The 114,450-nt window shown below is 43.1% G+C and overlaps 4 protein-coding genes and 1 long non-coding RNA gene across 14 annotated transcripts in view; 3 read left to right on the top strand and 2 right to left on the bottom strand.

Moving 5' to 3' along the window:
- The window catches only part of PRPF18 (pre-mRNA processing factor 18), a 15,144-nt gene extending 14,684 nt beyond the window's left edge, over positions 1 to 460 (bottom strand). For both annotated transcript variants that reach the window (XM_015628781.2, XM_015628782.2), the window contains exon 1: positions 338 to 460. In XM_015628781.2, the coding sequence (XP_015484267.1) occupies positions 338 to 403 (66 nt within the window). In that variant the 5' untranslated portion in view covers positions 404 to 460. The remainder of the gene's footprint in view (positions 1 to 337) is intronic.
- Positions 461 to 12,232: 11,772 nt separating this feature from the next.
- BEND7 (BEN domain containing 7) lies at positions 12,233 to 58,622 on the top strand. Of its 7 annotated transcripts, none has more exons than XM_015628612.3 (9): positions 12,234 to 12,542; positions 16,291 to 16,374; positions 25,391 to 25,690; positions 31,372 to 31,494; positions 33,949 to 34,214; positions 38,770 to 38,995; positions 43,845 to 43,964; positions 51,923 to 51,973; positions 56,678 to 58,622. In XM_015628612.3, exons 1-9 carry the CDS (start codon positions 12,482 to 12,484, stop codon positions 56,737 to 56,739), a joined length of 1,293 nt encoding a protein of 430 aa, XP_015484098.1. In that variant the 5' UTR covers positions 12,234 to 12,481; the 3' UTR covers positions 56,740 to 58,622. The 7 variants fall into 7 exon arrangements, with proteins under 7 accessions (XP_015484099.1, XP_015484102.1, XP_018862292.1 ...); XM_015628615.3 differs by lacking the exon at positions 12,234 to 12,542 and adding an exon at positions 24,482 to 24,545; XM_033514396.1 differs by lacking the exon at positions 12,234 to 12,542 and adding an exon at positions 20,660 to 20,823.
- Positions 58,623 to 69,131: 10,509 nt separating this feature from the next.
- Positions 69,132 to 73,482, bottom strand: LOC107204946. Its single transcript, XR_001521806.2, has 2 exons — positions 73,394 to 73,482; positions 69,132 to 70,911 (listed from the first exon to the last, which is right to left on the bottom strand). It is a non-coding gene; the product is annotated as an uncharacterized LOC107204946 (long non-coding RNA).
- SEPHS1 (selenophosphate synthetase 1) lies at positions 72,820 to 96,676 on the top strand. Of its 3 annotated transcripts, none has more exons than XM_015628915.3 (9): positions 72,820 to 72,925; positions 76,039 to 76,300; positions 79,380 to 79,483; positions 83,999 to 84,106; positions 84,908 to 85,062; positions 85,863 to 85,953; positions 88,811 to 88,910; positions 90,455 to 90,667; positions 95,326 to 96,676. In XM_015628915.3, exons 2-9 carry the CDS (start codon positions 76,108 to 76,110, stop codon positions 95,538 to 95,540), a joined length of 1,179 nt encoding a protein of 392 aa, XP_015484401.1. In that variant the 5' UTR covers positions 72,820 to 72,925; positions 76,039 to 76,107; the 3' UTR covers positions 95,541 to 96,676. The 3 variants fall into 3 exon arrangements, with proteins under 3 accessions (XP_015484401.1, XP_015484400.1, XP_018862230.1); XM_015628914.3 differs by lacking the exon at positions 72,820 to 72,925 and adding an exon at positions 73,422 to 73,724; XM_019006685.2 differs by lacking the exons at positions 72,820 to 72,925; positions 76,039 to 76,300 and adding an exon at positions 76,881 to 77,004.
- Positions 96,677 to 102,300: 5,624 nt separating this feature from the next.
- PHYH (phytanoyl-CoA 2-hydroxylase) lies at positions 102,301 to 111,311 on the top strand (the record flags this gene model as incomplete). Its single annotated transcript, XM_015628944.3, has 9 exons — positions 102,301 to 102,474; positions 104,725 to 104,780; positions 104,869 to 104,979; positions 105,064 to 105,229; positions 105,816 to 105,897; positions 106,845 to 107,020; positions 107,800 to 107,949; positions 108,960 to 109,091; positions 110,322 to 111,311. Coding segments are annotated over 9 exons (1,101 nt in total), but the record flags the coding sequence as incomplete, so codon positions are not given.
- Positions 111,312 to 114,450: the final 3,139 nt, after the last annotated feature.

The raw sequence follows: 114,450 nt of genomic DNA, 5'->3' as shown, positions 1-114,450 counted from the left end.
TGGACAGAACTCGATTGAGGGGAGGAAAGGAAACACACTCTGTTCACCAAAGTTCGCGCTGATTTTTCTCATCTCTAGGTGCCCGAAATAAACTAAACCAGCCCCAAAAGCCCACGGAAAGCAGCGAGGCTGAATCCAGGCTGCACCCGCACCCCCAAACTCCTCCTGGCTCCTGCCCGATGCCATCCTGGATCACCCCGGCTTTGGGAAACTCGGCCCTGGGCCGCTCCGCGCCGCCTTCCTCGGCCCGTCCCGGGCCGCTCCCGCCTCGCCCCCGCCGCCCTCCCCCGGGCCCACATCCCAGGCGGCTCTTGGTGTCCATGCCGGCCGCCCTCACCCCCAGGAGCTCCTTCTCCTCCAGCTGCTGGCGCTTCCTGCTGATCTCCCGCTTCAGGATGTCCATGGCGGCCTCGGGAAGCTCCGCAGGAAAACAACGCCGTCACTTCCGGGGAGGTGGCGCCGCCGAGCGGCGTCCCCTGGCGGCTGGGAGGAGCGGAGGCGTTGGGAGCGTGTCAGTCCCTTCTCCCGAGGGACAAGTGACACGAGGAGAGGAGATGGCCTCAGGTTGTGCCAGGAGACGTTCAGATTGGCTATTAGGAGAAGTTTCTTCAGTGTGTATGTACTATCATACTGTTGTTGGAAGCAGATTATTTAAAGTGATACACAGACAATATAATGACAGTAATTATGAGACAGAGACAAAATATAGATGCTTTCTATCAAGGAATGTACCAAAAGAGGTGGAATATGACTTCTACAGAGGTCTTTCCTTGATTTAGTATAGCTGGTTTTACAAAGGGGTGTTTGACAGCTTCTTTAAAGAGAGTCTGCATGCAATTTATTCAGCTGTCTTCTCTGTTTAGCTTGAAAAATCTTTGGGGAAAAGTCTCTCTGACTGTGTGTTTGTGCAGTGCCTCATGTGATGGGCCTTGGTTGCAGATGACAGCTAATATCAGATAAATCGTGGCCTCGGGTATTAGGAAAACTTTCTTCCCCAAAAGTATTGTCAAGCACTGGGACAGGCTGTTCAGAGAAGTGGTGGAGTCACTGTCCTGGGAGGTATTTAAAAGATGTGTAGATGTGGGACATGGGGATGTGGTTATTGGTGGACTTGGCAGGGTTAATGATTGGATTTGATGATTTTAGAGGTCTTTTCCAACCTAAATAATTGAGTGAGGCTGGTTACTGGCCAGCCACACAGGGTGCAAATGCCATGTAGGAAGGTGGGATGCCTGTGATATCTGGTATCTGCTTCCTTCAGGCCCTGAGGACTGAGGCAGATGGTAGGGACTGAGCTCCTTAGTGTGCACGTACCAGAGGTAAATGCCTCTGTCATCCACCACTCAGCATTTGTGACCCAGGTAGTAACATCAAGAAATCTCTTATTTTCCTTATTTACCTGATTTTCTCTAACTATTTCTACCCTGTGGCCTATAAAGTCCAAAGGGTCCAGAAAATGCTTTGAAGAATGATTAAGAACTCCTGTCAGATTTTTTTCCACCTTCAGGTCCTCACAGATTTCTTCCTTGTCTTTCCCCATTGTAAGCCCCAGTAGCTGTTTCGGAGAGCTGTAAGCACAACTGGCTTTTCACCCACTTCAGATAACCTGAGCTGTGTGCCATGACTCTTCCATGTAGAAAATGCTCAGTGATTTACAGGGGTTGTTTAACTCCAGGCTGGAGGGTTCTGCATTTAGAAGTCATGCTCTGCTTTACCTCAGGCTTGAATGCAATCGTTTTGCAATGAAGAAGCAGGAACAGTCCTCCTACGCTTTTCATAGTTCTATAAAAGGAAATTATATCACATCTGATGGTGATAGAATCCAAGAATGTCTCTGTGTGAATCCTGGGGGAATGTGCCCACATTTGGATAAGGGCATAAGTCAGGAGGCTGTAGGAATACTCTGTAGTGGACTTTATGGTAAGTGAATCCAGATGCTTATGTCAGAGTGCCAGCTGCCCCCTCAATTTACTCTAAAGTACACATAACCTTACACCTTGCTTCATTTCCTGCTCCAGTCTGACACTGGCCTGGTTTTGGCAGGGATACAGGTAATTTTCTTCCTACTACCTAGTGCAGTTCTGCGGTTTGGATCAAGTATGAGAATAACTGATAACACACTGATGTTTTAGTTGTTGCTAACCAAAGTTTATACAAAGTCAAGGCCTTTTCAGCTTCTCATAACCTGCCAGCAATAAGACTGGGGAACATAAGGCAGTCAGGACAGCTGACCCAGCTGACCAGAAAGATATTCCATATTGTATGGCATCACACTCAGTATATAATCTGGGGGGAAAGTTGGTTGGGGGCTGTGGTGAGCAGGTGGTGAGCAATTGCATTGTGCATCACTTGATTTGTATATTATGTTGTTATTGTTATTATTATTATTATTATTGTTGTTGTTGTTGTTGTTGTTATTTTCTTCCTTTTCTGTCCCATTGAACTGTCTTTCAATCCAGAAGTCTTCTCACTTTCACTTTTCCAATTGTCTCCCACATCCCTCTGTAGCTGGAGGAGAATGAGAGAGAGCCTGTGCACCATCTGGGTTTAAACCATGACAGATATTATATCTCAATTAGAGACAGTACAAAAGGAAGGAGGAAAGCCAACTCACACACAGTATTTGTGAGAAAGATTCAGTTACTGTCAGGTGACCCTTAGACCAAAGATCTCCCAGTTTTAAAAAAAAATAAATAAGGTGTCAGGGAGTGGTAAAAGGCACAAGAAAGCAGATGATTAGTTTATGTTGGTGAAACAACTTTGGCAAAGTTGGAAAGTAATGCTGTACCTCTAAAAGCTGAATAGAAGTTGACTGATGACTCAACCTTCCACAATTGCTCTTTTTTCCAGTATGTGTGGTTCTGTGCTCACTTGCCTCCAAATCAAAGCATCCTGTAATGTAAATCCCCTCTGTGATCAAGAGATTGTCTTGTCCTATGGACAAGAAGTGGCAATCTACAGAGTACTACATCTCCCAAACCATATGCATGCAGGTACACAGTTATTCTGTTTTTCTGAGGACATTCACCAATATCTCCCCAAAGAAGGAAAGAGAGAAAAAAAATCTTTCGTGTCATCCATCCATTTGAGATTTCTCTTTTTGAAGAGGTTACAAAACCTTGTAAAGTATAAGAAGAGGTGGTATGTTTTTTCTTTCACTGACACCTCATGAAGAAATCCACTCTTGCTTCCTGTCTCCTCTCCAGGATGGCAAATCTGTTAGACTCCTCTTTGCCTTGAGGTCAGGGCAGCATTTTCTGAGGGACATGGATTGTTGAGAAGGCTGGGTCAGGTTTCAACTGGACACAGTTCAAAGCTCCTCTGTTCTTCAGAACATCTTCCTGAGGCAATATCTATGCTGGCAATTTGTTATGGTCCCACTTGCTTCGTTATGGATCCCTCAACATCTGACTATCTCCATTCACACACATTTCTTGGCTCTAGGGTGGATGTCTGGAGCTCCGCTTGCTGGACAAACTCATGGTGCACATGAAAGCTCACAGTGTGAGATCTCATCCTTGGATCACATAGTGGAAACTGTTCCTCCACACTGCAGCAGGATTTTTCCAAGTCACCATTGTTCTGAGGAGCCCTCAGAGAGTGGAAACTGTTTAACTGTGTTGTGAAATTCCTTCAGACAATTCTTTCCCTGTGCCAGTCCCTCATCCATGCAGTGATCCCTTAGATGACATCACTATACAAGATATTTTTAACATGGTGAAATGTGTGCTTTTCCAAGCTGTATTTCAAATTATCAGTTCATCATACATGGCATTACTCTACTCAATTAGATCATTGCTATAAATCCAAAGCTTGACTGTTTGTTTTCTACTGCTCCTGTTTTGCTTTTCAGGGCAGTCCTGCTGGTTTGGTACCACTATGGCTGTATATTTCTGTCTCTTGTGTGATTAATAAATACGGTATCTGCTGTTAGGGCTGTAGTCAGGCCTTTAAGCTCTCACAAAACCACTTGCAGAGTCTTGAGAGCTCCCAACAACCGAGCTTGGATCTGGAAGCAATAGTATTACCCATGTTTTCCCTAGATCCAGGTTTCTGCAGACCTCTGGAACAACCCCACAGAGTTAACCACAAAGCTACTTTGAAGTAATTTTCTTCACAACATGAAATCAAGACTGGAAAGGGAAATCTAGAAGTTATTCAAAATCTTGGAACATTCATAAGAGCCTTGTAAGCAATAGAAATACAAGCTTAAAACATACATGAGGTGTTTCATTCCAATTTCTAGCTGGTTAAGTGATTGCTCAGCTTTATCTGCTGTAAGCCAACTGTCAGCCTACAGACAGATTTTTGAAGGCAGCTCAAATAACCTAGTTTCACTCAAATAACCCAGATGTCATCTATTTTCCAAAGTGGTAAAATGGATCAGAATAATTTTGACTGCTCTCAGTGGTTGTATTCAATTTACATTTAGTTGTTTTCAGGTCATATCTTTATGGGCATCCAGTTTCACTTATCTATTTGATATTAAAACAGAGGAAACCCCCAGTTTAGCCAGCGTATGTTTTTACTCACACACAGGAGGCAGAATTGATGCCTTGCAGCTGACCAAGATTGCAGAACTCATTTCAAGTAACAGGGGCAGAGATGACTCTTGGAAACCCTTTTCAGATAAGCACATAGTTCCTTTTATTCATCTTCAAAACACTATACCAAAAAAGACATTGGATAAAATTGCCTTTACACCATGACTAAGTATGTCCACTTCTGGCAAAAGGAGCTCTACATCCAATCTCAGTCTTTTCTTTTTTTATTAAAGCAGCCCCTAATTTGCTGTGTGGGATTAACCCACCCAAGTCCCCATTCTTTGCCCCCACATCTACTTTGCTTACAGGTACCTCCAGCTTGTCACATCTACAGGGCACCTCCAGGTGTTCTATCAAACATGTTAATATTTCTGCAAAGGATTGCAAACTGCACTTCCCTGCAGTCCTGACTTTGGAGATGGGCCCATCCCCTCCATTTAGTCAGGTTAAGCTCTGGGCTTTCACTTTCTTGTTCACCTTTCCAAATAGCACACACTCCCCAGGAGGTCACAGGCTCAGCTAGAGGGAAGCCTGAGGAAGAAATTGGGGGTAGCACTCCACCAAAGGTGTCCAAATCCCACTGCAAAGACAACGAAAGCTCACAGGGCAACAAATGGCAGAAAAAAGGTTCCTACATTTCTAACAAACATAAGTCTTCCAAAGTGAATAACATCTGTGTACCATGAAGGTAGCATTTGAATTTGGTTTGTTTTGCTTTTCAAAGTATCACTTGATTAGTTCTCATGGTAAGTCAACCCCTGCAGCTCCTGTCTGCCAGGACACACCTCGGTAATGCACTGTTAAAATAGTTAGGAAAGTAGTGACATTGATATGGATGTTACTGATTAGTAAGGCTAGTGTGGCTTTTAGAAACATATTTGAAATAACTGTTTGGCTGCTAATTATCCTCTGATTTTAACAAGGGAATATTTATGAGCATTGTTTGGTTGTCTATAGGATGCATGAGTCTTTCCTATCCCAGCAGCTTTATTATATGTAAAACTGAGGTGGTACAAAAACACCTTGTTTCTAAAAAAGCTTTGCATTTAAGAACAGCTTATTTATTGCCAACCTGGCTGGTATGTGAGATACCTGATGAAAATTCTGTTGTTTCAGGAACAGTATTCATAGCTCAGCTTATGGCACTGTGTCATCAGAGCTTCTAATGAATCAGTCCCAAGATGTCACTCGGGAGACTGCGCTTTTTAGACAGGAGAGGCCATTTGTGGCTGTTCAAGAATCCAAAACAACTTGGAGGAAAATGATCATGCTGCCTTTTTTTGTCATTTTGGTTTTGTTTTTTTGCTGTTGTTGGTATTTTTGTAACTGTTCTTTCTAGCACTCCAACAGTGCTGGGCAAATGAAGTGAAGCATTGAACATCCTTACTCCCAGTATCAGTCTGTACTACACATACTCAATCAAACAACAAAGTCTTTCCAGGAAAGGTGCAGTTACAGGACTGAGCCCTGCAAATGCAGACTGGGTTGTCAAACTGCATGCACTGTGTTTTAGATTCATACAATTGTCTCTCTTCAACGTTCCCCAAAGCAATGTCTACACTTAACATCCCTTGGGTTTGAGACATTTTAGCTGTATTAACAGACACCACCAGCCAAACACCAAATAGATCTTGTTGAATGGTATAAAAGCACACAAAAACATCTATTTTTCTTCCACTTTAATGCATACAGAAGATAAATGGTTGAGCATAAAGTATTGTACTTCTGAGTTCATTAGCTTCTATTCAACGCAGGCAAGAAATCTCTCAAAGTTACTACTAAATGATCATAGTTCTATGTTGTCAGTTTGATCCCTGCAGGATGTGTCCATCTCAGAGAAAATGCCCATGCAGGTGCGCTGGCTGCCTCAGCAGAGAGGTCAGGGATTGAATGGGTGATGGAGTCTTCAGTATCTACACCTCTGAAGGTAAATCAAGGGGGGGTCACATTAATGAAAATGCTGCTGTGTGTATCTTACTGCTGAATAAAAGCACTATTTTCAGATGTTGGCAGTCTCCAGCCTGACAGAGATTTAAAATTCACATAATCTCTCTTTAAAAAGTGCATGTGTGAGTAGATTTTGAACTCCATTGTACCTTGCAATGAAATTTTATTTTTTAGAACTGAAAAGCAGGCAGGTGGTTATGAATGTGTCTGAAGCTATTTTACCAGCCTGAAATGTAAGTACTGTTGGAAAACATTTAGGAATATAGAACATCTTAGTAGGAACTGCAGCAACTTTTCATGAATTTATTTTAGTTTGCATCAGTATTCTGAGCTACAGGGATTATAATTTAGTAGAGAAACTCTCATTGGGAGAGGGGATTGATGGCATCGAGGCAGCAGCCCTGTGAGTTGACAGGGATGCTAATATAGCCACGGCAGAAGTTTAGAGAGCAGATCAGAGCAGCTGGGTGGGCTGATAGAGAGGATCAGGGCAGCCCAGAGGAGCAGTAAGAGGATCCAAATAAGTGGATTAGTAGCATACCAAAGCACACATTACTTTTAGTTTTCAAACTCCCATTGATTTTACTGCAAGTGCATTTACTAATGTGTGGCAGAAGAAACGGAAGAGGATCAAGGCAGAATCGAGACATGGAGAGTAGGTCCCTGTGGCAAGCTGGAAATGGCAAAAGGCTGGGCTGGGGAGCACAGTGTAACATCCCCACATCAGGCTCAGTCAGGACTTAGAGGAGGATGGCTGCTGCCTGGGCTTCATCCCACAGGCTCAAGGAGCTGTCTAAGAGTGTTAAATGCTTTTGTTCCTGCAGCTGATGCTGCGTTTCATTTTCCATCCGTAGCTCCAGCGATTGCATTGCTGCACTCTTACATCTGCCTTCAGCTGCTGTGGCTGAAGCAAACTGACACAAACATGGAGGAATGATTAGCAGCATGACCCTCTTGGAACTCTCCCTAGCAGGGGGCTCACTGGGCTGCTGGACCCTGAGCTGAGCTTGCTGCAATCTGTGTTTGCAGCGTCCATCAGAATTGGGACTGCTGACTGCTGTACTTGGGCTGGCATGATTGACATTGACTCTGGGATGACCCAAAGCTCAAACGTGCCCTTTCTGAGGACAGCAGCCTGCCTTTACATTTCACCTCTTAGGCAGAGATAGTAGTGATGCAAAGACACTTCCAGACTAAAATTTCTAAGCACTATTACTCGTTATATAGGACAAAAGTTCAAATTTCTAGGCAAAATAACAAGCCCTACTCACATTGTCCTCAGCTCCCTTGAGGCACTTGGGTTGTAAGGGCAAAATTAGTTCAGCTCATGGTTTCTTCATGCTGCAGAGAAACAGAGGATGTCCATGTATATGGGCAGATTTCTTTTACTCCTTCACATCCTCTTTCATAAAAAAGAGCATTGTTGAGACCTTTTCTTCTTTATCCTTCAACCATGCCTGTTGCTTAGACACCCTGGTCTCTTCTCCACTCCTCCAAGAATTCAAATCCAAACACTGGTTTGTCCTAGGGAAGACTTAATACCTTAAAAGCCAATTATCCCACAAGTATTGGGTCAGAGTGGATGACCATCAAGTGTTGACTCTTAGAATACAATGCCCTTCCTTGCAACCTTAGTCCAAGCTGTACATAAATTCACAAAGGTGGGGGAAAAGTCCAACCTTACAGTCAAATGGGGGTTTGCATTCTGCTACGGAAATGTTCAGGAGGTTTGCATTCTGATATGGAAATATTCAGAGGGTTTGTGACTTCACACACAAAGAACACTTTGTACATAGATTCAGTTATATTCTTTATTGTTGAAACAGTTCTGGAATGTTTTTGTCTCCCTGAGCTGGCAAACAGATGAAAACATTGGTATGTCCTGTAATTTTTCTTTAAAATTTATATGATGAAGATTAACAAGAACAGAATGGACAAGAAGGCATTTCAAAACTGTGTTCCAAAAGAAAAACAGAGTAAGGACAGAGACATGAAATGTCAAGTACTGTGACTCAAATGGTACAGTAAAAACTTAAGGACTGGAAAACAAGTTAAACTGCACTATTGACTTCAAAATTCTTTAGGACTTCCAGACACCTTCCTCTCTAATGACCCAGCCTGAAAGGGAAGGTTTGTAGTGAGACTGCACAACATGGCCTATTGTCAGCCTGGGGGCTAAGCACTGCCCACATGTCATATGACCATAAAACCACCACTGGAAACACTACTACAGTTTATAAAATCCTTAATGCCATTCATTACACATAACTAGCCAAAATAGCTCACCTATTAACCTGTCACCTGTGCAGCTCCTGATCTTCAATTTACCTCTTCACCCTTCCCCTGCTTCCTAATACCACGTGGAACCTTGTCAGGCTCCAAGATGAGTGGTAATCATTGTGCTATTAATATGACAGTCAGTAGCCTCTTCCCACTTCACGTGGCCTCATATGAATTCCTTGACATTAGACTTCAAGCCTCAGATCAAATCACTGAGTTTATGCGACTTTCTCCAGTATATTTTTTCCAAATGAAAAGCTGAAGGGGTTCTCAGTACACTTATTTAATTCTCCTCTGCTCTAGGACTCTTTAGTCATCTTTGTCCTATACCATCCTTCTTCTGAATAAAAAATTATAATGAACTGGACATACCTGGAAACAAAGAAAAAGCCTGGGACATCCTGTGTGAAGAGTACTGCTTCTATTAATACTGAAATATTACTAGATTAATTATATTTAATCAGCTAGCTCATGATCTAAAATGAAAAAAAGGTATTTTATACAGCAGAAAATAGTTGGGAAAATTACTGTCAGTTAGAAAGTGACTTGAAGCATAATAAAATGTTAACTAAGAAATAATCAGGGATGATCATACTGACTTGGGAGATGTTGAAAGATAAAGCCCTTATTTAGTTGGCTAATTTCATGGCATTTTGGAAAAAAAACATTACTCAGTTAATGGTTTGAGGAAATGCTTTAAAACCATTCATGAATAGAGACAAGATGCTCAGAATTTTTCATAGTTTCACCAAGAAAAAAAAAAGCACCTATGGGTTCTTAATATGTAATAATAACAATATGATACCAAGACAGAAACTGAAATAAAAGATGAAATTAAAAGCTATCTGCCCCTCAGAGCCAGTGTGCACTTTATCCTAAGTCACTTGGCTGCCACAGCAATGCAGCCAGTGACTATCTAGAGTGACACAAGGCAGCCATTCTAATGGGGATAAAGAGGACTTTCATCTCTTCATTTCTCCAGCTGGAATAATGCAATGGTGGCCTGTGACAAACGAGCAGATGATCCCAGTCCAGTTTTAGGATGCCCACCCCAAAATGCCCAACAACAGGCTCACAGCTCCCTGTACCTTTGTGTGCCTTTCAGTTTGTGTGGTTTTTTCTAAGTCCCAGCTGAGAAACACCAGCAGTGCAGGACAGAAAGCTGTTTCCAGCTACCGGATCCTCCTACGTGTTGTGTGGATAACTACAAGACTTTGACCTAAAGTCACCTTGTCCTAGTTTCTAATTCACTTTTATGCAGATCAGATGGCAGGATCGGGGCCGTGGTATCCACACTGGCTCATACTATCAGAAATGAAAGCTGCAAGATTTATTCATCTGAGTGACCACAATTAGGTTAGCTTGCAGGATCAGGGTTATTCTGCATGAAAAGGATGGATCTCTCTAATTGACTAAAAAGGAATATGAGAAATATCAGTGAAAAAGGGGATGTGCTAACCTTTGTAAAATATTACTGGAAACTGCATTTCCCAGACTGTAATGTCATTTAAAACCACGAGTGTCCCTTTAAGCAAAATATCAGCACAGGGTAGAAAGAACTAAAACCAGTAAGAGAGCAGCTGATAAAACACTGCCATCACTTTTTCATTAATTATACCCCAAAATGTTCCACAAAATTGAGTAACATAGGAAAACAGAAAAGATTTTTGTAGCAGATTCCTTTAGCAAATGTAGGATAAAGCTCATCATGTGAGCTGAACTGTAAATGAGGGCCTTATGCTTTATAAAAATTCTCCTATTGTCCCAGGAAGGATGAGAGTCAAACACAACAGTTTCAGCAATGCTCTAAGTCCTGTAAATAAAGTTAGTTAGCAGACAGGAATCAGCAAACTGGGGAGGGGAAAAAAAAAAAAAAAAAGATAAAATACTCTTTTTGTTGGAAAAATTCAGGCACACTCCTGCTGTTTCAGACCCAACTTCATTGCACTGTACAAGAGATTAATTGGACCCACAAAATCCAGGAAACAGCATATGACATCCATCTACCTTTGCTGCTTCAGCATCCTCCCAAAAATACATAATGCAGGATTTTAAATAGTACATTAGCCCAGTTTCCTTTCACAAAGTCCTACAGAGAAGTTTAGGAAAATTCCAAAAGTAGCATATTGATTGCCTCTGGGATTTTCCACTTGAAAATTTAATAGAAAATTACACCCCTACCCAATCTGTGAGGGTAACCTCCCCTGTGAATTTAATTCTCCAGCAGATAATAAATTTTACCATTAGGCATATTTTCTGATGTTGCTTCACCATTAAGGCTATTTCCCGATTTTACTTTTCAGAGCCATATGTACTCTGTGTGGTGTCTGGATGGCACCTTGCACCAAAGAATTCAGGTCTGACTATGCCTATGCACACAGGATATGAATCACTACTGTTAGTATTCAATTTGCTTCCCTCCTGCTCATTTTATGTCATTATTCTGAGTGATAGGGTCGGTCAATATTACTGGAGCTAACGGGATTCTCCTGGGTACTCTGAGGAGACCAAGGCAAGATCTGCATTTGCATCTGTTCAAGTAGGCGTATGCAAGTATCACATAGTCTTCTCCTTGTCACAACACAGTCTGACTACACGTAAAACACAAGATGATGATCGGAGCTGTGTTTGCAGTTATCAGTAGTCATAACTGTAAACGCCTGGGTCCTTTCTCTACAGGCAACAGGCAAAAGCACTCTCGGCTGTAAAAAAAACCACTCCACCCTCGGTGAATTTAGCACACTGAGCGAACTGGAAGTGTGGCTGAAGGCGTCAAGTGGTGAATAAATCAAAGCACTAATTTCAGCTGTGCTTGGGCCAGCCGTATGGCTGCAATGACCTCACGGTGACCGTCGGGAGGGTTGCCAGACGCCCTAAATCTCGCTCCTCTGGAGAGCCGTGACTCTCATCCTCTTGCTAAGGCGATCCAGTTTTTGGCTGAGGGACTCTCTTCCTCTTGCTAAGGCGATCCAGGTTTGGCAGAGCTCAACATCCCTCAGCCCAGCTGGCGGCTCGGCGCTCTTCTCCAGGCCTCGGTCCATGACACCAGCGGACACATAGCTGCGATAATCCCTGTAAAACACGGCAACAAACAGGTGTTGCCAGCAGTTCCTGAGGTTTACCCACTTCCGCACCTCAACTTCAACCCCCTCCCCGCCGGCCCTGGCCCAGTCCCGCTAAACACGAGGAGTTCCCCCGCTCAGCCCCTGAGGGGAGCCGCGGGCAGCACCGCGGGGCTGAGCGGGCAGCGCCGGTGCCCGTGTGTAAGGCGCGCGGCGGGAGGGGGACACAAAATGGCGCTGCCCCTCAGCCCCTCGCCCTCAGCCCGTGGCGGGGCCGAGTGGCGGCGGGCCGGCCCCGGGGTGGCGGCGGCTCCCGGCCGGCGGAACCGCCGCCTTCCTTCCCCCAGCAGGTGGCACCGGGGTCCCGGCGCCGGCGGCGAAGCCATTGCGGGCCGCCCTTCGCCGCCGGGCCGCGGCCGCGCAGCCGGCGGGGGGGAAGGCGGCGGCATCGCCCCCGCGGGGCTCCCCCCGCCGCACCCCGCTTTCCCTCAAAGTTCGGGGCGGGAGCGGGGGGGAGACCGGAGCCAACTTGTCCCGGATCCCTTTATTCGCCGCCGGAGCCGCCGTCTCTCCCAACCCCCGCGTGTGTTGCTGATCGGAGGGACGGAGCTCGGTCCTGTGTCCGCCCCGCTCCTTCCTGCCCGCACCATGGAGTTCGCCCAGAGGAAGAGAAGCAGGAAATCTCAAAGCTTTAAACTGGTCAACGAAGGTAAGGCGAGGGCGGCCGGGCTTTGTTCGCTGGCCGGGGGCAGCCCCGACTTTTGCCCCGGGGGGAGCGGGGCGTTATGAAACGCCGGCGCCCCCGGGCCGCCGCTCCCTCCCGGCTCTGTTATTGAACTCCGCAATCATCTGCCTGAACTCCCCAAAACCATTGCATGCCTGCCTTTCTTCCTTTTTTTTTTTTTTTTTTTAATAATTTTTTGCATGTGTGTTACGTGTTGTTGCAAAACCACCACCTCAAGCCTCCCCCCCCACCACCTCAGGTGGACGTGTTATTTTTTTCCAAGCAGACCTTGCACAAAATAAAGTTGGATCGTGTTTCGTTGTAAATCCTGCTTGGGCGGGGGGTGGGGGGGAAAGGCAAAATCGGGAAGCTAGCAAAAAATGACACTTGAGCAGCGACAGACCTTCTTAGTATTCAACTCTTGTGGATTTATTGTATTTGGGGTGTTTTTTTTCCTCTCCTCGGCTGTGTACATCCGTGTATTTCAAAGAAAAGCTGAATCGAGATTGCTTTATTAAAAATCCACGCAGGTAATTAATTGTACGTGGGCAGGGGAGAGCCGCTGGCGTGTAACTTGTTCACTCAGGGTGTGTTTGCTTTTGGAAAAGAGGATATTTTAAAAGAGATAGTGAGGGGAGAAATATTTGAATTCATGTCGGGCAAGAAGCACAGCTCTGTGTTTCAGTCTTGTTGTTGTTGTTTTCTTTAATTGAAGGGGAAAAAAGATCCAGCCGCTGGTAGGCATTTTAACAGGTGGACTTCCCACCCCTAGGGATTTATTTTGGTTGGGGATTTATCCCTTCTCCGGCCGATGAGATGTTTTTGCCCTGATGGATTTGACTCGAGATCGTTTCTCCTTTTGTGTTCCCAAGTATTGGACGGGAATATCTCCATGAAACGCTGTGTGTGTCCTGCATGCCAAGTTCAAGGCAGGTGACTGCTTGGGTGTAATGTCACACTGCTGAAAAGGGGGACACACACACGAGTGTCTGTCTGAGGATTGGTCTTCAAAATTATGTTTGAAGCAAAGCAATTCAAAGATGGAAATAAACTCACTTGGTGGGAATAGTAAATAATGACCGCTGAATTGTGGTAGGGGGGACTGGGGCATCACACATGGTCCCTATTAAAACTAGAGGGGTAGGAACTTGCCAGACGTGTCTGAAATGCATTGGAGGTCTGTATCTATTAGCAAACCTATCAAGGGTGTAATTTTTACAGAGAACAGGTTTGGTTTGTGGGGTTTTGGTACTGAACATGTTCCCTACTTGGAGGCAGAGTTAGTGCACGACTGGGCTGGAGCATGGAGGTGGTGAAAGCAAAATGTGGAAAAACAAAACTGAAATTTTGCTTTGTTTCTTTTTGTCTTAATGGACCTCTTAAAAGAGTATGTGCTAGAAATAGGTGACTATTTTACCAGTCTCAGTTGCCACTTCTTACAGGTTTAAATAAGCCTCAGTGTATGAGACAATCTATTTAACTTTATTTTAATAGGTAAATCCAGTTATGATGGTATATTATTAATAATATTTTATCTGGGGTCTCTTTTTGAATGTAGAAAGTCAAATAGAAAGCTACATTAAAAGCATATCCTAGAGAGAAAATGATGTCTTTGTACTTTGAGAATGGAGGAGATAAAAACCACGTTTTGTATGTGAGTCTGCACTCTCATACTCTTTTCTATCACAGTTGATTAGCAAGATAATTACATACAAATAGTTGTCTCTTGTAATTGGCCTTTGCCTCTTGCAGGAGTTATTCTGTAATGTCACAGTGTAGTGTTTACTGTTGGGAAATTGATATGGTTTTCCAGTTCCTGGACTGTGACATCCAAGGCAAAAGGAGGAAACCAAAGAGAAAAGTCTATGCTGTATGAATTGGTTGGTAACACATCATCTGCTATTGATGTGTGCCCATACAATGCTTATTCTGTCCCAAAAATAACTTCAGAGCACCTTATCAAATGACCAGTAACGATCAAATCAAGAGAAAGTCCATTCCTGTGCTAAAACACAGCCACTTCTGGGCTGAAATGTGATGACTTCAAGGCAGCAGCTGCAGACCAGAATGTTGTGACCAGCTGGATGTACAGGGAAGTGCTAGAGAAGAAGGCATGTGTAATCTGTGTATCTAAGGACCATGAGTCCATAAGTCATTTAAGTCCTAGCTTCCATGTACTTGCTCACACAGATCCTGGAATGTCCTTGAGAGGACGAAGGTGCAGAGTGTGGCAAGTAGACCCTGACTGGCCATCAGGTACCCACCAAGCCACTTCATTACACCCTCTGTTCAACAGGACAGCTAGTCATCATGGAAGATCATGGAAGGCAGCATAACTCCTGCCAGTTTAGTCTTATGAAAGAAGCTGTTACTTCCTCGATGTCATATCTCAAACTTCACCTTTACCCATTTCAGTGGCTGGGTGTGCTCAGGAAGCAGAGGAACCCTTTGTGTAGCACCTCATCGCTGACCTCTTCAGTTCTGTGGTGTGGTTATTTTACCCTCATTTTCTTTCCAGGCCCTTTTTATTCTATTGCATTGCTGTGTTAGGCTCGATTTTAGTTGACATACTGGGTTGTTCCTCCTCTTGTGTCTTCGAGACAGTTGTGGTGTACAAATAAACAGCATGTAACAAAACGTGACTTCCAGGAAACTTTTCCAGTCCTGTGGCTGTTTGGTCAGATGTGCTGCTTGTGGGAGAAGGAGCCGCTTATGCCGCCCTCCACTTGTGTTACACCTTTTAAGTGAATCCCCCAAAGTCCCTTCGATGAGTTAATCTCTCTCTGCCTCGCTTTTTGTGAGGCAGGTAAACAAAACCAGTTTATGGAGGGAGTAGCTGAGAGTGTTGGGAACTGGGAGGAGGGCACTGAAGGAGTGAGGTAGGGAGGTGGCTCTTTCAAGACACTGAATATATTGTTCAGTCTTGAGTGATTTGCCAAAGGACAGAGTGTGTGCCAGTATCAGAGTCAGAAACAGCATCCAGGAGAGCTGCCTTTAGACACTTTTTTCCCCTTGGACTTACTATTCCCTCTGTGCACATGTGTAAACAAAGCTCTGGTTTTAGTGAACACCTCCCTAGGGTTAAAACAGAGACCTTCACAGCAAAATATTATTTTATTTAAAATAGAAACTCAGTGGTGATTTTTTTTTTTATTATTTTTAATATCTTGTAACATCTCTGTATATGAGATACCAATGCTAATTCTTCAGGACATCACAGGCATTAATTTCTATAGGTGAATATCCTAAGGTGTCTCTGATCCTGCTTTCTTCAGAACTGGGAGGCCAGTGACATCAGTATGAGTCAGGACAGCTGAGCAATACAGCCCAGATGTACATTGCTGATTCCTTACTGAGGTGAAGTTTGAAAGTTTTCCTTGGTCTCTTGGAAGGCTAAGTTTTCATTATAAAATCTGTTTTCCTTCTGTAAAGCAAGAAGCCAGATAATTGGCATCTGGTGGGATAATTTGCTGTGAAAATGAACACAGTAATTTAGGGCAGGCATAGCTATTCCCTAAAATCTGTGAAAGATTTGAGCTGAGTCTCTCCAGTGTGAGCAAAGGTTTTTTAGGAGGTGCTGATACAGAGCACATTTTCTGTGGTTAATTTGATGTACATGAAATAAACTGCATATATATTGATAAATTGTGTAGTAAAACTGTAGCAATGTGTTCAGTGTTCATTTTTTCCAGATCACTTCAGTTCTAATTTTTTTTATCGTTTTTCATTCCAGATTACCATCATGAGATATATAAGATCTCTGACTACAGCAGTGATGTTAATGGGGAGACCAAAGAAACACAACCAGCTTTTTTAGGTATGTGCTTGTGTTGATTAATTTTCAAGCAACATTGCGTGGCCATTTGCAATTAGGGAGAAAAAACCTCTGTGCAAGCACAGAAAGCGCCTGCCATTGTTTAATATGACGTTCTTTTCAAGACCCTTTTATTCTATGAATTGCCAATATATCCTTTATTAACACTGCTAAAAGTTGTAATTTCAGACATAAATGTTTATTAGTGTCTACACACAGTGCTAATTATCACTCACTCAGAGAGCCAGATGCTGACTCTGCAGTTTTGCAGCTCTGTGCTCACCCCATTTACATTGCATATTCCCTGGCATGCTTCACTGGCAATAGTTTGTGTAATTGGGGTATTACATCTTTGACATCTGGATAACAGAAATTCAATTTCCAGGAAGCTGCTATTTGTTTGGTTTTGCTTCTGCCTTGGGTGGGATAGAGGATTAATGTGCTGTCTTAATGTAATGTCCTTTCACCTCTGGAGCTTGCCTGCTAATCCTGCCATGGCAAAATTAAATTAAATCAACAGTTAAAAATGTGTAAAGAAAATAGAGAAGTAATATAGAGTCTGCAGCATGATATGTATTACAGCATATCAGTGGCTGGCTATCAGTGCACCTTTACCTTTCTCATGTGCTTTTTATCCTGTATAACGTCTCAGCTGCAGAGTGCTTCTTCCTTGCATGCTTTGATCCCCTTCCAGTTGCATCCAGGACCTCACCTGGATAAAGCCCCTCTTGGCAAGGATTTGGCATGCTAAATTCAAATAAGGAGGGACCAGTTTTTTCAGCTGTATAAAGCAAGCTTGTGAACACTTTGTTTGGGCTTTGGACAAAGCAGATGACTTTGCAGCAAGAAATTTGCCTTGCCTCTCCTTCTCAGCACCAGGAGCCTAAACATTTTTGTATGGTGATTTAAGGTTTCTGTAGTCTGTGTGTGTTGCCACCTGGAGCCAGTAAGGAGCATTGGAATATGGGAATCAGCACCTGAAGTTAGTCTGTGTGCGAAATGCCTTTGTCTCCTAAATTCATAGTGCCACATCCTCTTCTAGAGGTCAGCAGCAAATGGGAGAGGATAGGAGGATGTACTAAAACGGAGGTGGGAGCTGCCTTAAATTCCCTTCTCACCTTTTCACCATGAGGATTTTGAGCAAGTATTTCTTCCCTACACCCATTTCCAGGGTGAAGCAAAGGCAGTTGCTGTGCTTTGTGTTTGGATTTTGTGTTCTGTAAGCACTTTTGGTGAAGTATGATAAACCTGATGGAGTGAACTCCACCAGAGGTTTACTTGAAATGCTTTTTTTTCCAACTCTAAGTCATGATAAAGCTTTGGCAAGAATTAGGCATCAGCCAGGGTGCTCTAAAAATGTGCAGAAGTCTGTGCTTTGACATTTGTGCTGTGAGTCAGACCAACTGATCTTGATTTTGGCTTGGTTGTGTTGTCCTTAGGTTTGTTTGTTTGTTTTTTTTTAGTATGTCCAGCTTTTCATTGTGACTGAAGGTGCTCTGACATTTAAGTGCCTTAAGTTCACCTATTTCAAGAGTCAGTCAGAATTTAACCTTTAACAATGTGAAGCCTATCAAGGATCTTCCTTATCAGGTATAGTCAGGGTATAATTGCTGCTTCACTTGATTTCACTGCTTTATGCCAAAATTTATTACAGAAGGATGTTTATTCCAACTTGTTGATTTAGAGTCAAGTTTGTTCTCCAGTTTAAGTGATCCATAGCATCAGCAGTTGAAACCTAAGTGATGAAGCTTTTAGGATGGAATGGATAGTATGATTCAGCATTGAAACTATTACCTTTAGGGAAGGTAAAATTTTAGTGGCAGTCTGTAAATGAGTGAAACTTTATCAGGAATGTGGAAATGCCTTTGTTGCACAGCTGAGCATGGTTAACTCAAAACTGCTGTTGAGAAGAGGGGAGCTGCTAGGGTAAATGAGTAAATCAGAAGAATCCAGTTTGTTTAACGTACAGATAAATTAAGGATGAAATGTCAAGAAAGATCTGATGAACCTAGATGGTCTTTTTTGCACCAGCACAGATGGGCAAGATACAGTTTTGTGTAAATATAGGCTGAAAATTGGAGGAAGCTTCAGTGTAGTTAAAGGAACATGGTACTGGACATGACCTCTGATGGTTGCAGTGGTGTAGAGTCCAACTGCTATCTGAATAGAGCTTGGGAAGTTTTCTCATGTAGTGCAGTGTTGGGAGTGGGAGATGTGGTGGCGTGTCCTCTCCCCCAGTCCTTTGTTCTGATAAGATGATGAACAAGAAGTCACATCTTTCTAGATGAAGGACATGCTAACCACAGTCTTTACAAAATTGCAGGGGAACGTGGAATATCACTACTATATTTTGTGGATGAGGACTGGCATGTCTTTTGTTTTGAAGGAAAGGGCTTTGTTATCTGGTACCAGGAGAGACTGCTCAGCCTGAGAAGGAGGAGGCAGCCCAGAGTGAAATGCTTAAACCTCAAACATGGGTGAGATTTAAAACAGACCTGACTTCAGTTTTTCCAGTAAATCCACAGAGCTGCTAGTCCAGACTTGGTATTACAAGCTCTTGAAGGGACTATGTACACCTGTGTCTTGTGGAAAGTGATGATTAAACTTACACTGTATTAAAAAAACGATATTTTGCATACACCATAGTGTATTCAGTCTTAATATTTTATTACCATCACAAAAAAGTGGATATATAGTATACTTCCAGACTGAGTGTTTTTACAATGCTTTCAACTTGAAATTCAGGCTCTGTGTTTGAAAGGTTAATGCAGAAAACTAATTATATTATCCTGGTAATCAAATGTGTGATGAGACATTTGTCTGTGTAATTAACAGTGAAGAACTTTTATAGTTTCATAAAATTGCATGCTATACGCAGTGTGCTTGGAGCATTTGTTTTGAAGAGATGTCCAAAACAGAGATGTTTATGACTGATATAAAGTGGAACTGAAATGTACTGTAATGCAGGTGTCTGTGCATTTTACAGCATTTCGCTTTGTTGAAATGGAAGGCAGCAGATTAATAACTTCGCTGTGTCATGGTAAAAATAAATAATGTGTTCTTGGAGCAGGGGAGCGATGCATAAGTTACTCACTAATTTCAAGAATTTATTCTGTCCCAGAAATAATATCCCTTGCAATTTATTCACAGAGAAAAAGTTGACTTAACAAGTAACTTTGCAGACTTGTGTTACTGTTAATACGATTATATCCCAAGTCTGGTTGTTGCACTAGTGGCTTCTGTAATTAAGACTGCATAAAAGTTTATTTTATGTATCTGTGTTCTCTAATGATCTAACTTTGTAAAGTATTTCCCTTTGGGGCTAAAGCGTGGTCTTGGCCTGGGATATTTCCAAGAACTGGGAGAAGTTGTTGCACGTCTATTATTACTTTTTTAATTATGTGACCCCATTAATATATACTTTTATTGAACAGTTGCTCATTTGTCCTTTCCCTAGTGATTTAGCTGGCACCGCGTGGCATGAAAGTGTGTAACTTTGGCTTCTGCAGCTTGTCTTGTTGGGTGTTTTGAAACTGTTTCACCAGGCTCTTCCAAAGACTTATTTTGTTTGCAGTGGGAGTGGTGGCTGGCCACCTGGTATGACCTAGTTTCCTGGGAAATAACGCCCAAATCCTGAGTGGTCTCGAGGTCTAGTACTGGGGTTGATTCTTCAAATTTCTTTGCTTACATTAGTGTTTGTGGGACTTAATAACTTTGTTTGTCTCATAATAGGCAGGGTCATAGAAGCATGTGTTTCTGTGTTTGCTTTGGGTGTAAGAGGCCTGATTTGAGGGTGATCCAGTTTTCCTGCATATCTAATCCTAGTGCTTTGTGTGGTGACATGAGAATAGGAAAGTGCTTTGAGGTGATGTTTTAGAACATTGCTAAGATGCCTCAACTTAGACAGCTTCAATGTCTCCACGTGTTAGTTTGCAAGATTAAGTTCTCCAGTTCATAATTCGTGCTGCTTGTGTGACTCTCTGACACCATTCTTGACCACTGCCCTCCCCAGTGACTTGGGGTTTAGGTTTTTAATTTGCAAAGGGTGTTGTTTCCTGTGTTCTTTCTTCAGTGTAAAATCTTACATGCTGGCAAAGACCTGGGATTGCTTTTTTGGGAAATGTATGCTTACCCCGTCACTTTAGTTGCGCAGATGCCTGATTCCAATTGTGCACAGAGAAGTCACAGTAAGATTCCACGTGATTTAGGAGACCTTTGCTTGGATAAGGAATTATGCACATGGATCCTCTGTTTTCCCTATGCTGACCTCCACAACTTTCTGTTTCAGGACAACGTGTGGTACAAGATGACAAAAAAATACCTTGTTTTTTGAAAATTATTGATTTGATGTGGATATAGTTATTGCTGAGGAGGGATGCTGAGCTTCCTTCTAGGATAACTGTCTCTGAAGGAAATACCTGAACACCATGTAGCATTCCAAAAGGTGTTTTGGTGAGTTCAGCCTGGCTGAGCAATGGAGATGTGTGCCCTGTGTGCACATGCTTCCCGTTTTCTTGAGCTGCTCTGAGTCAGTCCTTACAGTCTTCAAACCCAGCAGGCAAGTTTTGCTGGCCCCCTTCCAAAGAGAGCAGCATTCAAGTGGCATCTAATAAATTGCAATTTAATATGCTTAATTATATAACCCTTTGCACTTACTTATTTTTTTGTTGTTGAATTTTCACGCCATATGCTTCAACTTCCACTTTTTCTCACCTCTGAAGCCTTGTTTCCATACAAACCAGGCTCTTGTTGTCAGCTCACATGTGCTTGTCTGGCTGTCTGTTGTTGCCATTCCTACCCTCGCAGCAGCTCCACCAATTTTAGACTGGTTGGAAACAAAGGTGGAAATCTGCGATAAAAGTGACTTCAGTAAGCAGCCTGATCCAGGAAAAGGCCCTATTTGTATGGTCAAGAAAGGAGAAAGTTCCATAAGCATTTCATCTGTCCAAAAAACATAAACTATAATTAATAGAAAAATTGCATTTTAAAAGTCAACTTGTGAATATTTCCCAAAACATATGAGAAACATAAGTGTTAGAAATATAGTAATTGCAAAATACTGGACAAAGAGAACATGATGGTTATTTGGTTTTATGAGTCAAAGGAAGGAAATATCAAATACAGATGATTGTCCAACCTTAATTCTGTTCACCCATTTATACTCTTTAAAGAACATGCATTAATACAGACATGGTTACCATTTCTCTGATACTGTGATAAAATTAATGCTTAAACATATCAATATGGTTGCATATAATTTTATAATTATTTGCAGTGCTATAATAATATTTGATAAACTGTCCAGGAAAAGTATAACATCATGTTTGTAGGCAATATGATATATTAAGTTTAATAAACATAATAATGAAAAGATGGACATTATAGGCATATAGGAGTGAGGAGTGTAATAAATGAATTATCATTAACATATTGTTAACTGGAGTTGTTTACAGGCCTGTTGCTTCAGGCAGCTTCACACTTAGCACATGGATGCTACTGTACCATGGAACAGTTCTGGTTTACATTTGTTCCTTTGTAATTTTAAACATTCTCGCAGTTTTCAAAGCAGGAAGTTTTTATGTCCTGTACGCTTTCAGTAAGGAAATAGATTGAAATGAATTTTGAGGAAATGACTTTTTATGATTTATTAAATTTACTAAACAGCTTTGTTTTGCTTTTTTTTTTATTTTTGGTTTGGGGGCGGGGTTTGTTTGGTTGCTTGGTTTGTTTTTGTTTTATAAGATTACACTCAGGTTGTGTAGGAAGAATCCCAGATTGTTTGTAAGGGGCCATCGTGAAAACAACTATAACAGTAGTTATTAAAAATTATTAATACGTTTTTGTTATGACACTTGACATCTCTATATACAAGTTCCTAAATAGGACTCTAACTTGCCATTGTTCTATTTTGAGTAGCATTTTGTAAGTGTCTTAGTGTTTTGCAAGTAACTTCAATGGTTTCAGATAAAACGCAGGGCCTTACATGGGTTATCCAAATGGCAAATCCAGTAGGCAACCTTTGGAGGCATCCCCATCTATTTGGAAATGGTGAGGAGCTCTGGTATGTGTACAGAGAGAGGCTGTAGTATGTACCACTCTTCTCAGGCCTCAGCATCTATCTTGGAAAGATTTGTACAGATAGATAATACAGAATTCTGTAATAGTAGAATAGTATTAAAATAGTAATAAACTATTTTTTCCAGTGCTTTATTATTCTATTTAGCATTTAAAAGAAGGCTGGCTCTTCCATAGGACATACTAATTTGAGTTGTTGTGTTTTCTCTGTGTCCCATCTACTTTTTTTTCATCTTTAAATTACATGGTTATTATCTGTGAAAATTATCAGCAGTGGAATAACTGATAACAAAATGCTGTCTTTGGGCTCTAGAGCTAATAGCCAAATGAGATAACCAGGGAGCAAGAAATTAAATCTGTAACTGGTATTGCACCTATCTGCAGATTCAGATGGTATAACATCATCTTCACTCCTGTGGGGAGGATGCTGCTGTTGCTGGTCAGCTACAAACTAAAAGCTGGGAAAAGGCATGATTGGGAGAGGAGGGATATAAACTTGCACTGAAGACTGTTTAGGGCATTAAGAACCTACAGGCTATAAGCCTTTCTTCTAAAAGGGAAGACATATTTTAAAAACAAAACAAACAGAAAAATCCCAAAACTCAAACCTCAACAAATACTTTTACAAAGGGTGAATCTTCCAGTTTAAATAAGGATCTACCAAAACAAAAAGATAGGTTTAGGTAGGGTGCAAGTTCAGGATTTATTGTAACATAAATGTAGCGTTTTTTCTATCTGGGGTTAAGTATGTTCAAGTCACTGTATAGGAAGACTTCTATATAAAGGAACAAGGGAACAGAATCAAGGCTGAATAAGCTCAATTAACATTAATATTTCATGTAATTGGGTAACGGAAATTTAATCTTTCTAACAACATGTCACCCGACCAGACACGAAGCAGAGTCCCTGCACCCTGGAGGAGGAGGAGGTGGGTGGGAAGCTGTTTTGATACTCACATACATTTTGCCATTGAGTACAAATCCAAATTGCCACCTTAAAACTCCCAGGGTAATGTTAAATGCCACATCAGGAAGGGATTGCTCCAGGCTGTGGTGTGGTGGCAGCATTTGGAGCTGGGATATGGGCAAGTACAGCCATGTACAGGAGAAAGGCAGGGTGCAGTGTATGGGTGTGAGTATATCAGTAATTAGAGTCCAGTGCTACTCTGCAGCATTTTGAGGTTGGGAACTGCAAACAATCAACCCCTGTTTGGGTTGGGGCCAAAAAGTGTCATTTTAAAGGAATTGGTGCTGTTACTGTTAATTAAATCACACCCGCACACACATATCTGCAGGCAAACCAACAAAATAAATAAATACAGCGCAGAACTTCCTTGCAGAGGGTTTTTCTCGCCACTTTAGCTGGAGTGGAAATGGTGCCGGGAGTGTTGCTGTACGGGGTTGGCAAATATTTTTCTAAGTTTGGACTCAAAGCTTTCTTGCAAGCCACCCACTCTCCTTGCTGGATCGGGGTGGGCTGGAGCCAGCTGGCACCAGCCCAGGGAACCGGTGAGCCAGGTCAAGCAAGAGATGCTGGGATCCAGCAGAGGCTGCAGCACATTGCTCAGCTCCTCTCCCCTTCTGCTTGTTCTCCTCCTAAAACAAAATCTCCCTCTTTGGGGTATTCAGTGTCCCTGGTTACACCAGGCTTGCAGCAGTCCCAGCCATGTTCAGCTTGGCCTGTGTTGGGGAGGGGTTTGCTGCTCTTTTAGCTGTCTGCTAGGCAGCTGAATAGTGCCATTGAGTTGATAAAATTGTTCACATGCCTGGCATTTAACACACTTTCGAGTACCTTGTTGAACCAGAGGCGGCACACCTTGCATCTTGGATTTTTGGAGAGTAGCTTTTTTTTTCTGAAGTTTCCTTTGTACGGTTCCTTTGCCAAAAACGGGTTTATTTTGGGAAGTACAAATATAAATTGAGTAGAGGATACCAGGCATTATTGTATTAAGTATTCTATAAAGGAAGGTTGATTCATCCATTTCTAGATCTTACTTATGACATTTGCTTAGGATATTTGTTTTTTCTATTACCAGTAAGAAAACCAGAAGCTTCTTTCTTCAGAAAGGGCAATGAACACTTCCTTACTACTCATGAAATGTAATGTATGCTTTAATGAGCAAAATAGCTACTCTCTGCCTAAAACACATCTATTCATTGTGCAATCAGCAGTTTCATATGTAAAATTAATAGTTAAATGGTGCCAGGAGTATTAAGTATGTAACTTTCATTATTTAAGTGCCCTGAATTTATTTGGAACAGACAGTTTTCTTGTATATATTTTCATTTTCTTTTTAAAATCTACATTTTAAGACATCCAGCAATTCAGCTATCTGCAGTTGCACACATATTAGCTCCTGTTTAATTTATTCCTGTATAATCCAGTATTACTAAATTCTGTGGAATAAGGTACTGATTCTGTTCATTAAAATCAATAGATGCAGTGCTGTTCTGCATGTGTGTGGTGTGGTGCTTTCTCTGCTTTATTTTTTCTTTTCTTTTTTTTTTTTTTTTGGTAAGATCTATCCTTTAGCATACAGCAAACTAATACATAAAGGGTCTGATCCTTTGGGCTTTTCTCAGGGAAAATATCCACTGATATCAATGCCTGAATAAGATCAGTCTCTTAAAAGGACAGTTTATTTGAAACTGCTGTAGCTATTATTATTTCCTTCTGGCAAAAACTAATCTTACTCATCAAAGCCTTAGAAACAGCATCAAGAAAGCCAAGTTCAGCAGGTCTTTCAGGCACAAGAGCTGTCAGCCATGGCTGTGTGAAAGCATAGCCTGGTACATCCCAATGACCACTCAACCATCCCTTTTCTTTCTTGTTGTTATTTATTTATTTATGTGCTCCAACCCTTATTGGCATCTAAAACCACTAATTGCTACCCATTACTGTTTTTGCTAATTTACAGTGATAACTGTGGCTCTGTTTTCATTAGGAGATGAAAGCCGGGAAATTAAAAAACAAATTACAGGGATGAGAAGATTACTGAATGACAGCACTGGAAGAATCTATCAACGAGTTGGCAAAGAAGGAGAAAAACTGAAGGAAGAGCCCCAAGATTTAGACTTAGCCTGGGCCCAGCGCCTGAATCCCCCTGCGGAGTCCCAGGCGAGCCTTCATCCGTCACAGAGCGGTGCATGGAATGAGTTATCACCCCAAGCCAGCCATTTTTCAGGGCAATACGGAACTCGATCCAAAACGTTCCAAAATCAGGCTCGAACTGTGGCATCCAATGGTATGACCTGTTAGACACTGAGAATGGTGCCTTTTTTCCCCCTCTCCTTGTTCTCTACTAAATATCTACCTTTGTTGTGATGATGTATTGTACCACTGCACTGAAAGCAGTTATCGTTCAGAGTCTACAAAATGAGCACATAGTTATCACTTCAAAAAGGTGTGAAAGTGGGCACTGTGCATTCTGCTACCATCTGCCTTAGCTTTTACAATGGTTTCCTGGTGATAGGATTGAATTACTCAATGCCTTTACAAGCTTAATTTCTATACAGTACTTACTAAAACAGCTTTTGTCATTGTTATTAAATTCATGGCTAATTAAATGTCAACCTCTACCACTCCTCTTTGCCGTGAGTAATGTAGCACTGTTGTGACACCACTTGTGGAGCAGGATTCTTCTGCCTTTCATAAGGGGATGGCATCAGCCTTATAAAGGCCACTGAACTGCAGGTACAAAATTCCATCACAGCCTTAGGCTTTTATTCCAGTGAGACTATTGTAGAAAAGAGATGATGGAGTCTCCCCGTGAACAGCATGTGCTAGAGTGTGGCCAATACAGTACTGGCAGAGAATTCTGCCCTGAAGTAGATGGCAGTGTGCCTTTAAAATGCCTTTTTCTTACTAAGTCCCAGAGAATGGAAGTTTTGCTGCCAGATTAAAAAACTCTGCTGTCAAAACCCCACCATAACAATCTTCTAAATATGGAAGGACCCAAAATTCATTACACATCTCCTTCTTTGTCCTTAGAGGCCCTGGGCACTGGCAGGGACAGTTCTCTGCATGCACAGAAGTGCCCAAGCCTGCATAGATTAGGTGCCTTGTTCCCAAATCCTGAAAGTAGGTGGAGCAGCACCTCTATCCCCTCAGGGGCCTGATTCAGCATGTGAGCTAAAATGTGTTGACAGGATTTGGCCCTATATGCAAGAAAATGTCAGCTTTGATTTTTTGTATATGGAGGAAGGATTCAGTTGACTTATGATCTTGTACAGGTTTGGAGTAGTCTATGGGACATGGAAGGGTCAGGTTGAGTAACTTCCTGGACTGGACAGGAGGAATGCCCAGGCTCCCAGCCCTTGGGGGAGCACCCCATGAGGCACCTCCCATTGCAGCTGTCTTGCTACTGAAAGGAATGCAATCTTTTGGGTTACATAAAGGAGGGTGTGGGCCCTTTCCTCTGGCCACCTTTGAAAAGATGATCTGCATAACAATTTGGTTTGAGGTGTCTACCTCTGATGGGATGTTATGATCCTGACTGCTGGTTGGACTCCAAAGCCTGTTCTCTAGGGAAGGAAGAAAAGCTTTTGATACTTCTCTGGTCAGCGAGTAAGCCCTGAAACTGCTCCTTACTCAGCCCACAGCTCTTCTGGGCATTTTAACACCCATCCCTTGCACTGGGAGTTGAGCCTCAAACTCAGTATTTTAGATGTTATTCAGAGGATGGACAAAGTTCTTAAATGCTGGATGTAGAAATGCTGAACAATACTTCAAGGGAGATACTACTCTTAGGTACTTATCATGGTGTTTAAGTTACAAGAGCAAAACTGACAGACATAACCTTATTACCTGGGGCTGTCAGACTTAGGTTATCACTGGGGAGATGTTCAGGCATCTGTAGTAGGTGATCTGAGTCCAGAAACTCTTCCTGTTTGCAGTGGATAGATACTTTATAAAAAATGTAAATATATGTTGTAGGCCATCTGAATTACTCAAAGTTGAATGTAATGGACACATCAAGTCCATCTCACTGGTGCACTTATCTACTTACAGGGTAAAGATGGTTCAAGGAGAGGCTGCAATAGATGTTTAATAGGTGCTGGTATAGAAAACATTAATGAGAAGCCTGTTGACAATGATGCCTGGGGAGGCTACCTAGAACAGAGGCTAGACAGAGAAATAAAGTAGGTATTTATTAAGAAGGCCTTCAAAGGACACAGCTTGGGCAGTACAAGAGCCTGGCCAAGGCTACACCCAAGATGGATGACGGGTCACAAGTTTTTCACACTTTTAAAAGTTTGATCCATTTGCATATTGGGGTTAATTGTCCAATTACAGCTTCAGATAATGAAGTCACATTCTCATAGTTTTACTCCCCCCAATTCACTTGTGTTTATACTTTTTGGGGACCTGAAGCTGCAACTGTGACCTTTGTTCTCAGGCTGGAAAAGGATTGTTTTGTCTAAACTGTGAAGAGAACTTGCTAATACTTTGTATGAAGTTCAGAGTTATATACTAATGCAGTACAGAATCTGAAAAATATGAGCTAAAACTTAAGGCATCAACAAAAATAGAGTAAAGGAGGAACAGGGCAAGCCTAGACATCGCTGCAACAGAGGGAAGAGTAGGAGCATACTTGAAAACCAAAGGGATTTATTCCAAACCAGACTTAAGGTAGTGGTTCCACAAGTCAGAATGTTAGGCAGGCATCTGTTACCTACTGATTTTAGTGGAAGCCAGCTGGGACTACAAACAGTGAGCACCATGTCTGTCCTATTAGAGACAACAAACTCACACTTGAGTTTCATTTCTTGTGTTCTGTACCAAATCCAGCAGTGATGCAGCAGCTGAATTGCTTTTAGGTTGTATCAAGATCATTTTCACTGGGTAGTTCTTGCGTACTTTTCCGGTATGAACTGGTAGCAATGTTAATTACAGCGAGTGAATTCCTTATAGCAGATCCAGCTGGAAGAAAACACTGTCCTGGGCTACTTACTGCTCGCATGGGGGAAGCAACTGCTGTACTTGTGTCATTTCCTTCTCTCAGGCAGGTATCAAATTTCCCTGCTGGCTAGCTTCCAAAAGAGAGGGAGATGGCTCTTTAAAGACTCCTTCATAAAAATAAAAAGTCTGATCTCCTTTTAAAATTAAAAATTGATTTATAACAAGTGGAAAAGGGTTGCTTTTGTCCTCTAAAAATGATAAAGATAGTGCTTAGAACAATGACTGAGAATGCTCTACTAGATATTTCTTACAACACAATAACTGATTAGAGGAGGGAGGATAGAAAGAAAATAAAAAACCCTCATGAATATGCAAGGAGTCAGTAGAACCCTGCTTTGATTTGAAATATTGGTGGTCTCTTTTCCTATTTCCAGTACCTATGGTAGATTTACATGGGTAATTTCTATCAATGCTAATGGGGATTATAAAGTAAATCCCGTATGCCTCAGTGGGAAAATAGACCCTTTGGTTTTCCATCAGGAGCCTGTGTGCCTGTGTGTTTTCATTAGGAACATGTTATATTGCAAAAGAAAAGATGTACAGGTATTTACTGATACAATTTTTTCAAGTTTTCACATGCAGTTCCTTAAGAAGGAAACAAAAGCCAGCAACCCTGTTTCCCCCCCCCCACTATCTTTGAGATACAATTTCCAGAAGCCCACTAGAATATTGAATTCTGATCAAGAGAAAGGACAGGCTTTATCCTGAGGATCTTTTAGTCTAAAACAACTGAGAAAGGACTGAGGGAAGGATGGTCTTGCTTTGTATTTTCGTCTGTTAATAAAACTCTTTTAATTTCTGAGGCTCCCATTTCTGGGGTACCTGCTTGTCTTACTGAAAGGTACAGAGTTATGCTGATGCTATTAAATTCTAAGTAGTCTTGAAATTAATCTACTTAAAAGTCCACTAATAACAGGTAGGTAAAGGGTATTGGTGGAGCCAAGTTGAGGAACTCCGATTAATTTGCTGCAAAGCTAAAGATAGCATTGTTTTTTCCCTCTCTGTACTTGTAACAATGGGCTGAACACTTTATGGACCATTGAAAAGGTAAAATCCCATCCATGCCCCAAGGAACTTCCAATGAATTGACAAAGGAAGGGTGAGATCAAACTAGGCAGAGTCCTGCTGAGTCAGAAACCTTTTTGTTTCTTCTTGAGATTCTCAGCCTGTTTTCCAAATAACTTTTAAGTTCTAAAAAATCATTTTATTTGCATCTGAAACTTAGAACAGTTGAAGCCAGTAGTGCTATTGCATTTGCTAGATTTGCAGAATTTTTTTTAACTACTCCATTTGTCTTAATACAGTTTTAACAGATTTTATCCATGTATGATATTTTAAAATGCCAAAATTTGTAATTGCAGTAGTGTGGAGAATCCCAGTATCTGAGGAAAAGAGGAGCATGACACCCAGAAGATGTCAGATGTCTTTAAGTGATGCATTAGTTTAACTTTACAAGTAGCTCACCTTTGGAGTGTGACCATGAGTTTGCTAAAGCCTGATAGATGTTGCTTCAGATCTGAAGGACTATATAGTAGGAGGTAGAGAACAAGTTCCTGGTGGTGACCAGATTTTCAGTTACTTCAAATAAGGATTAAAGTCAGGGGATCTGTGTGGGTCTGACATCAGCTATTTCTGATGAAAGAACCCAAACCTAAAAAGGTATCAATAATCTGGTTTGGCTTCACATGAAAGCAGAAGTAATATTGAAAAATGTGAAGATTTATAAATGGAGATTAAATTAATTGCTTATATTCACTTTAGCTACGTAATGATTAAAGGGCACCTGGGAAGTGTCAGACTATGGAAGAAAAAGGGAAATACACTGGCTGAAGTCCACACTGACACCAAGTGAGGTTATTTTGTTAGGTGTATTTGTACCTATATTCATAAAATGGTCATCCCTCCACCTGCAGTCTTGAGCAGTAAAATAGCCATCAATTTAAATGACTGTAAGGATATTTGGAAAGGAAGGGAGGTGCATCCCATCTAGCCTCAGTTTCAATCAGATACTGTTAGGTGTTTTGTTGAATTTTGAAATTTTTATTTGCAGCATTAAAACTAGGGATACAGCTGTCTTAAGCTTAAATGCAGGCTAGAACTATCCAGCAAAGTTTGAAATCCATCAACTCTTGCAGCCTGTTCTAATTCAGAACAAAAATTGCAAAACTTCTGGAAAGTAAAGCAGTAATAAAAGCACTGCTGAGGGCTAGAGCTAGAACTGTGTAAGTTCAGTTAAAATCTAGTAAGAATTCTAGAGAAAAGGAATCTCTTGAACTAATACATTAATTTTCAAAGGGAAACTATGGAAAGCCCATCTTGTAGGTCATAGTGATGGAAAACATAATAGAAAACAATTCTACCCTAGCAAACAGAAGAGCAAATTTGAAAGTTTTCGCTGCTGGTGGTTCTTTTCTGTCATGTTTTTTGGGTTTGTTTTTTTTTTCTCCAAGTAGGGTATTTTATTTTCATTCTCTCTTCTTCACATGGTAAAGAATCACCTGTAGCATTCAAGTAGTTTAAAAATTCCTAGACCTTCATTTTATGTACAGTAAAAACCTTTATTGCACAGACTGTCTTTATTCTTTTAAGGCTTTTTTTTTTTTGTGTGTGTGTGATAAAATGAGTATGTTTGTAATGAGGTTTGGTACTTCTGTTATTCAAGTTGAACCAGCCTGACAATAGAGAGCCCTGCTGTGACGAGTGCGTTACATTCACACTGAGCAGTCTTCTCCAGCCCATGTAACATTGCATCCCAACTCAATATAATTGCATGTATTAGTAATTGAATAAAAACTAGTGGTCCCTTCCTTTTAAAAGGAATCATGTTGAAAATTATTTCCTTTCATGCTTTTGATCTAATTTTACAATCTGATATATTGATCATAGTTTCAAACACCTGCTAATTGTTGTCTGGGTGATTTTGTGTGGGTTACATCTCTCCCATTTCATTCCCCTCTCTTTCAGGAGAAATCCCAATGGTGAATTCATCAGTTGGACCAAACTGCTGTACATGTAATTGCCAGTCAACCCTGCAGGCAATTCTTCAAGAGCTCAAGACCATGCGAAAGTTGATGCAGATTCAAGCAGGTACAGTGACCAGTCCCATATGTGTGTACCTGTGACAAGCATTGAGTTGAGGATGGCCCAGCTTGTTGCAGGGTATTGGATGAGATGGTCTTTGGAGGTCCCTTCCAAACCCAAACTGTTCTATGATTCTGTGCTCTTCCTGTTAGGGAATGGTCTAGGAAAGTAAAGTCTGTGTGGGCACTCCAGGAAAACCTGGATTGTTTCCTGCTCTCCTGACATATTGGCCAAAGTCAAATTTTCACAAGTTTCTTGGAAATGCAATTTCTACTTTTCAAATCCTTACCTGTAATTGGGGATTTTATCTTGTAGCTTTTTAAGGCTAAATTGAAAAGAAAATTAATGTGATCAGATCCATAATGAGAGCTGAGTGGATAGGTCAATATGCCATAACCATGTGCAGTTTGTTTTCACAGTGCAGTGATTCAGGGGTGCCAAATGCTACTTCACTCGTATTCTGCTTACCAGTTCACTAATCTTAGGGGTAAGAAACATAAAATTTGAAGGTAGCTGAAAGTTACCAAATAGCTTTTCATTCAAACCTCTTTTAGCTCTGTGGTAGTCTCATCTTAGCTAGCCACTGCATGTCATGGCCTCCGCCCTTCCTCTGGCTGTGAAGTACCAGCTTTCAGTGTGTATACCAGCTGTGTATCTGTTCACTGGGGAAAACTATTGAGTCTAGTTTTCTCCTAGGTTGGGAGCTGAAACAGAACAGTGCAGAGCCAGAAGAGTAGTTGAGCCAGCAAGATAATGAGAACATGGTAGGTAGAGTTGTCATAGGCTGATGTGAAGCTGCAGACTCTGTGCTACCTAAAAGTTAGTGTTAATACTAATGAGGAGATAGAGATGTTGGAGATTTTGTCAGTTGACTTGCCCATCCAGCATGAGTGATGGGGACTGGAGCCATGGAGGCTTTCCTCATGGAGAGGCTGGATAAGACCTCTGTAAGAAAAGGGAGTGTTGAGTAATTAACTGAAATATGGGTGGAGTGAAGGGCTGACTAAACTCCTTGTCTCCATGGTGTATAATGTCTGAGTGAGTGATGGGAACGATCAGACAGGTTTTGTAATATCCGTTGACACACATAAAAATGCTTTTCTAGAAGTCATCAATTTACAAAGAAGAACACAAAAGCCCAGTTTTACAATTTTTGCTGGTACATAGGATTCTTTATGCAGTCACACCGATTTCATTGAAATCACATGGTTGATTGAAAAATGGCTTGTGAGTGAGAGTTAGAAAACTGGGGTCTATGCCAGAAGAGCTGATTCCTCAGTAGCAGAGCTTTTCTTTTTTATTATGTATCTACAGAGTAAGTACCTTTGCTAATTTGTGAATCTTTTGAATCACTTGGAATACTTCATAGTTTCTGAAATTATGGTTTTACAGAGGAAAAAAAAATAATTTGGCATTTTTGATGCTAAAAGAAAAAAACTCTAAAATTCAAACTTGTAAGTGAAATTGTAATAAGTTACTTTAGTATTCAAACACCCTACTGTCTTAATTACAAACTACACATCCCAGTCTTGTAAAGTCAGTAAATCCTTGCCAGAAATTAAATATTCCAGAAATCTTTTAATAAACAATAGTCTGAGGTTTGTTTTTTTTTCCTGAAGCTTTGTAGATGAGGACTTTTTGTAGCTTGTTCATATCTTGAATAAACTTGATCTACATGTATAGCACTTATGGCTTTTTCTTTGTTTGTTTTGACCTTGATCTTAGTGATTTATCCACACATGTAATTGTATCTTGACAGTGTTCTTCTAGAGGACTTATTCATATTGGTACAGGTTCAGGATTGGTGCCTTAATTTATACAAGTGATTGTGGATACTGGAAATTGCGAAATACTGATAAATGTAAAATATATTTTCTTACACTTCAGAGGTAATACATGCCAGTTTTTGTGTATGAGCAAAACACACTTTGGGTTACTTTTTTCCCCCAGAAATTAAACTGTTGAATAGTGTTTTCACTCATTCTTGACATAATGGTACTTGAAATGTTCTTGCTGAGCTAATTAACTTGGAGACCACAGTCATAAAAATAACTGTAATTGCATTAGCAATTGTATTATCTTATTTTATCAGGAAGAAATCCTCAAAGACAGTGAGATTCTCAGTCATTCAGAGGGCACACAAATTAATCATCACTTAAGTACTTCATGTCACCAACCATCCAATGGTCAGTAGGAAAAAGAGCTGTGTATTCCTAATTTTCTTTAAATACTGTTCATCAGTATGGCTTGAAAAGCCTCACTGTCATTATCCTCATTGTACAGATGGGAAAATTATGCAAAGGTGATAAAACTTATTTGTTTCCCATGCACCGGCGGCCCTGAAAATCACATCACTTATCTAGAAAATAAGTTCAGTGAGTCAGTAGTTTAATGTTGCATCTGTGTGGTTATTCATGGGCTTTTGTCTATAAAATTAATGCATTAATTCCTTTCATTCAGTTGGGACTCAAAACAGACAGCAGCCTACTGTTCCTCTGATTTGTGCACAGAAGTCAACAATATCAAGAAAGAGAAATAAAAAGAGAAAACTGCCCCTCAAAGCTGTTGAAGCAGTTACCATGAATAAGAAACCCAGCTCTCCAGAGAATGAGAAGAGGCTGACAGAAAACTCGGAACAATCGAGTCTGGAAGCAATTGAACCCCCCCTGAAGCCAGAGACCCCTGTTTCAGGGTTTGGAATTATCCTTGAATCGGCCTCATCAGATGTAAGTTAAAATTTTAATATGCAGGATTGCAAGATTTTGAAATACTCACTCATTCAGGAGATTCAGTACTCAAGTCACATTGATGCATCTTCCCACTTTTTGTTAGAATAAACAAGCAAATCTTGGGAAGGAGTGAATGGAGATGTTAGAGTTAGATGTGTGAAGTGCTCATTACAGCATGCTGTGGATTTTTCCCAACTTTAACAAGCATGAAAACTTGAAGTTTTCCCTTGAGTTCAAGGCTTCTGCTTTTTGAGTTTTCATGGAAACTTGTTCTTCATCTCCCCAGTGCCAAGAGCCACTGTTGAGATGAGGAGACGTGAAAAGTGCAAGGTGTGTAAAGCATTCACAGCCCTATCATTGCTGATGTGACCATGTAGTCGACACATGTCTTTATCCTGCCAAGGAGTATTTATGTGCTTTCCTGCTTTTCTGGTCCCACTGATTTTGGGGGGACTCTTCATCTCTAGAAAATTCATTTTTGCTGAATTGGGTCATTTTGTCTTGACTGCTGTGTGCTGGAATAGGGCCTCCATACTGTTGATGATGTCAGTGTGACTAAAAAGGCCAAAATTTGCTGCTCTAAGAATGTGCACTTTTCCTACAGAAAATTGCAGTAAGCATGTTTTCTTGATTCATGCATGTGCTGATAGAAATTCCATGTATCTGGTGGATGATTGGCTTTGTTTAATGACCAAATTGATGTCATCCAAACCAGTTCACTGACGAGTAAACTGTTCATTAATTCCTCTAATATATTTTTAATTTTGAGCAGCTCTTTCCAATTTCCTAAGTACTGTGAGCTAGAAAAACATAATTAAATTCAGTATCAATAAGCATAAATGAAAACAATGCAGCAGATAATATTCTATCCTTCTGGAAGAGGGAACTAATAATAAAAAAGAGCAGTCAGAATAATTCAGTTACAGAGATGCAAGCCACACCACTAATTAGGTTGCAGTCTCATGCCACAGAGTCAGTGTAGTGATACAGAATAGCTAGTTTGATGCTTTTTTTCAGAGGGTTTCCTTTTGTAGTACTGTGCTTAATAATGTTTGAGGTAAAGGTTTGGGGAGGACTGGTAATTTGTCTCCAGCATGCAATTTGTGCTTATAATTTTTTTTTGCTTGTGGCACTCTTGTCAGCTTGAAACACGGTTTTGAAAACAGTTTTGTGCTTGCAATGGAATTTAATTTGGCTTTATGAATGTGTTCCATTGCTGGACACGATTCTTTGCAGTTGCCAGTTTGACCTAAGGAAAAAAAGAAGAGAAAACATGTGGCTCATAAATCAGGTCTTCATCTGTCCTTCCATGCTTGAGCCCCTGCTTGCCACAACAGTTGTTTGACTAAATTTACAGAGCCAGAACCCCAAGACAAACAAATTGATTTTGTTTTGTCTTTGGAAAGAAAACATTTGAGTTCTGAAAACAGATATATTTAATGTGAAAATAAAATGTGACCTTAAATATTTTGTGAAGGCTTAAGAAAGTCACTTCTTTGAGAATGAATGGCAACATTATCTTTTTCTACTTTTTTTTAAGCATAAAACACACATCTGTGGAGTGGTCACAACCAGCATGTCTGTATGCCTGAAAAAAACCTGAAAGATTTTACAAAGCACTATGTATGAATGTTCCCTTGAGAATATTCCACAGGTTGTCTGTGGTGTGTGCTGTGTCATACATCACCACTGCTGCCACTGCAATTTTGCCAACATTTATTGAACTTTAAGAAGAATCCAAATTTAATGGGTATAAAATCGGGGCTGCCAAAACTAGTGCAATTAGTTCAGACCTGCTGAGATAAAATACTGCTACTTAGAGAGGTGGAAAATGTCTTTGTGAGACAAGCCCTTAATCTGGCCCGTGGATCAGAGAATCTGATTACAACTCTTTAGTTGAACTTGTGTTTGTTTTACAGTTGTAATATGTCATTTATAACCTAATCATTTTTAATCTACATATACAACCTACTAAAATATCTAGGACTAAATCTAATTCACTGGCTGTTAATTTTAGCACAGCAAATGCCTTTAGCATTCAGGTCTTCTTTATTTTGTTGTTCACAAATAGTTTACTCTCCAGTTCCTTTTGCCGTAATCATTATCTATTAATAAGTGCTTTTTCTTTGAGAAATCACATTCAAAGTGATCATGAAGTTCAAATGGTTACTGATTATCTTTGAAGAATAGTTAACTACTAAAGGAAAGCAAGAATAAATCATAATTTTGCCTTTAACTGTTTTACTGATAAACGAATTGATCCCTATATTAAGAATAAAACAGTCAAAACTAAAATAATATGGAATGCTCCACACTGGTACAATGGTAAGGTTTGAAATATATTTTACAGCTGTATTGTAGGGTGGTTGGTGCACCTGCTGAAGTGTAAGGCAGGTGTCCTAAGGTAAGACCAGGGAAGAGGGAAACCACCCACAGAAGAGGAAAAAGCTCACTTGATTTTTCAGTACAAATACAGAAGATAATAGCAGGGCCTTGTGATCCTTCTGCCTTTTTGGGTTTTAAGTAGGAGGTGTCATAAAAGGTACCACAGGAACAACTGGCTTTTGGTGAGGGTACCAGCAATAGTGTGGCCAGCAGGACCAAGGCAGTGACTGTCCTTCTGTACTCAGCACTGGGCCTCACCTCAAATCCTAGCATCAGTTTTGGGCTCCTCACAACAGAGACACATATTTAAAACATATGTAAATGTGGCACTTGGGGACATGGTTTAGTGATGGGTTAGTGTCTGGACTTAATGATCTTTAGGGCTTTTTCCAACCTAAACTTCTATGATTCTATAGTTCCTCTGCCCTGAGTGTCTGTATCATTGAGGTCATCTTGGATGGCTATCAAAAGACCAAAGGAACAGAACAGGGCAGGTATCCTTCATCACCATGTCAGCTGAATTGTGGTTTTTGATTTACATGAAGTAGAATTTTCCCCAGGTTGTGAACTTGGCCTGCATTTATTTACTCTTGAAAGTCTTTTCTGTCACCAGAAGTTTAGAAGTAACGTATTAAAAATGCACCTACATTTGAATATTGCCAAATGTCAGTAACTGACTGTTTTGCTGGATCCAGTATTTTGAAAGTTCTTGAGGTAAAAAATCAAATTTTCATCTAGAAAAAGCTGAGGAACTACATGCTTCTTAGAATTTTGTTGTTATTATTGCTATCTGCATATTTTAAGATTCTTCATCCTGGCATCCCAAAGCATTGTAATCTTCAGTTTTATCACACAGTACCCATCCATATCCCATGACAGTACATGCTTTGGAAATATTCTACTTGCTGCAACACTCTTCATACTGGTTTTTAGAAATCCATGGGAAAAGAATTACACAGCTAAATTGTTCTGAGACTGGCAGCCCTTTCTTCTGTCTAGACTCAAGATGTTCGCAGGTGATATGATGGGAGATGGCATTTGCTCTTGCTCTGTAAACTTCTCTGAAAATGCATCATCATTGCTGAATATATTTCATGTAGGGGAAAAAAAGGGCAAGTTGTTAGGAGTAAGGCTGTAATGTTGGCTTATTTCCTCACATCATGATCACTGATTCTTTCACCTCCTTGCCAACTTCTAAACAATATTTTCAGAATTTTAGTTTATTCACAATGTGTCTTTATTCTAGATATATAATTATGCCATGAAGAAATCTTCCTATAAGCATTGTATGGTACTCACAGAAGAAAATTCTGCAAATGCTGTTCATGTAATTTCTGATATGTACAGACAGGGGCAGCAAAAAGACTCTTGGTAAGGGGACTTCCTCAAAGGCCTTTGTCTATTTTGGCCCTCAGTGTACTTGAGAGAAGACTCTTGTGAGCAGGTTTTCTTTTCTCTTCTCCTCCATTTCACCTTCTGGCAGTCACTTAAATCCCTGTGATTCAGTGTTGCAGATTTTTGTACTGAAATAAGCTGTCTGTCTAACATCATCCTCTCTAAACGTGCGTTTTGGGACTACGAGAAGGAGGGACAAATGGATGCTCAGCAAGTGCTGGCTCCAGGGGCAGCCTTGAATTCATCATCTGCTTATACTCATATGGGCCATATCTTCACTGGAATCCCTCTTGGGAAGCCACGTGGAATGGACCAGTATCCCTGCATTTGTGCTTCTTGGAAGTGCCTGGCTGCCCCACAGCACGCTCATTCACAGCATTTGGCAGTGAAACAAGTCCATTAAATGGTTAGATAAATGTCCAAAAAGCATCACTTAGGAGTGCTGCACTGGGATGATCCTGTGCTTTGTTGTTATTACCCAACATTGAAAGGTATCTCTTGTCTTTTTGTTAGCTGTATGCCTAGAAATGATGTCAGTAATTGTTAACTTTTACAGATGTTAGACAAGGAATGTGATTGTTGATTTGCCTTTTAAGGTGCTTATTCACTGATGGGGTTTGATTTCAATGAATTAGGCTGCTGTGGTCCTGAATAGCTTGGTAGAGATTCATGGTTTGATGAAGTGATTGTAAAGTCTCACCAGATGCATGATTGAAGTAAAATAATGTCTTTGAATGCTTGTTTAATTAAAACATTTGTATTCTTTTGGTAGCCAGAAGTGCAACTTGCAGAAGGCTTTGACGTCTTCATGCCGAAATCTCAGCTGGACTCAATACTATCAAACTATACTCGCTCAGGAAGTCTGCTCTTTAGGAAGCTGGTCTGTGCATTTTTTGATGACAAGACTTTGGCTAACTCTTTACCAAATGGCAAAAGGAAAAGAGGGCTCAATGACAACCGGAAAGGACTAGACCAAAATATTGTGGGTGCAATAAAAGGTATGTTTTCTGCTTTCTTTCATATGTGTAATTAGAACTCTCAGCTAAGGAGAGTATAAGGGGATTAGAATTTCTGACGTGTGTTAGGTCTATTAAAATATGCAGTCTTATTTTTATTCCCTTTCATTCACTTGTTAAAAATAGCTTCTACGGGGACAGCTTGTGTTAATTTTAAGCCAGTGATCCTGGTTTCTGAAGTCAGGCTCTAAGGTTAGAAACTCAATGTTCATGTAAGATAATTATTTTTTTCCCCCAGATATCAGAGATGCAAAGAAATCTTGAAAACATAATGATAGTGTAACTGATACCCTTCAATCAAAGTTCTGAATCTTGCACTGTATTTGACTGTGTCTGCTCTGTAAATTTTTCAATAGTTGGTGGCTGGATTGGGGAGAGATGGAGGAAGATAATACTGGCATGAGATGAGTTTGATGCTCCTAAGTACAGTGGTCCTCCTCTTGGGGAACCAAATTTCTTGGTGTAAACACCTTTTGCTGGGTGATTTTTCATAGCAATCACTGCTATCTAGCTTCCAGAAGAATACATGTACCTTCAAACTCTGTGATGACAGTATATAAAGAGCTGGTATTAGGCCAGAGATTCTGAACAGGATTCTGTTTCAAAATCTGATATTCTAGGGACAATATCCACATTACCAAAAGACTGGCCAGAATTATGCTCTAAGAGTAATGCTGTGACTTGTTCTCAGGTACAGATTGCTAACTTAGGAGACATAGGGCAATAAGAAGAGCTTCTGTGAGTGCATTGGCAGCAAAAGGAGGCAGGATAATCTTCTGCAGTCACCTCTGTGCCAGTTTTTGGACCCCTCTCCCCATGAAAGAAAGGCATTGACAGATTGGCTGGAGTCCAGTAGAGGGACCACCAAGGCTTATGACTTCACCACTTTCCTGCTTCAGTACCAAATGAGGAGAGTCTGAGCGAACTGGAGAGAAAATTATTCAGGAGAAGCCTTACTGCTGTTCACAACAACCTAATGGGATGATACAGAGAAGTGGAGTCAGACTCTTCCCAAAGGCAAAAGAAGCACTGAACATGTGGAAAATTGCTAAGGAGAAGCACTTCTGGCATAAGGGTGGTTGAGCAGCGCAGTAGGGGCTCAGAGAGGCTGAAGGATCTCCATCCCTGGAAATATTCAAAATGTGACTGGTCATAAGCCAGAGCATTATGATCTAGTTGACCACACTTTGAGCAGCAGGCTGGGCAAGCAGGCCTTCAGAGGACCCTCTCAAGTGTGCATGTCTGCCACAACGTGTATGTTGTGCTTATGTCATAGCAGCTGACACAGTTACACTTGTATTTACGTTTAAATTACAAACAGTTCTGTACTTTCTTTTCTTGAGCTCAGTAATCTGCAAAAATCTGAGTCTGAATTCTCTCTATCTGTATCTCATTGTTCCTTAAAAGCTTTAATAAATAAGAAAATGAAAGAGAGAGGAGTTCAAAATTATTTACAAAAAACCCACTCTAATTTGAACAGCACTTGATAAAATAAATGTTTTACAGTAAATGCAACAGCACTATTAAAATAGCAGCTGGTACCCACTGCAGAAAGCAATATTTCTCAGTAGCTAAGATTGTATTAGTGGAGCAGATTCTGAGGCTCGGCTTAACCTCTTCCCTTGAGTTTAAAAGAAGAAAGGAGGGACTTGTAGTTCCAACAGAAACCTTTAATCTCTGATGGTACTACTAGGTACCACTGCCATAACAGTGACCTTTATTGGCATTTAGAGTATTGCCCAAATGCTAGTGCCTGATCCCTGAGAGGGAAGCCTGTCCCTAAAAGCTGTGATGGAATAAGATGCCAAGGTCTGACGTCCTGTGGATCTTCACTCAGTCTGGCTCCAATAGCACCCTTCTTCCCTCCAATGAGCTGGGCTTACCAGACACTGAGGTTTCATTTATTCCAAGAAATAACTGAGCCAGTATGAAATCTCTACAAGAACAACATCATGTTGTTTGCATTATTATCATTAGGACATTACCACGTGCCCAGATATCCTTTAGTGACATTTTTAGTCCTTTTCCATGACAGAGGTACAAAAGGCTACATTCATGACAAAGATGGGCAGAGAATTTAAAGGAGGGACTGTTTGCTTGAAAATCATTCTTCCTGTCTGAAAACATTTTCATTACTGTCCTTACAAGTAATGTAATGCTTCTGCAACAGAATGATTGTCCAGGGATTCACTCATTTGACTTCGGGTATTCAGTGGCACTTGTTTTATCAGTTGCAGTGTTTCTCCTGGGCAATCATCTTCTCTTGTGAGTCTTTCACTCAGAATTGTGAAGAAAAAAAAAGGTGAAAAAAATAAAACTAGTCAGAAGCAGTTATTTTTCCTTTGTGTTGTTGACTAGAAATTCGGCCAGTGAAATCCTTCCCTGCAGAAATCAATGAGTTGTGTTCAGATATAAGTGTGATGTGTCCCTCAGGGATCCATAGTGGGACCAGTACAATTTAATATTTTCAGCAATGACACAGGCACTGGTTTTTAGGGCACCCTCTGCAGGTTTGCAGATGACACCAGGCTGAGTGGGGTGGTTGGTTGACAAGAGGGAAGGGATGCCATCCAGGACCTTGCAGGCTGAAGGTGTGAGTCCATGTGAACCTCCTGATGTTTGACAAGACCAAGAGCAAGGTCCTGGATCTGGGTCGGGGCAACTCCGGTATCAGTATAGACTGGTGGATGAAGGGATTGAGAGCAACCCTGCAGAGAAGGACTTGGGGTACTGATAGACAAAACCTTAGATATGAGCCAACAATGTCATAGCTCAGAAGGTCAGCTGTGTCCCAGGTGCTATCACAAGAACTTTGGGCATGATTCTGTGCCTCTCCTCCACTGTGATGAGACCCCACCTACAGCTCTGCATCCAGCTCTGGGGTCTCCAGCAGAAGAAAGACATGGACCTACTGTAGCAATTCCAGAGACCACCAGGATGGTCAGAGGGCTGGAACACCTCTGCTATGAGGACAGGCTGAGAGATTGATGTGGTTCAGCCTGAAGAAGAGAAAGCTCTAAGGAGACCTTATTGTGGTCTTTTAATATATAAAAGGGGCTTGTAAGAAAGATGAGAATGAATATTTTACCAAAACCTGTAGTGACAGGACAAGGGAGCAGTAGCTTTAAATTGAAAGAGGGTACATTTAGTTGGACATTAGAAAGCCTTTTTTTTTTTATGGTGATGGTGGTGAGACATTGGAACAGTTTGCCTAGAGAAGCTGTGGGTGCTCCATCCCTGAAAGTGTTTAAGATCAGCTTGGACAGGGTGTTGAGCAATCTGATGAAGTGCAAGATGTCCCTACTCATGGCAGTGGGGTTGGACTAGATGATCTCTGAAGTCCCCTTTAAGTTCGAACTAGTCTATGTTTCTATGACAGAGGGTTTGTCAATACCTTACAGCTTGGGTGGACTAGAATGGGCAGGTCCCAATTCTCCTGCTTCCTTGCTGTTGCATTCCTGTTCCTTTTTGCTCACACTGTTATTTCTCTGACCACACATTGAGCAGTTGCCTGTTTTAAGTAAACAGGAGTCGCAAGTCATTGATCAGGTTCCTGTTGTGTCAGCTACCATATGGATTCAGAAGGGAAAGATTATTTCTACCTTCACAAAGTTGATGATTGTTGCAAGTCACACTGTGAATGTGTAGGGATGTATTGACTTCTGTGGGCAGCCCTCAGAGTTTGTCTGATGTCCTTGTAGATCAGACTGCACAGGAAAGTGTTGCTGATGTCTGCCTTGCCATGGTTTTGTGAATTTTTAACATGGAAAGAGAAAGGGGGGGACATTGCCTTTGGTTCCCTTGTACTTAGCAGGTAGTGCTGCTTCAAAAGTGTGTGTATAAAAATACTGAAATTGTCATTGTTTTGTTATACATTTCCTGATCCCATTTGTGTGATATTTATTCTCAAGGATTACAAATCCCTTGAGCTGGGACCAGCTTTCTCTCTTTGTTTGCCAGTCATAATTGGACATTGGGCTCTGAGACCTCTGACCAAGTTTACAATAGCAATACTATCAGCAAGAATATTTTTTCTATTTCTGCACTTGTTTATTTTTTGCACACCTCTCAGCTGCATGATGAAAATCAATTGCATCAGTTTCACTCCATTTATAATTCCGTATTTTTGGTATAACACTGTTAGGTTTGTTGTAAATATGGATTTAAAGATAATGTTGACCCTCTCTGTACCTTTTTTACAAAATACAAAATTGGACCTGTAGGATATTTCTTTTCTTCTCTGTAATAGTGCTGCACTTTTTTTTTTTTTTCTTTTATTTTCCCCTTTATTAGTAGGTTTATACAAATTCTATTCCATCTGGTTTGGCAGTATAAAAACTCTGGAGATTTCCACAGTGGTAGGACTTTACTCTTTCATCACTTTGCCTGCAGCCTTAGGAATCTGACCAAGAGGCCACCAAATGACCAGATCTTCAGCTCTCTACCTGTACCATATGGAAGGCAGCATTTACAAGTGCCTGCCATATCTGAGACTCTGTTCTAAGTACACTGTTATTTTTCTGTGATCATTTTGTGTGAAATTCATGCAGACATCAGGTGTAGAACATTTCACTGGGACAGGCTTTTATACACAGTATATAAATATATACATAATGATGTCATTCCTGTGATATTTATGCAGCCAAGTCACTTCTGAATTATGAACTTGTGAAATGCTGAGTTGGACTTTATTCTCACAATCCTACATTTAGCAACTAAAATTCTTTTTGATAATTGAATAATTTCATATATTTTGATTAAAATCCTCTCCCATCTCATTTTCTCCATTTTTGGTGGCACGTTTCAAAAAGGTGGTATCTTTTTATTTCAGTCTTTACAGAAAAATACTGCACTGCTAACCATGTGGATAAACTTCCTGGTCCTAGGGACTGGGTCCAGATTCTTCAGGATCAAATTAAACTTGCAAGAAGACGATTAAAAAGAGGCTCAGGTATGTATAAAAATATGAGGAACAACATGTGAGTGTAAGATTAAAAGCTTAGAGCCTTTGTATCCACAGAAGTATTTTTCCTGTTAACTGTAGAGTTATACTTGTTCATTCTGTGAAAATTAGAACTCCAACACTTCAGCAGGTTTCTGTGGGTTTGGAATGGTGGCAAGTTTAGGAGCTGCCTCTACAGACAAGTTATGTTTGAGTCTTTCTCAAATGTTATCTCCTCTCCTTTAGCATCCAAACTCTTCTTCCCAGAAATTAGACGATCCTTCCAGGGTTGCAGGTAGAAGTTTTTTAATTCTGTTATTTAGTCTGACAAGCCACTCACTGTACAGTTAAGACATATCCCAGCTGACCTTTCCCTCTAAACTGTATGTGTCTGGAAGAATAGATGAGTCTTCTCACATTCCTTGTGAAAGAATCAGCAAAAGAACCCCAAAAGAAAACCCAGCCACTCACCCTGGTTGTGCCAGCAAGGCTCTGCAATACGTGGGAGGCAGCTTGCCAGCAGTGACAGGTAATCTAGGCAGGGTTTTGCAGCAAAGCTGCTCAGCTTGGGCTGGGATAACCTGGATGCTTGGGACCAGCCTGCAGCAAGCTCAGTGCTGAGCTCTCCCCCTGACGGCGTGCAGCTCCTGAGCCCTCAGCTCCAGCCATGAATGTGCAGCCTGGAAATCTCCAGTAGGATTCTTGGGAAAGCAATGCTGCTGATTAAGAGACATGCAACTACCTTATAAACCATAACTAGTCTCCTTCCCATCTTCATCCCTCCAGTTCTACAAGGGGCTTTCTCCATACGAGACTTCACTTCTCTTTCTCATCCTGCAGTTTTCTTAAGGCTCTCTCAGGGCTGCATTTCTTGCCTGTCTCTTCCTGGGCATATCTGACGTTGTTGTCTGGGGCACTTCACTTGTGCCACCTCATTAAACACAGTCTTACTGTGTTTAGCTGCCTGCCTTTTCCCCTCTTCCCTTCTGCCCATCACGACGATTAAGTGCCTGTTAGCATCCATGGGATGGGAAACCTGATGGCTCCGCAGGGGATGCTCACCCCGTGGTCCCTGGTGGTGAGCAAGACCGCAGGAAATGTCCTCTCCATCTCCCTGTCTCATAGAGCCAACCTTTTCCATCCAAAGCCACATCTCTGGAACACACACTTAGGCTGGCATCTGAAATCATTCTCCACAACGTTATTAATGCCAGAAGGGAAAAGCATAAGACGGAGGAAAATGAGAAACACCCAGAGACAGAAATAACGCAGGGGGAGGACAAAAGTACAGATTATTCAGTAGCATAAGCTTCCCAGGGTAGAGAAACAAACCAGCACTGGCCTGAAAAAGGGTTTCTTGTGTGTTGGGGGGAGGGAGGACAGAGGGATACAAGATAATCTTGTTAAAGGCAGTGTCAGATTACTGGTGTTGTACAACAGGATTGCTTTCTGCCCCTTCCAAGGCTGCCTTTCAGCCTCCCCAGGACAGGAGGGTGGAAGTGGGATGTCAGGCTACAATAAGGTGAAGGGGGCAGTGCAGGATATGGGGAGCAGAGGGTCCTTGGGTTGTCTGCAAAAAATCCCTCAGGAAGGAGGATTGACCTAATTTTGTTTTGATTTTTATTTTCTTTCATCCTTTTTTATTTGCTTTTCTTCTTGCCTCTGCAGGATATTAATTAAAATGACAATGACATTCAGCTTTTGCTTTTCAAATGGGGCCACCTCTATCTGTGGTCCTTGCTCAGGATGGGAGAATCTAAGCAGAGGATATTGTGTCTAAGCTAGTAAGACCATGAAGGAAAATAAGTGAAGCTGGGTAGTGTGCCAGAATCAGATAGGCTCCCCTGTCTGTGCTGCAGAGGGAAGGTAACTTGTTCACCTGTATGTGGATGCATAGTGAGCAGCAGTGTACCTAGCAGCCCCTCAAGTTTATTTGTTGAAAAAAAAAAAACCTGCACAGTACCTAGACTGGTAGAAAAGCTCTTTTTTTGTGCTGGTTACTGGCCAATCCCTGAAGTGCCCCAGTTTCTCTCTAAAGTGGCCACAGGCAGACATGCTGTTTTCAGTGTGTCAGGAGTGACTGAACACACACACCACTGTGGCCACTTGCACCTTTCCAGCCACTGCCGTCTCCTCTGGTGGCTATAGCTAACCCAGCCTGACCTTCCACTGAAGCAAAGAAGTTTCCCAGGCCTTTGTGACAGCAAAACAGTAGATGGGAGCAGAGGCAGGAACAGACAGCTGGTTGCAGTAACATCCTCGTGTTGTTTAAATAAGGTTTGTTGGTACTTTTATGCTACAATTGTGAGCTCCTGATGTGAGGCATCTAGAGATGACCGCGCAGCAGATTTGTCTCTGTTCTACTCCCGTATTTTGTGTCCAGCAGTGGCTGTTAGCAGATGCCTGGGGAGGTCTGTAAGACTGAGGGAAGGATGTTGTGGTGTTGGTAGAATAGTCTCTCAGCCCTCAGCAGTTTTATCCTGATATAGAACTGTTGATGTGGAATTGTGCACGAATTCTCTGTTCATTGTGCAACCATACCAAAATTATGTGTAATTTACAGAGACCAAAACAGGAGGGGAGGGCAAACAAGGAGGGAGAAGCTCTTCCAGGACTTAATGTTGTAAACCTTGGCTTTTAAGTATTTTAAAACTTGCAGCCACTGGGATGTGGGATTCATTCCTGTTCTGGCTGAGCTCTTGAGCTCTTCCAGTCTGCCTGTGGCCAGTGGAGCAGAAGTGGAACAAGTGTCCATTGTCCATACTCCCAGGTCATTCTCTTTTTGGAGTTTTGTCTCCACTTGCTCAGTGGAACATTCCAGCTGATCTTCTGGGGACAGACTAAGGGGCCCAAAGAACAAATCTGAGCCAGCATTAATCTAACTTCACCCAGGACTTTCTGAACCAATATGTCTCCCTGGTGCTTGATCTCATTATTTATCTACAGTTCCTGGTTTATCATAATGCACAGGCTTTATATGGAGAAAACTTAAGAAATCCATTTATTTCAGAGGTCACATGACAACTTTTTAGTCAGCACTGTGTTGGGCTAAATTTTAACAGCAGAAGTATTTAAGAGAGAAGGGACAGGCTTTTCATGCTGCTTGCCTTCCCCTGAGCCATTCAGTACATCCTCTGATGAGTTTGTAATTTCAAAGCAGACAGTAAGACACTGCATTCATGAGCAGCCCTCTCCACTTTATCCTGTGAAACATTATTTCAGTCTGAAAACATAAATCCTGCTCTATCTTTCAATTACAGTAATAATTTCAGAGAATTCTATCAAACGACTGGGTTGGATCTGCTTTTTGTAGCCCCTTCTATAGGGTGTACTCCCATGAGTGTTTCCAAATTAAATGAAATTATGATCACTAGATCATAGATGCTGCCCAGCTTCAACCTTGTTTACCAAGTTTGGCTCATGTCCTAGAATTAGGGACTGAAAAAGCTCCTTATTTCAAAAGCTAATCAAAAAAGACACTTTAAAATTCTGCTTTCTAGAAAATCGTTCCCCCGTGTAGATTTTGAAAGATTGTTATCCTAAGCCAAATAAAAATTCATTTACGTTCTGAATCAATGACAATATTTTTCATAGCAGGAAATATTCTATTTTTTAATTTATTTCTTTTTCTTCATCTTTTTCTTAGTTCTTTTAGATTATTGCCTGAGATCTGAGACTTGGGTAGGGTTTTTTTATTTGTTAGATCTGAGAATAAAGCTGCCGCTGCCATTAAATTTTTATTTGCCTTGTTCAGTCTTTTCAAAATTTCACAAGTTAGCTGTCACAAAGGGGAGAAGAGACTGCGAGGTTAATGTTACAAACAGATGTTATAATTAAAATTAAAGAGTATGATAATATTCTTCAGCCTTGACTGCTGCCCATATCATGCCAACAGCACAGCATAGTGGAGCACAGCTTCATGAAGCCAGATCTGTCTTCTTCCAGAAGAGAAGATGAACCGATTTGGTGGACAGGATGGGATGCAAAGTTGCCCTGGAAGGGAAGAAGTCAAAGGAAATGCATGTGCATGGGTTTCCCCTCTTAAAGCAGCATGAATTACAATGCAAATTGCCTCGTAATTTACGGTGCTGGGCTTGCCCCAGCGTGGTCTCTTCACCCTGCGAAAGAGAACACGAGCAGGTGTCTGGTGGCCTTGCCAGTGGCAGCACAGAGGGAGACAGTCAGCCATTATCACAGAGATCTTAAAACGGGTAAAATCAGAGGGAGCTGACTGGCTGTTCCTGTCACCTCTGTGCAGGCACTGCATTCAAGCCTTTTGATTACTAAACTCTCCATCCATTAATAAGCAGCAGGTCAGGGTTCACACATCTCCCACAGTAAGTTCTTCCTCCCTTTTTATGTTTTGAAGAGCCCATGAGCCATTATTCCATAGCAGCTGTCCATGGGAAAGCTGATGCTGTGGAGGTAATATAGAGTAACAATAATACATAAATTCCAACATGGTGAGATTCCTGGGGCTGTCCTGTGCAGGGCCAGGCGTTGGACTTGGATGATCCTTATGGGTCCCTTCCAACTCAGGATATCCTATGATTCTGTTCTAACACTGCCTCAGTACATGGGCTAGGAGCTGTTCATGCCAAGTGATTATTTTGTATGTAACCCAGAATGCAGGAACCTTTGGATTGCCTAACTCCTTAAAGGAAAATACAGCAGTTTTGGAAAACATGCTGAAAATCTTCAGGCAAGATTAATTTAAATAAATTGTGTGCTATGATGCTTCATCCTTGAATTGTTGTTTAAAATTAACATTACTTTGTTGCAGTGTAAAATAGTGGGGAAGAAGGAAAAAATCAGTTTTTCTTTTCTCCCATGTCCTTGTTCAAATTACTGCTTCCATTGTTTTGCATGAGGTTTTTTTCTTCTTTCTGTCTTTCTTCAGCTTTTTGATTCCCTGGTTTGTGCTTTTGACACAATATCTACATACTGCAAGAGATTGGTTTGATTTTTGCTTAGCAATACATACAAGGTCAGGAAGGATGTAGGATGAAGTCCAGAATGTGGTACAGTGTGTCTGTGGCCAGTGTTTTAGATAAAAAACAGCAGTAATTAAATAGTAACTGATGTATTCAACTTCCCAGCCCTGAGCACACGTGTATTTCTGTCCAAGGAGGAAAGCAGCAAGTGTACACTTAACAGACAGACATGTACCTCAGAAGCTACACAATTTTGGGGGGAATCTGAGGAAATGACTACCAGGATTATTTTGCAAGAACTGCTGCACTCTAAGCAAAGGACAGAGAAGAGGCTCTGAGTTCCCACAGTGGGCTCTCTTCCTGCTTGCCTTGTCTTGCAGGCTGGCTCAAGACAGTAAGGTTTGGCTGGCAGTCAAATAAAGCTGTGGGTGTGGTTGTCAAAAGCAAACCTTCCTTCCTTCTTGGAATGACATGTAAGAGACTGGTGGTTTATATCCATGTTAGGAGGTCGAGATGTTTGCCATTTCTCTGTACTTCACCTGGAGCTGCTATGAAACACATCCAGTTTCATAAAACAAATCCTGGCAGCTGCTGAGAAGAGTGAGTAGCTCTCTGGGCATCTGCTGCACTCCCACTCCCTTTCTGGTGCCAGCACAGGCATTCCTGTGGCCATGTTGTCAGTTTTTAACTGGATCTGATCTTTTGTGACTGTATAAACCTTTGTGCTGGCATGAGGAATGAGGCTGGAACAATTGTTGGAGAGCTGAACTTCATCTGTCCGTCTTCTGCCAGATTAAAATGGCCAGGCAACTTCTGGTTCTGCTGAGGTGAAGACTCAAGTCCTTATCTTCTGGAAGTTCCTCATTTCCATTTGTTTCTTTCTGTATTATTGCCTTCCTCTGGTGTAACAAGAGCAGTTAGACAGAAAGATGACCACACTCTGGAGTTACTTCAGGAATTGCTGCAGAGATTGTTAGAAAAGCTGTCACTCCAGTGGGCAGCCCATTGACACCACCCCTGATATTCATAGAGGGAAGGCTCTCCAGTCCATTGCCAGCACTCAGCCTTAGCTTCCCCCATTTTCATAGCTTGGGTCCCTTCTACCCAAAGGGTCAGATGCAGCTTTGTCCCTTGAATGCTGAGTTGTGCCACAGAATCACCTGGTGCAGGTAGCTCTTCACAGCACTGCTAGAAATTGGCCTCAGAGTGACACTTAGGATTTTTTCAGCTGTGTATATCCCTTTGGCTGAGTCTCGGCTTCTCATTGCACCATGCTGTCTCTACCCTTGCACACCCAGGCCTTCCAGCACTGACAGTCTGGTCCAGATTCAAACCACCCTAGGTGTCCCTTCCAAAATTCAAGCTTTTCACAGTGAGCTGCACCAGGCACTGAATTTGTTTCTGCTCAGGATGCCACCTTCTCACAGAAAGCAGGAAAAGGTATCAATTCCAGGCACTGAGTCACTTGCAATGCTGTGCCATGAATTTATCAGTGCTCTGCATTTAAACCTTCTGTGGGAGGAAAGCTGCCTGATACTAGGGTTTTAGTTTGTTTATGTTTTCTTTGGTTCAGTTAATTTTGTAGAACTGAGAGCATATAGCTAAAAACTAACCTGGCATCCAGGCATGTGAGAGAGATAGCAGTCTCTTGGTCCAGGAATGGATTAGGAGCTGGATTAGACATTGTCATCATGAGGGCAACTCAACATCCTCATGTGCAGAGCCATGATAAAGATGATCAGGACAGTTAGCCTAGTTTCAAATGGGAGGTGAACTTAGTGCATCTGCAGCCTTGGTTTTGATCCGTGTGGATATTATGCAGTGAGTGGATGTGAGCAGATATATATCCACCACACTGACCTTGTACAATGTAGTTCGTAGGACAAGGGGTGATCATTTTAAACTACAACACAGTTGATTTAGATTAGATATAAGGAAGAATTTTTTACAATGAGGGTGGTGAAATATTGGCACAGGCTGCTCAGAGGTGCTGGATGCCCCATCCCTGGAATTATTCAAGGTCAGAGCTCTGAGCAACCTGGTCTAGTTGAAGCTCTCTCCCTGCTGATATAAGGTCCCTTCCAACCCAAACTATTCTGTGATTCAGTGATAATGGGCTTGTCCTGAGTGACCACACCTCATTTGCTGAAGTGTACTCAAAAATCTCATTGTGCTTCAAAGGCCTTAAATCTCATGCTGCAGTGCCAAAATACAAAGGTAATAGGATTTTGAGTAGGGCTTGTGTAGGTTAGGCATGTATTTCCTGTTACACACCTTTGACTTACTCAGGGTTCACATGCACGTCCCAGGTACTGCAGCCTAACAAGTCCCTGCACATCTGCTGAGTGAGACCAGCTATGTCTGTGCATTCCCTTGGCCTCTGGCAAACACAAAATGAACAAATTGGGCTTTTAGCCTCCCTTCACCGTGGGCCAGATTAAGTCAAATGCTTTTGCATAAGATGTGGGTTGAAAGCACGTGTGTGTATATACACATTAATTGCCAGTGTGGTCACATGCTTTTTTAATTATACCAGGCACCCTCCTGCATCTTTGAAGACACCTTGCCCTAGTAAATCTGTCCCCTCCAAAATGAGTTTGCCTGTGGTCATGGGAAATTTGGGTGCAGAAAAGGGAGTGTTCCTTTCCCTGCAGACATCAGATGACTGTCAGAGGGTGGAGTTCTAGCCTGCAAGGCTCTTTCTCTATGGACCACTGGGGCCTTTTCTTGTGACTTTATCAAATGATCACACTCCTTTTATCATACAGATATTCTGAAACCTTAAAAAGAGCAAGTGTTACTCCATCCCATTGCTGGCACAATTGCTTCTTAATACCCAACTCCCTCTTCCAAGTTTGCATTTTTATTATATGAACTTTTCCTCCAAGCAGTGAGTTTTTAACTGAGTACTTGCAAATTGCAGCTGAGGAAAGTAGATAGAAAATGCAAAATCACTTCACAGTCTGTAGCTTTTTAATCGCATTCCCATATTCAGTAAAAGTAATGAGATTTCTTGTTTATATTTGTAATCAGCAGAGGCAACTGACTGTGATGAGAAGCCGGACATTTCTCTACTACAAACAGGTAAAATGCATTAAAATTTTTATCAGTCTCCCATACGTATTTTTGTTTATTTATGGCACAGAAGCACTTTTCAATAATTCTGACTTGCCATGTACAGCTGGGTAATTGCACACAGGACTCTGCCATCTAAAGTTTTGAATGGTCTGTGTTAAAAAACAAATGCATCAGAATCTTACAATTTTCGCCTCAATTTCATATTCATACAACCTCAAGGTCTATGGGAGCAGCTAAGCTAATAAGGCCCGTAAGTTACGCTTCTTATGCCAGATAGGGACTTGTGCTCACCCCTGATATTTTTGGGAGTATTTTTTATCTCTTAGCAGAGTTATTGGTAGGAACAAATACAATAATTTGTAGTGTCACGTCTGTTGAGTTGTTGGAGGTATTAGCCATAATATCTTGGACTCACAGAAGGATTCCAGACATATTTACATGCTAGTTAAGTGTTAGTTTACTTATTCTTGAAGTGCAGCCTGCCTTTAAAGCTTGACAATTGCTGTACAGCAGCTTGGCTGTGCAGCTGAGTAGACTGGGAAATAACATTTTTCCACACTGTTAAATTTGGTATTGAAATCATCAGTCTCACCAGACTGAGAAATTTGAAGCACCCTCACATTAAGTGTTGGTCCTTCAGTAGGTGCCATGATGGTAGGAGCTGAGCTGCCATCCTCTGAAAATCTGAAAATCCAGTGGGGTCAGAGTCTGAGGAGAGGGTCATTTCACTGCATTTCATAGTCTATAATGTGACTGAGATGCTGCTTCTTATCCCCAAAGGAGAGAGGATCTTGGACACACAAATAAGGTCATTGATTATAGTGCGGTTTTGTGTTACTTCACTTAACAACAAAGGGTAGTTGGAGATCAGCAATGGAATCCATTGCTGGAAGAGCAGGACAGGGCTGGTACTGGGTTTCTGAGCACATCACACGGTACCTGACAGCTGTGGGGAGGACGGGAGACTACTGGTGACCATCCCAGCATCTGTCTTCTGTGCCAGGACTCCCTAATCTCCCTTGCATAAGGGCCGGAGAAGGAGCTTTCACACCCCACTGCTGTGTGCTGGAGCAGCAGCTGCCAGCCGTGGAGCGCTGTCGGAGCACGTGCAGTTACTAAGGAATAGGACCAGCGGAGCAGTTGGGAGGACAAGCAGCTATAGTCTGGTTCTGGCATAGACCCAGGAGGGGCTGGGAGCACGCGCTGCCTGGGAGCTGCCGTCCTACTTTCCTGGCCAGCCGCTGAATAATATTTCTGGGTACGGCTGTGATGAAAGATGCAGGAAGCTCTGCATTGAAAGGTCCCTTCCAAGCGACATCCTGTTGGTTTCTTTTATCAGGGAGGGAAGCAATTCCGCTGCGAGAGGACCCTAATAAAGGTTATTAATGCAATGTGGTGTTATCTTTTCATTGCTCCGGTAATCGCATTAAGGAGCAGAATTAACAGTTTGCTGTAGGTTTCTTGGAGCGGTTTCTGTAGTCGCCACTTGGGTTGTACATCAGGGATGGAAATGAATGTGCTGAGATGGTTGTGGTAGAGAAGGTGATTCCCTTTCCACTCCACTGCAGATCACCCTTGCAGTCTGCTTGCTTGTACACCTTTGAGCATCCATGCATGCAGCTTTTGAGCTCAAGTGCTTGTGTGTGATGTGTACTGCTCCACACTACCTGTGGAAGGATGCCTAAATAAACCACACTGCAGTTTGCATGGGGTGGAGGTGATACTCACAGGCTGTGAGCCAAGAATTTGACTCACACCCATTATTATGTGTGCCAGTGCCTCTTTATAGGACATATCTGTGTAATATCATACTGTTGTTGGAAGCAGATTATTTAAAGTGATACACAGACAATATAATGACAGTAATTATGAGACAGAGCCAAAATACAGATGCTTTCTATCAAGGATTGTAGAAAAAGAGGTGGAATATTATTTTTACAGGGGTCTTTTCCTGTTTTAGTATAGCTGGTTTTACAAAGGGGTGTTTGACAGCTTCTTTAAAGAGAGTCTGCATGCAATTTATTCAGCTGTCTTCTCTGTTTAGCTTGAAAAATCTTTGGGGAAAAGTCTCTCTGACTGTGTGTTTGTGCAGTGCCTCATGTGATGGGCCTTGGTTGCAGATGACAGCTAATATCAGATAAATCGTGGCCTCAGGTATTAGGAAAAATTTCTTCCCCAAAAGTATTGTCAAGCACTGGGACAGGCTGTTCAGAGAAGTGGTGGATTTAGCAGTGCAGGATCTTAAGTATCTTTTCCAACCTAAATGATCTTGTAATTCTGTGATCAGTGGTTAACCTGCTGCTTTGGCATAATAAAACCAGAGTTAATTGTGTTGCTTGAAGGGATCTTGCAGAAGACTGGATGGGGAGAAAAGATGGGGTGTGGGAGCTATCCGTGTATCTGTTGTTCTCTTGATCTTCAATAACTGAACAAACTGTGAAGTAAAAACGCCCAGGGAGAATTATTTGAATCAGTGATAAGCATTGGTGCCAAAAAACTTGAATGCCTTTAATCTGCCTTTCCAGCTATGTCAGTCCTGCCTCTGACACTGATGACATTATGAACAAGATCTGGGCATATGTGGACTGGTGATACTGAAATGTCTCAGTCTGTACGATTTTGGATTATAGCCTCTGGCTGACACTTCATTTGGGACACCTCATTCAGAGGTGTGGTTGCTCTCAACTCTCTATCATTGGTGGGAAGAGAGCTGCTTCCAGAGGGAAGGCCAGGTCAGCTGCAGTTGCATTTGAAGGTGTCTCTTCTTTGGTGCCAGCAGGACCAGGGTCCAAGTGCACTGAATTGGTGCCAGTGCCCACAGACAGGTCTGAACCAGCTCCCTTTGTACCCACAAAGTAGCAAAGTCCTGGGATTTGAGGAAAGCAGGGGGTGCTTTGTTTTCAGAAATCTCTTTTGGAACTCAAAAGTCTGGTTAAAAAAAATGAAGCTGGTACATCCTCATAAAGCTAAGGAAGACATTTTCCCCAATTATATTTTAGCACTCCTGAGCAGAAATGATGCTCCTGTGGTAAAATCACCCTCTACACTAAGAGGACCTTGGCTTTAAAGGCTGTTGATTGAAGGGTGTTTAAAGTAAATTGGAAGAACTGTGGCAGTTAAACTTGATGAGAACTTTGGTTCATTGGCAGATAAATCTCAAGAAAATACTAGAAGAATTGTCCCCAACAAATGTTACCAAAGCTCAGGTCTTTGAGAGTTCCAGCTTTTGCACCTACCTAAAGCTGCAGGCTGTGTCCAGACCTGAGCTCAGACAGATCAGACAGCTCCAGGGGTAATTATCGTGGGCTCAGTGGAAAGGCTGATTAGTTTCTTGGTGATACAGGATACCTGGAGGGTGTGAGATAGATCTTTATCAGGATGAGGATGTGGCAGCTTTTAGAGTCTTTCTGTGTAAGTTGGTATTGTGAAAACGCTCATCTTATTTCAGTGTACAATTTATGCAGAACGTTGGGATTTTGTGCTTTAAAAGTAAAACAAAAGGAAGGCATAACCCATAAGTTCTGCATGTGAGAACAAGTGTAAGCCAGCTGCAATACCCTTTTCTTGAACCCTCATCTTGTAAATTTGATTGGAAAGATGTAGGCAGGTATAGGTATAGGCAGATGTAGGACCACGAGGAAGCACTCCTTACTCCTGCTTTGGACCACAGCCATGCTGAGAATTTGTGTCGTTTCTCCACACTGGGGTTAATTTCAAGATGAGAAAGAATTTTGATATCCCTAACGGAAGCTGAAACACTAACATCCCAATCCTCAGGTCTGGGGGTGATACAGCTTTGTGAAAAGATGACAGCAATCTCTTGGTAAAGAAACGGATGATAAGAAAACAGCAACAATCCAATTCTATATAGGTTGTCTCCTTTTCTCTTGAAATACAATATCAAGAAAATGAAACTTGGGGGAAAAAAAAAAGAAAAACCTTTTCCAAAACCTTAAATATAAATCCTTTATTGTAATATAAATCTTTATCTTTTCAATGTGTGATTGTATGAATCTTCCCTTTTCATTGGGGTGTATTTGCCTCTCAGGCTGATTGATGTCTGTCTTCTCTTTGCCCTGTGTTCTTAGCGCTCTCGTTGTAATTCTTCTGCCCATCTTTTCATTGTTCTGTTTAGAAAAAGCACATTCTTAAAGTGCTTTAAAAAAGATGGGATATAATCATACAGCGCACCTTTCATAGGTGTATGTGTATATATATATATAAATTTTTTTTTTTTTTTTTCTCCTATGTGCACTTAGACTGCTGTGGACTGGTGGGGGTTTTTACCAAATAAGATCCCAAAGTATATACTCAAGGTTTAAAATTCATGGGGTGCTTTTTTCACTTCTTCAGAACCGAAACTTCAAAGGGGTGAGCATTGCAGTGCAGTTTGTGCTGAAGACTAATGGAGCGCTTTACATCTGAAGTGGGCTGCACTGTATGTTGTGTGAAAAACTTGTCTGGCAGATTTTGTATTCAAAAAAATCTATTTAATTTGCTTTTCTTTAGTCAATTGAGCTCTACTCTAAATGGAATTCAGCAGCACTGCCTGTGTGCACACTCGCAGTTCAGCCCCATCACTAATTAAAGTTAAAACTCAAATACATAATTTCCATCATTCTAAAATACTAAATTTTTTGTCGCAAATTACTGATATCTTAAAATCTTACATTTTTTTAACTGATTCCTTCAAACTCTTTCTCCCTTCAGGTAACCTTTTCGACACCACAACAGACCATCTGATAGATGCAAACCCAGATTTTTCAGTTTGAATTTCACATCCTGCATCAGTGTTCTTAGCAGATAGAAACATCCTCTCCTTTGAGTAATGTTCCTGCAAGCTCAGCACGAGAACTTCAGTGTACCACAAGACATGGGCATCCATACAGTTTTTCTTACAAGTCTATGGTTTTTTTGATGCATTTTCCATGTAACCTCAAGTAATGAAACCACCAGATCACTTCACTGTTCTTCATCTTAATTAAAGATGATTTCCCTCCCCATCCAATGTATTACTGAATTAGCGGGGTATCCACTCTGAGGTCATTCTCTTGCCTGTATTTCTCCTCCATGATTGTATTTTTCCACATGTTTGTATGCTTGCCAGCAGTGTTTGATCTTAAACCATGCAGAAATTGTGACTCTTCCTGTCCCCAGGGACCAGGGTGGCCTCTCTCTCCACCATGAACCCTGGGGGCTTAATGAGCTTCTGACTTGGTGAAGCTCTTTGCTTCTGCAGACCCACTTTCCTTTCCTGGCTGCTGCAGTACCAATGACCAGTCACACACAGCTGATTAAAAAGTTCTTACTGGGTTTAGGAGGAAATAAAGCAGGATTTCTCCCAGCAGTGCCCAGGTTCCTAATTACAGCAAGGAGAAGCTGTTCCTCAAACGATTTCCCCTACGTGGTCCTAGTGCGATGGCTCTTGAGCATCTTTGTAGTGCAGGTTACTGGAGGTGGTCATTTTCCTCTCAATGTTGCCCCCAGTTTGCTCTACCACATCAATCTCAAAATGAATTAATTTTCTGTTTTCTGAGAAGAGGGTCTGCTCACTGTGATTTTGCAGCCACTGTCCTTGGCAACAATACTCACCTATTTAAAAAAAAACAAGTCACCTTTCAACTGGCACTGTATTGATATCTCAGCAGTTAAGACAAGTGAATTGATCAAGAAATTGCACTACCCTCTTAGACACTGAAAGGGTTGGTCATTTTGGGTCAGGACGAAGGTAAAACCATATGCGGCCCTCCCTGCAAATCTTCATTTCTGCACCTTTCATCAGCACTAAATTCACTTTAGAAATGTTGCAAAGAAATCTGGAAGGTCTTACCTGCAACACCTACTGATCACCAGGCAGTTTGAGCACGTTTCCTGCAATTCAAGGAAGAGCTTGCTAGAGCCTTTGCCATCATGTTTCCTTTCCCTGTGTGTATCTTAGGTACTTTTTTTTTTTTTTTTTTTGGAAACTATTTGGCCTGTGAGTGTCTCAACAGAAGTGCTATTACAGAGTGGGATGGTTTTCAAAATATTCAACCATTTTTTAACAATCCTAAAACCTGTTTCTCGGGTGTCACAGAATACCCACAAATAACACTGAAGCCAACATGAACAGTTTGTTCCCTTGGCACCTGAGAAAACAGGCTCCCAGCTGTTCCCCGCCCACTTTCCATGGACTTCTAGGAATGACCATGTTCTCTCTGAAACTGTGGAATAGATTGAATGTGCACTGCAAACCTTAAATTTTAAGTCTTTCCTTCCTTCATGGCTTGGAGTTGCCTGCATTGGGCAGGGGGCACCAGTCCATTGTGTTGTAACCCTTCAGCAATGAAATCAACGTTTTGTAAATTTGGAAGATTGCATTTGTGTTTACTTACTGTGACTACTGTTCAGACTTTCTTCAGAAATCTTTTTATAGGGTTTATTAGAGAGAAGAAAAAAAAATCATTCCATATTTAGGTAAAAATGTCTCAATCTTCTGTATATATGTTTTATTAATATGTAAATATTTAGATATTTTTAAATTACTATGTTCTTAATAAAGCGACAAGGGACTAGTTGTGAAATGGTGTATAACATTGTGTCGTGTTACCGATCTCTGGGAAATCCTCTTTGTCAGTTCAGAAAAGAAAACCTACAATAAATAACTTTAATTGCATGTGTGTTCCTGTGTTCTATGCTGGATTCCCGTATTTTAGAGGAATTACTATGCCACCAGTGGACTACACACAAGAAAACCCTGAAAGCTACCACCATGATACTATTTTTCCAGCTGGCTCAGCCAGAAACCACACTGCCTTGCCAATCAGAACAACATCTATATCCAATCACGTAATAACTCTTGAGTATTAAGTACTGATATGCTTGAAGTCTGATTTTAATTGAATTAGGTGCCTTTATAATCTGCACTTAAAAGGTTAAGCTCTGCTTCTATGGAAACAACACACAGGAAGGACAAACCAATACTCATAGGTTGGAGTAGCTGCAAAGATACAGGCTCGGTAATTCATGATCACACCCTCATCAAATGTTTAGCCTTAAAAAATACTTCCTGTGAAACACGTTCCTGGTAATCTTCCATCAGTTCCAAGCAGCCAGTGAAGCAAAGTGAAGCAGCAGCTCACCACACCTTTTTGGCCTTTATACAAGGAGCACTAAGGAGACACTGCTGGTAAAAATTCCCAGTGAGAGCTTCCTTCACATTTCAGTGGCAGCCCAGATGGGCTGGAGCCTGGTGCACATCCTGCATCGGTGATGTGACAGGAGCCAGTGAACGCCATCCCCTCTGGGGGTGCTGGAAGAGCATCTCGGTCACAGAATGGTTTAGGTTAGAAGGGACCTTTAAAGCTCCAACCCCTGCCATGGGCAGGAGCATCTTGCACAAGATGAGGTTGGCCAAAGCCCCGTCCAAACTGGTCTTGCACAGTTTCAGGGATGGAGCATCCACAGCTTCTTTGGGCAACCTGTTAGAGAGCCTCATTGTAAACCAACCTCAATGTAAAATTGTTTTTCTTAATATCTAATGTAAATCTAACGTTCTCTTAGTTCAAAACTGTTGCCTCTCATCCTGTCCCTACAGGCTTTAGTAAAAAGTCCCTCTCTATCTTTCTAACAAGCCCCCTTTCAGTACTGAAATGCCACTCTAAGGTCCCCTTTACTCTGGGTTGAGCCCCCCCAGAGCTCCCTCAGCTGCTCCTCAGACTTGTGCTCCAAAACCACCCCCGACTCTGTTGCCCTTCTCTGGACACACTCCATCACCTCAATGTCTTTATTGTAGTGGGGAAGTCAAAAGTGCTCCCACGATTCAAGGTGTGTGCCAAGTTCAGGGGGACAATCACTGTCTTGGTCCTACTGGTCACAGTGTTGCTGATACAGGCCAGGATGTTAAAGCTTGGCTTTGTCTCGCTTGCATTTTTAAAAACAGGGACCAGGTTGATACACTGTGGCTTTTAACATTCAAGTGGAGCACCTTAAATTGTGTTTAAGGTACAATTATGAGCAAGAAATGTCCCTGCATGCTGCGATCTGCCAGCGCTAAATCTCAACTGTGCTGCAGAGCCACCAGCACGTGCTGCTGCCAGGCTGCAGGTTCACCTGTTGAAACAGCTTTGGGATGGAGCAAGTGACACTGCCAGCACCCACACCTGAGCTCCAGCCACACTCCTGCCTCCTTGCTGGCCCAGTCCACCAGTGCATCCCTCTGTCCTGTGTACAGGAGACTGGAGATTAATACTTTGGGTGAAAAAAATCCTTCTGAAGCTGAAAAGGAAAAAGGATATCCTCCTGGTAACATGAAAGGAAACTGGAGCCTGGGCTTTATAAAAAATGCATTAATTGTGAGACAAGAAGAAAGTCATCTCAAGTGCCTGTGACATGTTGGTTTAGAAACGGCTGGCTGAGTCTTTCAGGGGAAACACACTGTCACATCAGAGTGGTTTGGGGATGGGTGGTCCTGATGCAGTCACCCCTCCTCTAGAGAAACCTTCTCCCCAAAAAGCCTACCCTCTGCTGGGGCATCACTGGGAAGTGAATTTCTCCTTCTCTGGGGAAAGGAGGGTGCATGGTGCTAGGAAAAAACCCATGGAGCCACGTCAGCCTAGAGAAACAGACATCACCAGCATTGTGCAAGACTTTGCAAAAATAACCCCATTGTGCATATTCTTCCCCAAATCCAAAGCAGCACAATGACTTGTAGGAGGTGCTGAGATATCTCTTCTCCTTCCACTGGCTCTCCCACTGCTTGAACATCCCCATGGCTGGGATGGGGTGAGCACCTTCACTCCTTCCTGCCACGCTGTCATCACAGAGAGGCACAAGAGGGGGTTGTACAAGTAGGTCAGGTATGATTTCTCATCCTCTGACTGCTAATAAAAGCCACCGATGTGAAACCTGTAACATTACATGTATAAATAATTTAGCTCCAGTGTGTAAACATCAGTTTTAAAAAAACTGAAATAATTCCATCAGCTTTTTCTCTACCCTCCATGCATATGCTGTTACACCCAGGTGATAACAAGGGCAAAAAACAGTTAATTTTAGGGGAATTTGGAAATGGGAGGAACACACGCCTTGTGTTTCAGCACTGCCTCCTTCCTCCACCTAGATCCTCAGAGGTGTAGAGGAATCCAACATAACTTCATGTTAAAGTGCTTACAAAGCCACAGTTGCCCCTGAAGCTACCAACAAGCATGGGATGAAGAGCTTCATCCACCTCTGCCCAGCAAGAGCCATCACAGGTGAGAGTACCATGGTGGCCTTTGGCTCCTGCTGGAGCCTGGCCACAGGGCCAGCTTAGGGTGGCAACCATCACCATGGGCAGAGATGTCCCCTGGCCACATCCATCACCAGCACACCCAGGAGAAATGTCATTTTCAGGTGATGCCCTGCACAGATGGGGATGGATGGAAAAGGCCAGCCCACGTAGTTCTGCCATCCACTGACCCTCAGGTCACCTGGAGGACCTTTCCTGCCCCATGATGGTTCAGCAAATCATATGGACTGCGTGTGCACTCCAGCAAAGGAAATCGATCCAGGAGACTAAGAAGCCTCACTTGCAGCAATGCTCCCATACCACAGGATCCCTGCTCTACCTTTGCCCCATGCCCAGCACTGCCCTGGAGACATCAGGTGAAAGGGGTGTCATCTAGAGAAGGATGAGGGGGGCATTTGTGTGTCAGGACAGTGTGAGCCCGTGCCAGCTCCCCAACAAGTCACCGGGAAGTTAGCAGGGATGGATCTGGACTGGAACCAGCATGTGGCTACTGCCATTACCACGGCTTAGAGAAAGCAAAGATTAATGTAATCATTTAATCCCAAGAGATTTCAGGATTCACTGACTTTATCTCATGTCTCCATTCATCACAGCACAGGGGATGTGTGTAAACTGCTCTGCTCTTAGCTGGACCTCTGCTCCCTCCTGATTTCCCTTTTCCCGGGTTCCTGCACAGGCCCTCAGTGCCCAGCTCTCCCTGCTGCCGCACTTTTTGGCTGGTGAGAATGGTGATATCATCCAGCCTTTGTTTTCTTGACTTTTTCCTGGTGATGGCACCATCCTCAAAACTGACAGACCTCCACCTCCCTGGCCTGATGCTGGCAGCACCAGTGAGGAATCCACTTCCTGCATCCACTGCTCTGATGCTGTGGGGAGAGCCAAGGCTGGGCTGGACATCCTGCAGGGTATGGGGTTTGCCTCAGGGTTAGAAGTAACCTTTGCCTGCATAAAACTTGCCCAGCCACCACAGTCTGGCTGGACAATGTAACAGCATCAGTGACAGACAATGACACACCATGAATTTGTCCTTTCTGTCCCTCTGGTCCAGGGTACCACATGTGATCTGACACCATGTAGTCCCATCCTGCAAGGGGGTCCTGCTGCCTTCACTCCTTCCCCTGGGGCTAAAACACAGACAGAGGCTCCTGAGCATCCCATGGCTACCCTGCACATCCAGGTGCTGTTGCCAGCCTCCAAGGAATGGCAGTGGATGTGCTGTATCCCACAGAGATGGAGGGCTGCTCCAAGACCTCCACCTCCTAGATCCTCTGCTCATCAGGGCACCATGTTCCCAGCTTCATCCTCTGGGCAGCACAGAGTGCCAAACCTCAGTGCATTAACATAGATTTTACATTTAACATTCACTACAAACGAGCTCTCACATTGCTCCTTTGCTGTCTTTCACTGAGCATGATGCACTTAAAGTCCCTTTGGGGAGGCCCTGGAGCAGAGGAGATTCCTGCCTCATGCAGGCCCCCAGCACCCATCCCACTGGGATGGTGTCTCTGGGGATTGCCCTGACCCACATGCCAGACTTTGCACTTGGCCTTGTTGAACCTCATGAGGTTAACACCGACCCACTCCTCGAGCCTGTGCAAGTCCCTCTGGATGGCATCCCTTCCCTCCAGCACATCAGCGGCACCACTGAGCCTGACCACGCAGTCAGAGACACTCCCGTCCATTCAAACACCTTGTGCTGGATCTAGGGGTGCTGTGGGGCTGAGACCGCTTCTTCTGACGTGGCAGATCAGGTGCTGCAGATGCATACAAGGTGCTGGCACAGCAACACCCCGAGAGGCTCTGACCCAGCAAAACCCAGCCTTGGCACACTGCACCAGGGCTCAGAAGCTCCTTGTCTGGGCGTGCAAACCCTTTCTGCTTCACACTGCAAGATTTGGTCCTTGAAACCATGAAGCAGAACACTGCTGGGCTGACCTTGAGCAGCTCTCCCATGTTCTGCATCCTCCTCCGAGGGGGGGCAGGTGAACCCACCCACCCTACACTCAAACCACTTTGCTTCGGTGGGCCACAGACCCCTCTGCGAGTGCCAAGGTTAATGCACGGCAGTGCTGGCCTCCCAGAGAGGGTTCGCTGCCGAACCCCAGATCTCTTCCTCCAGAAACAAATTGCTCTTCAACTATTGCCATCTTGTGGCGTCTGTGACCCGTTACTTGTTCCCTTTATCTGCTAATGGTGTTGGTGAGAATCAGCAGTGTACACAGGCAATTTTAAAATGAAATGTAAATGAATCAGAAATGCCTACGGAGGAGCTATTAGCATAAATCCAATCAAAGGGCTTTGTTTAACTTGTTAAAAATGACTAAATATTTAGTGAGTGTGGGTGGGTAAGGTGATTCGTGCTCACACTCAGGAAGTTTTAGAAGCAAAACTAATGCTGATATCTTAAATGGCTGAACTTATAAGCAATTTTCTACCCTGAACTGTGCCTCCTCAGTATATAACTCACCGGAATATTGTCCCCTGTTCAAAATCACCTCTAAAATATTATCACAGAATATGCTGAGTTGGAAGGAACCCACAAGGGTTATCAAGTCCAGCTCCTGGCCCTGCACAAGACACCCCAAGAGTCACACCCTGTGCCTGAGAGCATTGTCCAAACACATCTTGAACTCTTTCAGGCTTGGTGCTGTGACCACCTCCCTGCAGAGCCTGGTCCAGTGCCCAACCATCCTCTAAGTAAAAGACCTTTTTCTGATATCCAACCTAACGTTCCCTTACACAACTTCAGGCCATTCCCTTGGGTGCTGCCACTGATCACTGCAGAGTTCAGTGCCTGGCCCTCCCTTCCCCTCAGGAGGATGTTGAAGAGCACAGTGAGGTCTCCCCTCAGTCTCAACTTTCTCCAGGCTGAACAAACCAAGTGACCTCAGCCCCTACACATACAGCTTCCCCCTCCAGACCCTTTACCATCCTTGTGGCCCTCTTTTGCACACTCTCTAATAGCTTAACTTCTTTCTCATATAGTGGTGCCCAAAACTGCACACAGTATTTGCTTCTAGGAGCAGTCGACTCACTTGGTGAGATACTTGGACTCTCATGAGCACTGCAGGCATCTCCTAGGAGTGGGGATTCCCTTGGAGCAAACCCTGCCCATCCCAGTCATGCCAACAGTCCCACCAGTGTGGGATGCTGAGGGTGCAGTGCAACCAGCACCAGCAGCAGTGCAGGACCACCATGACCACCTGTGTTTTGTGTTGTGGACCACAAAGATTGCCTTGGGGATGGTAGACTCCATAGAAGGAAAATATTTTTTATAGTGAAAGTGATGAACCATGAGGTTTCCCAGAGAGGTGGTACATGCCCCATCCCTGGAAACATTCAGTCAGGTTTGTTGGGGCTCTGAACAACCTGATTTAGTTGGAGACGTCCCTGTTCATGGCAGGGGGTTTGGAACCAGGTGACTTCTAAAGGCACCTTCCAACCCAAACCATTCCGTGATTCTATGAGCAAGAGACATTCCAGTGCCTACAGGCAGATTTTGTCCAAACTGGTAGGAATGGGAAGGGTTCACTGCTTTGGCCTCAGTGTTACCTGCTCACTGTCAGGAGGTGCACATGAAGCTGATGTTTGGTGGCAGTTTCAGTGGCACAAGCAGACCAGCCCCAGCTCCCCGTGTTCCTCTGCTGCAATCCACTCACCCTGCCTCCACTCCTCATGCCCCCACATCCACAACAGCTTTTGCAGAGCCACCCTGATCAAACCAACCCTAAAGTAAAGTGGAGAAATTCCATTTTTTGGAGCACACATCTATTCCCTGACCTATCGGTTATGCTGTAGATATATGGATAGTGCTAAGGATATTGGTCATAGCGAGATGTATCTCTGCAGCTTGGATTAAATCAAAAACTGAGTTAAAAACAAGGCTGAGTCTTGGCTCTGCTGTGACTCCTTGGGCTCCACAGGGATCACTCAAGCTGGGAGCAAACAGGGCTCGGGGCAATGCTTTGCATTTGGGAAGAGCAGCTGCTTCCTGCTGCTTCGCTCTCTGGAATGGAGCTGCGTCGGGCGGGTGTTAATTGCCTTTCTGGAAATCAAAGCAGCCGGCACAGGGGCTGTCTGCTGGTCTCTGCTACCCCCAGGCGCTGCCCATCAGCCGGCTTTGCCTTCCCCTTTGCACAGGGAAATACCTCACCTGGAGGGATGTCTCTCCCTAGGGACCCCCGGGTCACTCCGAGCATTTACCCCTTTCCACAGCGTTATCCCAAAGCACTATCCAAGCGTCAGGTCCTGCAAAGACAGATGCTGAGTTTACTTAATGCCAATGCTGGGCACAAACCCTGGGAAAACTCAATCAAATCTGGCTGCAAGGAGAGGAGGAGGAGCAAGGGGATGCAGGGAATGGGAAATAAACGGAGAAATGGGAAGACTTAATGTGTGATCATTTCTCTCCCTGTGTGACTTTGTGGTTTTTACTTTTAAATGCTGGAAAAAAGCCCTTTAGGAGAATGTGGAGCACCACATTACAGCACTTCCCACTACTGCCAGGTGCACTTGCAGAGTGCAGGGCTGCATTTGGGGGTACAGAGATATGGAGAGCCCTGACACCCTCCTCTATCCAACCCCACATCCCAGCCAGTCCCACCAGAGGGGTCTCACCTCCTGGAAGCTCCAAGGATCCATCATTCCATTGAAACAGACTTTGCATCTCTTGGTGCATGCAAATCAGGGGTTTTCCAGGAGTTTCTCGAGGGAGCCACTGCCTGTGGGCTCAGCAATCCTCATTTGCCCGGCTAGGTGGACTGGGAGCAGGAGAGATGTTTCAGTGCCTCCTCTGCTGTGAGACTGCTATGGCAACACACTCACATCCAACCCTTCAAGGAGATCAAACCACCCAGCTCCTGCTTAGGGGCTTGAGTTTGGTTAATTTTTGCTTTTCCAATGGGGAAAACACACCATTGCACAGTGGTTATCCCTGAGGAGATGAGAGGTGGCATTGGGCACACCTGGTCTCTTCCAGAGCACCTCACCTTCAGCTCTGAGAGCACTTTGCTGATGTTAAACCTGTTTCCCATATAAACCACTTTCCCCCATTAGCTCAAGTTTTAAGTGCCTGGTTGGCACAATTCCAGGTGGAATTCAGCTCTGTTTTGACTGACAACAATTCAGGTGTGTTTAGGGGATCCTAATTACATGATCAGATAATGGATACTGCTGGGGCAGAAGAGGAAGGGGCAGGGACAGACCTGGAGGACTGGCTGCATGTCACCCTAGGGAGGGAAAAGGGAAGCTGGAAGCAGCAGCATCCTTCGCTCCCACACCCCTGGTTACCAGCAGGTTTGCTCCTTGCAACAGCCACCTGTTTTCCTGGGGAGCTGTTTGTTTCCCTGCTTGTGCATCCAACCAGCCCTAGTTCAGCATCAACAAGTGCCTGGCATTTCAAAAAGCTGTGGATGCCCCATCCCTGGAAGTGTTCAAGGCCAGGTTGGCCTTGAGCAACCCAATATATCAAAAGCTGTCCCTGTCCATGGCACAGAGTTTGAAGTAGATGAAATTTAAAGGTCCTTTCCAGTTCAAACCAGTCTGTGATTCTAAAATTCTATGGTTTAAACAGCACATCTACCCTCTGCTGTGATTTGGCAGCAGAACATTTCCTCTATGGATCCACCTAAATTCCCATCAACAGTACCAACCCCCCCCAGCTACTGCACAGGGCTGGCAGCAGTGGAAAGCAGGAAAATCCTGGATGGAGAATAAGACAGAAGACTCCTTGCCAGAGAAATTATCTGAAGCAGGTGGTTCCAGCTCAGAGGAACTCAATTTATATTCCCAAATGACATGCTGGGAGCTGCTCACAGCTCCATCAACAAGCACAGCACAGGCGAGGCAGATGTTTCGGCGAGTGCCAGCAGCTGGAATAGGATTGCTGGCTCAGCTTGGCTGCACCCATCGCTCCAGACAGTAATTTGGGAAGTCGGTGTTCGAGGCTCATCCTGAGGGAGCCTGTATCTGGTGGCTGCAGGTCTGGCTGGCAGAATCACACGGCTCATTCGGAAACAAAGAGAGGTAGCAGAGTGCAGAGCTGGGCAGGAGGAGACACTCCTGGATTATTTATAGGCTCCAGCCTTGGGAAAATCCTTGGCACAGAAAAGCACGGGTGATGCTTGGGACCAAAGGCCATGGTGGTGATGATGGGGCTGTGCCCTGCCGCCTGCACTGCAGGAGCAGCTCTGCACAGGACACATCCCTGCCAAAGGAGGTGGGAAATGTCTGGGGACGCCCAGGCTCAGTGTGGTGGGATGTGGCTTAGGGACATGAAACCCTACAAATGGAGAAGGACACAAGGATCATTCTAGTGAGCAATGCAAGGCACGAGACTTGTCCCCAGTGCAGGTGTTGTTGGCACAGGTGAACTTCCAGGTCTGGAGGGTGAAGGAGGTGTTTCCCAAATAGGCTGAGGAGTGTGGCAGAGGCTGCTGCATCACCAAGCCCCGTGTGATTGTTTTATTTTCCATGTGGTGGCCAGTAACAAAGAGCAGCTGTGCCGTGCCTGCTGCCCCAGACTGGCAGTACAAAGGGGGTCCGTGAAATGCTCCCCAGGTGTGACACAGCAGGGATGTGACATGCCAAGACAGCAAAGACTAAGTGGGAATACCAAATCCAATGCAGTTTTGGAGTAATATGGATAAATCCAAGAGGGGTTCAGCTGAAGCCACCCCTAACACTGCAAGAAGTCATGGGAGAGCACACAGGCACATCTCAGACACAAAATGCCACCTTCCCAAACTGCCCACAAGGTGTCCCAGAGCCAAGCATGCTTCTACCTGAGGTACAACTCAGCTTGCCTGCCCTGGGATGAGCCCTCACCACCCCAGCCCAGGGCTGGTGGCTGCTTGTACAAGCCATATAGGTGCCAGGGCAAAAAAATGCTTTCCCTTGGGGCTTTTGAGGCGGCCAAGTGCAGGAGCAAGTACAAAATGCTGCAAAAAGGAATGAGGAAGAGACAGATATTGTGAGGGCACCTCTTCACAGGAAGCTTTATAGCACAGTGGTGTTTAACTGCTGCTGCAAAAGCAGCCAGGGGCCCCTTGCTGGGCACACAGCAAGGGAACGAGCACCAAGACCCCAGCAGCAGCTGTGTACACACCACCCTTTCCATCTCACATCAGCAATTGATGGAAAATAGGGTCCAGGCGAGTCTAGTCAGACCCCATTGATCACTCATAGGAAACATCACCCTGTTTGACTGGTACATGGTGGAGGCTAGCAAGGGACTGGTGCTGGAGCATCAGCCAGGAGCAGAACCCCAGGACTCCTGCCCATGGGTGCTCCCTCCATGGAGGATGCTTGCCTGGGTGCAGAGCATAAATACAGCCTGCAAAAACCCAGAGAAAACTGCTCTTTCTTGAACTGCTGTAAACCATGATGGGAATGTTTAACAGAAGCTGTCAGGCAGGTATGATTTACTTGGCTTTCAATAAAATCTCACGTCAGAGACTATTAAAGCACCTTATCAAAGGTTAAAGGGGCAAAGTCCCCATTTGGCAACAAAAAACAATGAGGACATCTGCTCCTTGAAGCAAAAATGAGCTAACACCAAGGAACAGCAGAGGTCAATACTGGCATCATTACTATTTAATACCACTTTTATATTAATGAGAGGCAGGAAAAAGACAAAAAACAAGGCAAAGAAAGCCAACAATAGCCCAAACTTACTTTAGTTTGTCAAAATAGAGGGAGGTAGGGAAAAAAGTTATTCTGTGAGATGTGCTTTGCATGAGAAATTAAATTTTCACACTAAAGTTTGCCAGTGGAAGAAGTTTCATCACACTGAACGTCGTATTCAGCCCAAGTGGGGCTGAACCAGCTGGTCCCATTTTACCAGCCACTTCATTGTGAAATCTGAAATGAGGGAAAAAAAAAGACAAACACTTTCTCTGTCATTTCTTACCCTGGTTTTAATCAGCCAGTATTTCTTCATGCTCTTGTGATGCCACAGTTTCTCGGTTACAAACATTGCAGGGGAAGGCTGCATTGTTTTATTTAAAAAAAAAGTTTCTGCTGACATTTAAGAAACAGAACAGGGAGAGTTCAAACTCTGATCATTTTGTAAACACCAGAGATGCAGAACCGACTCAGAAGCCTACATGGATCAGAAATATTGCTTTGATTTAACCCGGATGTGTACACAACAAAGCACCTCGGCCAAAGAAATCGGAGCTGCTAATAATCCACACTCCAGGTCATCCATGGAAAAAAGACTGATGAAATGCAGGCCCTGCACCTGTAAAGGCTACAGACATCTGTCATGTCCTCAGGTCAGCACAGGAGGCAGCTGGCTTTGATGAGCGATCAGGCGCAGCATGAAGGGCTCTACTTTCTTTTCTTTCTCCTCTTTGCACTTCCTAAGGTGTGTGGAGCAGTCCCTTCTCATGGCATTGGGCCAAATTGCTCCAATCATGGAGTTTCTGCCGGAGATTTTGGACACAGATAACAAAAAAGCCTTTGGGAGGGGGGGAAGGGAGGAAAGGAAATTTGATCAATTTTTAACTCCAGAAAACCACTGCTGGACTCCAGGAAAATGTTCCATGAAGCTGGTGGTTCCAGCAGTGTTCCCAGGGCTGCTGGATCCATCAGTTGTCTTTCAGGGTTTTGCTTATGATCCTGCACGATAAGGTCATTGCCCTGTGTGCACAAAATTCCCTTCCTGATCCCACACTTCCTCCAGCAGCAGTTCCAAGTGTAGAGCCCTGGAGAAGCATGGGGCACTTGTGTGCTGGGTGCAGCAACACACCTGAAGCTGCAGTGGAGAGGTGGCTCGCTGTTCCTCTTGGCTTGGCTTTCTTGGCAAAGACACTTTTCTACCCCTTGTCTGCCCACACAAAGCCTCACCCCAGCACAGGCAGCAGGCCCTGGTGCACACGTCCACTGGGACATGTGCAGATCCACCCAAGAATGCTCCATCGTTGTCTGTGCCAAGAAATTGCTTTTAATTAATCAGGGCTTCAATTATATGCAGTTCTCATCTCTACACCCTGGTTAGCTTCAGCTCTACAGAGCCACATCTGTGCCAGTAGTAATGAGCATGAATTTCCACGTATTCATGTTTTCTTTCAGCCATGTTACCACCTGGAAATCTCAATTTATTTTTTTCCCCTCTGGTAAAGAAGTGTCTAGTCCTCACAGATGTGGGGGGAAAAAAAAAAAAAAGGTAGATCCAATTCTTCCCTCCAAAAATATCAGAAAGGAAACACATGTACGTCAGGGCTCAAAATCAGCAACATTATCTCATGGTTTTCCTTATGTTTCATGTTTGTTTTGTTGGTTTTTTTAAATGAGGTGCTGGTTGTAGAGGTGATGGCTAAATGCTGGAGAAATGCTAGATCAGAGCATCTGATTTCCAGCTCTCAAGATACTTACAGGGTTTTTTTTCAGATTGAAATCATCTCTCAAGGAACACACAGACGTGATAGAAGTCCAGTGCTCAGCAAAATCAGATCGATGGCAATCAGAAGATTCCGAGATCTTCCGCCTCCTCTCTGTCTGGGAGGAGGGAGAGGCACTAAAGGGCTCAAATTCCAGGTCAGGACTGCAGATGCCACGTCCTCAATTCATCTCTGCTGTCAAAACCATCAGCCAAATGCCCCACAGCTGCTCATGGAGAAACAGCTTCTGTGTGTCGAGCTTGAAATGCTTTCAGAGAGCACCACGGAGGAGCCTGAAAATCAATTAATTATACAAATATTAGTGACTTCCTAAATGTGCTCAGCACTGGGAGCTCCCATGCACCTCTGGTCCCCTGCACCACAATCCTGGGGCACTACATTCTCTGGGAAACAAAAAGAGTAATTAAAATCAGGCAAGAAAAGCAACACTTTAATTTTTCCTCTTTCTGCTTGTTTTTAGGCAGGACTTTTTCAAAGCCAGTTGCACGAAAAGCAATCTTTGAACTAATAGGCAATTACTTAATTAGATACTTAGCTGCAAATTACATGAAGCAAAATGCCTGGTTTCACTATTTGGAAATGTAAACTGGGCCCTGTGCTATCCCTAACACAGAAATTCCCTCCTTTCTAGAGAAAACTTGTCTCGCATGTAAAGCAAGAGACTCATCTGAATTCTGGCTTTAATCGTTTGGGAGAAGGGTCTTTGGAAGCACAAAAATCACTTTAATGGAGAAAAATTAACTGAGAAGACACTGGAAATCAGACACATTAAAGACATGTTAGATTCCAGTGATTTATATATTAAATGCATAAGAAAAAATGGGATGCTTTGCAAATCAGTGATGGAAAAAGGTTGACTTGAGCAAGTAGTATGTGACAATCCCGACTGTTGGGTACTAAAACATAGCACAGCTTCCTAGAGTTGTGCTGAAGCCATCACCACCTGCTGCAAAACAGGATTACATTTTCCCTGAAGCATGCTCAAAAACACATTCTGGGTAAAAAAAAAGTCACTAGTTGACACACTCAGCTACATTGCAGTGCTCCTGCTGTGGTACCTGCAGCCTTCCATGGGGAACACACTGATCAAACCCCTTGGAGATGACACCTGAGGAAATGACACCTTTATCTTCCTGGGGCTGTAGTCTTGGCTCTGCACTCAGAAAAATTTAATGTTGGCCAAATTCTGCCCATTGTAAGGTCCATTTGACCCCCTCACTTTCCTTCTTGCCCAACATTTAGGTGTAACATGGATAAAATGTGACTTTTTGTCCAGCTTCTGGGAAAAATTCAGCATCAGTGGAGGACCTGTTTCTGCAGGTGCCAGGTCTCTTCAGCTATGGTTAAATTTCCCACCCAAATTGTTCCAAATTGCCAAGTTCTCATATTGTAGGAGAAGGTGTCAGAGCAAGGCGTTCTACAGGCAGACTCATGCTTCTCAGGGGAAACATCAGTCTCTATGAGGAAGAATTTCTTCACAGAAAGAATGATTAGACACTAGAACAGGTTCCCAAGGAGGTGGAGGAGCCACGGTCCCTGGAGGTGTTTAAGGAAAGCCTGGATGTGGCACTCTTGTGCCATGGTCTGGTTGACTCGGTGGTGTTTGATTATAGGTTGGACTCCATCTGAGAGGTCTTTTCCAATCGATTTCTAATCGGTGAAGGGAAATGGCCTTAAACGGAGACAGAGATTCAGATCAGATATTCAAGAAGTATTTGTCACCGTTAGGGTGGTCAGGCATTGGCACAGGTTGCGCAGGCAGGTGGTGGAGTCACGGCTCCTCGAGTTAAGTCTGAGAGGCGCCTGGGTCCGGCGCTCCTGGGGAGGTTTAGTATTTAAGGGGTTACAGTGGCAGCGCTGGGCTGGACTGGTTCATCTTAAAGGTCGCTTCCCACCTTGATGATGCCGTGACTGCAGGAAGGGAGCAGACCCTCTCCACACACCCTGGCTGCCCACACGTGCTGCACTGAGGGGCGGGGGGGGGCGGTGTCGCGACATGTCGCGCTGCAACGGCGCGCGCCTCCGCGCGGGAACGCGCGTGGGATGCGGTGTGAGGGGGAGCGGGAGGGGGCGGGAAGCGCGGAGCGGGTAGGCGGGAGGGAAAGGGAGGGAAAAGCAGGGAAAGGGAGGAAAAGGGGGGGTTTAACCCCCCCGTGCCCGGCGGCGGCGGCGGCATTTTCTATTCAGGCGGCGCTGAGGGAGCCCGTCGCGCCCGGTGCATTGTGGGACCGCGCTGGGAGTCCCGTTCGCGGGAGGAGGCGGAGGGCGAGGAGGCGGCGAGAGCCGGTGAGAGGGAGACCTGAGGAGGGAGGAGGAGGAGGAGGAGGGGGGGGTGCAAGGCGGAGAGATTTAAAGGGGAATTCGCCTCCGCCGTTCCCGCCGGGCCGGGCGCGGGGGGCGGCGCGGCGCGGCCGGGGCGCGGGGTGCCCGCCTGGCCCGGGCCCCGCCGCCCTCCCTCGGCCCGGCCCCGGGGGAAGGGCGGAGGAAGGAGCGGGGATGGGGGGGGCAGCGCCTCACCGCGATGCGGCCGCTTTAAAAAAATTTGGACGCTGGCAGCGGATGGGTTAAATTTTTCGCTCGCCGACATTTTTTTTCCCTTTTCCCTCCTTCCCCCCCCATTCCTCCCCCCACCGCCGTGCTTCCCTCCCTCCCCATTACGGAGTGTCGGCGGGGGGGGAGGGGGGGGCCTGCTCCCAACATCCCGCCGGCCGTCCCCGCCAGCGAGGGGCGAACCCCGCCCCGGTGACACCGTACCTGCACGTGGGGACACGGGGGACACCGGAGTCGGACACCCCCGGGTTCCGTCCCCGCCGCACCTCGGGAAGGGGCCGCTGCCACGGCCGCTCCGGGCGCAGCTTCTTCCTCCTCGTCCTCTTCCCCGCCGCCTCTCCGGCCGCACAAAGAGCGGCAGCGAAGGCCCCGGGTTTGCCTCTAAAGGCAGCGGCTGGAAATTTAAGGTGTCCCGGAGCCATGTCTGCCCGCAGCGCTCTCCGCCGCATTCCCCGGATCGATGGTGGTTACAGCGCCTCGCCTCGCGTGTCTCGGGCGGTCGGGCTGGCAGTGGGTGCGCTGGGGTTTGTTTGGGGTATGTACCTGGCTCCAGTTCTCCCTCCCTCCCCCTCTTTTCGCTCCTGTGTTCTCCTCTCTCTGCTGTTTAGGAAGGCAAGGGTTAAACTTTAGCTTTTAATATTTATTATGCCGCTCTTTTAAAGTAAGAAACGTCTGGGTTAGGAGGTGTTGTCTGCTGCTGGGGGAGGGATGCTTGTCGCTTACATTGCAATGCTGCATGGACTGCCAGAACTGCAGAATGTTCCGAGTTGCGAGGGACTCACAAGGGCCATCAGTCCAGCTGCTGTCTCTGCACAAGACTGCCCCAAGAATCGCACCTTGTGCCTGAGAGTTGTCCAAACGCTTCGTGAGCTCTGCCGGGCTCGCTGCTGTGACCACCCAAACTTGGTCTTGGCGGGGAATGTTCCTCCCACGGGAGTCTGTGAATGACACAGTTGCATGCAGTTTAATCAGACCTTTATTAGAAAGGTTACCGTATTCATGCACTGGGGATGTTTTCCATTAAATGAAATTATCTTGTTTGTTTCACGAGTAGTTTTCAAAGGGGGCAGCTGTGTCCTTACAGTCCTCAAGGCTGCAAAAAGTTCCTGGTAGGCTGTGGCCTCTGCATCCATCCCTGTGTAAATAGACAGAGGGTGCTAAGCCTATTGCACTTATTGGTTAGATGAAGGAAGATGTTTCCTCTGTGGGGAAAACTGCTTTATATAATTTTCTGGAATTAATTAGAATGAAGTGTTAAAAAGTAATGAAGAAAAGAAAAAATTCCCCCCACCCCCGAAAATCTTTTGTCTCCTGTTTCTGTTGACAGGTTGTTTTCCAGACACTTTTTTTTTTTTTTTTTTAATTGAAAGTGCTTAGTGTCTTGCACTGGAAGACAACAGCTAGGAACTGAATTCATTGCTCATCCAAGACACGTTCTTGTAACTGGAGTTTGGATTTCTGCCCAAGTCTAGGCTTTGGAAGATTTGTTTTAAATAAGTGCCACACCTCCCAGAGAAGGAGGGAAAACAACAGTGAAGGGGAGTTGGGCTTCACATCAAAAGTTCTCAGGGAACTTAAAACTTCAGTTCCTACAAATTATAGTCAATAAATGGACTTAACGGTTTATGGAACAGATGTACTTGTTAATAAGTGCTGTGTAGGGCAGATACAGCACAGTCTGTAGATTTACTTCTTTACTTCATTTAGCAAAGTTGAACTTGGCAAATACCAGTCACTTGCATTCTTCTTTTCAGCTTAACCTCATTAGGGCATGACCATCAGTATCAGGTTTTTTCAGTGATGCCATTGAACTCTGTTCTTGTTGCTGTTACACAGGATCCTTGCTTTCTAAGAAATTACTACTAGACAGGTTGCTTTTAGTAATTCCTGAAAACTTGTTCTCTGAGAAAGATAATTTGTGTTTTATCACAGCCGTTCTTGATTAGAACTCAGTGTCTCGGTTAGGCCTCTTATTAGTTTTGGAGTGTGGTGGATGTGAGTCAGAGTGGAAAAACGTTCTAAAATTAGACATGCATTGTTAAGAATTTTATTAAATGAATTGCATCAGTGTCTTTTTACATTACTGTTTTAATGGGTAATTCTCTGAATCTCCGTATCATTAGTTGACTAAAAAAGGGCTGAAGAGGCAAGAAACTTTTCTTTTCAGCATTATTTTGTTGTGAACATGCTAAAAGGTAAACTGGCATGCTTGTAGGTGAACCTCTTTGCTTAAATACAGCCTCCTTGTTCTGCTACCTGTACTAACAGAACACCAGGACTATGTTTTCTCCCAAGGAGAACAGGTGTATTATGGAGCTTCAGCTTCTTACTTCAGGACTGAAGCAGAGCCATTATTTGAAAAGCATCTTATTTTTGATATTAATATGTTAATGGCTAAAATTATGGCTGCACACTGAGCTGAGTACAAACAGATGTCTCTGCTGAGCCTGCTGCAGGATCAGGGCCCAGGCTGCCTTTTGGAAGTTGGCCACTATGCTCTAGGAACTATTATTTCCTTCATTACCTCTGTATTAAATGAGGTTGGTAATTGTGTTAGTTTCTTTTTTTAATGAAAACCTTACACAGCATATCTGGAAAAGAAGTTAATTCTCTGATTCACCTGACATAGTTATAGCTTTAAATGTCAGAAAGTAGGATGAGGAGTCATCCCTTTGTAGTCGTAGGGAAATGAGTTGTGTGAGGTGTGCACACCTGTCTTAACAGGTGAACAACAGCAATGAGCGCTTTCGTTTTCTTTTAACTTGTGCCATGTGGAAAACATGTTGTCTTTCAGGTCATAGGAATTTCTAATTATTTTTTTTTAATTCTTATTTTTATTTTTTAATAAGACTGATCAGCAAAGAAACTGATCCCATTGCTCTGGGGTGGGAGAGGCCGGCAGTCTGTGGGAGAGAACCATGTCTGTTCGGGAGTCCTTTAACCCAGAAAGTTATGAACTGGACAAGAGCTTCCGTCTGACCCGATTCACTGAACTGAAGGGCACAGGCTGCAAAGTGCCACAGGATGTCTTACAGAAACTGCTCGAATCTCTACAAGAAAACCATTTTCAGGAAGATGAACAGTTCTTGGGGGCAGTTATGCCCAGGTTGGGTAAGTAGTTGTTGCTCTGGACATTGGTGGTCTTTTGCTCGGTTTGCTTAGTGACATGATCACACTTGTGATTTGTTTAACCAGTTTGAAAATTGTGTGTTGTATAATGCATGCACAGCATCCAGAAAGCTGAAGGATGAATCTCATGCTGACATTTGTTGGCATCTGGGATACAAGAATATTATCTTAATTATTTATCATCCTGCAGTGCACTCAACTACAAAGACAAAACACTCAGGACTGGCCATTGTGATGGGCACATGCTTAGGTGTTAGTCTCTTCCTCCCCTTCCCCCCAGTAGATGCTGTGCAAACTGAAGTCCTATCAGTTCTAGACTTCTATGTTCATGCATTGCATTTGGAATTTGTTGCAATGGATGAATGGATTTGGATGATGCCAAGGTGAATTTTCCCTTTCCTTCCCCATCCCTCTGTTCCTGGGTCACAGAAAGTGAGAGAAGAGAACTTCCTTGCTTCAGCTGACTGGGAGCGAATTGTTTCACAATTGTCATTATTCCTTTGAGTCCTTTCATTGTTCCCCACTCTAACTCTTTTGCTCACCTGTAGAAGCTGCCTGGGAAAGGCTGCCTTTCCAAGACCCCTGTGTTCTTGCCAGCTTCACTTTCTCTTTGATATTTGCACAATGATGCAAGCAATAAGGGAAAACAACCTGCACAAGCCACCTACATGGGGAACAGGGCAAACGTAGGTATTTTGATACCAGCTACTGTACCTAATATTGATATAGATAAATTATTGTAGATAATGTGTTTAATGACACTTTTAATTCCGTTTGTCTGTTTACTCAGCCCTGCATATTCAATCTCTTTGTGGTGCAGAATGTTGGTTTTTTTTTTCCACTCAACTTAGGAATATCAGTGGAGCATTTATTCTGAAGTTATTTCATTATCAGTTCAGTGTTCAATAACCTTATTTAAAATTATATAAACATTGCTAATTGTCTGTTAGCAGGGTAACAGGTTGCAACCCATTATTCTGGTAGAGATTGAATATAATGAGAGATTAGTAAGGCACCCATGCTCTTGCTTAAACAATGGGGATCTTTGTATGAAATATCTAAGCAGCAATTGTGTGAAGCTGGGGTGGCACTATAATTTAATATTCCCTGATGGAGGACACTTCCATCTTTTTTCATCCCCAAATTGCTATATTTATATATTTTTCTAAATTAAGATGTTCACAGCAGCATTTCATTTTGGCAATTTTCTAAAATTGGCAGTAGTTTGGTTTAGATTTTTTTTCTCTTACAAACTTACAGGCTCTAAACAATAATAGAACTGCTAGTAGACTTTTCTTCTACAGCTATATGAATAGACATAAAAGTAGATTTACTCTGTTAGTGTGTAGGTGTGATACTATGTAACAGAAAATCTGTTAGTAATAGAAGGTGAAGAGTTCAGGTCTCTTTTAAAATAAGCTTTTGTGATGGCTATCCCTTTAGCAGATGCGTGTTTGGATAAGTTTGGTGGGATTTGCCTTTGATGTTTTGTGCTTAAAAGGTATAGACAGGTAACTTTGCCACCTGTGCATAGGCACCATGTTTTTTTGAAATGCAGTCATTTGCCAGCAGCAAGCTCAAGCTCTCCCCTTTTTAGTTCTGCAAGGGCTGTTACCCAGAGCAAACTTAAATACAACTGTGAGTAAGAAACTGCAAATCTGGTGTTTATTCTCAGAGCTGTTACAGACCTGAAATCAGTCATGGCTCTGAACAGATTTGCTTGCCCTTGACCTGTCTGTCAAGCAGCACTTTTGCTGAAACTGTGGAAAAATGCACAAGTGAAGTTGGTCTTGTAGCATTATGGCATGAATAGGTGAACTGAGGGCAAAACAGCTCCTGCACCTGGGCCACTTCTCTGTAACTGTTTATGTGCCCTTCCCTGGAGACACTGCACATCAGGCAGAGTGGCTTGGGAGCTTCTCTGGAGATTAAGCAACCCTCAACTCCTGCTTGGGAGCTTGTCAGTGTGTGTTCTCCTCCAAGGCAGGGTCTCTAGTGTCTTTAGGCGGGAGAGGCAAGATCCTCTCCACCTATATACCAACTGCATGGCAGACTTCTGTCCCCTCAGTAAGACTCCAATGATGGCAACTTTCTCCGTCCCTGTACAGGACACTGCCAAACACTGGTTTGTAGCTCTGGCTAGGGTAGTGTTTCATTAATATATGGTGAAAGGCTCCTGTATGACATCTGCTTCCTAAAAATGGGCTCTTTTGAAGACTCTTGCCCTGTGGGGCTTGCAGAGTAATTCCAGGCAGCTTGCTGCCAGCCCAGGAAGGGGGTAAGCTTCCTGCCATTGCTGCAAGGCACAAGGCTATCCATAGGGGAGTGTGGCTCAGCCAGCATGTTGTCACCTGCCCCTTTGGTGTGAGCTCTTCCACTGCAGCAAATGCTTGGAGGTTCTAAAATCACATGTTCTGTTTGAAATATCCACTGTCAGGGAAAAGGTTGTGGTACTCAGAGTTGTGGGTTTCTCCAAGGAGTTCTGTATCTATCAGGTGGTCTGCAGCCTTCCTTTTGCAAGGCAAGGTTAATGTGGTTGCTAAAGCTCCAAGTGGGTGAATCATCCTTCACCAAGGTCTCAGGCTATATGACCTGTAGAGTTCTTGTTCCTTCTGAAGTGAGGGAATGTCCTTTATGAGATGCTGTGTCCCTTCACAACTGTCACCATGTTTTTGTTGAGATCTGAGTGACAGGAAAAGCTATTTGCTTTTGACAATATCAGTGTACTTAGTTCCTCTTAACTTTAAATGTACTTACATAAAAGCACAGATGTTCTTAATGTGCCATTATGCTGCTGCAAAAGAATAAAGAACACTGTAGTTTAATTCTTGCCTTCAGCCATTTGCATTTACATTCAGTTCCAACCAGGAGTGTTCTTTCTTCGCTTGTTTTTTCCTCTTACTTGTGCTATGCGCTTTCTCTGATGAAGGAATTTGGCATGTCTGTTTAGGCAATGTTAGGAGTTGTATTTCACAGACATGTTTTATAAACTTTTTTGTTAAGAGCAACAGATAATTCAGGGCACAGTTACCCACCTCACTCATGGATTTCTGTTTTGCAGGAATTGGGATGGACACTTGTGTTATTCCATTAAGACATGGAGGTTTGTCATTAGTCCAGACGACAGATTATATTTATCCTATTGTGGATGACCCTTATATGATGGTAAGTTGGCTAAACTTGGTTCTTGGGTCTATTACTGATTTGGGATTCTCACTAATCTGATGGCAGTTCTGACAGTTTCTTCTAGATGTGCGGTGCTAATTGTCTGATTAATTGCATTCAGAGTCTTTCCTGAATAGACATGAAGAGGAAAAGGCATAATTTCATTGGAAATTATGCCTTTTCATATGGAATTTGGAATTTCATATGGAATCTCCCATATTGGCCAGGAATGCTGCAGTGCTGCTGTGTAGGTGAAAGTTGGGAGAGCTGCCACCTTTAATTCAGATTTCCCTGCATCTCTTGTTCTGTGGGATTTGGTTTGAAGAGCCCAAAAAGGGGGAGAAAGAGCAGCCTGTGAAGTAGCAGAGAGTAAACTTACGAGCAGAACCACATTGTAATTGGCCTTTTTTGAGGTATTGAAATAACCAGGTAACCCGTTAGATCTGGAAATATCCAATGTCAGTAGTAAGCAATAGCACCTGGCAGTTTCAGAGTGCTGTGTGAACTCCAGCTTTCCTGTGGTGCTACCTCCACTTGAACATGGACACATTGAAATGACAGGTTGGAAGGTGTGTGCACTTTGGCCTTGGTTCCTTCTGTGTTCCTGTCACATTTAGTCTGTCTCAGCAGAGATTCCTGCATATGTGGCAGTGATCAGTATTGACTTGAACAGACCCTGGGATATAAACGAGCTTTAAAAAAAGACTTTATTAAAGCTATAAGGACAGAAGTTAAATGAAAGGTGCTAGAATTCATGTTTTCTGTGGTTTGAATGTGACTATTTCTTTTACTGCTGTTAGTGTGACTGAATGTTTTATGTGCTGCTTTCAGTTTGTTTGCTCTGTGAGACCTGTCTGATAGGTTTTGGAGACAGTTTGAGATTAGGACCATCTCTTTTTTTTCTTTTGCATGCTTGACCACGTGTTGAGTGCCTATGTAAGCCTAGCTCCTGTGATTTCTCTTCCAGGAGAACTCTCTTTGTTTAAACTGAGCAGCCAAAAATCTCAGGCTGGTCTCTGGAGTATGGAGTTGTTGAGCTCTCCTGAGAAATTTGATTCAAGTGGGTTGCTTTAATATCATGTGGGAACTTGTTAGGGACCAGAGGAAAAAAAAATAAATGTTTTGGAGATCTGTGTTCAAGTTCATCATATGAAACTCTTTTCTCACCTTGTAACAAAAACTTGACAGTCAGTGTTAAAGGCTGCAGTGAAGGGGGAGGGTTGCTTTGTTTGGAGATACAAAGGGTTTGAAATGCCACAGGAGTAGGTAGATGGGCCTAGGTCAGTGTGGTAGGAGTGGAATGTAAATTTGGCCTTAGTCCAGCTTCAGTGGTTGCATCATAGTTACAGTCTGTGCTGTGATCCACATGCACCAGCAGCTGTAACCGTGGTGCTGTCTTAACTCTCAAGTCCTTCACTTTTCATTCTTGAGGGCATTTATTTTAATCTGGTGGCTGGCCGCTTCCTAATCTGTTTAGATATGTCTGTTTCTCCCTAAGAGCTAACTGAGGATGGGGATTCTATCTTGAGCCTTCTTGCTGATACCACCAGTGATGCTCCAGCAGGATTATTGCTCCTGGACCCTCTGCTCAGACCTCTTTCTTGAGGGTCAGAGTACCCCAAGGGACAGTATAGATTACCTTGTACTTGTGTGGACCAACATTGGCTAGAGGACAGTCAAATATAGTTTGCCACAGGGCTTAAGGATGTTTGTTACAAGCAGAGGAATTGTGAGACTTGGGAATTTTGAGTCAGTGTCCAGGCTGTATAAAGGGGTGTGCTCTGGCCTCCTCTGCTCAAGATGGGTTACTGCTACCCTGCTTCTCCAACTGCTTCTTTCCTTGGTTTAGGTCCAGGTGTCCCCTGACCCACACCTGTTGTTACTATGTTACCAGTATCACTCACATGCAGTGTACACTCCCCTTGCCCTTCCCCTCAGTCTCCTAATACAGGCACTTCCAGACTGGTTTTGAGTGGTGTTCCCTGCTCTAGAGTCTCTTCCTTTCTCTGTGAACAGGGTTTACCTACAGCTCCTTATCTCATCTCTCTTCCTTACTAGAGAGGAGGAAGCTAAGAGGGAAAGCCAAAAGTGCAAATTAACTCCAAGCTGGGTGCTGTGACAGAAGGGATTAGGAAACAGCTGAGGAAGGCAAAACTGCTTGTGGACTCAGCTGAACTTCCAATTTCTGCTTCAGAAAAGCTTTCTCTCATTCTGGCACTGCCTATTTTAAAACTAAGTTCTGCAGTTATATGCAAAATCATTCTTCCTTCTTTTCCTCTTTCTCCTTCACTTTGGCTTTGTCCTTGAAAACACTCAGTCTGTGTGCAAAATTATTCCTAGGATGTGCACCTGTAAAATCTATACCAAGCATAGGATTTATTCAGCTTAAATGGTTTATTAGAAAAGTTACAGGCAATTGAAAAAGGGTTTTGTAATAAGCATCAATCCACTGGGGCTAGTACTGGATACTGGGCTCTGTCCTAGCACTGTGGAGACACCTGTTTGAGTACAGGAGCAGGGAACTGGCTGGTTTGAGAGAGTACATCTTTCCCTTTCCATCCAGGAACCTTTTTGTTGCTGTTTTAAGAACCTTCACTTAGGACTGGAGATGGGTGTCTGATTCTTCATCCTTTGCCCTTACAAATAGTGTGTTGCACACAGATCTTTGTGTTTCAGGGCACTGTGCAAGCTGGCAGGTGGCCTGCAGGACCAGGCCAGGCTGACCCCTGTTTGTGAGCCCTGTTGGGTTTGCTGGTATTCACAAAAGCCCTGTGTTCTCTCTGTTCCTTCAGACTTGAGAATTGCAGTTCCCTGAATTTGTTTCCATAGTGGTTTTGGCAGTTGGCAAAAATATTATTAGACTGATCTCTGACTATCAGAGGTGTTGTCATTATGGTTTTAAAAACTTATCTGTCATTCCTAACAGGGCACAAACCAGCAGTTTGCTTGGTAAATACTGAAGATAACAGAGAATAGCTTGATAGTTCCACAAGGGAAATGGCAGGTATATAGAAATTTTAACAGCCAATATCCATAAAATAGTGCAGTACACAATTCTTTTCTTAATAATTTAAGACTTAAATTATTAAAATATATTCTAGTTCCAAATATCAGGGACTCCCCATATGCCACTGAAAAATCTTGAATTTATGAAAAACTGTATTATATTTATTTGTGATTTGGAGATGTTATTTCATGTCATCAGCAAGTGAAGTAACTGCCTGGAAATACTAAATTTTTATGCAAATTGTGTCAAATAAACATGTTGTTGCTTTTACCATGGTGGTGTTGCCTTTGAACATAATGAAAAGCACAAACTTTATATCATAAAGCTATGTGTTGGTTACAGTTCTGCAGCTGTAAACCTAAAACAACTTTCATAGAATGTATGGAGTCTTCCAGAGTACCATAACAGAATTTGTGCTATATTTTAAAATATCTTGCTGTCTCTTAGGGCACACCCTGTGTGAGGAAATTCTGCATCTTCATCAGGAAACTTGGTGTCTCATCTGTGCTGGGTCCATGCCTCAGAAACCTTGACTCAGATCCATTAATTTAGTAAAATTAGAGTAACTTTATGCAATGAAAGTGATGGCTTCTCAATCCTGTCAGCTTCCTGACTTGTTAGAGGAATCTTCAGCAGGCAAACAGTTTGTCTCCTGTACAAGTTTTTGTTAGTGGAGATACTCACATGCACACACAGCAGTCAGAAAAGTTGTTGGTGCTGTAGCAAAATTCATCCTGATCTTGTCACCTGGCAAGTGACAGATAAGCACATCTCTCTCACTATGTGAGTGGTGGGGATACAGAGCTTCCCTCAGTGGTGACAAATCCAGTTCTTGGGAGCCCTGAGCTCCTTTATTCCCTGCACATGCTGTCACCCCCAGAGCAGAGGAAGCAGCCCAGTGTGGGTGTGTGCTGGCAGCACAGCTGTATCCTGTGGGAAGAGGAGTTCTATCCTTGAAACTGAGGAGTGCAGACATGGCTCCAGAGCAGGACAGGGAACAAACCTCTTTCTCAAGGACCTGTCTCCTGCATATTCTGATGCAGAAGTTCAGCAATATTTGCTTTTGGGATTAACTTCCTAGCAGTTGTGAATTCCATGCCATGGCCTTCTCCATCAGGATGTACAGTTTTATGCTGGAATAAAGTTAATAAGAATATACTATGTTAAATAAACAGAGCTTGCTATCAAAGATAGCTGTTGGTCTTAGCTTCAGCCTCTCAGATTGGGCATCCATTCTGAACTCTGGGATTCCTATGGAGTTACTGGGAGAGTGTGTTGACCAAGACAGCTGAGCTGAATTCTCTCCATACCTGTAAAAGGAAGGATACTTGCACTTCTAGGTGGGCACGTAGTGGATCATACCACATCTCTGGCTGTGTTTCTTAATGCTGTGGAGTAAGAAGCTGTGTCAGAATGCAAACTCAGACTGGAAACTTTGCTTGTGGAAGGTGTTTAAACATTCACCAACAGTGCTGCAGATTTTTTTTTCTTGTCTCTTTGTTTTTCAGGGACGAATAGCGTGTGCCAATGTCCTAAGTGACCTTTATGCCATGGGGGTTACAGAATGTGACAACATGTTGATGCTCCTTGGAATCAGCAATAAAATGACAGATAGGGTAAGATTTTTGGCACTTTATCTTGAAGGAAGACTCAAACAGCTAAATGTGCTCGGAATATATTTACCTTAAGTGTATTTTCTTGTCAAAGTTTGAAGCCATTTAAAGAAGAGATGGTCTTATTGACTGGCTTAATTCATGGCCTCATAAACATTCTGAGGTCATGTGCTAAAAGTTCAGATTTCTGTGGCATTGTAATCTGCTGCCTTGATCCCTGCCAAAAGGGGCTGCCTCCTTCTGCCAAAGGCCAGCATTTGATTACCAATTAATCTATCAATCTGGATAGATAATTATGGATTGGTTTTGCATGCTTTTTATTATTTTTATATATTTTTAAATTATTTTTTTTTCTTTTTTGTGAAAGTGATCATCATGTATGTTTATTTTGCTTAGTAAAAAAGGGATATTTATTCTTAGAAGGATGTAAGTTGAAAATTTGATGGTTAATGGAGCCCAAATGCATCTTGATTAAATGTTGCCTCTTGGCACTACACTGCTGTGGCTGTACCTGATTACAGCAGAAGGGTAGTTGTTCTGAGTTTCCAGAGCTCTTATGATTCTTACATGACCTTTTCTAGAATGTTTCTTCAGTGTAAGAGTGTCTTTGCACCTCTTCTACACAGAGCTGTAAAACTGTGACTCTGTGGGATAGCATGGAGTTTTCAGGAGGCCAGACTCTTCCTAAGGGTTGCTTTTCTGTCATGAATTATTTGCTATGAGGGTTGGAGTGGTTAAAGCCTTGGACCAGTCTTGCAATGATTCTTCTGTGTATGGAACTCTGACTTCTGTTTTGATCTCTAGGAAAGAGACAAAGTGATGCCTCTAATTATCCAGGGTTTCAAAGATGCAGCAGAAGAGGCAGGAACATCTGTTACTGGTGGCCAAACAGTGTTAAATCCCTGGATTGTTTTAGGAGGAGTGGCCACGACAGTCTGTCAGCCTAATGAATTTATAATGTAAGTTAAATCACTAAACAGTCAAAGGCACTGGTCTGAGGGATACAGTAAAAATCCTTTAAGCACCGTGTTGTGATCTTGTTGTGTGTCTCCTGATGAATAAAGCAGTACCTTCTCCTGCTTGTGTTTGTCCTTAGCACTCAACAGATGCCACATCTCTTTGTACATACTTGCTTTTTTTAAGCAGGATGTCATTTTACTTCTCCCCAGTCTCCTTTGATCCTATTCTCTTTTTAACAGGAGAATTAAGCTTCTAATCTTTAAAGGTAGTGGAGACTGTTTTGAACATAAATTTATGCCACATTTTTACATACATTTCTAAACCATGTCCCAACTTTCCTGTTAATGGCTGTAGAGAACTACAGAACTGCTGTCTTTAGAGCGTTCTGTCCATTTAACAGATGATTTTGAATGTCCCACTGTGGCACTCTATACAAATGAACTTGTGCATGATCCTAATTCTGGATATCTTATGCCCTGGGTAAAAAAAGGTAATTTTTTTCTCTTATCCTCTCTCAAGTCCCCAAAAAATAGAAAGAAGAGATGTAATTTGGTGTGTGTCCGACTGCAAACATCGCGTTTTCCAAAAAAGACGGATTAGCACTTTTAAAGCAAGTTTGCAACATTTTCCTCAATAATATTGCATGGCAATGAATCCCAAAGGGTAATGCTAGAATTAGTCAGTTTTTTAACTGTGCAGTAAGATGCGTGGGTCTGTGAAAATGTAATTATCAGCACTTATTCCTAATAATGTGTTTGAATTTCACTGTGTAGTTAATATATAAATTCTTTGTTTCCAGGCCAGACAATGCAGTGCCAGGAGATGTGCTTGTATTAACTAAACCCTTGGGAACACAAGTGGCTGTAGCTGTCCACCAGTGGCTAGATATTGTGAGTAAACTGCAAAAAATGAAACAGGGAAGAGGGGTGTGAATTAAAGATGACCTTCCTCATTCTCTCAACATGCCAAAGTTCAGGTCATATAACAGTCATCTGTCACCTCTCTCTCCTTCTTCCTCCTTGATATTCTCCAGCCTTCCCTACTTGTGTGCAAAATTCCTTTGGAATCAAGGCAATTTACAATTTTGTGCTTAGTGAGCCCATCTTAATTGCACCTAATTCTTAGTTATTTCTCAGGCATTGCACTAATAACCAAAATTGTTTACTAACAGAACAACAGACTATCACCCTGGGCGACATTATGCCCTACTCCACCTGCCAAAGTAATTGGCAACACTTACTGATGGCAATTAGGCCAAGAATGCTCTCTGTGTTCTTGGGCTTTCTGCTTGTGTACATGGAAGTTTATCTGCGTTTCACATGTATTGCCCTGTGCATTCAGTAAGAATATTTCTAGCAGCATTATGGATGTAGACATACTTCCATCTGTTACTTCAGGCAAAAATGTAACTACTGAACTGAAAAGTAACTGCAAAACTGGCATCTGCTTATGTTGTCTGGCTCCCAGTACGTGTCTTCTGAATTATAACTGCTCAGTTTACACCCTAAAAAGATGCATCCTTTCTACTTTTGGGACTCCTGAGCCAATAGACTGGCAGAGGAGTGAGTTGGAATCTGCTTTGGTTTGGCTGTTGGCCACTGCATTGTCAGATGAATTCTAATTAACATAGCTAGTGTTAGCAAAGTGGGAGAGAACTAGCTTAAACCTTCACTGGAGTCTGAAGTGTGAGGAGCAAGGGAAAAATAATTTTCTCCTTCTTCACAGGGTCTGGCTTAGAAATTTTGACCTCTTCAGAATCCTGTGTTTTCCACAGATAGAAGAATCAGGGCCTCAGATAATCTTGATATGAAAATGAAGCATGAAACAACAGGACCCCAATTCTATAATACGTTTTCTGGCCATAATCTAACTTCTTAACATACCATCTTGTCCTGATGAGCAGGCTTGCAAATTAAGCCTATTCTGAATTTCCACATATTTCAAATACTACTAATTTCCTCAACTGTCAAACAGAAAAACCTTCTGGTCTGAAAAACGAGGACAGCCAGGAAATCAATACTGCTATTATGTGTAAACAGAATATATCTTTGATTGTGGTAAGAAAATTTCTGAGTAGCTGTGCTACTTTTTCTTTAGCTTTGTTTGGTGAAAATACAGGGAAAGTGAAACTAGAATTAATTACCCATCACAAATCCACCTGTAAATAAGATTTTGGCGGGGAATAGGACTTCATATTAAAAATTGTGCGGGAGAAGGTGTCGTATAGCAAGTTTATGCATAGGCAAGGAAGAGAAACTGGAGTGTAGAGATATACATGCTTAAAGGCATGAAAGGGGGTGCTATGCTGTGCCCCTTCAGAGAGGGTTTTCTAGCTCTTTGTTGCTGTCTACAGACCCTTCCTATTTGGAAATACAATCTTGCTTTTAAAACCTGTTTGGAAGTTTTTGCAAATTTATCTGTCTCAATTCCCTGTTGACTAACTCCAGTATCTTGATTGCTGTAGTGGACTTTGCCTCCAATTCATATCTTACCTGTGTTTGCAGCTCTTCTGTCCTCAGCCTTGAGTTCTGCTTCCACATCATTTGTGATTTCCATTGCCGTCATCTGACAGTTTCCATCCTGTGATCAGCCTCAGAACTGTTTTTGAAACTTAAGGCAGAATGACTGCTCAGTTTTTTTTCAGTCATATCCAGAGTAAGAATAGTCCCTATTCTGTCATCTCTGTAACAGCCACATCTTAATTTTTGACTTGGTCTCTCATTTGTGTAAGCAAAAGTGCTTTTCTTTAATTAGTAGATCCAACTCAACCCAGTATCAGAAACTCTGGTCCCACTGCCATTGTTCCTTGGTCTTTAACAATTTATTTTGGCTGACCAGTCTTTCCCCTTTTTGTCATTTCTGGATTCTCTCTTACACCCCTTGAAGTCAGCACTCATTTAAGACAAGATCTTCCCCAGTGTAGCATCACCTACCATTTCTTAGTAGTTCCTGCACCTTTTGTTAAGGTGTTTGTTCTATACATTTAATCTATGGAATGGCAGTATAGGTACTGTGCCTTCAAAACTCCTGTGTTTTCTTTGTAATTTTATTTTAATTGAAAAAAAAAAAAAGTTAAATCAATTTGTAGTGTGGCTTTTAAAAATAAAATAGTTGCTTTGTTTAATTCTGGATCTGGAATCCCTTCTGGGACAAAGAGCATTTATGGGAATATTATGAAGAGATGACACCATACCAGATACTGGAGAATGGGTGGAAGATGCTGGTATTAAATTGTAAAGGAGGCTTATGAAACTGCCTTAATCCTAAACTAGAATGATTAAATCTTGCCTTAGTATGCATTCCTCTGACCAGGACTGGTGGATATCAGTGGTCTTTCCTGATCAAGGTGTCCAGGTGTGAAATCAAGAACAACCTCTTAAAAACCCAAGAAGCCAGAAATTACAAATCTCAACATCCAGCAACAAAGTTACTTTAATTTGGCTGTTGGAGATAAATCCAGAGAGTTACCTTGAAGGAGTTCTTTCCCTTTGGTAGTTTATTCCGCTCCACTCAGCTCCTTGAAAGTAGGATTTGAAGTGCTTAGTGCCTAATAGATCTTTAAATGAACTTTGCTAGGGTGCAGCAGAGTAAGGTGCACACTTCTGACTGGAACATTTTGCCCCTCTTTAACTGTTAAAAAAAAAATACATTTTGGACTAAGGGTTTGGGGTTTTTTTAAGTGGTCAGGGTGTGCTTTGAAATGTACAGCTGAAAATCTTAAAGAAACATCTTTATTTCATCCATTAGCCTGAAAAGTGGAATAAAATCAAACTCGTGGTAACGCAGGAAGATGTAGAACTAGCATACCAGGAGGCAATGATGAATATGGCACGGCTGAACAGGACAGGTAAGAAGAGATATTTGTGTTGGAGGGAAGGGACTGTGAGTTTTTTCAATTCCAAATCAATTTTATTTCACTGTGTTGGGGAATTGTGGCACAGCCACTTTGTCCCTTTCATTCTGCCCTATCTCTCTGCTGTTCAGTGTTAGTGAAACCAGCAAATTAAAATCAAACGCCCTCTTGTAATTATACAGCAAAAACACAAAGCTGCTGGATATGATTATGACTCATGTGAGTGCTGCAAGTAACATTCCAGTGAGTTAAAGGATGTTTTAAAGGGAAAAATATTGGATTTGTTCCTTATTTTCTTCCATAGAGAAGACCTGACTGTGATAAGGTTAAAATAATTTGAAATAGAGTAAAAAAAGGAAAAGCTCTAAACTTATGTAAGCTTCAGTTTAAGTTTTGATTAAAAAAAAAAAAAAATTACTTTCTTACAATTCGGTCTTGTACTGTGCTTTCCACAGTATGGAGTATGTATGTGGAGTATGCTTTTTTTTTCTGTTTGTCTTTTTCCTATTCCTGTAGGGGGGTTTTGTTTTATTTTTTTTTTTCTTTTAATTTTGGTAGAGGAAAGGTTCTGCTTTTACCCTAGAAGTTTTAATCCAGTATTTCCCTTCTTTTTTCGAGGTATCTTTTGGCAGAGTGGAGAATTAAGAGTTTTACTTCTCAGTTGAAGGAACAGGAATAGTTAAATATCATTCTTCCCCTTCATTCAGTTTTCATTTCTTATGTCATCCCCCTGGTTTTTCGTTCTTTGCAAAAGCCTTCCAGGAAAGAATATAAACGACCAGCATTATCTTATGGAAAATAACTCTCGGTCCAGTTCTTGTGTTGGGAAGCACCCAAAAAAAGTCAAAGCGTCAAAGTGTTCTCGGTGTTGTTTTTCCTCTATTCTTGTCAGACACCTTTAACAACACTTAAATACTCTTAACTGGTGCTATTGTCCTGCATTCAGGGGTGCCCTTTTCCCACCCAGAAGCTGCAAATATGCAGGAATTTCATGAATGTATAGGTAGGGAGGCTGGGCCCTCTGCTCACAGCCGCAGGCTTTGTTCTTCAGCTCTTAAACTTTGAGTGTCCCCATCTCAAGTCGTGATGTCACCATTGCAGGGTAGCAGGGGGAGAGGTGTGAGAAGACTGAGCTGTGTCTGGTCCCTGCCCTTAGTGGAGTAAAGCTGACCTCAGAACCTCCCTGGCCCTCAGCTTTGGGAAGCTTGGATCTGAAGCAAACCCCTGTTTCTTAGACTGCCAATATAAATGAATAGCACATGTCTAATAGACCATGCTCATAAATGCAACTTCCATGACGGATTTTCAGCATGATTTAATATCTTAAATACAAATTGAATTTTTTAAGTGTTACGTGCACTATTGGTGAATTCCAGTTCTCTTCGAGCACGATTATATTTATTTTATTAATTTAACCCAATCTGGTTTGCATTCAAGGTATGCAACTTCATTTGGACTGTGCACAATACTGTTAAAGCACTTTTCTGATAATTTGGTGTTTTCTGATTTGGTGTTCTTTCTACCTCCCTCTCTTGCAGCTGCTGGACTCATGCACACTTTCAATGCACATGCAGCTACAGACATCACAGGATTTGGGATCCTGGGGCATGCACAAAACCTTGCCAAGCAGCAGCGGAACGAGGTGTCCTTTGTTATCCACAACCTCCCTGTCCTGGCTAAGATGGCTGCTGTCAGTAAGGCCTGTGGCAACATGTTCGGCCTCATGCATGGCACTTGTCCAGAGACTTCAGGTAGGTGACAGCAGTGCCACCCTCTTCCTTCCCTACACCTGCACCTCAGAATTCCATTTCAGACACACAAATCGCGTGCTGTGTGTCCAGAGTCACAGCTGGTTTGGCACATGGCCAGGCTAATGAGCAGCAGCCACACAGCTGTTCACAACTAACTCCTTCAGCATGACTTCCAAACCACCATCCTGTCCTGAATGTCTTCTGTTCCCATATGGAACACTGTTACAGAAACCCTGCAACTCTCCAGTTTGCAGTAAGAAGTTAGTGATGATTCTGAATTCTTTTGAAACTTGTTTTTCTCTGTTAACTCCAGAACAGTGAATACCTGGAAATTCTACCACATCTGACAGTTTTCTCAAAAGCAAAGCGACTGGCAGTAGTTTTGCCTGACAAAGGATGGTGTTTGGTTTGTTACAATAAAATTTAGTGTTGGGTGGGCCAGTGTTGGCAACTGAGGCCTTCTCTGTCCACAGCATACAGACATCCAAGAATACAGCTGTTCTCCCTTACTTTTATGAAATCTGACTTTAGGGATCGTGACTAGGAGCAAAAAAATAAATGTTGCTCTCTGACCCATTTATTACTTGAGTTCAATAAAGCTGCTATTTGCAGTGACAGTACAACAGATTATACTGAAAAGCTGGCTATGGACAAAAATATTTACAGAACCATCAGGTGATGAGAACCTCTTATGGTTATTTTTAAAGTTGCCTTATTAAGAGTAGGCTCTTCTCTGATGAGCATGATCACTGTTGTCTGCTGGATGTCCTTCTACTTCACTTTCCCCTTGAACCTTCTCTCCTGTTTAATTTTGTTTTTTCTAATTTAGTCTGACTTGTCTTTCTCTTTGGGAAATGGAGAGATGTAGCAACAAATCTGTCTTTTTCTCTTATCTCATTTCCCTGTCATCTTCTGGCTTTTCAGAAGTATTATTTGTGTTCTCTGCCATTCACAACAGAGGGGGCCCCTTGAAGCAAAACAGTCTGAAGATCTGGAAAAAGGCATCACAGTGAGAGCCATAAACTTTTCCCCTAGTGAATACATAACCTACCCTGATCTGCTGAGTTGTTCCTTGGCCATCTGTGCTTGTGCAGACACTCTGTCCTGCAGAGACTGTGTGGCTCAGATGATGTGTAACAGGATACGGGATGTGAACCCTTTCCAAATCCAGAGTCAGTCAGAAGCGGGTAGAAATATCTGGTGACAGCTTGGCAAGCTGTGTCAAAAAGGTTGGTAGAACCAATCAGATTCTTACTACCCAGGAGCCCACATAGCTGGAGTGCCAGTAGCATTAGTTATTTAGAAAAAGCCCAAAAAATAGCATGACACAGCTGGAACTGCAAGGTGCTCTTCCAGGTGAGTGGCTGTAGTAGAGGTTTGGGGAGCAGTTGGTGTGAGAATGGTTTAGCTGCAAACCGCGTGCTTATTGTCTTCAGAGCTGCCCATCCTGCACCTTGGGGGATACCCAATTCTCTTTTCACTGAAGGAATGAATGTAAAACAGTGCAGATGGATGCACTGCTGGGAAGTGGGAAATGCTTGACTTCAGAATCTCTTCTGGGAGTGAGAGCAAGAGGTCTCTTTGAAATGCTGAGCAGCTTGCGGAGTTGGGCAGAGATGGATGATGATGGGAAAAACAGCGAGACAGATCTGGTTGGTGGTGAACTGTGGGTGCCTCAAAACACATCTGTCTGATTTGGTCACAGTGCTGTGTTTCTGCCATTGGAGGTGGCTACAGGGATTTGTCACAGGACAGTGTCTGCCAGATACCTAAAAGACCTGTAGCCACGTGGACACACACTGGCCAGGCTCTGGAAGCTGAATGACCACCCACAGGCTTTGGGCTTGCACTGCAGGGCCTGGTGTGTGTCAGCAATGTGAGCTGGGCAGGCTCCTGTGGCATGGCTCGTTTGCATTGGGACCAGGCTGTCTGCACACCTCCTGTCCTGGGACTGATTTATATGAAGGGCAAGGCCCACCTTGCTGTGCCTCATACCCAGCTGTGGGGAGGCCTGCTGGGGCTGCTCAAGGCTCTGCTTACTCTAACACAGACACTTCTCTATTGGCTTAAACTTCTAGACACACTCTGTCTGGAGCTTCTTCATCTGGGAACAGATGTTTTTCAGCAGAGTGGGCAGGCAATAAGAAATTTACTGGAAAACTATCTGAATGGATTTAAAGGTTATCGTGTTGAAGTTTTTTTCCCCTATGTGCATTTGCTGGACACCTGTTGACAAAAGCTAGTGTTGAAAAGATGTATTATGTCATCTGTTCCATCCTTTAGGCACTCTTGCTAATGGCTCCTAAAAGTGCACTTTCATACGATTCTGCAGTCTCTTTTAGGGGACTCCTTGGTAATGGTTAAAGTTGCAGTTGGGCATTTGGTTTCAAAATAATGAGGTTTTTTTTTAGAGTGGCTACTTGCAGAGGTAAGTCACAGAGTTACTCTGGGACATTGATACATGTGTGTATTTTTCAGTCCTAATAACTTTTGGATGGTGTCAGATGACTCTTTTAATGTAGTAGAGGTATCTCAGGAACTTGGTATTTGTGGAGATTTGGTGGAAGTAGGCAGATGGATGGAAAAGAAGGGCAGGGTCAGTGCCTGACAAGAGGCAAGGCTAGTGATGTCATCCTGTTATAAGTCATTGTGGGAGAAAGCCATTAGCAGGAGCAAGGACTTAGTTTTGATTCATGAACTATTTGTATCTCTGCTCTTAATTACAGAGTTTTGTCTGGCCTGCTTTTGAAGTGCTCTGTGTTTACTTCCCTGCTTGAAATGCTACTTGTTAAAACCAGCAATATTTAATGCCTCTTGCAAAAAAACCCCTTTTGTTCTTACAAAAATATGCCAGGACAGCGACCAAATATCTGCATCCTTTTAATCCCCAAAAAGCAGAGCAGCTGGGAATGCCAAGAACACAAACTTGCCTAAAAAATGTAGTGGAGAACCTTTAAGGACTTACCCAAAGGGTTAAAGAGACTGGTCAGTGTAGCAGAGAAATAACTATAATCCCTGGATACAGGAAGCCTGCTGCTGGTCGAGAGTAGCCCATGGCCTTTTTAAGCATTATTGATCAGACTGGGATGTAGCCAGCAGGTGGGAAGTGATTTTTTTTTTTTTTTTTCACCAGAGACTGGGATTTTAATTTTTTTTTTTTTGTCTTGTCAGAGAATGATAAGGGGCTATGTGTACAAATGATACAAAAGTGCAGGAAGAGACTGTGTGTGTGAAAAATAGAGTGAAGATTATTTTTCTGCTCTTGCTTTTTACCATACTTGCACACCTCCCTTCTGGCTAGTTAGCACCTTCTCTGCACTGCCACTTGCAAACCTCTCCTCTGACTCACCTGCACCATGACTTAAGTTTCTCTTCAGTTGGATTTAGAGCTTTCCATGGGAATGTCACATAATTCCTTTGCAACTGATTTGTCTGTTACATTTGGAGTAGTTACAGGCACTGTCAGTCAAGCTTATGGGATTTTTGTTGTTGTGTTTGATAGAAATACCGGGATGTTATTTTGAAATGTCAGAGAGGTAGACATTTTTTGGCTGGCTTTTCTAAAAAGATCACTTTCACACTTCCACTTACCCTTTTAATTAACTCCTCATGTTCAGTAGCTGCTTCTTCATGGCCCTAAATGAAAAATGTCTTTAGTCTCCACAGAAGGGACTATGTGCTCAGAAGAGCAAACATCAAGGTACCCACTGTGCTGAGGAATTATCTGTGGAGGAGGAGGAGGTGGCATCTGAGCCCCGGGGTGACCTGCTCTGCAGGTGGCCCTTTGCCCCTGGACTGGCTCAGAGCTGGTTGTAGAACATGTGAGGATGAGAATGCTTTGGGTCAAAGAGTAAGCAAGGCTCAGCATGTGCCCAAATTCAGGGGTGTGTGAATCTACTCTCTTCCTGTGTTCTCTAGATATTTTCTATTCACTTTCCAACCTACCTTTTTCAGTGCTTTGGGATTCTAAGAATGGAAGTGCTTTTAGGTTTAATCCTGGAATGGTAAGCTTTCTAACTCATTACTGTGCTGCTTCTGAAAGCATTCATTAGTAAATGAAGTAATTTCAGTCGTGTCTGAGAAAAAGAAAACTTTCAAGAAAGGCTAAACAGGTTAGAAAATTGTCAGACAAAGGGGTCACAAGGGCTGTCAGAAGGAACACCGGATCAAGCCTGTGTTTCATGTTCTGCCTCTTGCAGTCTCAGCAGGGCAGTGGTTCCTGCTTTGATGAATGATTTCATTGCAGGCAATGGGGATTACTCACAGAATCAGCTGCCATCAATATGTGGTTACAGGTATCTGCATATGACCTTTATCCAAAATGTTCCTGTGTAGAGGCATTTTGCAGTCCTCGGAGGAAGGTTACAGTGCTGGTGTTGTTTCAGTATGTCATTTGTTGGCATCACTATCACATCCTTTTGCCAACATCTTTTGTGTACATTTGGCTTCATTTATATGAAACTAAACACTGCATTCAGGCACAGACATCTTGCTGTAGAGCAAGAGCTTGGACGTCCACTGTGTCTTTTCTTGGAATGTTTGGAGTTCAGCAGACTCCACTGAAGTCACCAAGCACTTGTCCAAGTAGGGATCTGGCAGACCTAGGCTGAAATACTTTGCAGTCAGATGTTCTGATACTCTGCTCTCTTTGTTTTCAGGAGGTCTCCTCATCTGTTTACCACGAGAGCAGGCAGCACGTTTCTGCGCCGAGATCAAGTCCCCGAAATACGGCGAAGGCCACCAGGCGTGGATTATTGGCATTGTAGAGAAGGGCAACCGCACGGCCAGGATTATAGACAAACCCCGGATCATTGAAGTGGCACCACAGGTGGCCACTCAGAACGTGAACCCCACGCCTGGTGCCACCTCTTAATAGAGATGAAATAGCTGTTTGTTTTTGAATAGATCTATTCCCGTATCATCCTACAATTTAAAGAACTGTAAAAAGAAAAGAAAACTTGTTGTGTCTGCACATCTGGTGGCCTTAGGTCAGTTTATGAGTGGATACAAATAATAAAATCCATTGCCTTTTTTTCCTGTTACATTAACTGAAGATGCACCTAATCTTGAGGCAGCTTCTGAGTTGAGAATTATATTGTTATCCAATACTGTTGATTCATTTTGAATCTTTAGACACTTATCTCTTGCCGCATAGGCTCTTTTTAAAGGTGCTTTCACGTAGCACAGACATTACCAGTAGTAGTGTCGAATAGCAGTTTGTGTCCTTTCATTATGTGTATATTTATCATGAATCTAATTTTGATGCCTTGAGTGATATTCCAGGAAGGCAATAAATTAACAAGTGACACAGTGGGTTACCCAGTAGTAAGAGGTTGCATGATTGCATTCAATCTTTGATTTTTGATTTTTTTTTTTTTTTTTTTAAATTTTATTTTATTTTCTAAATTTTTTGTAAGGTTTAGTCTTACCAAGAACATCTACGACCCTGGACATTGCTTGGTAGTGCACTCAGTTTAAACAGCAAGTGCTGACTTTTTGCATGGAAAGCGCTTCAGAGTCGAAGGAGTCATTTTGAATTTCATTATTTGTAGACCTGACAATATTTACTGTATTATCAATGATTGTTTTCTTTATTGATAGTAAGGACAAATAATTTTTTTTTTTTGCAATGTGATTGGATGTGCTATAGTGCAACAAAGGTTTTGCAGACCAAAAGGAGGTTACTGTATAATATTCATTTACAATTCACTATATAAATAACTACACAAATAATTTTTAAATATAATCAAACTAAAATAAACCTCTGTTCTGTGGATGGTAGTGTTTAATACATTTTATATTTTGTATAGTGATTACAAGCCTTTTTTTTGTTTCTTTAAAAATCAGCAGCTGTTTAGTATAATTCTTAGTATTATTTTGTTCTTTGCTCAAATACAATTTTCTGCACGCTTTTGTGATCTGTGTTTAAAACCAACATTGCCAACAATGCAGCTTGAACTTAAGCTTGTTATTCAAAATAAATATTTAATTTTTTTTATTGCTCTTGTATAAGTGCATGAACTTTTTTGATTCCTAGCTGAATTAGTCACTGGAAAGAGGAGAAATCCTAATTTTTAAAATTTTTATTGCATGTGTGACTTTATTGATAATTGTGATCACTCCTTGAATCAGTTCTCCAAGCTCTGATGTCCAGTGGTAACCTCGAGTAAAGCTGAGGGCAAGCAGGTTATCTCCAAGTATATTACCCACTTGATTTTGTTTATTTTACTTACCAGCACCAAGTCTGCAACATTTTGAATTGTTTCCCCTGCAAGTGCTCCTGTGCCTGCTGTCAGCAAGAGGAAGGCTCGTGGAACGGATGCTGGAGCCCCTCTTTTCCCAGCCAGCACGGGGAGCTGCCCCTCGCAGCAGCCTTACTGCTGACCCTGCTCTGCCCAGACACTCCCTGCTCTCCTGAACTGCACTGAACCCGCTTGAGAAGCTTCTCCCAGGTTCTGGAATTTGCTCCTTGATATTCAGACCAGCAAGAAGAAAAGTTTGGATAATTGTCACTGCAGCAAGAATTACAAAGGCTTCCACCTGTAAAAAACAAATTACTGGGTCAGGTCGTGTCTTGTGCATCATGCAAAGTTTAAATTTCCAGTCTTCCTCATAATGGCATCTCTGGCAAAACTTGGCTCATCTTTTTTCCACTCAACAGTGTTTTCAACAGACATCTTTTGGAAAGGTAGAATGTTTGTTTTTTTTTTTTAATTCCCCAGCCCCCTTGAGAGTAGCTTAAACCACACACTCCCTCACTCTCCTTTTCCTGGAAGTCTTGAGAGTTGTGGGTTCACCACAAAACCTCAAAGCAGTAACCAAGTTTTTGACTTTTCTTTGAGAAAAAAAATCCCAAAAACTGTTAGCTTTTTCACAGCAGTTCTGAAAATAAAGTATCAAAAACCAGTTGTGCAAAAAATACTGATTTAATTTTTTTTTCCCTGCTGTTTTGCGATGTTTATTCTGCTCATTTTCTTTATGGTCATGGGCAAGACTATCTTTATATGTTATTTTAGTTTTAAAAACCCCTGAAGTAGATCAAATGGGCGCAGAACAAGTCCTTATGTATGGGAGTGCTTGTTACAAGGTCTGTTGTAGTTGAAACTGGCTCTGCATGTGTCAATTCCCCTCCGGCAGAAGAAGGTCCTTGTAGGTCGATGCTGTTAGGTTTTTTCACTTACTGTAATAATGGGTTCATCAGCCAGGTGTGAAACCTACCCTGGTCCTTCCCTAGACGTGCCCTGAGCGGCAGAAGGTTCATCTCCAAGGGAAGGTGTCTGAAGGAAGCCGCTTATCTCTGGACTTCTGGAGGAAGATTTCCTGTTGCTGGAGGAACCTACAAGGAAAACCCCTCGGGTGAGCTTTTTAAAAGCCTCTCCCAGTGCTTCCTGATGGCTGGAATTTACATCTCAAAGTGCTTCCTGGTGCGCCGCTGAGTGGGTGATAACTTGGGAAGTCCTCTGTGAGCATCACCCTTGTTTACAAAGTTTCATTTGTTTTCCTAATCAGAGGTTGTAGGTCCCATTGAGCTGTAGGAGGATATATTGTAAGGGACTGACAAGTCCTGAATCCTTCACCATTAAGCAAGACACTTAGAGATTCCTCTAATGAATATAAAGGAAGGGTTTTTTGAGATGCTGGTGAGAAAGCAACAGTGAACAGTTGTTTTTAGTAGCCATGTCCAGTCATTTATACAAACATAATGTACATACACAGGAATCTCTGCATGTGCCAGCTCCCATTCCTGCTTGTAAAACTCCATCCAAGTTGTGAAAAGAGTGGAGCAAAAAAATCTTTCTTTGAAAGGAAAGCAGTTAATAATCGAAATATTCACTAGGCTAATCAACACGTTTAATAAGTAGCATATATTTTTGGAAAGTTTGTAACACTTGTTGCTGTTTAGCCTGTTGTTTTCCTCAGCGTTTTGCTTTCCCCCCTGCATCAGGGAAAAATAACACTCTTAAATTCTGTGGCAGTATATAAAGCCAGAATAGTTTGGTCCTTTTTGTTAGGCATTATTTTGATTTCACATTCTGCTCTAAATTCAGGATTGAATCTTTTCTAATAAGGAGAAAATTAAAATTAATGTGGCAGCTGCAGTGAGAGGGCAGCAAACCTGAGTGACCACGGGGAGTGGGTGGGCACGGTGGCTGATACTTAGTGCTTGACTGATTTTTCACTCAGGTCAGGTGAGTCAGGTGAGCAGTTGGGAAGAGTCACAGGAGTTCACATCTGTATTCTGACCACGAGATGTGATTGCAACCCCTGTGGCTGGTGCTTGAAAAGGGGAAAGGTAATAAAATACCCTCTTGCTCAGCCCTTTGGTAGGTGTTTTTCCCAGCTGGGTGGTCATGAGGGAGAATGGGATCCTGTTTGGGAGCTGTGGACATCAATAGGAGCAACATGTCCATGAAGGAGACATTTTCCTTCTGGTTCACTGGCTGCTGAGGTTGGCTGGCACCACAAGAGCCAGCCACAACTGGGGTCTTTTACACTCCCTGCTCAGAGCACTGGTGGATCCAGCTGTCTCTGGTATTTCCAAAGGGATCTGTGTTGTTGTAATGCATTTGGAAAAATGGTGTAACACTGTCTCAGTAAGGAATGGGTGGGCATCCCCAGCTGAGAAGTTTGGGACAGCTGGAGAGAAGCCTGCCAGTAGCTCCTCAGGATAAGAGTGGCCCAAAGCTTGGAATTCAGCAGAGGTCGGGAGCTAAAGCAAAGCCCAAGGCAGAGAAGTCATTGAGACCCTTGACCCTTTCCATGTCATTTGTCACTATGCCCCTTATGTTGTTCTCTGATGGAGCCACATCTCCCTTTCCCTCCTTCTCCCTTCTATGCATCCATAGAAGCCCTTCTTGACTCCTCTGGTGATGAGAAATGAACCTGCATGTGTGCGGTGGTGGATTTTGTTGGTTTTGTTATTGTCTCATCAACATCTGTTTTCCCTGGCATCTCAGTTAAAAAAGATAATTTTGCTGAGTTGGAGCAGCTGCCACTTCCCACCACAGTAAATTAAGCTTTCAGAAGACCTCATCTTTGGAATTACAGTTCTGATCATAATGTGGATTTTAATAGTCAATTGAGATGCTTATTAAATTATAAGACTGTATCAGGAATGTTCCTGTTGCTGCTAGAGGAATCTCAATCGTTTAGTTTTTATTAGTTTTGTGATTTAATGAACAGAAAACATTAAAACTAAAAGCCAAATGCAAACCATCTGTATAAAAATGTTCTATAAAATTCAGGAAATTGACAGACATAGCTGTAAAAGTACTTTGCAAAGACACAGCCTCTCTTAAATGCCTCCATTTTAATACAATGATTAATGCCACCATCAGTTTCCCTAACAAAGGAAGTTTCTCCCTTATTTTTTTTCCTGGGTTGATGAGATTCAGCCTGTATTTCAGTGATGCTTATCAATGGATTTGAAGATTATTCACTCTGGACTGTTTAGATGCAAAGGATGGTTTGTGTTTTTTTACTTGTCTAAATAGACTAGGGCATGTGGCCACACCAGGGGACAGGCAGTCCCCATGTCACTGTGTGGTGCCAGCAGTGGCCGAGATTGATCTTTTGTTGTGTTAAAGTTCGATCCATCCGCAGGAGGGTACAAATGCAGGGCAATGACCTCAGCCACCCGCTGCTCTTGCCAGGGTGGGTGAGGTGTCCTGAATTCTTTGGGGTGTGATGGAATACAACAGGACAGTCCAGTGATATGGGAGTTACTGGTATCAAGATTGCCAGAGAGGCTGTAAGTAAAAAGGAACAATGGGATTTAATGCACAGAGATATTAGGGTTTTTTGAGGCTCTTCTTGTTTAAAAGTGCATATATTAGGAAAAGGTTCTTTATCCAAAGGATGGTTGGGCACTCAGACAGGCTCCCCAGGGAAGTTGTCACAGGACCAAGGCTGACAGAGTTCAAAAAGCCTTAGGACAATATTCTCAGGCACAGGGTGGGCTTGTCTTGTGCTGGGCCAGGAGGTAAGTGATAGTTCTTGTAGGTCCCTTCCAATTCAGGATGTTCTCTGATTCTATTTATATTTATGTAAGCATGAATTATATATATATAAAAACATCCTAGTTCTCAAACTCCTAAATCAGTACAGCCAAATCTCTACTTTTTGTTATTTTTTTCAGGTATGAAAGACACCTTTGCATAAGACAAAACAGATGTCAAACACACACCTGTGAAAGAAATATCTATACTGCAAACAGGTCCATGCTGCAATAGGCATGTGTAGTATTATTCTGCTTCATCTTTTTGATGGGGCATTTACCTAAATGTTTAAACAGTTGAGATTTATTGAGGTTTCTGTTTCAGTTTGGATTGTGAAAGCAATTGCAGAATAGATCTGAATTATATATAGGCCTTTCAATGGAGTTATAATTAGGACTTCAATAATAAAGCTATTACTCTAGGTGCCTTTTTTTTTTTCTGTTCCCCCTCACTAGTTTGATTTGAGAGACTTTTATTAACTTTCTGTTTTCTTATGCCTAAGAGTTTTCCTATGGCTCAGTAGTCAAAGGTCTAATTTTGTTCGCAATGGAGAGTGCTGTCACTGCTGCTGCTGTTGTACCTTCACAGTGCCTGTACTCTTGCCTCTGTGACTACACAAAATCGTTTAGAGAGGGTTTTTTCCTGGTTCCCAACCTTGTTTGTCCCACTTCTGTGAATAGCCTGTTCTGTTATGCCCCTTTTGTTGTACACCAAGCATACTGTAAGAGCCATAAACACGAATGCACCACAGACCAGAGCCGTTTGTAAACCTGCTGTAGTTTACTTCACTCAGCAGGAGTTCTGCCACTTTTGTTGTACACCAAGCATACTATAAGAGCCATAAACACGAATGCACCACAGACCAGAGCCGTTTGTAAACCTGCTGTAGTTTACTTCACTCTGCCACTGAATTTTAAAGGAACCAGTTTCCAGGGTACAGGTTTTGTACAGGAGCCCTTCCTAACCATGCCTTGGTTCTGTTCATCTGCAGCATTAACAGGAAGCCTAGTGTATTGACAGCTGAGTTTCTGATCCACCAATATCACCACAGATTCCACCAAAACCTGTTTCTCAATGTGAGTTAAGCTTCCTAAAGCAGCTGTAAGCAGAATTTTGCTGCGCACCCTGTGAGACTGCCTGGAGCTACAGGAGACTTGTGATGGTGCCTCTTTGGGAGCAGGGCCTGGAGTGCTCATGAGCGAGGCTTTTACGGACAACCTGGCATGTGTGAGATCTGTTTTCACACTGGGGCAGCAAACCAAAATCTCTCCAAACGTTTTCATGGAGGCATGAGGCAAACTCTGACCGTCTCCCTAGAGACAGGAGATAAGGCACCGATCCATGCCGGCCTCAGCCGTGCATTGTGCAAAGCACTGCTCTCCACACGGGGCTGATGATCAGCGGCAGTCACTGCTGGCAGAGAACGGGAAAAAGAGGGGAAGCGGGAGAACGAACGTAAAGAAATCCGCTCGGGAAATTCCGAGCCCTCCGCACGCCCGGCCTGGCCTCCCTCACGCCATTCCGGCCCGGGGGTGCTGCCGGCCCGCGGCTCCCGGCGGGATCCGGGCCCGCCCCGGCTTCCCTCAGGCCCTTCCCACCGCCGTCCCGTGTCTCCCGGCTGACCCGGGGCTCTGAGGGCGCTCGGGCTCTGAGCATGCGGCGGCCTCGGCTCCGCCCCGGCCGGGACAGCGCTGCGGCCTCCTGAGCGCCATGGAGCGGTTCGGGGAGCGGCTCGGGCAGCGCTCGGCGGCCCGGCTGGACACCATCCTGCGGCACCTCTCCCCGCGGCTGGGAGCGGGCCCGGCTCCTGTATCCTTTCCGCTGTGGGATCGGGAAGGGCCGGTAGCAGCCAAAACTTTGGCTCGCTGTGGGTCGGGGCTCCGCTTCCCCCAGCCCGGCGCACTCTGCCCCTCGCTCCCCGCGCCCCTGTGGGTCCGTGGTTTGTCCTACAGGGACACCGGCCTGGGAAGGACACGCAGGGCGAGTCCTGCCTTGTGTCCTGCTGCCGAGAACAGCGCTTCCGTGGCAGCCCTGACTGGAATTTCGGGGTCTGCACTTGACCCACCTCAAAACCTCTCTCTGAGCTTCAGCCCCGCAGTCTGTGAGGAGCTGGGATGTGCATCTTGGCAAGGCCCCAGCACAGCCCCACCAGCACCGAGCCACAGGCTTCCCTGCACTGAATTTTCCTCTTAGAGATTCAGGGGGGTTGAGGAGGTAAACTCTGCGTGACTTAGAAATTGCACGGTGAGTCAGATTTCTTTGAAAGGTACAAACTCGACTGGTAGAGCAGCAGCAGGAAAAACATCAAGATTTGGTTGTGAATGGGAACCGAGGTGGAAATGTTGGAGGCTGCTGGCATAAGGCAAAGGAAGCCCGGGCAGAAATAAGTTTTTGCGATGATATGTCCCATGGTTCCAAAAGTCAAGTGGAGACTGCGTGCTGAGAATATTTTTAAAGCTGCTGTCATAAATGTTGCTTTAAAAAAAAAGCTGCTTTTTCACAGGGCAGAATGCTGACAAGTTACCTCTGAATTATAATACATAGAAGAGGATGTGATTGAACAGGATGTAGGAGTCCTGAAATCGATTAAAAATATGAGGGCAGATGGATAGTTGTTGACTCAGACTGCTATAACACAAGTAGGAACACAAAATTAGGAATAAATGGTAGGAAAAACACCCTGGTTGTAAAGATACAGGAAGTAGGGAGAGGTGCTGCACAACCTGTTTGTTTTTAAATCTGGGTCATGATGCAAATAGCTTTGGACAAAAACATGACTAAGCTGGGCTGGAGCAAGAAAGGTGCATGGATAAAGTATGACAGACTCTAATAAGAACAGATTTATTTGATGCACCAAATGGTACATCAGTTTGCTGATTTTGTTTTAGTCTCTCATGATTTCAGTTGTCCAGTCAACCCAGACTTGTCTTCTGAGTGTTGCTAAGTGTCAAGAGCAAAACCAGTGAGAGGAAGAGGCACTGCCGAGCCTGGGAGGAAGGTGCTGAAATGGAGTCCAGCACTGGGTGGACTTGTCTGCTGTCCTCCCATCTGGGGAGGTGGAGGTGCTGAGGAAGGCCCCGTGCTGGGGTTCAGCAGGACCTGTGTCTCCATCAGCTGTCTGTGGACATTTAGGAGCCTGAATGGTCAGGAGTCCCGTATTCACTGAAGTTAGGCCTGAAATGTGGGGTGTGTGGGGCACTACTGCCCTCACTTGGGGGATTCCTTGCTCGGGGACTGCTGTGGTGGTTGCCAGCTGGTCTTTCCCTTTTTTTCTCTGTCTTCAATCCAGTTCCCATCACCTTTTCCTCCCTTGTCTCATCATTTTTGCAACATGTTTTTGCATGTGTCGTTCTTCTCCCACTGTATGTGACTTTTGACAAGATAAAGTTTAAGCTTCCTGTTGTGGGGACAATGGACATAGCTGCTTGAAGAAACCTGTTTCTTATTCTCAAAGCATTCATGCTTTTATGAGCAGTAGAGGAAGGTCAGTGGTTTTCATAAAACTCTGAAACAAACATGTATGGTGTTTGAAACAAACATTTTGGTGCAGACCAAAAGATCAGCATGAAAATGCTCATTTTTGTTATGGAGGACACTTCAATATCATGCCTAAAGCTGTTGTGAGGCTTATTTAGCAAGTTGGGGTTAACTGCCCTGTTGATGAGAATGTGTCTCTGCATAAGAGAAAACAAATTCTTTTCCAAAACCTGTTGAAATGAAGTGGAGGACAAGCCTAAAGCTCTCCTCTCTTCCTGCTGTCCCTGTCATTTGGGAGGGACCTGATCTTTGCAGTAACTGGAGAGAAGGTGAAGGTTTGCAATGGTGTACGAGAATGTGAAACCTCAGGTTTACCCCTGTTGCTTATTGTTTTAGATCATTTTTAGAATATTTCTTATTATCATTTATTATTATAGAAGCAAAATGAACATGAACATGGATCGAGTGTCCAGCACAGCACCTGCCTTTAAGATGAGCAGCACACAGGAATGAGGACTTATGCTTGTAGATAATGTTCTAATCTATTTTGCTTGATTGTATATTCCTTAATTCCCACTCCAGATAAGCATTCCTACTTCAGCCCAAGTCAGTGTTGTTCCTCATTCTGGGAGGTTTTGGTAAGCAACCTTCAGAGCTCAGTTCTTCCTTCCCCCAAGCACATGTGTTGGTCACTAGACATGGTTAATGTGTCCCTGTGTGTCCCAGCTACACCCTGGACAATGATCTGCTGACCACAGAGCAGAGGCAGTTCTATGAAGACAATGGGTACCTGCTCATCAAGAATCTCGTTTCTGATGAGGACATTGAGCGCTTCAGGTACAAGGCAGTTGCCTGGGGGGAACTCTGGGAAGCTGGAGATGGTTGGGTTCTTCCAACATGGACATTCCCTCTGGTTTCCAGGAAGGAGTTCATAAGGATCTGTAAAAGAGAGGTGAAGCCACCAGGAATTATGATTATGAAAGACGAGTCCCTGAAGTCCCAGTTTGGTCAGTCTGAAAAAGTGGTTAATAAGGTGCAGGACTTCCAGGAAGATGAAGAGCTGTTCAGATACTGCACTCTGCCAGAGGTAAAACAAAGGGGGGTGGTGGTAGAAGAGTGTGTATGAGGATATCTGACCCTGCAGGTCATTCCCATAAACACACAAGTGAGGAAGGAAGATCAGGTCAGCTTTTAAGAGTGTTCTCCATGAACAGGGCATGGTTGGAGGTTGGGGCAGAAGACTTAAAGCAGTGCTGCTCTGCCCCTGATGTGGAGCCAGTCAGGCATGTGACTTGGCCAAACCATGCCAGGCTAGAGGGACAGATCAGCAACATCTTCGGAATGTGTTTTATCCAGGCAAACATCTGTCACTGGGCAGGTCCAGCCTTGCAGCTGATATTCATGTGGCAGACACTGCTCTCTGGGAGTACCTTCCCCATCTTTTCTACCCCTCCCAGCAGCCTGCAGCACCATCTTCCCTCTTGGCCTCCTCCCACCATTTCCATTTGTGTGCCATGCCAGATCCTTCCTCCTTCCTGCATCCCTCCATCCTCCCCTGTCTCCTTCTGTACCCTTGTCCTCAGCCAAACACCAAGTGCCCAGTGTTTCCTCGGAATATTTCCTCTTGTTCTTCATGTTTCTATTTTTTTCTCCTAAAGTTTTTTTCCTTGTAGGTCCTCAAATATGTTGAGTGCTTCACAGGGCCAAACATCATGGCAATGCACACCATGCTGATAAATAAACTTCCAGATTCTGGTAAGGAAAACTTGGATGAGAGGAAAATGGATAAATTATTGTGTGTATGCAGAATTGAACTTAGTATTTTAGAAAAGCTGTAAAACAAATTAAACCCAAATAACACTGAAAATTTATAAAGCCATTTTGGTGATAGTTTGTTTGATTTTTACCTTGGTTTAATGAGACAACATGAGAAAACACAGGAGAGTTTTTGAGGCTGCACAAAGTTTAAATAGAATGGCAAATGAGGGAAGTAGAAATATCCTAACTGTGTCTATTTAAGGAGCAAAATCAATGGCAAAAGAAGTATATAAATTATATATAAAAGGCTCTTTTGGTGTGGACGATGTTTCCATTTCCATGGGGGGGAAAAATAACAAGCAAAACTTCAAGAATATTTATTTTTGTTTAGACTTAATGGAAGAGAGCCTCTAGGGCATGGACTCTCTGTGGAGGCTGCAGTCCATAAATTGAGATTTTTTTTTTCCCCTTTTTTTAAAGAGAAAGCTAAATAAACATGAGCAGGGATGCAGCACAGACAGGGTTTGTTCTGCTTACATCACAGCAGTACATCCAGTGCCTGCAGACAGCACAGCTGTTAGAGCTTTGTGCAACACTGTGCTGGTCAAAGTTCTCAAAACCAGAGAGCAGCCAAAATGAGTGATGAAAATGTGTGGTGGTGGTGGTGGTAAAGGCCAGCAACAGGAGCCTTCTGAGGGCTCACAGAGCTGAGCAGCCTCCTGGCTTTCACTGTGTGACCCAAGAGCCACCTCCATGGTCCATTTTGGGGTGGGATGGCAGCTCACTTCCTTGGCTTCCATGGCTGGGCTGGAGCAGACACTGAGTACACCAAGTGTCTTCAGCAGGAAGCAGCAGCTCCTTGGGATGTGCTACAGTGGTTCAAGAGGAAGGAAAAGGCTGGGTCACATTAGATGAATCTGAAGGTTTCTGAACCTGTATTGCAGACAAACAGACTTTTCTGCACCCCATGCATCAGGACCTGCACTATTTCCCGTTCCGGCCTGCGTCCCGCATCGTGTGTGCCTGGACTGCCATGGAGAGGGCTCACCAGGACAACGGCTGCCTGGTCGTGCAGCCAGGGACACACAAGACAACCCTGAAGCCTCATGGTTATCCAGAGGTAGAGTGTCATGGAGGGCTTGGGAAGGGCATGCAGGAAGGGGATGTGTTTTGGCTGGATAGAACTTAACTGTAGGTGAAGGATGTGCAGGTCAAAGCTGAGGCTTTCAGTGATGTTTTGTTTGGGTTTTTTTCTGTTTATGCAAATGCTGACATTGATTTGGGAGACAGTTTCTTGGGTGACATCACTCCATGTGACATGGGTAGATTTGCTTCTCTTCCCACTTTCACCTGGGAAATGTCCAGCACGTTGTGGCATGACAGCATAAACACATGCCAACATTTTCCACTGCCCTTGCCAAGTCTGAGTGCTCTGTCTCCTGTCAACTTGTTCCTGCCTGGTAGCATGTGTGCTGCTCCAAAGAGGAGAAGTCTGACAGTAAACAACTGGGTGGAATAAAATACCAAGTGGTATCTTCTCCTTAAGAGTGTGTGTTTCCTGGCCTGGACTGTCACTGGTGATGGTTATACCAGGAGCAGAAGGCTGGACTCCAGCAGTGGCATTGGCCACCTTTGTGGGGTTTCCCAGTGCTCTCTACAACTGAGAATGTCTTTGTACAAATCCAGCTGCAGAAAATACAGAAAATATAATTTTCTCCTCCTCAGGCTGGAGGTAGAAGGACTAGTAGGCAATAGTCAGACTTCCAGCTTGGCATATGGAATACTCTTTGCAGGGGAAAGCAGATCCATAGCTGTCCCTACTGCCCTACTGTGCTCTGAAAATCAGCACTTCCTCTAATTTTAACTGAGTGATTTCAGTTCAGCCTTTTTCTTTCCTAGAGTAAAGCCAACAAACTTTTCCATGGACTGCTTGATGAAGATGAGAAGATTCCCAAGGTTCATCTTGTCATGGAGAAGGGAGACACAGTGTTCTTCCATCCCCTGCTCATTCATGGCTCTGGGATAAACAGGACATCAGGGTTCCGAAAGGTAGGAAAACATCTCTTGATATAGTTTTTTATATTCTTGATGCTTTTAAAAAAAAGTATCCAACTGTTATCCCTCTTTCTATTGTTAACCCCCACCCCCTTTGGATCTATTCTCAGTTCATGAATATGTGGATGTTTCAAGCAGTTTTTATCTTCCTATTATACTTTAGCACTCTCTTGGTTTTTTTATTATTTTATTTTTAAACATCTGTCTTCTGTTAGAAGAGCACGCTGTGCAGCTGCTTCAGAAAAACAGAGCAGGAGTAGAAATTAGATGTTGAATCTATGTTTAAATTAAAGCCTGTCTGGCTGTACTTGCTTTTCTCAAAGTTCCCTTTCAGCTGTCCCAGATATCAGGACTTTCCCTATTTTTTTTCCCCTGTCTTCTTGGTATCCCATCTCTGGATAACAGGAGTCACTATCATTCAATAAAATGTATTTATTTATATGATTGCACAACCCATTTTTCTATTAAAGATTTGTTGATATGCATGATTATTTAACTGAAACAGGCAAAAGTGCCCTTGTTTGGAGGCCTGGTCCTGTCTCAGAAGTGATTCCTCCAGGCACTGCAGCACGGGCTACTCTGGTTTTATTTTGGTTTGCCTATTGTGTGGCCTGTTCTTTCAGGCCCTGTGGGAGTTTATTGGTGGATTCAAAATAAGTGCATTGTGACCCTCTGGGTGCAGGAACCAAGAGCCCTTTCAGAACACACAGGTCTGCCCCAGCCCTGACTCTCCCTTTTTCCACTCCAGCTGCTGAAATTCTGAGATCAAGTAGTACAGCTCAGGCTGAGGGAGTGAGGGGGAAAAGGGAAGGAAGAAGAGGATGTCAGCAGCCAGAGTGTTTCTCCAAGGGGATGCTTTCTGGAACACTTGGAAAGGAAGGAATTTGCTGACATGATCTGTAAGGAAGGAGGGATGTGTCCACAATCTGGAATGCACAAGGTTTTTTTCCAGCAGTTGTTTTTAGTTGATGTGACAGTGAGTGGTGCCCACTTTCCTCACTCAGAGCATCAGCTGCCACTTTGCCAGCTCAGAGTGCCACTACATTGATGTCAAGAACACGACTCAGGAAGACCTGGAGAAGGAGATGCAGGAAATGGTTTACAAGAAATACGATGCGACTTCTGTGGAGCTCAAGGTGAGACTTGGCTCAGTGCCCTTTGTTGCAAACCAGGTCAGTTTCCTTTCCCAAGTCTCTCGTGTGGCAGATTGGTGCTCTTTGCTATGCCTAGTTTGGTAGATCAGCTGTACCAGGCAAAGGTGCTTGGCAGGATAAAGGACCTGATGTTCAGAGGATGATTGGCAGGCTTTTTTGGGGCCTTTTTCTTCATCATGCCTTGCTCTCTGGCAGCCTCTTCACATTCCTGGAGCTCCAAAAGTTCCTTCTGAAGCTCTGCTTGTAAATAAAAAAATTGTGGTCATTTGCCCTGAATTCAAAACTGTAAGTTGGAATCTATTCAGTGCTTGTCCAGTTTGTATGTCCACAGCTGTTAGAGTTTCCCCTCCTCAGGGTGGGTGGATTTTCCTTTTAAAACAAGTAGCCACATCTGATCGCAATAACAAATGGATTTTTTTTGCTTAAATATAATTCCACATCAGTTGTTTATACTCCAGGCTACAGCAGGTTTGCCAGCAGTGATACCCATCTGCCTCAAAAAAAAAAGTAGGACTAATGGACTCTTGCTGAATAACTGAGACCATTGAGTAAAATAGAAAGCAAATGTTAATTCTTCAGGGATCCAGGCAATGAAAGAATAATAAACCTTGTTACTGGGGTGAAAATGTTCTGAATACCTTAATCCACAGCAATTCCCAAGGGTGTGCAAAGCCACTATCAATGCAGTAAAGTCTAGATGTAAAAGCAGCAATTTTCTTACAAAACGTAGATGTTTTACAATATCTGGGGCTTTCTAGAGGGGGGACTTTCTTTTTCAACCTTGGCATTTTTGTGTTGTTCTGCCTGTTTCCCCCCAGTGTGCCTGGGTGGGGTGGAGTGCCCAGCTGTGTTTTGCAAACTGATCTTTCATGTCTGTGAAACCACGGCTTGCTTGGCTTTTGGTTCCTGGGTTATTTAGGTACTTGGTGAAATCTGAAGGGATATGTAGTGAGGCTCTCTCCTTCTCCTGAGTGGAAATGAGGTTGCTCTTACAAACCCCAGAGAAGTCTCTATGTTTTTGTGTAGATCTAAGGATGTTTTTTAGCCAGAGTTGAAGTTTTCTCCCAGAAGAGTGCCCAGGTCTTATTTTGCCTTCACAAGATGATAAGAACTAAATAATCCTCTATTCCCATCTCTGTAAACTGGAATCCTGGTCACTGTTTTTTTCTGGCACTCAAGGTGATTTTCTTTTGTCTCATTTTTGTTTTGAAGGATCTTTGGAACTTCCGAGCACGGCTTGTGCAAGGGGAAAGAATCAACCTGTAGAGGACCCTGTGAAGAACAGGATGGAAAACATGGGCCTGAGAATGAGGTTCTCTGAGGGATGAACATTGACCCTGCCTGAGCAGGCAGAATTCCCTTTGTTGATCTCTGTAATGGTAACTTAGACAAATGCTGCAAAATTGTTTTATGCTAATTCAGAATAATTGCACTGAGCTTGGACAGCTGATGTATGTCAAAGGAAAACTAAGGTAGAAAAACAGATTTGTGGCAGGTGTCTTAAACAATAGAAGAATCAAGGTCTTGAAAGAACACCTTGATTTTCTTGGTGTTTTCATTCTTGTTTCTTAAAAGTTCTTAACATGACACACATTTAGAATGATGCTATAGCAATGTAAGATTTTATGCAAGAATTTCCAACTCCCTTTCCTATGCAAAAAAAGAAATAAAAAAATCAGAGTTTCAGACAAGCCCTCAGTGACATGGGGTGAAGATGTGGGTGCTGGTACCAGCAGAATCAACGGTGTAAGGAAATGGCTAAAGAGAAAGCAGCAACCACTCACAGAGAAAAATGGGATTTTTGGACAGGAATATGATTGCTGGTAGAGTTCCTCAAGCGTGGTTTGGCGTGGCATCCTACCTGACCAAGCAGCTCTGGCACAGGTGAAATATGAGTCTGACAGTGTTGGGAGCTACTGGGCCAACAAAGCAGCCTCCCACTGGCCTTGCACAACTGAACCAAGGCTGTGTGAAGTGAGGGAATCCTTTGAGTCTGGCAGGTCTGGAAGAAGGTACCTTTGGCTGCTGCCAGGTTGAGGAAGTGTTTGGATGCTCCCCAGGACGCAGTGGTGGCAGGGTGGAGTGATGCACACTGAAATTATCCTCTTGCCTTTCACAGTGTTTTTTCCTTGCTTTTTGGAAGATTCTTTTGCTCTCATAATCTATTTTTTGAAATAAAGAATAAACCAGAGTGAACCTGCACTCAAGGGCTGTGTTGTGTCATTGCTGCTGCTCAGAAACTGGCGGTGTCATTGAACCCCAGTGCAAAGCATCAACCCTCAGCTTGTTTCCACTTCCCCCCAGTCCACCCAAAGATGTCAAAACAGCACCAAAGGCTGCAGTGATGGGCTCTTGTGGCACCTTCTGCCTTGTTTTGTGATTCTTTTATCTTCATGCAGCATCTCTAGGGTTTCTTGTTTGTTTGTTTTTTAAAGAAGGTGAGGTTTGAGCAGTTAATTATTGGTCCTACACTCTTGGTGCTGGAGTGAGGTGTCTGGGCTGTGGTTCCCACATGGACACAGACATATCCTCTCAGCAGCCTCTGGTTTGACCACACCACCAAGAAGTCTGATGAGGGGTCAGACCCCCAGCCCGACTTAGCGGGTGATTTTGGGTGTCCTGGTTGCACATGCCCTCTGTAACCCTGGCACTGATCAGCTCCTGTGGAGAGCATGGGCCCAGATGAATGATTTCCAGTGAGTTGGAGATCCTTCTGCTGAGTCCTTTTCATGGGATTTTTGTGAGAACTTGGTGTATTGTGTCTGGTTCACAGCACAGGATTCATGAAGAGACTTCCCTGTCTGGCATCACTGGTGGAGCAGGGTTAACTGCAGAGGGAGCTGTGACCACAGAGAAGAGCGACAGGTGTCACATTCCCACTTTCAAGACTGAATTTCTCTTACTATAGCCAGGAAAGAGAAGGAAGGTTAGCTTTGTTTTGAAAAATTTATACACCTCTGCCTATGGATTGAGGCTTAAAATTGCCTCTTTCAGAAGAACAAACGCATCAACGACCTCAGAGGTCATCTAAGTTCATTGTCCCACCCGATGAAACTTGGGTCGTCATTCCTCCCGACCCTGCTTGGTAACCGCCCTCTGGGGCAGGCTGTGCTTGTTCTGTGGGCAGAACACAGCTGGATGAAGCTGGATTCTCCCAGAATGGATGTGTGGTGTTGCTGGATACCTCCCCTGTAGCAATAACACCTTTGAGAAATAAACTTCCAGATCTGTTAGCAGAGCTTCAAGGGTCAGGGAAATGCAGAAGCTGTTGAAAGGCTTGGGTTGCTGTGTTTTAGTGGAGCAGCACTTACCCTATGAGAAAAGTTGCTTGAAATTAAAAGCAAAATATTTAAATTTATTTGGTTATAGTGTGTTTTAGTTTAGCCTTGGCTTGGTGGGATGTTTCTTAAAATTTGCTGTAGGTGTTCAGTTCACATTGGAGGTAGGTGTGCTCCTAAATTTATGTAACTGCATGTTACGTCTAAAACTTTGTTTCCAACTAACTCCATGTTCCTGCACTTTAGATTAACCATGTTAGCCCTCCTTCTACTATATTTTTTTAATAGCAGCATCCAAGTTTCAAAAAGGAACATGTAAAAATTAGACATCCAGCTGCTTATTTGGCCATCTGCAGTTGCATGAAGCCCCAGTGTTTCAGGCACTTTTTTTTATTTGCCTTGACATTTCACATGTGTTGAAAACAAAGGCTTCCTGGAGCTTGGTAAAAGACAATAAACACAGAGAAGATCTTTTGCTTAGAGTTTATGTGCTATTTTCCAGACTAGCAGTTCAGAAATGTCAGATTTAGTCTGACTCCTGGCCTTGCTGACAGCGGTTGCACTCTCAGCGCTTTGATGTGAAGACACTGGGTAGGTGCCAAAGGAAGGATTTTGAATCCTGGCTTTGGCTTCTATGCTGTAGATCAAAGTCTCACTTCATGCAAGAGAAATGGGGAGAAAAAGGAAGTTTAATTAACTACATTATAGTTTTTTCAAAGTAGGTTTGACTCTATAAGCTGATCTGGGATGTGGGAGATGCTTTTCCAGCAGTCATTTGTAATCAAAGTGGCAGTGAGTGATGCTCAGTGTCTTCACACAGTTCTCACCTCACCATCTTAGACTGTTATTGCAGTGATGTTAAGAACATGATCCAGGAGCAGCTGGAGGAAGAAGTAATTGAATTTGGACATGCAAAATATAAAATGGTTTCTGCTCCAGACCTTGTGCTATTATCTTGTAACTCACAAGTAATTTTGGCCTTTCTGCTGATAAGGCTTCTTGCTGCCTACCTGTGCTGGAGAAGCGCCCTTGCTCCACAGACAGCCCCTTCATGCCCCTGGAAATCAGCCCAGGAGCTCTGCAAATTTCTCCTCCAGCTCTACTCATCACCATTCCCACCTCTGGGCTGCCAAAATTGATTTCATCCACGTTCTTTGCTATCTTTTCAGTGCAAATCAGCCCAGGTAGGACAAGCTTGTGTCAGCAGGTATTTAGGTAGGAGAGGCTGTTACTCAGTCCTTCTGTAACTGGATTTGCAAGAAAAGGACATCATTTATAAAACACCCATCCAAGCCCCTTCTCTGCTCACATTGGTCCAATGAGCCTTTTGGCTTACACCAAACAGGGTTTTGTGCATTGGAGCTTGTAGCTTTTAATTTAATTTAGTGTTGTCTGTACATTTCTGATTGAGGCTTTGAAGAGACAGTGAATAAGTTAATGGGTGTTTTTATGGCCAAACAGATCTGCTCATACCAGGAACAAGAAGGAAACGCTGCAGTCAAAGATTCTGTTTTCTAGATTTGTTGTTGCTGTTGTTTTGTGGGGTTTCTTAATGCTGACAGTTTGGAAGAAGTTAGCAAAGGTAGTGCAAGGAAAAAGATCAAGCTTTAAAGTGACCTCTAAAGACCAGGATGGGAAATCTGTGCCTGAGCACCAGCCTGAGGAGCCAGATCCGTGTGCTTTTTGCCCCCATGAAAGGAACTTGCCCCAAATGCTGCATTACAAAAGCATTTCCTGCTAATACAAAACAGGTGCAGCAAGGCTGAACAGCTGATGGACTGGAAAGAAAACCTGACCTACAAAATCAGATTGCTGCAGCTACTTCAGGTAATCAAAGATTATGATGAGTTGTGCATTATTTATTTTTTCTGGTCACTGTCTTGATATACTTTTATATACATATATATATTCTATTAATGTAAGATAACTAATATAGTTGGCAAAATCATATTAATATAAAATTCCACGTGTGATTATGTGTTTAAGGATTCTAACATCCTTTTTTCTGCACAAAATCAACCAGTGAATCAGTTTCAGTACAAGCTTACATGGGAAGTCATTGG

This window comes from Parus major, chromosome 1A, assembly GCF_001522545.3.
Source record: "Parus major isolate Abel chromosome 1A, Parus_major1.1, whole genome shotgun sequence".
In the NCBI taxonomy this organism is placed as follows: domain Eukaryota; kingdom Metazoa; phylum Chordata; class Aves; order Passeriformes; family Paridae; genus Parus; species Parus major.
Note: the sequence above shows the minus strand (reverse complement) of the source record. Positions and strands in the feature narration are given on the sequence as shown.

Excerpts from the sequence above, each read along its gene's own strand:
- BEND7 (XM_015628612.3), top strand. The coding sequence starts at position 12,482 with ATGGAGTTCGCCCAGAGGAAGAGAAGCAGGAAATCTCAAAGCTTTAAA. Across the intron at positions 25,691-31,371 it reads TCGAACTGTGGCATCCAATG|GAGAAATCCCAATGGTGAAT; the intron begins GTATGACCTGTT and ends CCTCTCTTTCAG. Across the intron at positions 43,965-51,922 it reads ACGATTAAAAAGAGGCTCAG|CAGAGGCAACTGACTGTGAT; the intron begins GTATGTATAAAA and ends ATTTGTAATCAG.
- SEPHS1 (XM_015628915.3), top strand. The coding sequence starts at position 76,108 with ATGTCTGTTCGGGAGTCCTTTAACCCAGAAAGTTATGAACTGGACAAG. Across the intron at positions 85,063-85,862 it reads CAGCCTAATGAATTTATAAT|GCCAGACAATGCAGTGCCAG; the intron begins GTAAGTTAAATC and ends CTTTGTTTCCAG. Across the intron at positions 90,668-95,325 it reads CACTTGTCCAGAGACTTCAG|GAGGTCTCCTCATCTGTTTA; the intron begins GTAGGTGACAGC and ends CTTTGTTTTCAG.